The 144,179-nt window shown below is 38.8% G+C and overlaps 1 protein-coding gene across 2 annotated transcripts; it reads left to right on the top strand.

Annotated features, from left to right (window-relative positions):
* Positions 1 to 38,486: 38,486 nt before the first annotated feature.
* Positions 38,487 to 139,789, top strand: GOLIM4 (golgi integral membrane protein 4). 2 transcript variants are annotated; one of them, XM_074190859.1, is made up of 16 exons: positions 38,487 to 38,701; positions 101,039 to 101,113; positions 103,001 to 103,050; positions 104,898 to 104,951; positions 106,193 to 106,343; positions 113,149 to 113,231; positions 115,870 to 115,953; positions 119,258 to 119,419; positions 122,469 to 122,792; positions 126,560 to 126,801; positions 127,819 to 127,901; positions 129,584 to 129,687; positions 130,333 to 130,500; positions 130,806 to 130,874; positions 134,962 to 135,042; positions 136,427 to 139,789. In XM_074190859.1, exons 1-16 carry the CDS (start codon positions 38,515 to 38,517, stop codon positions 136,565 to 136,567), a joined length of 2,058 nt encoding a protein of 685 aa, XP_074046960.1. In that variant the 5' UTR covers positions 38,487 to 38,514; the 3' UTR covers positions 136,568 to 139,789. The 2 variants fall into 2 exon arrangements, with proteins under 2 accessions (XP_074046960.1, XP_074046961.1); XM_074190860.1 differs by lacking the exon at positions 115,870 to 115,953.
* Positions 139,790 to 144,179: the final 4,390 nt, after the last annotated feature.

Here is a 144,179-nt window from a genome sequence, read left to right as displayed (position 1 = left end):
ATTTCCACAGACCAGTCTTTTAAATACTTGAAGACAGATCGTTTGCCAAACAACCTCTGTTGGTGATTGAAAGAGTAAGTCCTGGGGCAGCTAGGTGGCATAGTGGACAGAGCACTGGTGCTGGAGGCAGGAGTGCCTGGGTTCAAATCCGGTCTCAGACACTTAATAATGACCTAGACGTGTGGCCTTGGGCAAGCCACTTAACCCCATTGCCTTGCAAAAAAAAAAAAAAGTCAGTCCTTCCCATTCTAGTTGATTTAATCACAGAAAGTAAAGATCTGAAAACAGAACTGATGAAGTGTTGATGTATTAAGTAAGATATAAAGATGTGTCTATTCTCTACTAACTTTTTAATGGAATATGAAGGATTTTCCCTGATGGAGTAAAGGGAACATTTTGCCATTGGTCATGCCCCAATAGAAGCTAATAAGTCAACAGCATTGCTCTGAGTGATTGTGGAGGGACCTAAGAAGGTGCTTTGTCAGGGGTGCCTAGGTGGTGCAGTGGATAGAACACTAGCCCTGGAGTCAGGAGTACCTGGGTTCAAATCCGGTCTCAGACACTTAATAATGACCTAGTTGTGTGGCCTTGGGCAAGCCACTTAATCCCATTGCCTAGCAAAAAAACAAAACTTTAAAAAAAAAAAGGTGCTTTGTTAGTTGTGTCCACTGAAACTCCACCAGAAGGCAGAGACAGGTGAAAAGACATTTCTCTCTTTTTCCATTCTATTGGTCTTGTCTTGCAGCAGAGCTACTTCCTTAGGAGGAGAAACTACATGCATCAGGCACCATAGATACAAGTATAAATTAATTTTAATAGTTGGGATTTGATGCTAGGGAGAATAGATCAAGGAATTTGCCCAGGAGAGATGTAACTCTCAGGGGAAGCCACATTTGGATACTACAGAAACAGAAACAAAACAAAACAAGACATTGGGGCAATGTTGGAAACTTGACTTAAATTCATGTTCTCTAGGAATATATCTCACTACCAGCATATGCTAAATTTGTGCCTGTTTTTCCCACCGGGAGTGTATGCATTTGTGGAATACTGCTCAATGGAGAAGGGGTATTTTATTACTATTATTATTATAATACCATCTTTGCTTTAAGCTAATTGTGTCTATTTAACATTAAAGATAAACACACTGATGGGGGCTCATAGATTATGGTTTTGATAGTACAAACTCAAAGAATACTTTTGAATCCTGAGAATGGTTACCTTCTGGAGCATCCAAAGCATGAGTCAGAGTGCCAGTTAAAAGGAAGTAGCACAACAGGGATGCTATACTCATATGGTACAATCTTAACAGTTTTCACCACCCAATTTCTTTCCTTAAGACTGTATAGTTTATTAAGCTCTTTCCTAAAGTAAAGGGCTTACTATAGACTAGAGCAGTCCAGATCTGATCTGAACAGTTTCCTTTAACCCTAAGATGACCTTTCATATATCCATGGATGTATGTGTGTATAATATAATATAATATAATATAATATAATATAATATAATATAATATAATATAATATAATATAATATAATATAATATAACATAATATAATATAATATAACATAACATAATATAATATAACATAACATAATAGAACATAATATAATATAATATAATAGAACATAATATAATAGAACATAATATAATAGAACATAATAGAACATAATATAATATAATATAATATAATATGATTTAATATAATTTAATATAATATAATGTAATATAATGTAATGTAATATAATATAATATAATGTAATATAATGTAATGCAATATAATATAATATAATATAATATAATATAATATAATATAATATAATATAATATAATATAATATAATATAATATAATATAATATAATCCTATATATATTTATATGTACAAAACAATAATAATATTAGCTTTTATATAGTGGTAACTATTTTCCAGGTACTGTATTTTACAAATCTCTCATTTGATCCTTACAACTCTTCCAGATATATCCCCATATTACAGATAAGGAAACTGAGGCAAACAGGTTACTTGCCTAGTCACATGACTAGTAAGCCTCTGAGGCTGGACTTGAAGTCAGATCTTCCTGACTCCATGTACTGTAATACCTAGCTATTTATATCTTTATCTCCCATTAGAATTTGAGTTTCTTGAGGAGAGTGTGGGTAGTTTGTGTCTTTCTTTGTATCTCTACAAATATAATATCTTTGTATCTCTACAAATATAAAAATATAGAGCATCCTTAATAAATGCATGCCAACTAACAGTACAGAATAAAGCTGGTCTCTCAGCTCCCTTTTTCTGGACACTGCCTTTCCAAAGGCAAACTTGGATTTTGCCTTCTTCCCAGACTTTCTTTTAGTGAGGGGAGGTGTGCAGCTCCCCTAAAACCCTCAGATATTTATTCTGCTATCCCCAGAAAATGGTGATGTTTCTAGAGGGGTTCTGAAAAGTCACCCATTTCTAAAATCACCTCAACTTACTCAGATTAAGGATGAGAAAATGGACCTTTTGACAAACTATAAGCCTTCACCAGTTACAAAGCCTTTCCCTCACAATGTTTCTGTGACTTAGGTAGGAAAAATAATATCCCCACTAAGAATCCCTGAGATCCAAAGAGGTGAAGAAACTGTTTTCTGTATGATACAGAATATCTCTATATCCATGTCTGCCCCAAAGTTCTGTGAGAGTCTCCATTCCTAAGGCATTTCTCTTGATATTGCTTTGCTTGACTTCCTTTGTCTTTACTCAAGTGGATTTTAGGATGTGGTTTTGCCCAAAGCCAGTCTTGTAGCACTAAAGCCCTGTCACAATATCTTCCTGTCTAGGTGTTTATTGAAACACAACACAATTCTAGATGTTGTCATCTCATTCCTCAGGGGAGGATACAGTGAACTGGAGGAGATACTTCTCGGGTAAAGGAAGCTCTTTTGACTAGAAATATAACAGAAGATTGGGAGAAAAGCCGATACTCACATCCCACTTTACAGGCATGTAGCCACATGAATGGCAATAAACAGCATTATAGGTGTGTAATGAAAAACACCCTTGAAATAGAAAAAATTAAAGGATATTGCTATAGAGGGAGAAGATATGCAAAAGAATGCAAGCTTAAACCAAAAAACACATCGGCCCCAGCCTTCAGATGGAAGCCAAAGACCCTCAGTCTAAGAGGAAATGAACACAGAGACACACAGTTGGAAGAATAGTAGAAATCCTGTGGAGGGGCAATGGTCTAATCAGCTGGTTTGCCTTTCTTTGGAAGGCAGGAAGCCTAGTCTAAGTTCAATCTCTCAGCAGTGGCATGCTGATGCCAGTTAGCTCATCTTTCATCTGGCCTCTGGTCTAAGCTTCATTGCTAAAGTAAGTAAATGTTTTTGGGAAGCTGCAGGATGTGGTCCCTGGAAGCTCATGAACAGAAGAGTAGTCTGGGCAGATCACCACCCCCCGGCAGTCAGGGATTCCATTACAAATTAGTCTCCATATGCTCATGGGTTTTCCTTGGGTATTATAACATGGAGATTCATCCCAGGAAAGTGTCTCTAGTTCATGAGTTTCTGAAAGGAGAAAATAAAAGGAGTGGGATGTTTTCTACCATAATTATGGGTAGAGGGAAGAAACTGGGCGGGGGGGGCTTGTTTAAGGTATTCAGTTTGCTTTAAACAGTAGATGGCATGGATTTTAATTCATATAAGGCTAATTTATCTCGCATAAGAGAGTTATGGGAGACACCCTGTATCTTCAATTCCAAGAAATTATGCCAGGAAGCTATATCATCTGTCTTGGAATTATCCTACAAACTAATTTTCAGCAAATATAGTCCTATTAAAGCCAAATAAGGTGAGCTTTTTTTATGTCATAGATTACATTTTTTTAAAAAAATATATTGAATACACAGTTGGTTCCCCCAGTGTATGGAACTCTGAGGCAAGAACTGAAGAGTTAACTCTTTGAAATGACCAAGAAGTTCTAGGTGATTCCTTTTGCCCCATCCCCCCACCCCATGATAATGGGAAGTTAATGTCAAAGTTATATCATTTTGAAAGGAGAGATAGTTTCTGCTCACTTGCTCGTGCTCTCTCTCTCTCTCTCTCTCTCTGACTCTGAATGTCTTTTTATCCCTCTCTGTTTCTCTCTCTCTTTCTCTCTCTGTCTCTTTCTCTCTCTCTCTCTCTCTCTCTCTGTCTCTCTCTCTGTCTGTCTGTCTGTCTGTCTGTCTCTCTCTCTCTCTCTCTCTCTCTTTGACTCTGTCTCTGACAACAACCCCTAAGTATGGGTTATATACTCACCTACTGGAGCCCACATAACAAACAAATTGATTTGGGAATGGAATGGGAAGCACTTGGAAGTCATCAATACCTTATCACCTAGAGAATTTCAAGGAAAGATGGGAATGTTATTTATTTTATATATATATATATATATATATATATATATATATATATATATATATATATATATATATATATTTAAGGTGACATTCTAGAAAATGGGCACAATTTAAAGACCATAAATTCTTCATCTGTAAAATGAGAGCTTTATACTAAATAGTCTCTATGGTTCTTATTTTTTGAGCCTTAGATCGCAGATGATTTTTGATGTCCTTCTATCTCGAGATTCTGGGAAACAGAGACCCAGAGAGGAAATTACTAGCCCATTTTCTTCTCCTTTTCTTTTTTATTCCCAAGTGGAGTAATCATTCCCAGGGTAAAAGTAGGTATTGTGAAATATGGGTAAAGTTTGAAAAGACAACTGTCTATCTTTTTTGCAATCTTTTTTTAAATTGTTTTTTTGAATCTTACAATTTTCCCCCAATCTCACTTCCCTCCCCCCACCCCCCACAGAAGGCAGACCAATAGTGTTTATATTGTTCCCATGCTATACATTCATCAAAACTGAGTGTGTTAAGACAGAAATCATATCCTTAAGGAAAAAATGAAATACAAGAGATAGCAAAATTACATAATAAGATACCTTTTCTAAATAAAAAAAAAAGTAAAGGTGATAGTCTTTTGTTTTTGTTTAAACTCCACAATTCTTTCTCTGGATACAGATGGCATTCTCCATCACAGAGAGCCCAAAATTGTCCCTGATTGTTGCACTGATGGAATGAGCAAGTCCATTAAGATTGGTTATCAATCCCATATTGTCTTTAGGCTGTACAATGTTCTTCTGGTTCTGTTCATCTCACTCAGCATCAATTCATGCAAATCCTTCCAGGCTTCCCTGAAATCCCATCCCTCCTGGTTTCTAGTAAAACAATAGTGTTCCATAACATACATATACCACAATTTGTTCAGCCATTCCCCAATTGATGAACATTCACTCAATTTCCAATTCTTTGCCACCACAAACAGGTTTGCTACAATAATTTTGTATAAGTTATGTTTTTACCCTTTTTCATGATCTCTTCAGAGTATAGACCCAGTAGCTGGATCAAAGGGTATGCACATTTTATTGCCCTTTGTGCGTAATTCCAAGTTGCTCTCCAGAAAGGCTAGATGTTGTCTCCACCAATAACATACTAGTGTCACAGATTTCTCATATCCCTCCCAACATTGATCATTGTCTTTTCTGATCATATTGGCCAGTCTGAGAGGTATGAGTGAGGTGGTACCTCAAAGATGCTTTAATTTGCTTTTCTCTAATCAGTATGATTTAGAGAAATTTTTCAAATGATGATAGATAGCTTTGATTTCCTCATCTGTAAATTGCCTCCACATATCCTTTGACCATTTGTCAATTGAGAAATGGCTTTTTTTTTATAAATTTAACTCAGTTTTCTATATATTTTAGAGATGAGTCCTTTGTAAGAAATATTAGTTGTAAAAATTGTTTCCCAATTTACTACATTTCTTTTGATCTTGGTTATAGTGTTTTGGTCTATGCAAAAGCTTTTTAATTTAATGTAATCAAAATTATCTAGCTTGTTTTTAATGATGTTCTCCATCTCTTCCTTGATCATGAAGTGTTTCCCTTTCCATAGATCTGACAGGTAAACTTTTCTTTAATCTCCTAGGTTGCTTATGATATTGTCTTTTATGTCTAAATCCTGAATCCATTTTGATCTTATCTTGGTACAGAGTATGAGATGTTGGTCTAATCCAAGTTTCTGCCATACTAACTTCCAATTTTCCCAGCAGTTTTTATCAAGGAGAGAGTTTTTATCCCAGAAGCTGAACTCTTTGAGTTTATCAAATAGCAGATTATTACAAACATTTTCTGCTATCTCTTTTGCTGCTAAATCTTTTGCTGCTATCTGTTCCACTGATCCATCACTCTGTTTCTTAGCCAATACCAGACAGTTTTGATGAATGATACTTTAACATAATTTTAGATCTGGTAGGGCTAAACCATTTCTTTTGCAATTTTTTTCATTAAATTCCTGGAAATTCTTAACTTTTTATTTCTCCATTTGAATTTACTTATAATTTTTTCTAACTCATTAAAGCAATTTTTTTGAATTTTGATTGGTAGGTCACTAAATAAGCAGTTTATTTTAGGTAGAATTGCCATTTTTATTACATTAGCTCAGCCTAACCATGAGTAGTTGATATTTGCTCAATTATTTAAATCTGATTTCATTTGTGTGAGAAATGTTTTGTAGTTGTTTTCATAGAATTTCTGAGTCTGCCTTGGGAGGTAGACTCCCAAATATTTTATATTGTCTGAAGTTACTTTGAATGGAATTTCTCTTTCTAACTCTTGCTACTGTATCTTCCTAGTAATATATAGAAATGCTAATGATTTATGAGGGTTTATTTTATATCCTGAGACTTTGCTAAAGTTGCTAATTGTTTCTAGTAGGTTTTTTTAGATGATTTTTTAGGATTCTCTAGGTATACCATCATATTATCTATAAAGAGTGAGAGTTTTTTCTTCCTTCCCAATTCTAATTCTTTCGATTTCTTTTTCTTCCCTTATTACCAAAGCTAAGATCTCTAGCACAATATTGAATTGCAATAGTGATAACGAGCATCCTTGTTTCACCTCTGATCTTATTGGGAGTGCCTCTAGCATATCTCCATTCATATAATGCTTATTGATAGTTTCAGATGGATACTGCTTATTATTCTAAGGAACAATCCATTTATTCCTATCTCTCTAGTGTTTTTAGATGCCGTATTTTTGTCAAAGGCTTTTTCACCATCTATTGATATAATTATATGACTTCTGATAGGTTTGTTATTCATATAGTCAATTAAACTAACAGTTTTCCTAATATTGAACCAATCCTGCATTCTTGGGATAAATCCTGCTTGGTCATAGTGTATTATCCTAGTGATAACTTCCTGTAAATACTTTGCTAAGATTTTATTTAAGATCTTGTATCTATATTCATTAGGGAGATAGGTCTATATTTTTTTTTTCTTTTTTGCCTCTTTTTTTGAGTATCAGTGCCATTTTGGTGTCATAGAAAGTTAGGCAGAATTCTGTCTTCACATATTTTGCCAAAGAGTTTATATAGAATTGGAACTAATTGTTCCTTAAATGTTTGATAGAATTCATTTGTGAATCCATCCGGCCCTGGAAATTTTTTTTTAGGGAGTTCAATAATGGCTTGTTGAATTTCTTTTCCTGAGATAGGCTTATTTAAGTATTTAATTTCCTCTTCATTTAACCTGGGCAACTTATATTTTCATAAATATTCATCTATTTCACTTAGATTATCAAATTTATTGGCATACAATTGGGCAAAATAATTCTGAATTGTTACTTTAATTTTTCTCCTCTTTGGTGGTGAGTTCACCTTTTTCATTTATGATACTAGCAATTTGGTTTTCTACTTTCTTTGTTTAATCAAATTAACCAGAGGTTTATTAATATTATTGTTTTTCTCATAAAACCAACTCTTGGTTTTATTTATTAGTTCAATAGTTTTCTTGCTTTCAATTTTATTAATTCCTCCTTTAATTTTTAGAATTTCTAATTTGGTATTTAATTGGGGATTTTAATTTGTTCTTTCTCTAATTTTTTTAGTTGCATATTTAGTTCATTAATTTATTCTTCCTCTAATTTATTCATGTAAACATTTAAAGATATAATATAATATAATATAATATAATATAATATAATATAATATAATATAATATAATATAATATAATGTAATGTAATATAATGTAATATAATATAATATAATATATCCCCTGACACCTTCCTTGGCTATATCCTAAGTTTTGGTATGTTGTCTTGTTATTGTCATTATCTAGGATGAAATCACTAATTCTATAATTTGTTGTTTGATCCCCTCATTCTTTAAAATGAGGTTATTTAGTTTCCAATTAATTTTGGATCTCTCTCTCCCCAGCCCATTATTTATTTCATTATGATCTGAGAAGGATGTATTCTGTCTCTCTGCATTTGATTATTAGGTTTTTATGCCCTAGTACATGGTCAATTTTTGTGAAAGTGTCATGTACTGCAGAAAAAAAAGTATATTCCTTTCTATCCCCATTCAACTTTCTCCAAAGGTCTATCATGTCTAGATTTTCTAACATTCTATTTACGTCCTTAACTTCTTTCTTGTTTATTTTATGGTTAAATTTATCTAAATCTGAGAGTGGGAGGTTGAAGTCTCCCACCAATTGAGTTTTGCTGTCTATGTCTTCCTGTAACTCCTTCAATTTATCCTCTAAGAATCTGGATGCTATACCACTTAGTGAATGCATATTTAGTATTGAAATAACTTCATTGTGTAATGGCACTTTTTAGGAGGATATAGTTTCTTTCCTTTTCTCTTTTGATGAGACCTATTTTTGCAGCTGCTTTGTCTTTGATAAGGACTGCTACCCCTACTTTTTTCACTTCAGCTGAAACATAATATATTTTGTTCCAACCTTTTTGCCTTTACTCTGTATGTATCTCTCTGCTTTAAGTGAGTTTCTTGTAAGCAGTATATTGTAGGATTCTGGTTTTTAATCCAGTTTGCTATTCACTTTTGTTTTATGGAAGAGTTCATCCCATTCACATTCAAAGTTATAATTACTAACTCTTTATTGCCCTCCATGCTATCTTCCCTCTGTTTATATTTTTCCCCTTTTTTCACTTTATCCACATTTCCCAGTATTTGTTTCTCAATACCACCACCACCTTCAGTGTGTTTGCCCCTTGTATCCAATCCCCCATCCCCTTTCCTTCCCCTTTCCCTTTGCCCCTTATTCCTTTTATTAGTCCCTCTTTTCCTTCCCCCTTCTCCTTTCCCCTTTTAATACTTGAAACGTAAGATAAGTTACATGTGTGTGTTCATTAACTTTAGCCTAATCTGATGAGATGAACATTCAGGCATTTTGACCTCCTCCCTTATTCCTCTCTATTGCAATAGGTCCTTTGTACTCTTCATGTAATGTGACTCACCCCATTCAGTCTCCTCCATCCTCCTCTCTCCTTACTGTCCCCATTTTTAAGGAAATATTGTTTTTAAATCATTCTATCAGAGTCATGGATAAGTCATGAGTGCCCATCACTTCTAGCAAAGCATATTTTCACTAATAGAGTTATAATTCTCAAGAGTTATGAGAATCTTTCTCCCAAGGGGATATAGCCCATTTCATCTTATTGGATAGCAGGATTTTTTTTTCTTTACCATTTTTTTGCCTTTTCATGTGTCTCTTGAGTCTCCTGTTTGTTTGAAGTCCAGATTTTCTATTTAGTTTTGGTCTTTTTCATCAGGAAAAGTTGCAAGTCTCCCATTTCATTAAATATCCATCTTTTCCCCTGGAAGAAAAGGTTCAGTTTTGCTGGATAATGGATTCTTGGTTGCATTCCAAGTTCCCTTTCTTTTTGGAATAGCATGCCAGGCCCTTTGATCCCTTAATGTTGATGCAGCCAGGTCCTGCATAATCCTTACTTTGGATCATTGGCATCTCAATTGTTTCTTTCTGGCTGCTTGCAGGATTTTCTCTTTTATCTGATAGTTCTGGAATTTGGCCACAATAATTCTTGGCATTTTCATTTTGGGATCCCTTTTAGAGGGGAGCGATTTATTCTTCCAATAACTCTTTTGCCCTCTGGTTCCATGATATCAGGGCAATTTTCATCATTAAATCCTGTGATATTAAGTCCAGGCTTTTTTTTTCTCTTCAATATTTTCAGGGAGACCAATAATTCTTAAGTTGTCTCTTCTTGATTGATTTTTGAGGTCAGTGGTTTTACAGATGAGGTATTTCACATTTTCTTCTATTTTTTCAATTTTTTGGTTTTGTTTAACAGATTCTTGCTGTCTCATGAAGTCAATAGTTCCCACAGATTTCATTCATTTTTTGAGAAGAATTTTCATCATTTACTTTTTGTAACTCTTTTTCCAATTGATCAATTCTATTTTTGAAGGAGTTTTCCATTTACCTAAGTGTAGTTTTGAGAGAATTATTTTCTTTTTTGCATTTGTCCAATTGTATTTGCCAAGGATTTGTTTTCTTGTTGAAAGGTCTTAATTTTCCCTCCCAAATTTTCCAATTGGTTTTTAAACTCCTTCCTGATTTCTTCTAGGAAGGCTTTCTGGGCTGGAGACCAAGTCATATTCTCCTTGGAAATTCTAGATCTCACTGGGTTAGAGTCTTTGTCTTCAAGGTCGTTTTCAATGAACCCCCCTTTTCACTGACCTTTCTTCCTTTTCCTAGAATCTTGTGTTGGGAGAGGGACTGATTTGCAGACCTTTGCTTTTTGAATATCTTAGAGGCTTTGCTCACTGGGTTTAGAATTTCATGTGGTTCAGTCAGTAGGGGACACTAGGGGCTTTGCTCACTTGGTTTAGTAACTCCATGTGAGCTGACCAGTAGGGGGTGCTGGTTGCTTTCTCTGGAGTGTCTGTGACCTTAATTTGAGACCCTCTCCTTTGGCCTGGAGGGTGGGGCTGATGGATAGTATATCCTTGAACAATAGTCTGGTTCCTGGGGCTAGAATGTTCATCTCCCTATTCAGCTGAGGGAGTGAAGGAGCTCTACTACCCAGCCTGAACCTGGGGGTGGGGGGGTGGGGGTGGGGCTGTTACTGTGTTTGTTCTGGAAGAGGGTTCCACTAAGAGTATGGAGCTCAGGGCCTGAACTGAGTGAATCAAAGTCCTCCGCACTCTGCCACTCTCTGTGCTGGAGCTCCCACAGCCAAAGCCTCCACAGCTTAGGCTGGTCCTCGGGCTTCACCCCTTCCCCACTGGCTCTCTGCTCTCGGCTCACCTACACTCCCCGGAGACAGAGCTTGTTGGGAGATGTTCTTCTCCTAGTTTCTGTTTCTGGGTTTTGTCCATCACATTTCTGTTAAGAGGTTTGTTTCATATTATATAAGAGGGCAAACCAGGAGACCATCACACAGTGCCTGTCCTTTCCACCATCTTGGTGGGAAGTCTCTCTGCAATTCTTAAAATGAAGGCTATAAAATCCCAATTGATCCCCTTTCCTGGAATGTTGTAATTCTGAAAACAACAGTGTGAGCCTAGGGAAACTCTGCCCAGGAAGGTGGGCCTCATCAGACAAAGAGTGGCTGCAAAGTCCCCAGAAATGGTCCTGGGGAGCTCACCCAGCAAGAACCACACATCATAAAAGAACAAGGGAGAATGTGTTTTATTCACGTCAGGAATCCTGCCAAAGGAAAGAGAGGTGACTCATCCATTCTAAAACCCAATGAGGCAAAAAGGGCCTGTAGGAACTGGATTTGAAATGTAATTCTACCTAAGGGGAGCCACAAAATGAGTGTGGTAGCCTTTCTCTCTACCCTAGAATATCATCCTGATATTCTTCACATAACAAAATGCCTTTACTGCTACCCTATCCCAAGTGGTACCTCATCCTTCTAAGGATTCTAACACTTTTTTTAAAAAATAAAATTGTAATTTATTTTATTCTGAACTTAAAAACTAAAACAAGAATTTCCAAAGTTGAGAAAAATAAGGAAAAAAAGATTATACATGAAGCTGCAAACTAATGTGAAACTTGTTTTTCCTTTTTAAATATATAATAAAGTCATCACATACTTTATTTTTTTCTTCATTGTCCCTGGCCCAAGATGACTACATTAGACACAAATATATATGGGTGTGTGTGTGTATGTGTGTGTGTGTGTGTGTGTGTATACATATATATGTATATATATATATATATATATATATATATATATATTCAAAACAACTTCATAAATACTTCATCAGTTCTCTCTTTGGATGCAGATAGCATCTTCTTTAATATGATCTTTGTACTTAATTTAGGCATTTGTAATAGTCAAAATAACTTAGTCATTCAAGTTCTTCTTAAAATAATATTGCCTTTAATGTATATAATAACTAGTCTCTTAGTTCTGCTCATTTCACCCTTCATTGTTTCATGCAAGTTTGTTCTTGTTTTTCTAAACTCATCAGGTTTATCATTTTATAGTATAGTAATATCTCATCACAATCATACATTTTAACTTCTTTAGCCATTTCCCAATTGATAGATAACTCCTCTTGGCTTATCCAGTCCAATCTAAAAAGTGCAAAAAAGGTGGTTAGAATTTTGAAGTCTTCCTTGGGTACAGATATACATCTTTATTTTGGATTTGTTCAATCCTGTGATTTCATTAGAAAAAGGAATATCCAGCTAATGAAAGACAAGAAACTTGTCCTTCTTCCAACTAAGTCTCACCAGTATGTTTCAAAGAAGGGATTCAGAGGTAGTGACAATATTTGACAATATTTCTTTCAGTCATAATTAGGCAACATGATCAGTTGGATAAAGTTTTGAAAGGACTATTGGAATAGGATTAGACTATGGAGCTATAGATATAGGAAATACTATAAGTGGGATTTAGAAGAACTTTTACAAAGTGTGCTACCGTGGACAAAAGTGATAATGGATTTGGAATTATTAGATTGTAAACTCCTTGAGGACAGGGACTATTTTTTGGTCTATCTTTGTATCTTCAGTGCTTTGCATCTGGCAGACATTTCATTAATGTTTAATAACTGATGGAAATCATGAATGTCATTGTCCAAATATTGAATTTGATATTTCCTAGTTATATGACAGGGGCACAATCTTTTAACCATGTGACATTTCAGTTATGTATAAAGTAGAGATAATAATATCACTTTATTAACTATCTCACAAGTTTGAAGTATAAAAAATGATACATGATTGGCAGCCATCATAATGGAGGAGAAGGCATATATACCATTTGCAAGTATGAAGAAGAAGCAAATAAAGCTGCTTCAGATGGGACAGCTAGGTGACTCAGGGGATATCTTTCTGAGTTGAAATCCAACTTCAGACATTTACTGGCTGTGTGACCCTGGGCAAACCATTTGATTCCATTTGCTTCAGTTTCTTCAGTTATAAAATGAAGTGGAGAAGGAAATGTCAAACCATTCCAGTAACTTTGCCAAGACACTTAGTAATTACCTAGCTGTGTGGCCTTGGGCAAGCCACTTAACCCCCATTTGCCTTGGAAAAAACCTAAAAAATAAAGAAAAAAAGATCAGCATGTTTATTTATCAAGGTATAGTCATTTGACCATTTCTCTTAGAAAAAGGGCTCAGAGTTTATATACTCTTGGAGGAGATGTGTTCCTCAGATTGGCAATCAAGTCTGATTGGTCAGCAAATAATGAGAAAGTAAATATTACAAAGAGAGGGTGGGATGTATTACAATGAGGGTCCTGGGATATATGACTTGGATCACCCAAATCTTAGTCAGAGACTTATCAATTTCCCTGTTACCTATCTGACAAAAGGGAGTATTCACATTTTCGCAAAATGATCTGGGCAAACGCAAAAATCAGAAACACATTCATTAACCCAAACTTAGAATTTCTTTACCTTCTGATTAGATCTTGGCCAGGATAAATCTCTACCTAAGATTTCCCACACTGATTGATTTTTGAATGGGGAAATTGTAAAGGGGAAGAGCCTTGGTCTCATTATAATAGTTATTAATGCCAGAGAGAAATAATTATTTCTCACACTCTGATACTTAACAGTATGACCTTGGGTAAATAGCTTCATTCCTTCATTAGCAAAATGAATGAGTAATCTCTGAGATTCCTTCTACTTCAATATTTAGGATGTAAAGTGGCAGATCTTGCATACTATGTTCACTTTTTAAAACTTCTTTTATGTTGCTTCTTCCTCAAAGTTTTTTTTTTTCCTCTTTAGTTCTAATTCCTCTTTCACAGCATGGCTAATATAGAAATAGATTAAACATGATTTTATATAAATATAGATTGATATAGATATAGATACACACACGCACACACACACACAAAACCTGTATCAGACGGTGATTGATAGAAAAAAAGTGAAACTTGAAAAGGATGAATGTTGAAAACTCTCTTTGTGTATAATCAGAAAATAAAATAAAATAAAACCTAATCAAAAAAAAGTGGCAGATCAGACCACAGGACCTCTGAAGATTAATCAATCATTAAACATTTATTAAGTGTCTACTATATTTCAAACACTGAGCTTCAATGTTCACTTGCATAGAATTCTCCCATCATCCATTTCTCTGATGACACCCTTTAAACCACAGGAAAATGAGTCCAAAAATAAAAACAAAAACAAAAACCCTTTCACATGGATGGCCGCATAACCCAGGAAGAAATAACAAGTGACTTTATTCATTGCCCCAGTCTCAGAATACAAGTACAGTACATGTGTTTTCCCACATAGCCTTGGCCTGAGGGGTATCTTGTCTTCCAGTTTCTTCCTCCTGAGACTAAGATTTTGAAGTGAACAAAGCTTCTGGCATTTCTCTCCCCTCCCCAGAGTCATTATTAATCTGTTGGGCTGGGCCCGAAAGGAGAAAGCAGCTCCACCCTACAAGGAGCAGGTCTCCATTGTTCATTCTTGTTTCATCTTGCCAGTCATGGTGGCAAGGATCCAGGTCAGGAGAAAACTCAGTTTATTATATCAAGTCCTGAAGCAAAGCATCACATTAATAGCACAGAGAAGAGGAACTGGGAACCAGAAAGGATATAGGAAGGAGGGCAAACTCTTTAGGCTTCCTTGTCAACAATGAAGCTCCTGTTCCTCAATGGTCCCTCCAAGCCAAAGGTGTCTTTCCAACTGGTCTCTAGTCTCTCAAAGTGTTAACATTCTCTAATAGCCTTGGTTCATTTTTGGTAAATAGGCCCAGACTGTTGACTCTGCTTCTTTTTCCCCAGAGAAGGGCGGGACCAGAAGAGTAGCTCTGGATGGTATTCACTGAGTTGAGCCTCAGCTGGTTCCCTTCCCTTGAGATAGTGAATTTAAAAACAGCCTCAGCCTGCTAAGCTCATAACATAAATTAGAGCCTTCCAGGAAAGAAATAGGCAGCCTGGAGAGTTGGGAGTGGAAGGCAGGGTCTCCTCTCAGCAGAGCTGGATGATAGGAACCTCAAACTGGAGGGGCTTTAGAAGTCATCTACTCCATTTTACAACTGAGGAAACTGAGCACAAGGGAGCTTATTAATAAACCAACATTTATTAAGCTCTTACTGTATGGCAACTAAGTGCAGGGGATAGAAAGAAAAAGCCAAAATAATTGCTTCCCTCTAATGAATATATGTATATGTAGGGAGCTAGGTAGGCACAGTGGATAGACCACTGGCCTTGGAGTCAGGTCGGGAATTTGAATCCAGTCTGAGACACTTGCCACTTACTAGCTGTGTGACCTTGCTCAAGTCACTTAACCCTGATTGCCTCACATCCAGGGTCATCTCCAGTTGTCATCATTCATATCTAACCACTGGACCCAGATGGTTCTGGAGGAGAAAGTGAGGCTGGTGACAGCACAGCCCCCACTCACTCAGATCTAATTCATGTGCTTGCCATAACATCACCTTTCTGATGCCATGGTCCTCTTTGAAAAAAGGACAAATATTTACAGGGAATAGAAAATAGTCTTAGAAGGGAAGGCAGAGAAGGAAGGTTTTCACAGAGGGAGAGCATGTTAAAATACACAATCTGAATCCAGAGTCTCAGAAGAAGGCAGAGTCAGAATTTGAATTCTTAGTAATTAATCAATCAGAGGATGATAAAATGAATCTGCCATGGTTAAGTTGGATGACCTCCAATTCCCTTCACTATAAATATCATAATGATATTAGATATAGAAATCCCTTCCCCCTTTTATCTGCATCATAGAAGAATGATACCATGTGACTAAATTTTCCAGATAATTTCTTTTCCAAATCATATCTTAAATATCCCCCAATTTTTGTTAACATTTCAATAACTTTCTAAAAGGTATTAGTCAATGATAATTTATTAATCCCTTGCTAAGTGTTCTAAGAGACATATAATACATACGATTCCCATACTTCATATAGTTCAAATCAGTTTTCTTGCCATTCTTCACATACTTCATCTTTCCTAAGGCTGTCTGTCCCTGATAACTAGAATATTCTTCCTTTCCAGCTCCACTTCTAAGAATCCTTGGTTTCTTGCAGGGGTCAGTACAAATACCATCTCTGATATAAGGCCTATCTAGTGCTTTCTTTTCCTCATTACATTACCTTCTGTTGAAGGTGACCCAGTGGGCAATTCTTGATTCATGTCTTGCCACTAGACTTCCAAGACTAGAGAAGATAATGAGATTGAAGATATCTTGCCACTCTATCTCACTTAAACCTAGTTCAAGATATCCCCCCTTTTGATATCATTAATCTCTTTTTTTTTTAGGTTTTTGCAAGGCAAAGAGGGTTAAATGACTTGCCCAAGGCCACACAGCCAGGTCATTATTAAGTGTCTGAGACCGGATTTGAACCCAGGTACTCCTGACTCCAGGGCCGGTGCTTTATCCACTGTGCCACCTAGCCACCCAGATATCATTAATCTCTAAGAACAAAGGACAAACCACAACAAAAAAGCCCCTGTTCTCAAGAAGCTTATGTTCTGAAGAATAAGAGATCTATAGATATGATTGTATACAATAGAAGGCCATGATGATGATGTTTGTCCTTCATTTTTGAAGAAGACCATGACATCAGGGGGGTGATGCCATGACAAACCCATGAATTGAATTTAAGTAAAGGGGTGCTATGCTAAGTCACAAGCCTCACTTTCTCCTCTAGAGCCATCTTTTTCCTAGTGGCCAGATATGAATCAAGATGAATGGAGATTACCCTGGATGGGAGGGTTAGGTTAGTCAGGGTTAGGTGACTAACCTAGAATCACCTAGGTCACACAGTAAGTATCAAGTATCTGAGGCTGGATTCAAACTCCCTTCCTCCTAACTCCAAGACCAGTGTTTTGACCACTGTGTCACCTAGCCACTACAACAGAAGGCAATGCAATTAGGCAGAGGAAGTACTAGAAAGGTTTTATGCTGAAAGTGGCATTTGGAATGACCCCTAAAGGAAGACTATTTTAGATATTAGGGACAGACAGCCTTAGGAAAGATGAGATATGTAAAGAATAGTAAGAAAACCAGTTTGACCAAGCTATTTCAAGTGTGGGAATCACATTTGAAGATCTTGTCCTTAGTTTAACCTCTTTTTTGGATAACTATCAAATAAAACCAGATGTCTTAACATTATGTTCCAGGTGTATGATAGCCTAATACAATCTTTTGCTATAGCCCCATATTTTCTTTTTCTTTCTTTCTTTTTTTAATTTTTTTCATCCATTTGTATGTGTATATTTCCAAGTAACAAAGTTTCCCTCCACCCTCCCTTCCTACCCCCCTCCCCTCAGTTGGGAACAGTCAGGTTAGCATTTTACATACATATTTTGTTAAACATATTTACAAATTAGTATTTTTGGGTATGAGGAATCAGGATTAAGGGAAAGAGATACATAAGAGATAATTTTTATGAAGTGTTCATCAGATTCAGTAGGGCTGTTTTTTCTTTCCAAGTATTTTCTTTTGTTTTTCTTCCTCTGGTTGGGGACAATATAGACCATAATCTGTCAAATACAGTTCTTCTAGCTCTCTGGACTGCTGAGAGGGGTTGCTTCCATCAAGGTTGTTCATCTCATAAAGTTTATGTGTAAATTGCTCTCGTGGTTCTACTCCCTTCACTCAGCATCAGATCCAGTAAGTCATTCCATGCTTCTCTAGAGTCTGACCCTTTGTTATTTCTTATAGAACAATAATATTCCATAATATTCATGTACTATAAATTGTTTAGCCATTCCCCAATTGATAGGCATTCCCCTCCCCATATTTTCTTCTGAGGCAACATGATGTAAGGGGGCCTAGCATATACACTGAGCCCCTGACCATATTGGGAAGTCAACTGTGAGAGAATCATGTAAGAAGTAAAATCAAAGTCTCTTAGAAAGCCTTTGGTATATTTGTAGATGTTTTATAACTGGTTCCAGTCTACTAATGGAAAGTCAGAAGAAGTTTTTTCCAATTGATTATGTAACTGGATCTAGCCCTCAAAAGGTCTCAGAGAGGTATTCTCTGACATGTCTTTCCCTTTTTCTGCTCTTTGGCTTTTGCTGTGCTTTTGTTGCTATCTTTGTTTTGGATATGTGGCTCTTGGTTTGACACATTTACTGGCAGTCTCCCATGAAAAAAATAAATCTATGAAAGAAAAGACCCAGGCCTTCTACCCAGAGGCCAACATATGGTCTCATGAAAATGAATTTTAGTACTTTCTCTTGTCATTTTTTCTTTTATTTTAACAGGAGATTGATTTAGTAGTTACTAATTTGGAGGCTCCATTGAGATAGTTTCAAAAGGTTAGGAGAACAAACCCTCAGGAGTCTGGGAGATAGAGTCAATAGTTTTTTTATCCAGTCCAACATCAATATTCCAAGGAACAAGGGGAAATGTTTGGATTTCTCTTCTTGCCAGATCTTGTAAGTAAATATTTCTTTTTTTAAAAGCTAATTGATATTAAGTCATTAAATGAAATTGGGATGCTAGTCACTAGAACTTAACAGGTGAACACAGCTGATAGGGAGTTAGCCAATAGCATTAGAGGAATTCTCCACAAACAGTTATGGTACCCCTAGAGCTCTGAGTGGAAGCTGTAACAGGTCTTGCCTTGGGAAAATAAGGACAGAATATCCTTATTACAATAGCATAGAAGAAAGAGTATAGGGTTTGAAGTGGTAGAAAATGGGATTAGAATGAGATGAGAATTCAGCCATTTACTACTTGTGTTACACTGGGTGAATTACTTAGCCTTTCTACCTGTGTTTCTTCTGTAAAATGGGGACAGGGATAGGGGCTTAAGGTTTTATGATATCTAAATTTCCTTCTAGTTCTAAATCTTTGACTCTATGCTGTTTCCTATACTTATAAAGCCTCTTCCTCCCCTTTGACCATTAATTCCATATCTGTAACTCAACTTAAATGCTGCTTCCTGATCCTTCCAACCCTCTAGTTTATAATAAACTCTTGTTACTTAAACTATTAAACCACTTGCACATAAAATAACTTTCCTCCTACCTCCCTAACGTACTTATTATGCATTGATAATTTTTCTTCCACCTTTATTTTTCCTTCCAATTTTTCCCCCACTCTCTCTCTCATTTGTTTTTTTCTTAAATTCTTCTTTTGAGTTCTTCTAGGAAATCTTTTTGGGCCTAAAGCCAATTCACATTTTTCTTTGAGGTGTTAGATATAGCAGTTTGACTTTGTTGTCTCTTCTGAGTTTCTCTTTTGATCTTCCCTGTTACCATAGTAACTTTCTACCAGAAGGTTCTTTTTGCTGTTGTCTGCTCATTTTCCACCCTATTTAACTGACTTTAAATTTTTATTAAAGTTGGGCTCTGTTCCCAGGATGGAAGAGACACTGTCCCAAACTTCAAGCTTTTTTTGTGAAACTCTTTCAGAGCTAATTCTAAGAATCTGCAAGTTTTGAATTCTTCCAAGGTGGAATGATTTAAGAGGGGTGTGGTCACTGCTTTCTTGGCCTATGCTCTGGTTTCTGAGTGGCCAGAAGCACTTTTTTCCCCTACCCTGGAACTCTGACCAGACTCCCAGCTCCCTGCAGTCACAAGCACTGGTGTACTGTTGCTCTCCTCACTCTGGGACTGTGATCTAGGACTGCAACTTGGATCCACATATGGGTAATGCAACAGTCTTACCCCTAGGACTAGCAAAGGGACCCCTAATCTCCTTCTGATCCTCTGTCCAACCCTCTTATTATCTGTGAGCTAAGAGCTCCGTAAGCCACCACTGTCTTCCCTGATTGGGTCCCCCTCAAGGCCTGCTCTAGGTTTGCTGTGGCAAGACTTGTGCTGGCACAACCTCCACTAGACTGTGCTCCATTCTCACCCTAGTACAAGAGGTCTTTTCTGCCACTTTTCTAAGTTGTCTTGGGAGGGAAAAAAATGTTTTCTCTGTCCTATGTGGGTTCTGCCACTCTAGAATTCATATTAAGGTATCATTTGGAAAGGAATTTAGGAGAGCTCAAGTGAGTACCTGTCTTTTACTCTGCCATCTTGGAAGATTCTTCAATTTTAGTGCTTTATTATGGTATCAAGGTGATTTGGGGTTCTCAAAGGCTATGCTTATAGAGTTTAAGATCCAACTAATCCTGAAGAATTTCAAATATAGCTCTAAAGAGAGATGCCCTATCCCTTGTCCAAAGAGCATCATAGTTAAATCACCAGGTTGGCCAACTAATGATGAATTTTTGGACACAGATTCCCAAATCTCAATGAGATGAGACAGTCAAGGAAACAAATGTGATCAACTCACAAGTGTATGAGGACAGATTTGATCTCAGGTTTTCCTGACTTCAGACCCAGAACCCTAGCCAACCCTAGTGAAGAGATGACTTGAAGCAGAAGAATATGTTCATTTTTTAAAGATGTCATATGGAAGATTAGACTCATTCTATTTGGTTTCATGGAGTAGAAAGGGGAGCAAGGGATGCAAGTTAAAAAGATATTTTTTCAATCAACAATATAAAATAAACTAAAAATATTGTTAACAATCAGAGCTATCCCAGAATGTAATGGATGTTTTTGTGGGGTAGTAGATTCCTCTTCATTGACAATCCTTAAAAAACCCTAACCCTAACCCTAAAGGCTGTATTATCACTGATTAGAGGGATCATAAAGCATAGGTATCAAACATGTTGTCCATTGGTTGATACAACCCCCAATACTCTCAAGATGGGCTGGAACCAGATTAAAATGAATTGAAAAATAGTTTCAAAAATAAATAAAATTACAATAAAGCATTGATAATCTGACATTTTAAAACTAAGTCAATATGCAGCCCTCAAGGATCCTTGTAGAGGGTTTTGTGGGCCCCATGTCTATTTAAGCTTGACACAACTGTTGTAGATATTGAGAGGGGACTCAAGCCCAGGAATGGGCTAGTCTGAAAGGGCTTTGAGATCCCTTCTAACTGAGGGAATACACAATTACAGAATTACAGATATGTGTTGAAAAGCTCTCTAAAGTCTTTCATTTTATGTTTGAGTAAACAAACTCTGAGTCCCAGGGAGGTAAAGTAACTCCTGTAATGTATCATTAGAAAAATTATGATCAGTTCCCATGATTACAATTCTTAGACAGACAAAATCACAAATCTTTGGTATATCGAAATAAATTCATTCTCTAATTTCATTGTTTTGGGAAAAGAAGAAAATCAACACTTAGAATCTAAATACAACTGTGCTTTTTAGCCTTTTAGTTTCCAACAATCGGAAACTAACTAATTCAGGTGATAGTGAGGTCTTGGATTGAATGGTGCAGACACCCAATTCCATTGTTTCACTTAGTTGGGAAGGACAAGTAATAAATGGAAGCAGTATTATATGATCAGAAAAATTTCTTAAGTCAGAGGATGTGAGTTCAAAAATTTACCTTAGATGCTTAATATGTGACATTGCATAAGTAATTTCATCTCTAAGGGTTTCAGTTTACCTCATCTATTAAAGAGGAGATTGGACCAAATGGTGGCTAAGCTCTCTTTGAGCTCTAGATTTATAATCCTATAAAGATGAAGGAATGTATTTGATACCATATAGATAACTGGTCCAATGAATAAACATAAGAATGCACATAAATAATCAACTGGTCCAATATTTTACTTCTAAAAGTGACATTAAGAGACTTATGAATGATTATCTTCCTTTATGGGTGCCTCAAATGTTAAACATTTCCTTTAATGCCTCATCATGATTCTGTCATCTATGCATTTATCTAAACCTGTCTTGAACATGTCCAGAGATGTAACCTGTATATCATGTCTTGAAATAACAAATTCTTCAAGTTTTTAAGAGCCTGCTATGGGAAGCAATGAGAGATAATTTGAAAATGTATTATATAGCTTGTTGGAGGGTCACCCTGACCTGGATTCAAGACCTGCCTCTGATATACATTAATCATTTGACTGAGCAAGTCAGTTTATCCCTAAATGTTCCAAGCAACTCTCTTCTAAGCCTTTATTACAGAAGAGTTGCTGACCTCCATTGGCATTGGAAATTTCCACTCTAGGAGTTCCCAGTACCCATAAAATCATTGATTTGGATACCTCCTCCATCCTCCTCCAAAATAAAGTAGCTCCTTTTATGGGTTTTAGGTTTCTCTCTCTCAAACTTCCAAAAAGCAATACCTAGTTCTGGTATCCTAGGCTTAAGTGAGCAAACTTGTACTGATCCTATCCATGACATTCTTTATACAAGAAACTCACTGGAGGCCTAATTTTCCTGCCCTTGCCTTAATTAGGAGAAAGCTTACTCCTTGGGTTTTTTCCTGTTTCTCAGCTTAGCAGCATCCTAGTGCATGCTCTGGCTTGCCCATTCCCAGCAAAGACCAGAAAAGAGGGCAGAGTGCAAATAGCTCCCTGACAAGTTGTAAAACACAGTCTGGAACTCCAACTGGTTAGATTTATCTCTTTCTCTTGGCTTATGGGCTCTAGCTACTGAGCATTAATGGAAAGGGCATTGGAATTGGAGTCAGAGGAATTGGGTTTGAATTTCAACACTTCCATCTATCTACTGAAGATGGCATAGTTGGAAGGGACCCCAGAGGGCAACATCTGGAATAATTCATGTCTGGGGGGGGAATCCCCTCAAAGATGTACCCAATAAGTTGTCAAATCAAATCAAAAGTCTTTTAAAATACCTGCTTTGTGATAGATATTATGCTGTGTCAATTATCAAGAATTTGTCTGGTGACTTCTAGTTTGAAGAAAAAACATACTAGCTTCTGGAGCATCCTGTTCCTCTTATTACTTGTGTGTCCTTGGCAAGTTATTTCCTGTCTTGGGACCTTAGTTTCCTCAACTGGAATATGAAGGATTTGGCCTACATAGTCTCTTACTTTCCTTTCAACTCTATGTTATATAATTTTACTATAATATTCACTCTCAGAAAAACCTGGAAAGATGTGAACTGATGCAAAGGGAAATGAGCAGAACCAGGAGAACATGGCAAATAGCAACAACAATACTGTGAGATGACCAACAATGATAGATAGCTCTTCTCATTAATAAAATATTCCAATAATACAATTCCAAAGGACTTGTAATGAAAAATTGAATCCATCTCCAGAGAAACAACTGATGGAATATGAATACAGATCAAAGTATACTTTTTAGAATTTTATTTTTCTTGTTTGCTTTACTCTCTGTTTTCTTTCACAACATGCTTAATGTGGATGTATTTTTGTATGACCGTATATGTATAATCTATATCAAATTGTTTGCTTTCTCAATAAGGGAGTAGTGGGAGTGAGGGGGAAAATGTTAATAATTAAAATTCAAAAAAAGATTTAAAATTGTATTTACATGTAATTGGGAAAATTCTTTAAAAAATAAAAAAATAGTGTTAACTGATTTAGGGTTGAGGATTTGGACTTGATTCAATATGGAGTTAGCTATTCAAGCTTTCACTGAATTATTTTATATTGGTTCACCAAAAGTTGGTTCACATACAATTCCTTTGATGACTCATTGTCGGCTATGCATAGCTATGGGTTGTCAGAGGCTGTGCCAGTGCTACATGAGCCCTGGCAAGCATTACCAGAAATGGAAAAGCTTCAAGGGTGTCCCTGAACAAATAGAGGTGCTTACCTTCAGGTTACTTTAGGAGATAGATTAATTCCTCTTCACCTTGATGCCTTCCCAGGTTTCCATAGGAGGACCCACACCCATGCTAGAAGCTTGCAAGTCAATGGCTACCAAAACTATGATGTGGAAGCCAAAACATACTAATATAGTCTTAAACTACATTAAGAGACTTTCAGAAATACTTGATAGACCCCTTATATATACTCTGCTCTGGACATGTCACATCTCAATCATTGGATTGAGTTCTAGATGCCCCAGCTTAGTGAAAACTGGAAATCATAAAGGGGAGGGTCTTAAGTTTAGAGTATTGATAGTAGCCAGCATGTATATAGTATCTGAATATGTATAAAGTACTCTACAAATCCTATTTCTATTGTGATCTTTACTTTCCAACCAGGAAACTGAAACTGAGAGAGGTGAAATGACTTGCTCAGGGTTATACAATTATGTTCATGAGTCAGGATGTTAATACAGGTCTTCCTGACTTCAAATCCAGAGCTCTCTACACCATATCACCTAATAGCCTTGTCAGTTTAATAAGAATTTGCTGAATACACATTTGTTCATGGAGAAAAGAAGATAGGTATTGATGATCATTGTCTTTAAGTATATGACTGGCTGTCATGGGCAAGAGAGAGATTAGGAAAATTGAAGTTTGGCTCCATAGGGCAGAACCAGGAGCAAAGGGTAGAAATGGCAAAGATGTAAAGAGAGACTTGGTGTCAAGGCAAAAAAAAATATGCTTATCATGGCACAAATCCAAAAGTGAAATGGGTGACCTAGAGAAGTAGGTTCCTCTTCAATGATCCTTAAGAAGAGGCCGATCAATTATTTATCAGTTTTCTTACAGTAAGTTTCCTTTCCAGTATAGACTGGACTAGAATGATCTTTAAGCTCCTGGTTATTCTTTAACCCCATGGATCATACATAGCACACCAGTCCTTTCTATCCTCCAATAACTATAGAAGCTTGCCCAAATTCATGTTTGTTTTTTCTGTGACACTATCCATTTTGTCCTCTGCCATCCCCTTTTTCTTGCAACTCTGAAGTTCTGTATTTCTCAAATGATAAGTTTGAGGCAGGAATTAGACTTTACACTGGCATTTGAAAAAAGGTATCAAAATTAGGTAGGTGGAAAAGTTGGGAGAGGGAATTCCAGATAGGAAGCAGAAGTTTGGACAAAGGTTCGGAGTCAGCAAAGTATAAGATGTGCTCAGGAAAACAATAAGGTCACTTTGGTTGAAATTGTGGAGAGAAATAATGAGTGACTTAAAAGTTGAGATGAGATTATAGGATTCCTTGAGAAACAGACTGAGAGTTTGGGCTTCATTCTTTAGGCAATGGAGAGTTATTGAAAATTTTGACTGGGAAAGGGGAGTGGGAAATGCTGAAAACATTATTTTAGGAAAACTAATTTAGCTATGGTGACTAAGATGGAACAGAGGGAAGAGTTTGGAGTTAAGGAAACTGTTAGGAGAAAAATGTAATGCTTTTAAGCATGAGGTATCATTGAATAGGTTGCCAACAATGGGAATAGAAAGGAATGGAATTACAGTAGTCATTTGTTAAGCACTTCCTATGTGATAAGCACTCTGCTAAATGTTGTGAACAAAAACCGAAAAGTGAGACAGTAGGAAAACTTGGCATAGGCCAGGTGGGGCCTACAATGAAGGGTTTTGCTTTCAAAAGCTTAAATTCTAATTTAAAGGAAAAACACACTAAGACCATTCAGCTGAAGCGTGAATGGTTGGGCCCCATGGTTCTTAGGGTACACTTCTGGGAAGGAGAAATCATGGTGGGATCTGAATGAGCAAGGTTTGGGTTGAGGTTAATGGAAGGGGTGCTACAAGTCTGGTAGGCTCATTAATTGACTCTGGGCAGGTAAGGTTCAGGCAGGATCTGGGCTGAAATCATGGCTCTGCCACTTCCTAGCTATGCAACCTTGAATAAATCAGGTGACCTCCCGATATATGAAAGCTTGAAGAGGTTTCTTCATATATATATGAGAAGATCAGATTAGATGATCTCTAAATCCCTTGCCACTCTGTTTCTATGATCCTATGATCCCTAAGGATCATTCAAAGGGAAATCTAAGGGAGGCACAGCTATAAAATAGAAGTCACCACCCTATATATTTCCTAAACTACTTCTATTTATGTAAGATCTTTATGTATGATATCCATAAAGACAAAATTATAAGGTTGAACTGGCCCTGGGCAAATGGAATGTTGTCCTGGAGTATCATGCTCAAGTGGGGTTCACTTCCTCCCTGTTGGCCTGCATCATGAGGGAGTACAACCATTTCATGGATCATCCATCCCCAGAATTCCATCATTTTATTATTTCTTGCCATGTGCCCTTCCCTCCAACATCAGCACATGGTATCCAGGGTTTGACAACCCCTTTCCCAGGATGCATGCACCCTTGTCTGTCTGACCTCTGGAAGTTGCATCTCTCCTCTCCTCATTTCACATATCAACTATTTTTATCTAGTTACAAGTCTATCAAGAATGAATGGACAGTAATATTTTCCCAACAAAAACACTTTATTTTTTCTAAATGTTCCAGTCAGAGAGACTTTCAATAACATCACAAATTGGAAGAGGAATAAAAGTGTCCCACCAGAAACATTCAGGGTAGAATAAGAGGCCATCTGTGGCTCTTTAAAAATGTTGTGTTTACTCTAGTCTGAAGGTATTTTTCTCTTCAACCCATTTGCTAAAATTTGCCAGCTGGGAAAGAAAGAATTTGCCAGACCTGAATTAATTTGTCTTTTTCCAACCCAGCTAGCCTGTCCACTTTTACACTAACTCTTTAGTCAGGTAATGCCTGCAGAAATCCCATCTGGGGATGGGCCACAACAATATTCATTTGTCCAGACTCTACAGACACATCAAAGAGACAGACTGAGGCAACTGTCCAAGGAAAAATGTTATCTTGCCTGAATTACCCAAGTAATTGAGTTAACATTCTGCTCTGTAGCAGCTGCTGTAGGAAACTTCCAGGACATTATAATAATTAAAGTGAACAATGCCTTCCACGTGAACAGGCTTTTAGAGTGGACAAGACCCTTACATGTATAGTCTGTTGTCTGATATGTACATCAACCCAGGGAGATGGCATGTTCTCACTCAGAGTCTAATATCACTCCTTTTGCTTTCTATCCATCTTTATTTAATTAAATGCACTAGAACAATCTTTTGTTGATTAGACTAAGGAATGAAAATTTGGTTTAAATACATTAAGATAAAAAATTTATATCAGTTATTATTTAGATCAATTACAAAACTAAGTTTCCAATCAATGTCAATCAATAAATATTAATTAAAGGGCTTATCATGCGTTTGTACTAGTGGGACAAAGACAAGCAAAGAAGCCAAAGAAAGAGAAAGCAGTCTCACAAGGCTCACAGTCTAATGAGGAAGATAGCATGTAAACAATAGCAATATACCAATGATACAAATATTGGATATATTGAGGATAATCAACAGAGGGAAGACATTAGCATTAAAAGGTGATCAGGAGAGACTTTCATTAGAAGGTGGCAATTTGGGAATGGAGAAAGGAATAAAAGAAGGGCAGGATGGAAAGAAGGAAGAAAACATGTAAAAAGGAAGGGAAGGAGGGAGGGAAGGAGAGAGTGAAGAAGATAGAAGAGAAGAAAGAAGGGAAGGAAAAAGAGATGGAAGGGAAGAGGGAGAGAGAGGAGATTGGAAATTTTAATAAGTACAAATATTATGTCATCTGCTCCTCACAATAACTCTGGGAAGTGGGTGCTGTTATTTATATATGAGGAAACTGAGATAGGCAGAGGTGAAGTGAACTGCCCTGGTCCACATAGCTAATAAGAGTCTAAGGACAGACTTGATTTGAACTCAGGTTTTTTTGACTTCAGACCCAATGCTCTATCCACTGAACCACCTAGCAGCCTCCTAAGCATACAGCTAGTAATTAACAGAGATCCCACTTGAACTCAGGTCTTTCTGATTCCAGACTAAGGTCTCTAACCACTATGATACCTAGTTGTTCCAAGCTGTCACAGCTTTTCCCACTTCAACATTGTACTTCAAATAGAACTAGAAAACAGATTTCAACTTGGAATGGAATATAAACTTAATTTTGATGATGTTTTTTTAAACCATCTTAATTCATTTTTGTTTAAGGACAGAAAACAATGCTAATTGAAAAAGTTTTTAATTCTATACAAATTCAGTCTCATTAAATTTTGCCTGCTTCAAACTAGCAAAGTGGGCTCAACTCTAGTCTTCCAGACAAGGAGAGTTAAGTTCGTGTCCTGCCTCTAAGGCTTACTAGCTGTGTGACCTTGGGCAAATTATCAAGCCTCTTGGGGTCTCAGAGAACTCCTTGGGACTTTTCTATTAAGCTGTAGATGGTTGCTGTCAAAATCTGCCATAATAGTGGGAGTTCCAACAAGAAGCCCTCCACACTGAAAAAAAAAATCACAGATCCTTCAATCATTTCTTTATGCAAAGCCAGTCTTACATTTAGGATGAATACAATGACCAATAGGCCTCCCTCCCCGCCAATATTACCACCATGTGGCTAAACCACTAATGAAACTTATGAGATTGAACAGTCATTTCTTTGCATCAACATAGTACCAAGTCTAAGTAGACATTCTTTAGAAGAGGGAGCAAATTATCTATCATTTTTAACACTTGAGAATCAATTGCTTCTTTCCTCTGATTAAACAACTGAGAAAAGGAAAAAAGCTAATATGAGAATTGGACTGAGGATAGAGTTGAGAGTAGAATCTATTTTGATCATAGCAGACTGCTTTGAGAAATGAAATGGTAGACAGGCAGATAGCTAGGATGTGAAAAAGCAGTTGGAAAGGGGAAAGAGGAGATAGGAGATAACCAAAATGTTTGCCTGGATTCTTAGTTTTGTCTAGGGATGACTTTAATGCTCCTGGGTTCTGAAAGGTTTTAAAGTTTTAATGACAATTTTGTGGAAGACCATTTCATTGATTTTTTTAACCTCAAATTTTACCCATTTTATTTCTAAACATAAAAGTAGGTACCCTCAAGGGTCAGCCAGAATATGATCCTAGAAGCTCCTTATAAGGAGGTCCACTGTAAAGTAGAACAGATTTTCCCACAAGGATAATGAAATTATTAGGAGAAGAAGGGTTATGTTACTGACCAAGGACCAGAAATTGAATAAATTAAAACCATGACCGGCAATGTGTTGTAAGCATAATGAAACCACTCTCTGTTTCTAAATCATTTTAAATAGTACAACTATGCTCCAAGTATGAAACCATGTGGATAAATAAACTCTGTTCAGATGACTAGGAAATGTACATAAAGTACTCACAATTTCATCTTATATCTCATAAATTTTAATTAAAACTGATATAACTACAGTAAACATTTTGCATTTGATAAAGAAAGGTTTTGCTTGCCTTATGGGGCTTATGGGGGGCTGCTTTAGATGATCCAAACTGAGGAGGTTTACACTATTTATTTATTTATTTGTTTATTTTTATTTATTTATTTATTTATTTATTTATTTATTTATTTATAACATTTGCTTCCTTTTCCCCAGATCCCAGGGATCCTCTTTTAATTAAAAAAAAAAACAGAGTGAGGGAAATTAGGTGCTACAGTGGATAGAGTACTATTCCTGGATCTGAGTTCAAATATGGCCTCAGGCACTTAATTGTTACTTAGCTGTGTGACCTTGAGCAAGTCACTCAACCCCATTTCCTCAACAAATACTTAAATATCTAATAAATACAATCTTATATTAAGATCATAGAATTATAGCTTTATAGCTATAATGGACCTTAGAAACTACTGTTTCCAACCATTCATGTTATGGATAAGGAAACTGAGGCACCAATGGATTAAGAAAGATGGAATTTTTATCTTAAAGTGGATTGATTCGAATTTTGGCCTCTATTCACTATCTCATTTGATGATAGGGCACACAAAAAAAGATAAAGCATTGTGGGGCAGCTAGGGGGTGCAGTGGATAGAGCACCCACCCTGGAGTCAGTAGGACCTGAATTCAAATTTGACCTCAGATACTTGGTATTTACTAGCTGTGTGACCTTGGGCAAGTCACTTAACCCCATTGTCTTGCAACACTCCCCTCCAAAAGCAAACATTGCCACTAAACTCATGGAGTTTTTGAACTTCTAAAGATGAGATATATCCACAAAAGAATAAATACAAAAGAAAGACACATTGTTGTATTTGGTTCTGAGATAGGAAACACTGAGTGTTCTAACTAAAGCTGTTAAATTATGAAACTACACTTTAAAAATTAGGGAGGCACCCTTTGTAATATATGGCTGAGAGTTTATTAATAGTTTACATATAAGCAGATAGCCACAGATTACATATACGTGTGTGTGTGTGTGTGTGTGTGTGTGTGTGTTGCTTTAAGATTTGGAGGAAAAAAACACATGATTTCATGTTACGATTATAACAGCCCGTCCCCCCCCAGTGCTCAGTAGTATGGATCTGAAATGAAATAAAAACATTAAACTTCCTAAATCTAGGCCAGCATTCTATCCCTCTTCTTCCAGGAGGAAGATGATGAAATTAATATTCGTTTTTGAAGGCTACGTAAGCTTGTTGTTGTTTTTTGACATAGAGTCCCCAAAGCAATAGGAAAAATTATAAACCAAAAGAAAACAATGGACAAATCTTTACAAGCAAAATCCAAATGGAAGGCAGATTCCCTATAGTTCAGTGGTTCTTAACCTTCTGTCTTGAATCCTTTGGCAGTCTGATGAAGCCCAGGGATCCTCTTTTAATTAAAAAAAAAAGAGTGAGGGAAATTAGGTGCTACAGTGGATAGAGTACTGGTCCTGGATCTGAGTTCAAACATGGCCTCAGGCACTTAATTGTTACTTAGCTGTGTGATCTTGAGCAAGTCATGTAACCCCATTTCCTTTCAACCCCCCCCCCAAAAGAAGAAAAATTGGAGGAAATTTTAGAGGTAAGTGAAAATGAAATATTTTTCTTCAGATTAGTTTACAGACACCCCCTCCAACACACACACACACACACACACACACACACACACACACACACACACACACACACACATTCTCTCTCTCTCTCTCTCTCTCTTGTAAATATCTCTACTTTATCTTGTTTAAATCTTGAGAAATAATTGCTTATAGGTTGTCTACCCCTTAGATCATGAGTTCCTTGAAATCAGGGACCACTTTTAACATTTCTTTGTATCCTCAGCCTTTAGCATACTACTGGTGTTCAGAGCAATGATAGTGATGTTTGTCCTTCATTCTCAAAGAAGTCCATGACATCAGGGAGATGAGGCCATTATAAGCATGCAAATTGGATTTGAGTGAGGGGGGCTGTGCTAAGACACAGGTCTCACTTTCTTCTTCCCAGCCATACGGTTTCAGTGAAGAGTTATGAATCAGGATGACTGAAGATGGCTCTCAATGTGAGGCAATCAGGGTAAAGTGACTTGCCTAAGGTCACATAGTTAGTAAAAGTCAAGTGTCAGGTGGGATTTGAACTCAGATCTTCCTGACTCCAGGGTTGGTACTCTATGCACTAGACCACCTAGCAGGGTGGGGCACATACTGAGCCTTTGAAATCTATCCATGAACAGCTTCCCATTTATGAACCCCTGAGATATAGAAATGGTAAGATCCTCTATATGCTTCTGTGTGAGGCTAACATGGTAATAATTGCATCATCCTACAGCACTGAATAATTTCCAAAATAAAAACTATAATTACTTTAAAATGGTTGGATCAAACTATCTATGCAGGATAAAAAAAATGAAACTTAAGACATAAAAGGAAATGAAAACTATCTGCTATCCAGACTATGATTTGTGATTGGATGGGCAACTCAGAGAAAAAAATCAGCATATAGAATAACATAAATATGTATATATATATATATATATATATATATATATGTACAGATATAGCTGCATATGTACACATATATTATATACGCACACATACATGCATGTATATATGTAGAGATGTACACATATAGAGTATATATGTAGTATATATGGATATTTATATCTTATGCATCCAAGAGTGTCCTTTATGTAGCATGTAAATAGGTTCCATTCATCTATATGATTTATATAGCTTTTATCACATTTTATATATTTAATTTTTTCTAATTTTAATAGATTTACCTGTAAACATGTCTTATCACCCATATAACTATTGTCGTGAAGGTAAGGAATCACATTTTATTTATCTTAGTTTTCTTATCAGAAGACATTGTATATAATAAATGCTTAATATTTATTGAAAGAATAAAGAAATGCAAATATTCCAATATTTGTCATTGATAAAGGTATGAGAAATAATCATAGTATCAAAAGTAGAATTATTCTTATTAGGAATAGCAATAAGCTCAGAAGAAATCATAAAATACAGCTCAGATCCACACCCAAAAGAAAAAGTAGGTAAACACTACCTTTCTACCTTTAATAAAGTCTTGGCTCCCCTCCTTTCATCTCCAAAAGGTTTTTCTAAAAAATTCCAGAATCTAATAGCATGCTTCACCTTTGAGTTTTAATATTCTAAGATTGCCATAGGCAACTTTAAATATTTCTTGCATTTGAAATAATGGGATTCCTCAGGGAATAATTTTTGTTCTCTTTCAAATTTTATGACTAAAATATTGAATGACATTTTAGCACCTGTGCCAATTCTATTCTGCCTAGTCAGACAGTGGGCTCTAGGCAAGCATCCTTTCTGAGCCTACAATTGGAGGCTAAGAACCAGAGGTTTACTGTGAGTAATTATATGTTTATAAAGTATCAGGATTTTCCAATGGGTTCTGTTGCTTATTACTAAAACCAAATAGATACTGTAATGCTATTAGAGACAACTTTCCTTTGTTTGCTATTTTGTTTTTGAGATAAAATAAATTTATTATTTCCTTTCAGGTATGGCTACATATGCTAGTATCAGATTTCATCTCCCATAGGATTTTGGGGTGGCTTGTGGTTAGGGTGGGATTATTTGTGACTATTTTCATTTATTGATAAAAAATGATTCTTCATTAGGGAGAATTGAACAAGAAGATATCATCTGGAAAATTTCAAACAGAACCTAAATAGCAGAGAATCTCATCAAAGAGTTAGATTATAATCATTATTCATTCAATTAATAGGTATCTATTATGGAACTACTATGTGTCAGATACCTGCTAGTTATAGATGATACAAAGATAAAATTGAAACAATTCTTGGCCTCAAAGGGCTTACATTCTATCAAGAGATATAAACTACATCTAGATGTATATATCTTTATTTATAGCTATAAATATATAGATCTCTTCAGAGATCTCTGTATCTCGGACAAGTCACAATCTGGATTGCCTCACATCCAGTCACCTCCAGTTGTCTTGATTCATATCTGGTCACTGGACTAAAATGACTCTGGAGGAGAAAGTGAAGCTGGTGATTTAGCACAACCCTCCTCCCTCAAATAGAGTTCCTGTGCTTGTCAAGCATCACCTCCCTGATTTCATGACCTTCTTTGAGAATGAAGGACAACACATTATTATTCATCAATATTTAAACAGACACACAGGCAAATAGTGATAGATAGACAAGCATATTAAGAGAAATGATAATTAATAACCAATTATGGGAGTAGTCCTATTTTCCCAGTCCTGTTTCATTGTTCTACAGTCCAGCCTTTGAAGGACATCATTGAGCTCTGCCAAAAGTTTACCCTCCCTAGATCATCTAACCTTAGGAGAATCTCTGCTCATTCTTGAAAGTTTGAGCAGAGGGAGATTCTTTGTCTAGAGTATGCAGAACTGGGGAGGGAGAGCATTCTGGATACAGTGATAGTCTCTTTTTCCAAGAGTGACTTGATATTCTGTCAATCACTACCTCTCATTGTAAATATTAATTCTCTCGTTAATTGTAAACCAATCAATTCATTGCTGCCCTTGGGAACACTCACTCTTCCAAGGACATATAACCAGTGAGTTCATCACCTTGAGGGGTCTTTGTCATTTGAGAGAGTCACTTACTTCTTTTATTAATAAAATGCTAGCATTAGTTATCAAATAATTAATTATCTAGAAATTACTTGTCTCAAACTTTTTAATGCCATGATACACACACACACACACACACACAAAACACACACACACAAAACAAATATAAGAGAATTTGGGAACGTATTGGCATCTGGGGGAATCAGAAAAAGTTTATAGAAAATAGTTACAATTCTTTATTTTTAAATAGAAGAATAATTTAGGACAAGATTTTTCTACCATCAAATTATTTTAAAATGTCAGATAAATTCTTGTTGCTGTAACTATTTTACTAAGTTAATGAAAAATGCTATTCTAGTCCTACATGCCATAGACAGTATAAGAGAAAGTACAGATGACTGGGGCCCAGGCCCTGGTTTCATTACAAATTGATGTGTAGGTTTGTCCAAGTCCCTTAACCCCATACCTGGTTCCTCACATGTTCTGTGGAAGATACGACTATTCTGTCCAACACCCTTGTTTGGCAAGTTTCAAGTCATTCTTGATCCTTCTCTCTCTCTCTTCCTCTCATTCCTTTCCCACATCCAATCAGTTGACAAGACTTGTGACTTCTCTTTATATCTCTGGCATTGGCTCTTTCCCCCCTTCTATTAAGTCTTTGACTTCATTTAGAACTGTATCACCTCTCACATGATGCTGCTGATGATATTTGTCCTTCATTCTCAAAGAAGACCAGGACATCAGGGAGGTGATATCATGACAAGTATGTGAATTGGATTTGAATGAGGGGATGCTGTGCTAAGTCACAAGCTTCACTTTTTCCTTTCTGAACCATCTTTGTCCAGTGGTCAGATATGAATCAGGACAACTAGAGATGGCCCTAGATGTAAAATGATCAGGATTAAGTGACTTGACCAAGGTCACACAGCTAGTAATCTAGTAAATCTGAGACCAGATTTGAACTCAGATCCTCAAGATTTCAGGGCCAGTACTCTAACCACTTTACCACCCAGCTATCCTATTGCAATAGTATCTTGATTGATTGTTCTCCTTCCAGTCTCTTCCCTTCAGAATTCCCTGCTCCACACATGTACCAGAAGAAACTTCTTGAAGATCAAAGGTGCCTCAGTAGTTGTCTATTGTTTTTAGAATAATCTGTAAAAAATATCCATTGGTACTTTAAAATCCTGCCCAGCTCCTGCTTACATTTCCAAATTATCTTAAATTCCTCACTTCAGCCATTCTACTTTTCAAGCAAAAAGATCATGCTGGACTATGTCTACCACATTCCATCTCTTCTACGAGATCACCACCATCCCTCTTCAAACCACCTTTTGCTGTCCCTAATTTCATTCAAAGCTTAACTCAGATGCAGCCCAAATCTGAATATAATTACTAGGACATAGGGCTTAAGAAATTCTAGTTAATTGATTAGCCCTGCTAATTATTACTGCTTTTCCTCTTGAGATAACTTTATCTTATTTTACATTTACTTGTTTGCATATAGTCTCCTGCACAGGAGAACGTAAGCTCTTTGAAGGCAGGGACTGATTCATTATTTTTTCCCATTTTGTATATAGTCTTCCCAATACCTTCTTTTACAGAAGATAGAAACATTTACTTCACTTTGCATCTTCTGCCCTGCCTGGACTCAACTTCATCTCTCCCATCACTTCTAATGTCATCTCCAATGCTATTAATGCTATTTCATTGATTGTCATCATCTGATCCCTTTCAACCTTTTCTTCTTCCTGATTGGAGGGTTAAAGGGTAGAATTCCAAACTGTCCAATTCTTTCCTTTACAAAGTCTAGAAATGGGCTCTCAGATCACTCCACTTAGCATCTGCTTCTCTGCCTGCTTTCAAATACAAGAACAAACTGCCCTGGCACCTGGTACCTTTAGAGTTTAGTCCCTGCCCTCCTCCTACTTCCATTAGTGTGTTGTTTCCCCTTTTAGATTGTAAGCTCCCTGAGGGCAAGATCTGTCTTTCTTTTTATTAATTGATCCCCCAGTGCTTAGCATAGTATCTACCTTGTAGACACTAAATAAAAATTTGATAACTATGTGGCACAGCAGATAGATCATTAACCTTGGAATCAAGAAGACACATCTTCTGGAGTTCAAATCTAGCCTCAGACACTTACTACCTATGTGACCCTCAGGAAGTCACATTATCCAGTTTGCCTCATCTATAAAAGTTGGAGCTGGAAAACAAAATGGCAAATCACTTCTGTACCTGCCATTTCCAATGGTTTCACAAAAAAGTCAGATGCAACTCAACAATGACAACAAATTGCCTTTACGTTCTAAAGAATTTCCTAGTGCTCACTACAATTAAGGATAAATAGTAAAAATCCTGCCAGAATGTGATTAAGATGATGGGGCATATAATGAATGTCACTAATAATAAGGAAGCATCTGGGAAATAGCTTACTTTTCTTAGAATTTAGGTCAAGGGTAGAAACATAATTATCATTTTATAGGTATGCATAACCTGAATTCATCCCCTCCCCAAATATGCATCTCAAAATATGCCTGCACTGCAGATTTGATTTTCTTTTTGTAGTGGTGAATGTTTCCCAGTTTTGCTAATAAGTTTCAATTATTTTATCTAAAATAGACACTCCTTGCTTTTACAATGTAATTGGGAAATGCTGTTTTCTTTAACTCGCTTTCTTGCCACCGATAAATTAAATATATATGAGGAAAGGAATGCAAACTCATTTCAGTCTATGAAGTTTGTTTATAAAATTGTTCTATTCTATCCCTGGGTAACAAGAGCTCATTTTCCCCTCCTCCCCTCCTTTTTACCACTAACAGGATGATTTCCAAGGGCCTCTGAACTCTGTTAACTGTTGAGACTGCAATCCAGAGACGGGTTGTCGGGTTCATGTCTGGAGAGGCAAGACAAGTCTGAGGGTTCGAATGTGAACTATTGGTTGGTTCTTGTCTTTTTTCTTTTTATCAAAGATGAACATGAAATCGGTATGTCTGAGACAAATTACAGTGTGTCCGGTTCATCAGACCGATAGGAGCTGGGAATGAGGAGCACCTACAGGCTCCCTTCCGATATCGCTCTCTTGCCTGCCTCACCTCACGGTATTTCAAGTGGTTGAAACCAAGAGCAGCAACAGGAAATATCATACACACCAGCTAGACGAGGGCAAATGAGTATTTATGATAAGAGAGTCTAGGAACACGCCGCCGGTGACACACAGAGAAATAACCGCAGGCTCCAGCCAGTGGGTGAGGGATTGCAATCTGAGATGAGGCGCACTTCCCTCCTCTCTCATTTTTCCTCTATTTGGGGCGAAAACATGCAAATTCTGCCTGTTTCTGTGGGAAATAACGGGAATCTACAGAAATGACAGATGGTTTGTCGGGTTTACTTTTTACGATGTTTGGGGAGACGCTTCGTCCCGCGACCTCCCTTCTCACTGCCGTCCCATTTGACCCGGGCAGATCTGGGGGGGCCCGCACGTGGTCGCGGGTCTCACACAGGCCCCCCCACGTGTACCACAGAGCGGTCCCCCCGGAGCAGGCAGCTGCCGCAGCCCGGCCGGCCCGGAGCCCCGCTGGCCGGAGCCCCGCTGGCCCGGCTCCGGGCTCCGCTCTGCCCTGAGGCGGCTGTCCGGTGCGTGGACAAGGGTGGGGAGCCGGGCCGGCTCGGACGCCGCAAACTCGGCCTGCTTCCTGGGCTCCGGACTTTCCGTCCCGTTCGGGGCTCCGCCGGCCGGCCCGGCCTCTCTGGCGGCCGCAGCCCCCTAGCCTGGGGTCGGGCCCCCCGGGGGGCTGCCCGGGCCCGGCTCGGCGGGGGTGGCCCTCCGGGGCCGCGGCTCCCCGCCAGAGGGGCGCACACCTCCGCAGGCCCGCGGCCCCCCACGTGCGCGCCCCCCGCCCGGGCGCAGGCTCCACGTGGGCACCCGCCCCGCCACCCCCCCAGCCGGCCCGGGGGCGGGCCTCCCGAGCGCTCCGGCCGGACGGGCAAAGCGGGCGCCCAATGGCGCGGGGCCCTGCCCCCCCGGGGGGAGGGGCCGCCCGGCCCGGCCCAATGAGCGGCGGGCCGCGCGCGGGACTTCCTCCCGGAATCCCCAGGGCCGGGGCCGCGGGGCCGGGGGGGCCGACACGTCAGTGCGGGGGGAGGCCGGGCGGCCCGGGCCGGCCCAGAGGCAGCGGCCGAAGCGGCGGCGGCGGCGGCGGCCCTCCCGGCCCAGCGGCCCCGAGCCCGGCCCCGCGTCCGGCCCCGCGTCCGGCCCGGCCCCGCGCAGCGTCCGGCCCGAGCCCGGCCCCGCGTCCGGCCCCGAGCCCGGCCCCGCGTCCGGCCCCGCGCCATGCGCCCCGGCTGAGCGGCCCCGCGCCCCTTTGTCCGGCTCCCGCCCTCCTCCGGGCGCCCCGAGGGCCGGCCCCGGCCCGGGCCCGCCAGCCCCCCGCGGGACGCGCTCCCGCCAAGTTTGCCGCCGCCCGGCGCGGGGCCCCGGGGCGCCCCCCGGCCCGATGCCGCCGCCGCCGCCGCCGCCGCCCGCCGCCCCCCGCCGCCGCTGAGGCGCCCGGGGCGCAGGGGAGCCCCGCGCCCGCCCGGCCGGGACCATGGGCAACGGGATGTGCTCGCGGAGGCAGAAGCGCGTGGCGCAGACGCTGCTGCTGCTGGGCGCCGGCCTGGCCCTGCTCTACGGGGCCCTGCTGCACCGCGAGCTGCAGAGCCAGCTGCGCCGGGCCCAGGCCGTGGCGCTCAAGTACCAGCAGCACCAGGAGGCCCTGTCGGCGCAGCTCCAAGGTACCGGGCCGGCCGGCCCGCCCTGGCCGCCCTGGCCGCCGCTCCGCCCGGGCTTCGCGCGCTCCCTCCGCCGCCCGCCTCTGCCTCCTCCCGCACCCTCTCTCCTCCTCTCTCTCTCTCTCTCTCTCTCTCTCTCTCTCATACTTTTCTCTCAGTCTCTCCCTCCCTTTCTGTCTGTTTCACTGTCTCTCTCTCTTTCCGCCTCTTTCTCTCCTCCCTCACCCACTTCCTCTACTTCTCTCTCTCTCTCTCTCCTATACTTTTCTCTCAGGCTCTCCCTCCCTTTCTGTCTGTCTCTGTCTCTCTCTCTCTCTTTCTCTTTCTCTTTCCCTCCTCCGTCTGCCTCTTTCTCTCCTCTCTCACCCACTCCTTCTACTCCTCTCTCTCTCTCTCTCTCTCTCTCTCTCCCCCCCCATACTTTTCTCAGTCTCTCCCTCCCTTTCTGTCTGTCTCTGTCTCTCTCTCTCTCTTTCTCTTTCCCTCCTCCGTCTGCCTCTTTCTCTCCTCTCTCACCCACTCCTTCTACTCCTCTCTCTCTCTCTCTCTCTCTCTCTCTCCCCCCCCATACTTTTCTCAGTCTCTCCCTCCCTTTCTGTCTGTCTCTGTCTCTCTCTCTCTCTGTCTCTCCCCCTCTCTCCCCCTCTCCTATACTTTTCTCAGTCTCTCCCTCCCTTTCTGTCTGTTTCACACTGCCTGTCTCTCTCTCCCTCTTTCTGTCTGTCTCTGTCTCTCTCTCTCTGTCTCTCCCCCTCTCCTATACTTTTCTCAGTCTCTCCCTCCCTTTCTGTCTGTTTCACTGTCTGTCTGTCTGTCTGTCTCTCTCTCTCCTATACTTTTCTCTCAGTCTCTCCCTCCCTTTCTGTCTGTCTCGCTGTCTCCACGCTCACACACAGGGACACACAATCCCCGACCAAAACTTGGATTTCTGCCTGGGATTTAGACAGCCGTGTTAGCGTGACTTGAGACAGAGAGCCGGGACTGTGGATGCTGAGTCCCTCCCGGCCCCCTTTACCATCGGGCCACCCGACCCGGCTACTCAGTTCCTCGAGTCTCCTGGGAGAAGGTTAGAGGCCGAGGGTTAGAATGGCATTCCGGATCTGCTGCTGGAAAAGCTCCTTCCTTAAGGATCAAGTTAGTCCGAGCCCCTTCTTTTCCAGCGATGTAAGTAGGCAGGAAGCGGATCTGGTTTTTTGTTTCTGGATTATCAGGAGAGAAATCTAAAGCTGGAAGGGATTTGAGAGATTATCTGACCCAGAGTCCTCATTTTTGAAACAGGGAAACTGAGGTCTGGAAACATGAAGTCATGTGACCTGTATACATAGGAAAGTGACCCAGCCAGTATTCGAACCCCCAGGTTGCTTACCTTAAAATTCCTAAAGGTTTCCATCCCACCACCTTTTGCTCTCCTAACTGAATTCCAAACCTTAGCAATTCACCAAACATTTGTTGTCCTGGCATCTTGGAGTAATGGATTGGACTCACATAGTTTCTTAGGTTTCTTTCAATTCCTAATGTGTGATCCTCTGAAATGCCCACTCTCCTTAATGTGCTGGGTATGCAGAGACCAAAGACAAAACAGACTATGCCTGCCCTCTCAGAGCTTACTTTTGAGATAACTAAATACATTACATATACAAATTAAAAAAAAACCCAAAGTAATCAGAGGGAGAAGTAACTTTAGGTGAAATCAAGTATGGTCCCTGTTGTAGGATGACCTTGAGCCTTGAAAGGAGACGTTAGGATGTAGTGGGAAAGGAAGAGGTTAGATGCCCTTCCCATTTCTTTTCTTTTCTTTCTTTCTTTCTTTCTTTCTTTCTTTCTTTCTTCCTTCCTTCCTTCCTTCCTTCCTTCCTTCCTTCCTTCCTTCCCTCCTTTCTTCCTTCCTTCCTTTCACAAGGCAGTGGGTTAAGTGACTTGCCTAAGGTCACACAGCCAGCTAATTATTAAGTGGTCTCAGGTCAGATTTGAACTCAGGTCCTCCTGACTCTAGGGTCTATATGCTCTATCCACTGCACAACCAGGCTGCCTCCATGCTTTTTTCAAGTTGTGTCTTTTTGCTTGGATCCATTGGATCTGTGTGGTTGAGGAATCCAGAGGAGAACAAAGGGGTCATTGCCACAGGACCTGCTAATACTGATGTAGCTAGGAATTGAACATTTCAAAATGCAGCCCTGATCCCTTGCTCTAAGCAAATGGCAAATCCACTGTGAGTTGCACCTCCTGGTTTGGCTTTCCCTTCAGCTTGTCAGGGCAGATGGATTGGAGAGGTTTGGAATGTTTGCAGTGCATATTCCATATGACGCTTAATGACTTGTTTGCCTTCACTGGTTACCTTTGGTGTGTCCCATATGGCTTCTTTTCAAAAATGGGTCTTCTGGACCCAGAGTTTAATTGATCACTTTCCCAGCCACACCACAGACTCACTCCTGCTTCTCTCCATCAATATATCTAATGGAAGTGTCAAAATCATATAAATAATGCATGGGCTCTAAATAAACACTATGTATGGTAAATGGTCCTAGTGGGAAAGAGTCATTTAACCTTTGGAGACTTTGAAGTCTTTTAAACCATGGTTACTTTATAGCTGTTTCCTACCTGGTGTCACTTTTAAACAAATGTGTGGGAGATTTGTAAGGAACCTTTTGACAGACCCTTTCCTGCAAGATAACGTTCAAATTGCCTTCATAAACTCTGCCTGGATCTCCCACTGTATGGAGATGTTTACATGTTGTCTGCTCCATTTCAGTGTCTCTTCCCCGAGAGGCGAGGCTGGAATTATTTTTCTTTTCTTTTCATCCCATCCCTTTGGACAGAGCTTTGTAACGAGTTTACCGTCTGACTGTATCCGCCGGCCAGTATACATTGAGTAGAGTAGAATATCAGCTCCCTGGGGCGGGAGAGTTTTGTTTAATGTCCTCATCTCCCCTGCCTGGGATTTCACGCCAAAGAGTTTCTTAATAAATTCTGGCTTGAATCTTGTTGAGGATTGTTAGAGAGACACATTAAAGCAATGCCTTCAGGTCACTTTAGCTCTTCTGGATGCCTTTTCTAATTAAAAAAAATATTAAGACAGAAGAGAAAATTAAACTCACCCATTTGCCTACATGTTTTGCTTTGGCCAAATTAGAAGAAAGCAAGGTATTTTTAGCAAATAGAAACCTCATAGCTATAGGCTCCATCCATCTGTGAGCTGGCCTAGGGCTCAGGAGAGATCTGCTTTTTGCATTCTGGCTTTTAACTTTTCTTTTTTCTTTTTTAACTGGGTGAATTGACCCATGAGTTATTACTGTTGGTATGAGGGGTGGGGATTTATTAGTCACCGGTTTCTTTCCGGCTTGCTTCCTTGGATCAGGTTGCACCAAACTTATCTTAGAAGTCCAACTGGTGCTTTAGAAATAGGTTTTCATAAAAGTGGAGAGAAGAGGAAGGAAAGGGGAGGGCTGTAGGTGCTCTCGGATTCCTTGGCTAGACTCCTGGAGAGAACAGAGTCTGAGTCCTCTTTCAGCCGGCCCCCCTCTCCCTCCAGCCCCACTGAAACATTCTGAACCCAGGCGAGGACACTCATAAGCCCTCTTCTGTGGATTTCTTCCTCAACCCTCTGGATCTGATTTGGCTTGGAAAGCAAAACCAGCCAACCAAGAGGGACCCCAGTTCCTCCCTCTGCCCAGCTAGCTAAATCTCCTTAACAGCTGCTGCCAGAATTTGATGACTGAGCTCTTAATTAATGAATTGGTTCTTTCTTCCTGTTTGTCCTATTGGATATTTGAAAATAGATTGGGGTTTTTTTCTCATCCTTGCTTCATTTGGGAGCTGAGGCAGGGGAGCGTAGCAGGAGGCAGACTAGCCATAGGATACCTTTGTAGGACAGAAGGTGGGAATATGAAAAGGGGGAAATACAGCTTGTAAAAGTTTTGAGGGAGGTAGACTTAAAGAGCAGTCTTTCATCAAATCTGTTATTTCCTCCTGAATTGGGATGTTGTAATAGTGACAAGAGGGCAACAGAAGTAGCATTGCAAAATTAGGCCAAAGCTTTTGGGCGGCCCCTGTGTAGCTAGCTCACTGGTAGCTTGAACTCTGGAACAGTGCTTCTTGTTGTATTTTTAATTCATTCATTTATTTTGCTTTGTGAACTACCTGGGTTTTCGGTAGATTGGGACTTTATTTTTAACTGTCTCTGGAAAAATGCCGTTTTTACTAAGAGGGGCCAATAGGGATCCACCAGGGAAGGCCCTTGGTTCATCAAAACATATGCTCTTAGGGTTATATGTAGTTTTAGATTTAATCTTTCTTTTGTGGATTGACGAGATGAAGTTAAAGAAGATAATTGTAAAACCTTTCCTTTTAAAAAATACAGGAAAACTCAGTCTGTAGTGCTGGGGTCTGGTTTTTGTTTTTTATTTTATTTTCAGTCGGTGGGAATATAGTCAATCCCTTACATTCAGCCCACACTTTTGCAACATGATTCAACTGGAAACCTCCTGTTATAGTGGGAGGGACACCTGGATTTTGAAGCACATGACCTGGGTTAGAAATTTGGCTCTTCTTCCTACTACTGTATAATTTTGGACAGGCCATTTTATGTCTGAATGTCAGTTTCCTCATCTGTAAAGGAGGTGATTGTACTAGGTAATCCCTATACTCCCAGCTGCAAGGCTGTGATTTTGTGTCTGAGTCTTAGGGACATTAAGGACCCCATCAGTATTTTACTGTGAAGTGGTAAAAGTCAGAGGTTTGTTACATGGGAAGCAAAGTATCATTGGGAGATTGGGTAAGAGACTTGGGGGAAAGGATGGATTCCCTCTCACTAGTCTAGAGAAGCCTGTAATGTGATAAGTTCTATTGTACCCTTTTGAAGCAGCACTTAATATATTATATATATATATATATTATATTATTATTTTTTTTTTTTTTACATCATAGCTATTAGTTGTAGAAACAGAAGGCATAATTAGACAGAGCTTGTCTTGGATGTAGGAGGACCTGGATTCAGTTCCTGCCTTTGACTCACACTAGCTGTGAAACCCAGAAGGAGTTATTTAAATTTAGCCATCAAAGACTATGTTACAGAGAAGGTGCTAGCCTGCACGGGTCAAGGACATCCCTTGTCTTGGAATTAACGGTGTCATTGAACTAACTCACAAGTGTTCTTGTCCTCATCCTTAGTTATTTGGTTTGAAATATTCTTTCTTCAATCCCCAGCTCCTCTCCATTCCTAGCTAGCTTGTAAGCCCTTTGAAAGCAGGGCTTTCATTAAGTTTTGTATTTCTCTGTGCACTGTAATAAGAAACATTTCAGGTTGTATAGATATAGTAAAATATTCCCCTTCATTGCTCATCTCTTTCTTCTCTTCTACTTTAGTTTTGCTTACAGGCAGTAGAATTTGGAGTCCTCAAGTGTTTCTGTTATCAGTTCCCCAATTATTCAGTTTTCTAAGAAAGCAGTTTTCTGTTTTTGTTTTGTTTTTTACTCATCTTGGATTGCCAGAATGCAATACTGTATATCAGCCATATGAAAAGGAGATGGTAGAACCACAAAAACTAAAAGCATCTCTCTGTGAGAGCATGTCCTACAAATTAGGAGGCCTTTGTGGTAGTCTAAGCTTGAGATTCAGGATAAAGGGGAGTTTATTGAAAATGGGGGGCTAGGACATTGTCTGGAGGATCCAAAAGAACAGGGGGGCTGAAGAGATTGGGGACTGGATGGGATATCCAGTTGTACCAGGGGAGATGTGGTAGGGGAAGGGTTCTGCTTTAGTGGCTTCTGGTAAGCATTTCACCTCTCTTATTCTCCGTCCACCTTTCAGCTGTAACACTGAGAACAGTATTCAAATCAATTACTACCTTTCCTGGCAAAATCCTCTCAGACAATTGTCTTGTTAGTCCAATCACTCTTCCGACTTTCCTCTCCAATACACCCTTCCCTAGCTCCCACTTCCCTATCAAAACATAAGCTGCTCCTCTCAGCAGTTCAGAGAGCTAGGACAACCATATTAGACCAGCCATGGACAATGTTATCCCCATCCAGAGGAAGAAAAACTAAACAACACACACATATACACACACACACACACACACACACACCCCCTTCAGAATCTGATGAACACTTTATAAAATTATCTCTTATGTATCTCTTTCCCTTAATCCTAATTTCTCATGCCAAAAATGACTAATCTGTAAACATGTTTATTGAAAATATTTATGTACAATATTAGCTTGATTGTTCACCATTGAGGGGAGGGGGGTGGGAAGGGAGGGTGGAACTTAAAAATATACATATGCATATGGATGAATGTAAAAAAAATAAAATGGATGATTTTGGGGGGGAAAAAGTAATTTGCTTGAGGGCAGGGCTTATCTGGTTTGCTAGTGTTTGCCTAGTTTAGGACAGATCTTAGCATATAGGAAGGAAAGGTTAAAGCATCAGGACTGTCTTCTTGGAGCCCCATCCTAAAATGACAGTCATGAGAAAGAACAGGGCTCCAGACTCTTGATCTTAAGAGTCTTTGAGGTCAGAGTTTATCCCAGTCACAAGCATCACTGGGAGGCTAAAGGTTAAGACCTGTGATGAACTCAAGTTCCCTTCAAAACAGGCCTTCTGCTGACCCAGGTACCTAGAGATGGAAGTTCACTGTAAATGTGAAGCACTCTTTGGAACTAGACCATTGTTTCTCTGGTTTTCAGAGGCTAGGCTTGTGATTCTGAAATCCTGGCAGTGGTGGTCCTCAGTAACTCTAAAAGCTTCTACCTCCTTTCTTTTTCCTTTTCCATCCCATTCTATGTACTCTAGGGTTGGACAAGTAACATAGAGTAAATAGAAAGTAACCTTAAAAGGGAAGGATCTATTAGTCTTTGTTTTTTAATTTTCAGGATTTATTGGTCTTAAAGTGTAAGGGTATCATAAAGGATCCTCCAAACCTACCACTTAGCATGCTAATGACCTAACCTGTAATGGCTATCTCCTATAGAATTCTAATGAGGTTCTTTTCCCAAGTCCAGGTCATTCATCTTGTTAGTCAAAGTCCTTCATGATCTGGTACCATCCTCTTTCTAACATTTTTTTCTCTTCATATTCTGATCTAAAAGAAATCTAGTTTAATACTAACTTCATTGTAACTACCCCCCCCCCCCCATTTGTTTCCTTGTCCTTGGTCAAGGTATAGCTCCTACTTGTTTTACCCAAAGACTGAGCTCTTTAAGGATAGGGATCATAATACAATCAGTCTAGATCAGTACTGGCTCTTTAAGAGTATTCACTAAATATTCATTGTGTTGAATCTATTCCTTGATATTTATCTCTTGGCTCTGTTTTCTTTTCCCTGTATTTGTACTCCTTTCACCATTGACCATTGCAGCTTATCTATCACTTCCCCTGGTGCCCTTCTTGTTTAAGTTTCTCTGAAGAGTCTCCACCCAGTACACCCGCCTTCTACCTCTTGGCCATTTACTATTTCATTTATACCAGTGAACTCTGTTGTGTCTTTTGCCCCTCTAATGGAGGATCGGCACACTTTCTTTCAAAATCCTTCCTCTCCTTTGGATCCTAGTTATAGAGCTACAAGGGATCTTAGAGGCTTCTGGTGTAATCTCTGATTTTATTTTTTAAATAATTTTATTTATTTTTCCAACTGAATGTAAATATAGTTTTCAACTATCCATTTTTGTAAGGTTGTGAATTCCATAATTTTTCTTTCTTCTTTCCTTCACTCATCTAGACAGAGAATAATCTAATATAGATTATACATGTACATGTATGTAAAGTATATTTCCATATAAATCATATTGTAAAAGAAGAGTCAGAAAAAAGAAGAAAAACATAAGAGGAAAATAAATTAAAACATAAAGCAAATTGAAAAAAACTGAAAATAGTATACTTTGGTTTTCATACAGACTCCATAGTTCCTTCTCTGGATGTAGACGGTATTCTCTATCATAAATCCTTTAGAATTGACTCTGATTATTGTACCGAGAAGAGCAAGTCCAACATATTTTATCTACACACAGTGTTGCTGTTAATATGTACAATGTTCTTTTGGTTCTACCACTTCACTCAGCATCAGCTCATGCAAATCTTTCTAGGCTTTTCTGAAATCCGACTGCTCAAGATTTCTTACAGAACAATAGTACTCCATCACATTCATATACCATAATTTGCTCAGCCATTCCCCAGTTTCCAGTTCTTTACTACTAGAAAAAGAGATGCTGTAAATAGTTTTGTACCTGTGGACATTTTACACTTTCTTATGATCTCTTTGGGATAGGGACCTAGTAGTGCTATTAATGAATCAAATGATATGTACAGTTTTATTACCCTTTTGGCATAATTCCAAATTGTTCTCCAGAAACATTGAATTATTATACAATTCTACCAACAATACATCAGTGCCCCAATTTTTCTACATCCATCCCCTCCAGGATTGATCATTTTCCTTTTTAGTTCCATTGACCAATCTGATGTGTGACGTGGTACCTTAGAGTTGTTTTAATTTGCATTTCTCTGATCAATAATGATTTAGAGCATTTTTTGATATGGCTATAGATAGCTTTAATTTCTTCATCTGAGAGCTACCTGTTCATATCCTTTCACCATTTATCAATTGGGTAGCAATCTCTTAATTTTCAGATGAGGAAATGATGTACAGAGATTACATAGGGATTTGAACCAGAAAATCTGACACTAGACAGTGATTTTTTTCTTTCTTTCATTCATTCTTTTTCTGTTTGTAACTGGATAATTTCCTTTTCCTATCTGATTGTATACAAGTCATTGTGGGTAATAGTCTTGTAGTAGAGTGATTATATATTAGGGTCCCCAAAGCACTAAATCATTTCATATTTTTTCCTGCTATTTAGAGATCCTGTGATAGTTATGAAAAATAATAGCTCATTTTTAATAGCCCTTTAAAATTTTCAAAATGTTTCACCACCCATTTGATCCTTACCTCAATCCTCTGAGGTAAAGGTACTATGATTATTCCTGGTTTACAAATGAAATTGAAACCCAGAGGGTAAAGTGATTTTGTCTAGTGTGAAGCAGCCAGTGTGTGTCCAAGGAAGAATTAAAAGCCACATCTTAACTGACCACTAATCCAATGCGTTATCCACTCTACCAGATTCTTAAGAACTCAATATTAAGAGGCCAGACACGTCAGTTGAAGAAATTTATCTATTTATATATCTATATCTATCTATTCAATAGATAGAAAGCTAGCTACACATATATTTATATATATAATACACACAAAGTTATATATGATTTGACCTTGAAATATATTACAAATAAAATTATACTTTAAAATATATAATATATAAAACTGTATTGTATGTATTTACACAAAATTTTACTTTGACATAAAAATTTTCATCCACTGTCTTTATCTTCTTTGTCTTAAGGATAAAAACAAATTCATTTGGTCATTTGACTCAGCTTCATCCCCTAAGTATTAACTTAGGTTCACATAAGTTTGGTGGCTTTTTTCCTTTTCTAGTCTATATTTTTGCAGTCTTCATCAGAAAGTAGAGATATGTTTTCTTCTGATTCCTTTTTTTGAAGACAGTGAGGTTAAGTGACTTGTCCAAAGTCACACAGCTAGGTAATTATTAAGTGTCTGAGGTTAGATTTGAACTCAGGTCCTCCTGACTCTTTGGCCGGTGCTCTATTCACTCTTCCACCTGGCTGCCCCTTCTGATTTCTTCAAAATTGGTACCTGAACCATTCTATTTGGAGCATTTTTGAAGCATCTCACACACATAGACACGGATAGACACAGACACAGACAGACAGAGACACAGACACACACAGACAACACACACACACACACACACACACACACACACACACACACACACACACACACACTTGAATTTTAGTGGACCTGAGACTAAGTCTTCTGCTTCTCCTGCTCCCTGCTCCTCTTGGCAGATGGATCACTCCCTTCCCCAGCTTGTCTCCTTTCTGCTGCCTCATTAGTCTCAGCACTATCTCCAATAAAATTCCACACCCTCCATAAAAACAACTCCACTAGGCTCTTCTCCTTGGGGGCAGAGACGTAGGAGGTGGTGGTGCTAAGATTCTCTTGCTCTGGCTCATAATATGGAACATGGTCTCAATATTACTCAGAACTGAATAGACAGGTCCATTCTATGAGCACTAATAGTTAATCACTGCTTTAAACTGAGTAGATTAAATTATCCACCCTTAAAAAGGAGAATGGTGAATTGACCCTTACATTTTTCTTTTGAAGATCAAGGGGGGGGAGTTTTAGCCATGTAGTGGTAATTTTTTTTTCACATGGGTTGAGATGAAATTATTTTTTGTAAATTTTTTGACATCACTCTCACTTTTCCAGTGATTCCTTTGATAATATATAACAAACATAGCAATAAATTCATGTATGCACATATATTCTTACATACATTCACACATACATACATACTTACATACATCCACACCACTAGCCTCCCACCTCTCTTTGGAGAAATGGGAGACATGTTTCATCACCATGAGTCTGGTGAAGTCAAGATTGGTCACTGAATGACAGATCAATGTACTGATGATATCTTTATATCTAGTTTTCTTATCATTTTTATTCTACTGGTCTTGCTCATTTGTCTTTGTCACTTTCCAAACCAGTTTCTCTTAATTCTTTATGAGTTTCTTCCCAAGTAAACTACTTTTAAAGTGATGTGGGAAGAAACTCAAGAAGGAGCTTATGTCCACCAGGATGGCCTAATGGGTATCAGGGATTTATGACAGGTCATGTCCTGCTTTAGGGATAGGAATATGAAAATAGCTGATATCTGAATCATTTTTTAAAGTTTGCAAAGTGCTCTACAGACATTATCTCATGGTATTCTCACATAACCCTGAGAGGTAGGTGTCATTATTATTTCCATTTTAACAGGAAGAAGTTAAGACTGAAGGGTCTTTCAGCCAGTAAATGTCTGAGGTTGTATTTGAACTGGGATCTTCCCAAAAATGATCTCCACCTAACTACTTAGTTGCCTAAACTACAGAATTTCTGCTGCAGGTGCTTAAATTCAGAAGTCTTTTTTTTTTTTTTTAGGTTTTTGCAAGGCAAATGGGGTTAAGTGGCTTGCCTAAGGTCACACAGCTAGGTAATTATTAAGTGTCTGAGACCGGATTTGAGCCCAGGTACTCCTGACTCCAGCCGCCCCCAGGTGCTTAAATTCTAATAGCTATTTATGAAACTATGAATAAAATGATCCTCTTTTTAGTTATTTCTGAAATGATATTTTCTCAACAAAAGGATGAAACTAAGAGACTTAATATTTAAAATAACAACAGAAAACAAAGCCAAAAAACCCAAATCTCTGAGTTGGTGAGGCATTGTACCAACCTGTATTTCTGCAGACTGCAAATGGGACACGCTGCTTATCTTTTCCACATCACTTATTGCTGGTATATTGTAACTGGTTATCTCAGTAATAGAAGTCCCTGATATCTAAGCTTTTGCATTTTCTTCGAGCTCCTGCCAAGTCTCCAGAGAGCAGGGAGGGCCTGTTTTATGTGTTCTCTTCAATAATGAGCACATCAGTCCTTGGGAAATATTAGTCAATGATGTTACGATAATGACTTGGAATTCATGACCCTTTACTTTAGCCTACGGTCTTCTGGGATCTCCTGCCACTGTTTAGCCTTAGCTTCCATAATGCTTTCTCTGTAGCATTGGTTCTTAAACAGGGGTCTGAGAACGTGGAGATTTCTTTTTAAATATTTGCCAATTGTACTTCAATATAGTAGATTCCCTTTGTAATCCTATGTGGTTTAGTTTATGTATTTACAAACTCTTCTAAGAATGTGTCCATAGGTTTCATTAATCTGGCAAAAGTAGCCAAGACACTTAATTGATGAAGTATGCCTGCTTTTTAGGAGCTTTGACCTCCAATCAGGGAAGGCTTTGGTTACAACAATGCATCATAGTATAATGAATAAAATCTGAGTTTGGGATCAGAAAGACCTAGGTATCAGTTCTCACCTCAGATACTTATTGGCTGTATGACTCTGAACTAGTCATTTAATCCCTCTTTGCCTCAGTGGTCCTGTACAAGTCATCTCTCAGTGTCTAGGTAACCCCTAACTATAATTTGTGAGATATGGGGGAGAGGGGAACTGGTCTCAAGGTCTCAGCATCCTTTCCTACTCTAAATCTAGGACCATTTAATTGACTGCTTTGGCTTTTTGGCCCATGTGATTCTGAATTCTCAAAGTCTCTGCTCATGAATGGAAACATCTTTAGGGTCTACAGACTATGAAAAGTTTTCCACAGGTTTCTCCCAGACATGAGTGTATGCCACCTGAGATTACAGCCTCATCTAACTTTGAAAAGTTTATCACTAGAAGCACGGCTTCAAGGGGATGACATATTTCAGCTGCAGTCTTTCTTGGCCATCCATCCTCTAAGGTGCTGTGGGGTTTTGATCCATGCATTGGAGGTGTAACAGCTCATGTGAATAGCAGAGCCTTAAAGGAGGCAGAGGCAATATTTGTCTTTTTGAGTCTAGTCTTGTGATCCCTTTGGTGTGAGGAAAACTGTTGAGGTAGGTAGGTGTCTTCCCAGATGCAGATTCACAACTTGTGTATAATTTATAGTTAGGGGTTACCTAAACACTGAGAGATGACTTGTACAGGACCACAAATCTAGTCTGGATGACAGAGAGGACTTGAATCCAGATCTGTCCACCTTCATACCTTCTCTCTCCTGTGTGATGGAGTGAAAAAATACATGATAATTTCTCAACAATTATGATATTTTGTTGCAGCTGCTGTTCTAAGCTAGGCTTGTGATTTCATTCAGGTAAGGAAATCTCTCTCTTCCAATGGAGATTGGCACCTAGTTGGCATTGAAGTATTTCAGATTGTTGCCTGAGGGCACGAGAAGTTTACAGGGATTATCCAAGAGCAGACATGCAAGGCCAGGCTGGAATCCAAGTCTTCTTAACTCTGCCTCTCAGTGGAAAGTCAGCTATCTGAGATGGAGTTTTTATTAAAGAGGATAGACATTATAATAATCGGTGGTCATTTGTTTTCAGTTGTGTCTGACTCTTCATGACCTCATTTGGTGTTTTCTTGGCAGAGGTTTGCCTTTTCCTTCTCTAGTTCATTTTACAGATGAGGAAACTGAGGCAAGTGGGGTACAATGTCAAGGGTTGCATAGCTGATAAAAGTATCTAAGGTCAGATTTGAACTCAGGATGATGTCTTCCTGATTTCAAGCCCAAAGCTCTATGTACTGTCACCGAACTGCAATCACTAACAAGTTTGTATATAATCTAAATTTAAATATAAAATGTTCTTTAAATACTTCATGTTGGAATGATTAGTTTAGTTGGGAATGTCCATGTCAGGGCAGCTATGGTCTTCTGAGAGAAGCATTGGGCATGTGTCCAACCCACCTCTAGGGCAGGAAATAGAGTCACTGCTTTTGGCTCCTTCTTTTTGGAATAACATTGCCAACATGGCAAAATTAATGAAAAAGATTGATAAAGAGTATACCACTTAGCCAAAATTAATGTCTAATTATAGTTTGGGACAAATCAGAAACTTTTACTTAACCTTTATACATGAGGATGTGGGTATTCAATTTGACAAAAATTTGATCACTATCAATGTGGTTTTTGGTTTAAATCGAAACACTTCTTCCCACCCCGGTGCTAAAAACCAACTTAAAACAGTTAAGTTCTAAGTCTAGTGGAGGCTGTAGTTTTAATTTTAATAACTGAATAGCAATTGATCATGGATGGCAAAATTCCTCACTGCTATTCTCCTTAGTCTGATCCAGATGAGTCTGATCCAGTCATTTAATCATTAGGAGCTTTGTGAAGCAGTGATATATGGAAAGAAAAGAGAGAGTTCTGAATCTAGACCCCTCTGATGGTAAACATGGCAACTGGGGCCCCTTTGGTATTTCTGGCTACCCTATTTGAATAGGGCAAATAAGGAGTCTGTGCAAGTCTATCTGACTTTGACAGGGCTTCCTCAGTTATTAAAAGGTTGAAAGCTATTGGGTAAGGGACAGGGGTGGTAACCTAATGATTGATGACTTGCATCTACCTCCATATGGAAAGTTTTATCATTCAGTCAGTGTATAAAAGCAGAATAGAATTTTTGAAATATGAGCATCCTCTGCCCCCTGGAGAATATTGAAAGATATAGATAGATGGAGAGGGAGGGAGGGAGGGAGGGAGGGAGAGAGAGAGAGAGAGAGAGAGAGAGAGAGAGAGAGAGAGAGAGAGAGAGAGAGAGAAACTAAAATGTGGAGCATGAAAAGAGTTTAGATTTATAGAGTTGAAAGGAACCTTAAGGACTATCTAGTTTAGCATTCTACCTTTTTTATTTTTAAAGAGATGAAGAAACATGAGACCCAGAGAACTAAAGGGATTTGCTCAGCCTCACGTAGCTAGTCATTGTTCAAAGTGAGATTTTTAAACTCAGCTCTTCTTGGTTTCAAATCTAAAAATCCCTCCACTAGGTCTTGTTGCTTCAAATTCAGGGGTCATTCTGAATGTCATTAGAGCACCACTGATGGAAATATTTTGACCATCCTTTACAAAATTGATGTTTCTGACAAGCTGGGGACCCCTGATATGATTTCCCATTGCTATTCATTCTGATTTCTGACCTACCTTTCAGCGAGGAGAATTTTGCCTTATCATTTAGTAAACACTCCAGAGGCAAAGTGTGTTCTGACTTTGTTTGGGCAGGTGATTCATGGAGTTGGAAAATGAATGTTGGGACACGAGTTATTTGAGGTCATGGACTGCATTGTTTTTCCTCTTTATATCCTCAGTGGTCAGTGCAGTGTCCTGTATTTGAGTGGCATAGTGGGTTGATGATGGTGTTTGTCCTTCATTCTCAAAGAAGACCATGACAAAAGGGAATTGATGCAATGAATTAGATTTGAGTGAGGTTGGGGGCCTGGGCTAAGTTACCAGCCTCACTTTCTCCTCCAGAGCCATCTGGGTCCAATGACCAGATATGGATCAGGACGATTGGAGATGATATTGGATGTGAGGTAGGCAGGGTGAAGCAACTTGCCCAAGATCACACAGCTAGTATGTGTCAGAGCAGATTTGAACTCGAGTCCTCCTGACTTCAGGACCAGTGGACTTGGAGTGAGGAAGACCCGAGTTTGAATCCTCTTTCAGATCCTTACTTAGATTCCTGACTCTGGGCAGCCTTTCTATATCTGTAAAATGGGGATTAATAATAGTATCTATAACCCCAAGTTGCAAATATCCATTGAGATAAACTGTGAAAAGTGCTTTGCATAATTTGTATGTGCTAATTGTCATCATTGTAATCATCATCATCATTATTATTGAATAATAAAACAGCTAAAACTGACCTTTCAGGTTATTATCCCCTAGCATGGTTTAGTTAAATGGAGAGTCAGCACCATCACCCTTTTCATTTTATAGCCTGTATTTTCTTGGCCTTAACATAAAGAGAGGGATCTGGGCTTAGATTCACTGGTCTCTCTCGGAGACTTGCTAGTAAGGAAAAATTTACTCCTAATCTCAGGGAATTCATTGATGTAGATTGTCCAAATGTTGCGATGACCCAGTGGCTAGCTTTCCAGTATGGAGCCACTCCAAGTTTAGCTGGGCTTACCCAAGGATTAGAGAAGGCTGCCTAGGTTGCCTTAAAGCTTTTCCATCTTGGAACTGGGAAACCATGGACTAAATGACTAAAATCAACTGACCAATCTGTGTACTCCACTGGCCCCATGGAGGATTCTCTTGGAGGAAAAAATAACCAAACTTTTAAAGTTATTGTACCTTATCAATTGCTTAGGTGTAAAAGATGCTATTGCTACTTCTATAGATGATCCCTACTCATTAAAGCTGCCTAGGAAGACATCTGCAGAATAACAATTTTTAACCGTTTGACTTATTTTCTTTTCCCAAAGTAATGAAATCTGAAAGCCTGCTCTACTTTATTGAAGTCTTCTATATTTTGGAGTTCCCCTTAATTCAGACTTTCCTTCCTCCTCACTTAGTTTTAATGAGTGAAGTTTTCTGAGAAGTTGGTCAGATTCTATTAACTGAATAAATTCCCCTGTGGAAGAAGTTACTTAATCTGGAGTCCATGGTTAGATTTCAGAGGAATCTGTGAACTTTTAAAAAATACATATTTTGAAAACTATTTCCTTGGCATTCCTATGTATTTTATTTTATGCATTTCAAAACCATTGTTTAGGCAAGGGGTCCATAGACTGCCTCAGACTTCCAGATGGGCCCATGACACACACACAAAAAGGTTACGGATTAAGAACTCGTGCCCCATGGGTTAGCTGGGATGATTCAGATTCTGAAGCTTTCTTACTCTCAGTGCAATGAGGGATGACTTCATAAGCTCCAGGAGGATTCTGTGTCAACAAAAGTCCTTTAGGGCTACCAAAGATATTAATTTATTAATGCAATGAATAATTATACTATTAATTACAATTATTAATACTCTTTTTAATAGAAACTTTTTCTTTAGAGACCTGACATTTGCATTCCTTTGAAATTATATTGTTGGATTTGGTTTCAAAACTTTCCTTTTTTCAAAAATTGTATGACCAAGACAGTTGGGGAGGAGTTAGGGGAGTCCCTAAGATATGGGGTTGAGCTTCTCTGAGATGAGAATGGCAGGAGGCATACAGTGATGGTCAGGGTTGTCTGGTGAACAGACCTCAGGGTAGAATATCTCTTGTGGGAGGAGAGATTTGATGCACAGTGGAACTTCCTCCTGATTCCTGGCTGACTTGCCAACCATAATGCCATGCTCATTTTCTTTCTGAAATGGACCATGGCAAAATAAAGTGTATTTCTCTGTTTCCCCAGAGAAGAATTGATAAAATAAAGACTAGTTCAAGACTACTGAAAGGCAGGCAAGTTCATTTGAAGTGATTTTCCTAATACTATATGAATTTAAATATGTATTCCTTGAGGGCAGAGATGGTTAACTTCTTTTGGAATATTCTCTGTACTGAACTTAGAAGATTACCAGGTGCTTTCTCATGAATTACTTCCCTTTTTTCCCCTGAAACCAAGAACTTTTTTGTTTTATTTTTCCAAATCAGTAAGAAATACACACACACACACACACACACACACACACACACACACACACACTCACACTCACATTTCCTAAATGTGAAGAATTTTAGAACTGAAAGGGACTTTAAAGATCATCCAGTCTAACCCACTTCTTTTCCAAATGGGAAATACTGAGATTAAGATGGGTGAAGTAACATTTCCCAAGTTTCAAGTCAAGTTGACGGCAGAGTTGGGACAGAATCCCATAGTTCTCATTGTTTCCAAGATGCTTTCTACTGTCTCCTCTTCTGCTTGGGGAGGGAAGCTCCATTGGATTCAATTATTTTCTCCATAGGATGGGAGTTATGATACAGTGCAATGATTTCATCTTACATCAGCTTTGGGATTTGGAGTCAGAGTCATTGATTTGGCTTTTGCTGCTTATTTCCCTTATGACCTTTCCAAGACACCTTCCCTTCTTAAAGGAAGGAGATGGAATCAATCCTGTAAATATCCCTCCCTTTATCATAGGGTAAATGACTGTGTCCATCACAAAATTTAGATCAGTGTCTTCAAGGAAGACCCTTGATTTTAATTGAAGTGAACGTTTCAAGCTGAATGCCATCCCATAGAATCTTTATGATTCACATTTTTAAAATTACATCTGTGTGGGTGGAGTTTTCTATTAAAGGGCTCCAGGAACCTTGGGATACTGCTTTGAGCCTTGGAAACGAGATTTATATAATGAATGTTTTTGTGTCACAGCTTTTTTGTATAAAATTATAAAGGTTTTGACATTTCTTTAAAAAGGCCTTAATGCATCTCTTTAAACTCCTAAAAGAGGAGATGAAATAGTATAAATTAAGGCCTGACATTAATTATAAGGTCTGGTAAAGGAGGTGGGAAGGGAGAAAAATGGGAAAATAAAATGCCAGTACTTATTAACAGTCACATGCAGGCTTGGATTCCTTCCCTTTGTTTGCATAATTAGATTTTTTTCATGAAAAGTAAAGTGACTTTATCTTCCCAGGAAGGTAAGTAAAGGTAAAGATAACTACTCACTGGCATGAGATACCTTCTCAAATGTGATGCTAGGAAGGCTAATTGAAAATTTATTTTACCATGAAGGTAAATAAAAGCAATGGTAACCACTCACTGGCAAGAAGTACATTCTCAAATATGATCATGGAAAGGCTAATTGAAAATTCTTAGGAACCAGAAGGTTCTTGGGTTTTTGTAAGAACTTGAGTTTTGAAGTCCATTTTTAGAATGAACAGCTTTTTTGTTTCTGTGGTTCCAGCCTTCCCATCACAGCCTGTTTGTCTTAAATCTGGCTCTCTCTTTAGGGAGGTAGGAAGGAAAGTATAATACTGGCTTTATTCATTTTAATTTAAAATATTATCATTAACTATATTATATCATAATCTTTTAATTTATAATTATAATTAATTAAAATGATATTTAATATTAACACACATTGTTGATTATGTTATATCATAATTTATAATTATTTGAATTAAATAATAGTATTAACATATTAAATTAAAATTTTTATTTTTATTTTTATTTTTTTATTTGCAAGGCAAATGGGGTTAAGTGGCTTGCCCAAGGCCACACAGCTAGGTAATTATTAAGTGTCTGAGACCGGATTTGAACTCAGGTACTCCTGACTCCAGGGCCTGTGCTTTATCCATTGTGCCACCTAGCCACCCCTAAATTAAAATTAATCAAACTAAAATATGTAAAATATATTAACACATTTAGATTCTAGATGCAATCCTTGACAAGTTTTTGTTGGGCAATGAGGCTAGAAGAGTTAAAAGGTTGAACACCCCAGTTGGGCTATTTTCATTAACCTACTGATGGGTCTGCCTGCCTCATGTCTTTCCCTATTCCAGTCCATCCTCCATTCAGTCTCCAAAGTGATTTTTCTAAACTGTAGATCTGTTATGGTACTCCTAACCCTCTTTATAAGCAGGGCTCCTTATTGGCTCCAGGATTAAATGACAAAATATTTGACATTCAAAGCTCTCTTTTGCTAAGTTGTCCTTACCTTTCCAGGCTTTCTTCTCCTCCTCCTCCTCCCCCTCCCCTCCTCCTCCTCCTCTTCCTCTTCTTCTTCTTCTTCTCTCTCTCTCTCTCTCTCTCTCAGTGACACTGGCTTCCTGCCTGTTCCATGAATAAGACCCTACCTTTCTCACTCTAAGCATTTTCTCTGACTGTCCCCCATGTCAGGAATGCTCTTCCTCTTCATCTCTCTCTCTTGATTTCCCTAGCTTATCTTAGGTCTCAACTAAAAAAACTGTCTTCTATTGGGAATATTTCCCAAACCCTCGTGATTTTAGTGCCTTTCCCCTTTTTTAAAATTTCCAATTTCCAATTTAAATTTCCAATGAACTTCCAATTATTTATCTCCTATAAAGATTTGTTGACTACCCCCCATTAGATTGGGAGCTCCTTGAGGGCAGGGACTGTCTTTTGGCTCATTTGCTATCCCCCAGTACTCAGCATGGTCCCTGAGATCTAACAGTCACTTAAAAATGTTTTACTATTCTATTTAAGTTGCTCATCCTTGTGGCAAACTCATACTGCTCATCTAGTGGCCGGTCATCTAGTGACAAGCTCCCTCTTCTCATTTATAGCTTCCAGACTGGTCCTTGGAGGATTGATACCCATATCATGCTATCTGTATTTAATATCAAATTGTAAAGTTTAATGGGAATCCTGTTAGTGACTGCTAATTATGGTAGTATTTTAAGATTTACAGAGGAGACACCTAGGTGGTATAGAGGATAGATCACTGGCCCTGGAGCCAGGAGGACCTGGGATCAAATTTGGCCTCAGAAACTTGATACATAGCTGTGTGATCTTGTGCAAGTCTCTTAACCCCACTGCCCCACAGAAATCAAAAAGAAAAACAATTGCAGAACACTTGCCCACAGTGGGCTTCCCAGAGCACCCTGTGAGTTAGGTCCTTTGGATATTATTGTGTCTCTATTTTAAAGATGAGAAAACTGAGTTACTGGATTTGCTTCTCAGTGATCATACAGCCTGTAAAATATCAGAGGTAGGGTTTGACCTAGGTTTTCTGACTCCCCATCCAGAGCCCTTTTGACTAGGTTACACAGTAAGAATATATTCATAGATTCTACTTGCTTTGAGACATCCACATCACCTCTATGACAAGGGCTGGGATAGGACTACCTTGGTGGGCTTGGGGTCTAGTATCCTCATAAATTGGAATGAATAAACATTGCTTCCTTTTGGGTTCTGGCAAAATAAAGAAAACCATTTCCTTAAATTAAAAATCTACAGTCACAACAAGTGGTGTTTAGATGGGTTTCTTTATGCATTTAATAAATGGTGAACTGGGGGCAGATTGTGGGTTTTGAGACCTTCATTTCCACATTATGAACTGGTCAGGAATAGTTTTCAATATGCAAGTATTTGGGTTCTTGTAGAAATATTCTTGGTGAGGGGAAAGGTAGGGTCAGGTGAGGAAATTGGTGAATAGGCCCACTGTACCCATGCTAAGTCATTCAGGGCCCTCATCCAAAGGAAGCTCAGGCCACCTCCTTCTGAGGGGGGAGGGGGAGAGGGAGAGAGTCAGAGACAAATCGAGAGAGACAGAGAAAGGGTCTCATGTTTCAAACATCACTTTTAAAGCTGAGCTGATTGTTATCGTTTGGAGCCTTTTTGCCTCTGTCTTTAATTCATGAGTTATAAAAAAGCAAACAAATTTCAATAAAGCTAAACACTTAGAAAAATATTTGCACATATTTGAACCTGGAAACAATACAGCTGTTTGCTAATTGCCAAGATAGGCGCTGGGTTGAGCTTTCTCCTTACTGCCCTAAGCAGTACCATTAGGTAGGTGTCAGTTTGTTTTAATTTTCATCTTAATCATCAACAAAGAAGAGGACGTCCATTTCATATGAAGTAGTACACTTCCATTATACATAATTTGATTAAAGAAGTGTGTATCGGATTTAATGTGGTCAAAAAATTGCTGTCTGTGTCACCTCAGTTCTTTTTTTTCATCTCCCTGTCTCTTTTTGTCTTTCTGTCTCTGTCTCTGTCCTCTCTCTGTCTTTCAGTCATCTCTCTCTCTCTCTCTCTCTCTCTCTCTCTCTCTCTCCCCTCCCTCCCCCTCCCCCCCCTCCCCCTCCCTCTCCCTCTCCATCTCTCCTTCTCCTGGGAAAGATATTTTCTGCCAGAGACTCTCCTATCATGCAATCATTCCCTCAATTTTCAGGTCCTGAGGTCCTTCTCAGTAGAGGCTTGACCATATCTACTTTCTCTTTTGTTTGGGTACTATGTCTGTTTTAGGGATTGAAATGCCATCTTAAGCCAAATGAACAGAGAGTAAGAGCCAGAACATTCAGGAATGATTGGTTCTGTATTGTCCAAGTTCTCCAACTTAGAAGGCTTCTCATTGGGCACCAAGACTTTTTTTAAAATTTTTCCATATTGGAATTTCAATCCTTCTAAAATGTGTGACATCCCCTTGTCTCTTATATGTACAAAATGAAATTTAATTCTCATTTTCCCCTTTTTTTCCCACTTAGTTTGAGTCATTATCAATTTGAAAACCTGTGTTTTTTACACATTTCAGAACCAGAGAACATACTCAGAGATAAAAATGAACCAATCCTTGCTCTCAAGGAGCTTCCGTTTTATTTTGAACTTTCAAATATTAGATTGAAGTAGGTTACCTTGGCCCCAGTCGATTATTCTGCTGACTTTTTTATGGCTTTTCCTTTCTTCTTCATACTGTCCTCTCCCTTTCTTGGTTCTGGGAGTAGGCCTGCTCAGAATGGCTCCTTCATATTAGCTCCTTCTATTGTAGAAAGAGCATGGTGTGTTACATAAAGACTGGCCTTCTCTGGGAAAGATATTAGAATATATTTTATATTGGTTTGTAAAACCATAATAGATTACCCATAAGGACTGAACATACGATTTTTCCAATAGAGAAAACTCCCAAAGAAAGAAAACTCTCTACCAAAGCTGGGTAGAGCAAAGAGGGTCCTAAAGAGAGATAAGTGAGATTTCCCCAGAGTCACAGAGCTGATGGATCTGCAATAGAATCTGAATGGAGGCCACCAGAGACTCTCCTATCATACAATCATTCCCTTGATTTTCAGGTCCTGAGGTCCTTCTCAGTAGAGGCTTGACCATATCTACTTTCTAATATAAACAAAGCAAAAATCAACAGGCTCTGAGGGAAGGCCTCTGTGATTTCTCCATTAATAAGGTAGTTTGTCTTGGCAACTTCCTTCTTAGTTGTGTTTGCAGGTTGCCCAGCCCTTAAGAGGGGAGTTGTCTCTAAATTGCCTTTTTCTTTCCTTTTTTACCTCTGGTCCATATTTCCATTTTGGAATGGAATGAAATAAGCATTTATGAAATGCCTACTGTGTTCCAGATGCTTCACTGAGACTTTTATAAATAACTCATTTCCTCCCCATCCAACTCTGCAAGGTAGGGGCTCATATTATCATCAGTGACTTGCTCAGGGTTACAAAGCTGAGAAGTGTGTATGGTTAGATTGGAACTCGGGTCTTCCTGATTCTAGGCTCAACATGGTCTTTCTTGTTTGACAACATTGTAAGCTATCTGTCCCAGCGTCCCTCAAGTGAAGGGGGAGACTGAAGGCAGCATATGTTGGGCAGGTGGAACCACCATCTGTGGGTGACAGTTGGTCAACATTTGTTGTGGGTGATAATAAAGAAGGTGGGGCCCCTTCTCTGCAATCATTTCTTTTCTCAGTGGTTTCTGTGAAAAGGTGGATTAGAAACCAGTCTGGTGGTTTTAGTGAAACCAGTATTTCCCTGGTTTGGGAGTGTCAAGGTCCTGGGCTGCCACCACCCATGTCTAAGGGGAAGGGTGGTGGTCCAGGGAACATTGGTGATGGTGGTGGTAGTTCTGTTTGCTTGGCACTGCTGCCTTCAATCTCCCCCATTCAAGGGGCCCTATCACTTCAGTCAGACTGGCTCACCAGCCTGGCCTGTGGGCAGGATCATTTGGGAGATTATCTGAGACGGAATTCTTCTCTGAAGTGTGTTCCCAGAAAATTTGGCTCGAAACTAGAAGCCAGAGCTTATCAGAGTCCTAAGTCCAAGATTGGCCCTAGAAAAGTAATTATTGTGATAAAATACTTTCAGGTTTATTGCAAAGCTTAGTACATAGGGAGTCCCTTTGAGGAAGGTGGGTCTTTATCTTTCTGGGGTCCCGGATGCCTCTGAGCAATCTCCTGTAGCTATGGAGCCCTTCTCAGAATGCTAGTTTTAAATATATAAAATGAAATATGGAACATCCAAAGGAAATAATTTCTATTGAAATGCAGTTATGGAAATAGTTAAAAAATAAAATCAAGAATGTGAAAGAAAGGAAGAGTGGGGAGAGAAGGCAAAGGAGGGGAGAGAGAGAGAGAGACAGACAGACAGACAGACAGACAGACAGACAGTCAAGAACCGAGAACATCATAAGGGGAAACTGCACGGAGCTAACCCAAGTCTAGAAAGGCCCTAGGGTTCCCAGAAGATGTAGATAAAGAAGGAAGTAACCTATGCAAAAGCAACTAGGTGGATCATGAACCACTGGAATCAGTTTGACTGGAAGAGAGAGTGGATGAAGGGGAAATAAAGTAGAATTGATGGCCACAGGATTGGGACAAATTTGAAGTTTTCTTTTAGGTTGAAGGCATCAGGGACCCTAAATGAGGAATGACCTGGTCAGGTCTTAAGCATCCTATGTCACTGAGATAGGGGAATCAAACTGTCTGACTGGTTTCTCTTCTGGTGTGTGAGGTGATGAGGTCCCTCATTAAGGTGGAGGTGTGTGGACAGGTGATGTAGCTTGGGAGGGGAGATCCAGGCCTTGGTGACTGATTGGATTTAATGGGTAAAAGAGAAGGAAGAGACAAGAATGACTCTCATGGTGTTCCTTTGACAGAAACAGATGATAAGTTCTGGCTGAGGGATACTGAATTTGAGATGTGCAGAGAGCTTCAAGTGATGGTGTCTAGGTTGGTGATGATGGAAAAGCTCAGGGTAGACCTATGGAGCTTGGGAAGTTGTTTATTTAGAGATGTTTCTTTTTTTAAATTTATTTAAGGCAATGGGGTTAAGTGACTTGCCCAAGGTCACACAGCTAAGTAATTATTAAGTGTTTGAGGCTGAATTTGAACTCAGGTCCTCCTGACTCTAGGGCCGGTGCTCTATCCCCTGTGCCACCTAGCTGCCCTAGAGATGATTCTTGAAGTTCTGGTGTTTGAGATCAGAGAGAAAAGATGAGGAAAGAGGTCCCAGGTCAGGGTTTGGGGGTGTAAAGCTGTGCCCAGATGCGGCTTCTCATGATGAACAGTCCTGTATAGATGATTGAACCAAACAATATTCAATAGAAGCTATTTCTTAATTAAATAAACAAGTTAGAGCCCACAAGGACATTTCTGTGGAAAAAAACCCACAGTTTTTACCCTCCTGTACATTCTATATTCTGCTTGTCTGCCCAACCCTGTGATTCCTTTAGTACAAAATGAGTTCCATTGACAGTCTTGGCTGCTTGTTAAATATAAACTTGTTTACCTTCTGGCAAGTTAAAACTTTTCTCAGACTGTTTGTAAATAATGTTGGTGAGAAACGTGGCTCAATTTTCTGTGTCATATAATGGCTTTCAAAGGTGGATGGTGAATTGACTGCAGTGAATTTGGAGTCAAAAAAGATCTGAGTTTAAATTCAGTATCAAACTGTATGGCCCGGGGCAAATCAGCCTCTGTCTGCCTCAGCTTCATCATCTATAAAATGGGGACAATATAGAGTTTATCTCCCAGGGTTGCTGTGATGATCCGATGAGATAATATGTGTGTGGTGTTTGAAAAACATATCATGGTAAATGTGATTATCAATAATAATGTCAAACAATAAATAATAATAATAATAATAATCTGTGACTGTTATTATGAGGAAATTGAGGCATAGAGTGGTTCAACATTCCCCTCATTTCAGGATTGGTTCTTTCATTGCTCATTTTTCTTGCTTTTCACTGGTGCTAAACCTAGTGCCTCTAATTCCACAATCCTTCCTATTTCCATTGTAATCTGTGACTTTTTATCACTGAGTGGTTTCTTTACCATTGCTTGTAAACTTGCTTTAGACTGTAATATGTGGTTTTTCATCAGTGATTGGTTTCTTTATTGTAGCTTGTAAACATGCTCTGGACATCCCCCTTCCCTCTCCCACTCTCCTCTGATGCTTCTACAAGAAATCATCTTCTCCTATCCCTCCTATCCCTCCACCACATTCCTAGAGAAAACCATCTTTACTTGTTGCCTTGACTTCTAAAGCTCCACCTGACTTTTTAATCCTGTGTAATTTTGTCTTCCAACCTCACAGCTCAACTAAAACTCCTTTTTATCAAGGTGACAAAACCTCTTCATGTTTAATGCTTCATTTCCTTCCTGATGGTGCTTTTGATTCTGAGGGATTCACCACCATGTCTTAGCTGCCTCCCCTTTGAACTCTCCTCATTGTTTGTGGCCTTCTCACCCCTAAGGGATCCCTTCTCATTACCAGCCCCCTTCTCCTGATGGTGGGCTTTCATTTGGAGGCTCACACCAGCCATGCTTCATTCCTCTCCCAGAAGTGCTTATTCTTCTAGACTTTGCTATTTTATCTCTCTCTCTCTCTCTCTCTCTCTCTCTCTCTCTCTCTCTCTCTCTCTCCCTCTTTTCCCCCTCCCTCTCTCCCCACCTCTGTCTCTCTCCGCCTGTCAGTCTCTATCTTTCTCTCTCTTTTGTTCTCATTCTCTCTCTCTCCCTCCTCCCCTCTGTCTCTCTCCCACACAGTTTTTTAAATTATATAAATATTTTTTGTTGTTTCCTATTACATACAATGGTAAACATTCATTTTTATCTTCTCTATCTACATGTCCCTTCTCAATGTCCTTTACTCAGTTATGACCCTTTGGGGTTCCCCATTATCTTTTAACCCTGAGCATCCCCAAAGTTTCCTTCCATTCCTTCTTTTCTCCCTGTATCTTCTCTCAGGGATCATATCAGCTCCCATGATTTCAGTAATCCTCATATATCTTGATATATATCTGAAATCTGAAAGCCAGCTCACCAACTGCGCTGGAGATATCTCCATCCAGTTTCTCTATAGATATGGCCTTCCATATTCCAAAGGAGATTGTAGAACTCATCCAAAGGACCACTATTTGTTCTTTTCTCTTTATATTACTGGAAAACAGGACTAAGGAAGTAGGTAAGGTAATGTTCAATGACTGCTTTGGGGAATGAGCAAAGAATTAGCGAGAGTATTTGGATGGTGCCAAATTTAGTAAACATTTCCATCTCAAATCCCAAAGCCAATTGGCCCAAACCTTGTCTTTTTATGTGGTAATTCCTAGAAGATATTGATTGACTGAGTCTTTACACTTTCCATGCCAATGGTTGCTCAAAGGATTTGCCTAATGAGAAAGGGGGCAGTAAGGGTGGGTAGGGGAGGCTCCCATACAAAGAGAACATTTTCATTTGTATTCAGAGAAACATGATGAATCCCTAGATCATTTAATCATGGATATTGAAGTTTGGAAATAATGTTTTTCATGTTTGTGATTTAATTCAGATATGTCTCAGAGGTATCTAAGAGTATATGAAGAAAATCCCTGACACAGAAGCAGGAAGACCTGGATTCAAATTTTACCTTAGCCAAACTAGCTCTGTGGGTCTGGGCAGGTCATCAAACTACTTTGTGGCTAAGCTTTCTGAGTAAAATGGGGATGATAACAACATCCACCTTGTTGGGAGGATCGAATGACATCACGTACTCAAAGGCTTGTAAATGCTAAATAGAATTATTAGTCTTGTTGCTATTTTATCTGTAAAGTTAATTAAAAAAAAAAGCAAAACAGCCTCAGTCTGGGGAGGAACAGGGAAGCTGTGGTGATTCTTTCATTTCTGTTGTCACCAAGAATGCAGTTATCTTTTCACAGCAAGGCAAGGAAAAGGGATTTTTCTGAAACATTTCCCTAGAAGAGAAACTGGTTAAATATTTGGAACTCAGAGGATGATCTTCTTCAATGCAGAGTAACAATAAATGCCCGATCAGAGGGCAGCCAAAAAAGAAAAAGAAGGAACATTAGATCATAGTTTGTAGACAGAAGGCCTTTGAGTTCAAGTCCTGTGTTTAAGGCTAAAGAAACTGAGATCTGGGTGAGAAGTGACTTTCAAACAGTGAATGAGGGTCCGAGGCAGGATTCAAGCATGAGGCCTTCTCGCGGTAATTGTACTTTAAAAAATAGAAATAAACAAAAACCTAACCTTTGTCCAAACTTAGATAACAGCTATATAAGAGTGTTATTGTTCATGCTACAAAAGGAGTCTTTATTTTGTAAAAACAAAGATAACTGAAGGATGTGTGTGTGGATGTGTGTGAGATCAGCTGAGTGTGTGTTGTGTGTGTGTTGTGTGTGTGTGTGTGTGTGTGTGTGTGTGTGTTAGTGTTACATTTTTCCAGATAGCAATTGGATTTACTAAGTTTTTCTGTAATTTTGGCCTTGCAGGATAGTTGGATTTTCTGGGGACCAGTCAGAGTGCTACTTTGAGGAGAGTTGGGACTGTACTGTGGATCCTGTTTTGCTTTGTTTTGTTTCCCCCACATCCGTCCTTTTATTATGCATTTATAATTTATAAGGCTTTTGTGTTTTTGTTGTAGTTACAAGCATTGTGGGTGAATGCCTTAGCTTGGCTGAGAGCCAACCAAAATGTTTACTGGGAGTTAAAAAGAAGACTTTTCCAGTGTTAGGGTGGGGAAAGGCTCTTCTGGGTCACTCTGTCCAGACTTCTCATTTTTTTTGGGGGGGGGGAACCAATGATTTCATCCTTTGTGAAATTTTCTTCTACCTGTGAGAGGGTGGCCTCTCCAGAAGTTGATAGTTTTTGCAACTTGCCCAGGGCCTGTAGATGCTAAGTAACTTAGCCAGGGTGACAGCTGGTTAATGGTAGAAGTAACACTTGAACCCAGGTCTTACTGGCTCCTAAGCTTGCCTCATCTCCATTATGTCATAGTTTATCCCTTCCATTTTACAGATAAGAAAAGTGAGGTATCAAAGAAAATTGACTTACTCCTATGGAAAGGAAACAACCATCCATTATTGGGTAGTAAAATCCTTCATTCTCAAAGAAGATCACAATTTCTTCAGGGAGATGATGCAATGACAAGGATGTGAATTGGATTTTAGTGGGGGGGGGTAGACTGTGCTAACTCCCCAGACTCACTTTCTCCTCCAGAACCATCTAAGTCCAATGGCCAGATATGAAATGGGATGACTGAAGATGGTCCTGGATGCCAGGCAGTCAGGGTTAAGTGACTTGCCCAAGGTCACACAGCTAGAGGTAGTAGAATCAGACCCTTGGGGTAGTGCTTTCATTTCTGTTTTTTTTTTTTTAATTTTGAAAATCTATAAAAATAGAGAGGATCAAAATATAAGATGTGCAAAATAAATTTGTGTAACACAGAGAAAGAATTTTGAAGTTCCCACCTGGCTCTTGTAACAGCTGTGTGACCTTGAAGGAACCATTTAACCACCTTGGACCTCAGTTCAACTTCTGTAAAACTAGATTGGATTAGAGAAATTAAAATTTCTTTGAATTCTGTTCTAATTCTTAGGAGAACAACCCTAGAATGGTTTGTCATGAAGCTGTGCAAGAGCCAACAAACAGTTAATGGGAGATGAGCAAGCTCCAACATGATTCTACCCTATGTAAATGCAGAAACGCATTCATTTATTATTTAGGAGGAAAACTTTAAAAGAGATGTTGCAAATCAGACTGGAGTTGGATAAACAATCGTGAAGTTTCATTGTAGATCATTTCACTAAAACCTTTATTGGTGTCAGAGAACCTGATATCTAGGCGAGCTCATCTACCAAACTGCCCTTGTGAGCTCTGGGAAGAGATATACGCCTCAGTTTCCTCATCTAGAAAATGAAAGGTTGGATTTGATGATCTATTGAAAAAAAGCCCTTTAAGCTCTGAGATTATGTGATACAGTTCAAAGGAGAGCTGCAAAATTGAGTCTAAAAGATGGTTTGGGACTTGCTTAGCTTCTCCCTTTATGCTTTCATTATTGCAAGTCTTACAGGAGGCAGTTAATGCAAGCTGTGAAATTCCATCAAGAGCTCCTTATAAACATTCTCTTGGCAAGGCAGACTGTAAGAGACCTCCTGAACCAGGATAATGTCCAGTGGTCCAAGATCAGCCTTGATCACATGATCCCTCGTGACCACCCCCTTCAATGATGATTTGGAAGGAAAACAATCCTGACAATGTTCATCAAAGGTACTGAAGGAAATAGCCATGAGGCTCCATCATAGGTCATTGCATGAAATCCTTGTTGCCAAAAGAGGATGCCTGTGATCCACTAAAATACTCTAAAATGGCATTTTAGGAAAACTTAATAGTGATTTACTATGATCCAGGTACCTATCGCATTTTCTCTTGGAAGGCTGCCTGGCTTAGGATATTAAAAGGAGCTCTGTAGTCAGAGTGAAAAGGACCAGACTCAAATCCTGTCCCTGAGATTTACCAGCTCTGGGACTTGGGCAACTCCCATTACTTCCCTCACTTTTAAGCTCTTCATCTGAAAACCAGGAAGAATAATATTTGCACCCTCTGCAGCACTGAGCACTCGTGGGGCCTCTCATAGGCGAGGAGAACTAAGTGGGAATGATGTGTGTCAGTGGAAATTCTCCCTGCCCAGATAGGTGGTCTATGAACTGGTTGCAGATTGCAAGCCTCCTTAGTGGACACACTAATCAGTCTCCTGATACTCAGTGGCTGTGAATTCAACCAGTCCTCTCTTTGACTCCCTCTGTGGCCAAACCTGAAGGTTTTCTAGTTTGGGGTTGATTCTCAGAGCTCATGGCCTTGGAGCATCAGGGATTACCCACCCACCTGTGGTCTTGAGACAAATGAGGAGAAGTTTGGGATTGGGTTACTAACACTTATTATTAATATTCATGCTCTGCAGAGGCAGTCCTAGGCTTCTGATGGTGGGAAATCACCCTCGCTAGCCTGAACCAGACCCCTTCTTTACTCTTGGCTTCATGCTTGGGGCCCCTGTTTCCATTTCCTCCTTGTCCATGTTTATCTCTTTAAACAGTAACAGCTCATCACCAGTTTTTTTTGTTTGTTTTGTTGTTTTTTTAAAGAAGCCTGCCAACCATTGCCTTGTGACTCCATTTATCATCCTTTGACTTCCCCAACTAAATCTCAGGAGACTTTGGAACAATGACATGAGTCCTAAATTTGGGAGTGACAAGAATTGAGTTTGAATTAAGTTCCAAGCTATTTCCCTCTCTCTCTTACCCTCACTAAAGAAGGTAACTATTTGATGCAGATAGATAGATAGATAGATAGATAGATAGATAGATAGATGCATACATGCACACATACCCATAGATATAGATATAGCTATCTGTAAAACCAAAATATGCATACTTCTATTTATCAGTGCTTTCTCTGGAAGCATCTTTCTTCATGGGTCTTTTGTAGTTGATTTTGACTATACTACTCAGAATAATTTGTTATTCACAGTTGTTCTTAGAACAATATTGTTACTGCATACAGCATTTTCTTGGTTCTTCTCCTTTCATTACTTCAGGCAAATCTTTCCATGTTTTTCTAAAATTAGTCCATCATTTCTTACAGCACAGTAGTATTCCATCACAATCATATACTATGACTTTTTTATCCATTCCTCAATTGATGGACATTCTTTCAACTTCCAGTTTTTTGCCACCACAGAGAGAGGTGCTATAAATATTTAAGAATATAATCTTTCTTTTCATTTTTCTTGTATTACCTTGGGAAACAGATTTATAGTGGTATTTCTGGGTCAAAGAGTATAGTCAGTTCAGGCTCCTTTGGGCATGATGGACCTGAGTTTAAAATTCGGGGCTGGATTAGATGACCTCTGGGGGCCTTTCTCACTATTGCTCTGGGACTCCTTTGCTAACATGCTCTTATAATGCATTATCTTTCCAAATGAGAATGGGAGCCTCTTAGCCCACAGTTGCTAATATGTAGCATGCACTAAATACATTTTAGGTGACTGATTGAATTGCCTTTGGTATTTGTATTCTTAATACATAGCAGATGTATTATATCATCGTAGCAGATTATCATATCATCATTGCTTAATAAATGTTTATTTCTTCATTCTTTCTCATTCTCTCCAGTGAAGTTCAGATAGAAATGGTCTTAGGACAAATTGCTATTCTTTTATTCTTGTCTACTTAATGATCTATGTGTCTTGTGTAGGTGGTTTCACCGACTTTGTCTAGCTGAATAAAAGTATGGAGAGGTCGGCTCATCTTCTGTCATTTCCCTGAAAAAAAAGTCTCTGGAATGATTCCAGGGCAGACTAAATGAAAGAAATGAAATGTGTCTGTCCTTTCCACATGACTTTGGGTCTTCTATTTTGGGGAGTATTAGGTATTCTGCATCCTTCTTCTGGTAGATTGAGTATTTGGTATGGTGAAGGCTAGCATTAGAAAATGATGTTTCTGAGTGTTATTATTCTAGTGATCAGTTTAGTAAATATTATGTATCTACTGTTTTAGGATAGAGATTGAAAGACAAAAATAAAAGAGACTCTTCAAGAAGCTCATGTTTTACCAGGGAAGGGATGCAGATGTACTGTATCTAAGTAATGGCCAGCAAATTTGGGGCAGGGGAGAGCACTCACCTCTGGATAGCTTTGAGCAGGAGATGGTACCTGAAGTAAGTTATTTTTCTTTTAAAGAAGACTAGGGATCTTATGTGATGGAGGTGAGTGGGTGGAGTCAAGTGGAATTTGCTCTAGACTTGTGGTTTCTGGGAAGTGGGGAAGCAGTCACCCCGAGCAAAAACAAACTTGGGCTAACTGAAGTGATGTGGACAAGACTCCAGGGTGTTTGCTTATAACTGCTCTCAATGAAACTGCCCTGACTTCAGTGGGTTCTCTTAGACAACCCAAGTGGATTCTGCAGATCCCCAATAGGTAAGAGGATATACACTTCTCAAAAGAAGAATTAAAAAGAATTGACAGCCAACATGTGTGCACTGGATTTATAAGATCTCTAAGATTACTAAGAGAAAATGCGAACACAAACCTGAGATTTCATCTTACCCCCAGCAGCCTGGCAAAGATGACAAAGTGGTAATAGTACATGGTGGAAGGGCTATGGCGAGATGGGACACACCAGAGTCTTGTCTGAACTGTGAATCAGTTGTTGCTGTTTGTCCTTTGTTGTTGAAGAAGATTCCGATTTCAGAATACCACCATAAGCGCATGAATTGGATTTGAGTGAGGGTTAAAATTACCAGCCTCCCTCTAAACTATCCTGACTCCAGATGACTGGAGATGGCCCTGGATTTAAGGTAATCAGTGTTAAGTGATTTGCCCAGGGTCACACAACTAGTGAGTATTACATGTCTGATGCCAGATTGTGAATCAGTAGAACAATGTAGATTGAAATATCCATTCCCTCTGAGCCCAGAACTTCATCACTGGGCTTATGCACCAAGAGCCATGTATAAGAAGAAAGACCCCCTGAATTATCAAAATATCTATAGCAGAACTTTAGTGATAGTAAAAAATTGGAAACAAAGTCAGTGCTCTTCTACTATGGTATGACTGAACAAAGTATGGGTTCATACATGTAATGGAATATTGATTGCTTTGCTGTAAGAAATGGTGAATATAATGAAAATGGAAAAGCATGCAAAGATCTACAAGAACTGATGCAGAAAGAATAAGTGGAGCCAAGAAGACAATAGACCTGATGACCAAAACAGTGCAAACTGAAAGGATACCTCTGCACACAAAAAAAGCAGAGATGAACGTTAGAAAATAATAAAGAACAAACATGGTTGAAGAGAAGAAACAGGAGAAGACACTGCTGCACTTTCCTTTGCAGAGGTGCAAGGAATGAAAGAGTTGTATGTTGCTCATAGTTTCAGGCTTTTTGGGGGGTTGATAATTATGCTGATTTTTTCCCTCTTTTTGTCATTAAAAGATAATACCATATGAGATGGCTCTCTGGAAAGTAGAAAGTTTAAGGGAAATCAAATAAATTATTTTTTAAAAAAATTGTGAAAAGCAAAAAAACAAATCAGGTCAAGCTTCACTTACTATATGAGATTTAACTTGTTCCCTGCCAGGGACCCTTGCTGTCTTACTATCCCCTCTCCATTACTTTGTATCTAATTTGATTTTGTTTTCATTTGATATTGGTGCCCCCCCCCCTTTCATTTGGCATTGTTTCTCCAATGGGATTAATCTCCTTGAGGACAGGGACTGGTTTGTTCTTGTGACCCCAGGCCTGAGCCACAGTGCCAGACTTAATAAATGCTTATTGAACAAAGAAAAACCAGGGGATTTTTATCTGATAGAACTGCTGGCTAATTGACTCAATTTTTTTCATTCACCTCTTTGGAAAACCTTATGAATGGGGTTGTACTTGAAAACCTCTTGGGAATTCATAGAATCCACCATTTGGGAATTCTGAGATGTGTCCCCTTAGTGCCAAAATAGCAGGTCAAATAGTAGGTTGGTCCACTGGGAATCATTAACCCATCCTGGGGAGCTTAGTACTTCTGTTCCCTGAAGGGTAGTTCCAGATATAAATGAGGTATGTAATGGGCCCTCAGTGGTCTTTAATAACTTCCTTCATTTATTCCTCATTGTATGAATAGAAATCTGCTGATCAGAAAAGACCAGCCTTTGGATTCCTGGTCCTGCTCTTGGAGGTGGTTGGGTTTCACCAACCTTGTGCTGAGACCTACAGGCTCCATAAAATATGGGATTTACATAAGAAGACTCCTTTAGTTTGAAAACCTGCTGGACCAAAGAAGGAAAAGGAATGGCCTGTTGGGGAAATTAAAAAAAAAAAAAAAAAAGCAAAAACAAAACCGAAGCAAAAAGTCAAGGGAGCTATGACTCTTCTGTTCTAAAAACTCAATCCCCAGTCTAGTAAGTAGATTCCACTGGGAGGGAGGAGCACCAGCTTCTATCCTACCTCTATCAATGACTGGTGGACCAGAGGATCTTGCATTTGAAAGTGGAAGGTATCTGTTACTTATTAACTGAGGGATAGGAAGGTAGTTACCTCTACCTCCCTGAGCCTCAGTCTCCTCATCTGTAGAAAAGGGAAGTCAAACCAGTTAGCCTTTACAATCTATGCCAGATCTAAGACTTTAGTCTGATGGTCCTAAGTTAAAGGGGAAATAGTAAACTTTCTTTTCAGTCTGAAGGAAAAAAAATGTTCCTTGTGTTTACTTTCTAACTTTAGTAAAGTAGGGGAAACATAATTATTAAGAGTAATAATAATTAATAATAACTAATGAACATTTATATTTCAATTTCTATGCTAAGCATTTGATCTTCACAACAACCCCAGGAGATAGGTGCTGTTATTAACTCCATATTACAAGTGAGGAGATTGAGGCCAACAAATTTACATTATCCTCTCAGATCTCTTAGGGCTTCTCCAAATAGTTTTCTGGCATGTTATATTTAGTTCCAACGGGAACATTTTAGGAAAGACAAAAAGCCAAAGAACATGGAGGAGGAACCCTAAGTTCATCAAGTTCATTTGATAGGATGATGATTGGTTGAAGGGAGGGATGTAGAGCAGAAGGGGAGGTTTGGGATATATAAGATGTAAGAGCATTTTTCCAAGAAGGGGAAAGCAAGCTTGGGGAAAGGCATTTTACTTGGCCCCAGAAGGTAAAAGGAATTTCTCTGGCTAACAATTGGACCTGACCCCAAGTGGAATGGACCAGACTGCCTGAGAACATGGTGGGCTCTTTTCTCAATGGAGACCTTCAGGCAAAGGATGGCTGGCCAAGTGTCTGAGATCTCACAGAAGTCTCCAGTGGAAGAATGGTCACTAAGATATCCCTTCCTTTTCATTCTGAATGTCAATGTTCATTTTATAACTGAGGAGAGTTAAGATAAAGTTGAATGTGTTCTGGGGACATCAGTAGTTATGGGCAACAAGATGCAATAGGACTGACTCAGATTCTGAACTTGGAGTCAGAAGGATCTGAGTTAAATTCATATCTCTGTGATCATGTCTAAACCACATTCTCAGCTCACAGGGTTGTAAGAATTGATTGAGATAATGGATGTGCAGTGTTTAAACCTTAAAATGCTGATTGTAAGTTAATAACGCACCTGTCTCCCAGGGCCGTTGGGAGGAACAAACAGGATAATAATTGTAAATTGTTTAGCAAAGCCCTTGGCTCTTAGTATTATATAAATATTGATATTAACATTTCATAATTAAATATTAATATTAAATATGGTAATTGTTATGATGATGCACTCTCTCCATGTGTCCATATCTAAGATGTCTATTGTTGATGCATGTTTCATACAACTTAGAGAGATGGGAGCTAGAGAGTCCCATCAAAACTTACAATAAATTGTAAAATATTTAACAAAATAAATAAAAATGCAATAAAATAGTAGTAATGTTAATTTATAGACTCCTAAGACAGTGGGCAGCCAGCTTACTGCTGTGTCTACTTGAATTTAAACTCACTGACCTGAAGCACCAAGAAATTAAATGCCCCACCCAGGATGACACATCTATTTAATATGAGGCAGAGTTTGAATCCAATGTGTTCTTGACTTCAATCTAATATCTGTTTACTATTTTATGCTGCTTTTCCACCCATGATATGATCTGTAAGATTATAGTATCTGGTATTTCGATGTCCCATCTATTTTTGTGTCCTAAACCAGGTATTTGATAATTAAAAAAAAAAACCCGAAGTCTCAAGTTCATATTATATAGTATTACAATTATATTTGTTATTTTATAATTTATTTATCTACAATATATTGAAATAAGTTATAATTGATAATAAAAACAATAATTATATAATAGTATAAGAAATGATTGAACTGAAGAAACTCCCTGTCCATATGAAGGTCACTGCCTTCTGTATAACTTAATTTTAGAGAATGGCCTAGATCATTGAGAGGTTAAGTAATTTTTCCTAGGGTCACTGAGTCAGGGCTATCAGAGACTAGCCTTGACCCCTACATCTTCCTGGCTTCAGTAAGTCAATCAACAAACATTTTAATAAGTATTTAATGTCAGACTCTGTGCTAAGCCCTCGAGCTATACCCAAAAAGGGTTGTACTGCAGTTTCTAAGCTGCCTCAATAATAAATAATCCAAAATAGAAATGAAAATAAGACTGAGAAAACATCACTGCCCTCAAAGATGGAGGAGCTCTCTTTGGATGGAATCCCTGTCAGAAGTGGACTTTCTTGGACTCAACTTGGAAGTAGAGGAACCCCAGCTTTACTTCCTGCCATGAGTCTGTTCTTTTCGTTAGTCTAAAAATTGAAAAGAGAAAGAAACTTTTTTTTTTAATTTGTTGGTCCCAGCTGATTGAAAGCTTACCCACCATCTCAATTTTACTGCTCAAAGCTAAGCTGAACTATTAGATGACCCTTTTGTACGATTATCAAGCAAAACTTCATTTCTTCTAAAGAACTAAGGAAATAACTGTGCTGACAATATATGGAGTAAGCATTATGCATTACTCCTACACTGGTCTTGCTCTTATGGACTCAAATTTGGAATTTCTCAAAGTAGCTTCAAGGAAATGCAGATGACAAGGGCAGTCTGGCACTAGGTTACCGTGTGCTCCTTGCTCTGGCAAAAAGAAACCTCCCGTCTTTTTATGTGAAGCAATATGGCAAGAGGCCTCCTTGGGTTTGGGTAAGGAAAGCAACAAAGTATTTTGGGAACATTCCTCTCCCCACAGTTGCTATTGGAATAGTAAAGAGAAGCACAGACCTATTTTCAGAATGTCTGTTCAGAAAACAATATGGCCCTGAAAAAGGAAGCCATTTCGGAACCCAGGCTTTGCAGAGGGATCTTGTGGGTTGCTCTGTTTTCTTACTTGTAGTTAGGAGAGAGCAATTTTATCACAATAAAGAAAGCTAGCATTAAACAAAAATTGTTCCATGCATATTCTGTGTGTATAACTTTCAACCTCTCCCCATCTACCTTTTTTTTTTTCTCTCCAAATATCTCTATATCTCTATTTCTTTCTGAATCTCAATCTCTCTCCCTCTTGGACTCTTTTCTCTATAAATCTTGGTCTCTCCAAAAAAAAAATCCTTGCCTCTTAATCTCTCTCTCTCTCTCTCTCTCTCTCTCTCTCTCTCACACACACACACACACACACACACACACACACACATTGTCTCTTTCTCTAAAGGAAGGAGGGGGCTACTTAAGGTCCAGTCCCCTTCTGATCTGCACCAAACTTTAGCTTCCTCAGTTTCTAATAATTTGCCCCTTATTAGGTAGCCTGGTTCCCCCAACACCACCATATTTATGATCAAGTTAGTGTGGACTCTGCTATGGTCATTTCCCCAGTCCAATCTAGAAAGAATAACACATCAGACAAGGGGGCAGCCAGCTGCCCCCTGAGGATCCCCAGCTTTCAGTTCAGGGCTGGTCCTGGAACACTTTCTTTCATTTGGTCTCCCCTTGCTAGAAATAGGGAACCTTCTTTGAAAATATAAAGATAGCAAGGTAAAGTTATATTCTTGTCCCTTAAATTTTGAAGGCATTGTTTGTCTTACAAGACTGAGACTTTGACATAAACCCTGGCCTTAATTTTATCTCTCCAATCACTGAGCTGAATACTTTGACACCTTGGGTGTGGGGATGATTTACTGAACTCTGCCAACATCAGTGTTGGCATTTACTTTTAGACCCAAGATGGTATTTTTGGAGCCTTAGAGAGAAAGCTGTTGATGAGAGAAGTTTTTGATTCAAAGATAGCGTTAGTGAACATTTTTAACATTAATTAGCTTCAGAAGTGGGGTTTCAAATTATATTTGTATAGTGGAGTAAAATTGTTAATTCACAAATCCAAGTCATTAGTAACAAGGATTAATTTTTCCTTCCTGTTTTAGGCAGGTTAAGAAAATACTCACAAAATTGCCTTCATTAAAAGTAGTAACTAAAAATCAACTCATTTCAGTGGATGTTTTTTAAAGAGTAGGTTAATTTCTCAGGAATAGGTATATTTTATTATTCCCACTCACATGTAAAAAAAATTTTAACATTTATTTTTATGTTATTCATATTTTTTGGTTTTTCCAACTATATATAAAGTTTTCAACATTTATTTTTATAAGATTTTGAGATCCCCATTTTCTCCCCTCTTCCCTTCTCACCCCTCCCCACAATAGAGAATAGTCTGATATAGCCTACATACGTACAGCTATGTTAAACATATGTCCATATGAATCATGTTGTAAAAGAAGAATCAGAACAAAAGGGAAAAAAACATGAGAAGGGAAAAAAATAAAGCAAATTTTAGTAAGTGGAAACAGTATGTTTTAGTTCGATTCGCATTCTGCAGTCCTCTATCTGGATGTGGATGGCATTTTCCATCGCCAGTCCTTTAGAATTGTCTTTGGTTATTGAGAAGAGCTAGGTTCATTATAGCCAATCATTACACAATGGTGCTGTTAATTTGTACAATATTTCTCTGGTTCTGCTCACTTCACTCAACATTACCTCATCAACTTTTGTTTTTTAAAATTTTTGTCTTCCAAATTCTCTCCTTCCCCATTTCCTGACACAGAAAGCAATTTGATATGGCTTGGACATGTACAATCATACAAGCATACTTCCACATTACTCATGTGACAAAAATATTTTTGTAAAAAAGTTCAATTTTCCTTTTACAAATAATGTTCAGCAGTTTTTCTGAAAGGATTGTTGACCATGTTTTTAGAGTTGATTAATTTCATTGTAACTTTTTTTTGTGGTATATATGAGTTAAGATTAAAAACTTCCTTCCTCTCCCATTGATGAAATTCATCATTCAAACTGGAATGGTCCTTAGAAACGAACAGGCTATTCCTCATCTTAGACATGAGGAAACTGAGGCCCAGCGAGGTTACCCAAGATCACGCATGTAGCAGAACACAGGCCTGGGTTTGGAGGCCAGATTCTCACCACCAGATCTTAATCTTTTCCCCCATGCCTCATTAATTTTTGCAAAGGAAATTTGAGAAATGGGATGAATTTCCATTTTTTTCATACATATCATGACTTTTTTACTATGCTGAAATATATTTCAAGAAGGTGATAAAAACTGAGCTAAATAGGCCAAAACAGTCCAAACATCTGGAGATATCTGGAGTAGGAGTGAATGGGGAACTCCCTACACTGAACCAGAGAGCCACCATCCACATCCTAGCCTAAGACACAAAGTCAACTTGTTCAGCTAATCAGTGTTAGAGACACAGTTTGAATCCATGACTTCTTGACTACAACCAAGTCCCACTTGTATCAACTAAGCTTCACTGCATGAAAGCCTCTAGTCAGTCAGTCATTCAGCATTTATTAAGTGCCTGTCTGCCAGACACTGCTAAGTCTTGGAAACCAAAAGCAGAATATAGTCTCCGTCCTCAAGGCACTCATACAAATGGAGGAGATGACTGGGAACCAGCTAAATCCAAACAAAGCTTATACAGGATAAATAGGAAATCATTATCAGAGAATTTGAGGAAGGTTTCCTGAAGAAGGTGAAATTTTAGTTGGATCTTAGAAGGAAGCTACAAAGTGAAGATGAAGCAAGAGAGCCTTCCAGGCATGGTGGACAACCAAAGAAATCACCCAGAACCAAGAGATCAAGCATCTTATTCTGGGAATGGCAAGGAGACCAGGGTCACTTGGAGGAGGATGTAAAGCAGGGGTAGAGAACCTTTTTTCTGTAAAAGGGCCATTTGGATTTATATTAATATAATTCGAGGGCCATATAGAATTATCAGCTTTAAAATTAGCCAGCTCTATTTGTTGAAACATATTTAATTAGCCCCTAAATAACTCCTAGATTTATTGAATTTCAAGTCCTGCCAGGGATTGCCTTGGCGCAGTGCCAGACCAAATGATTTTGAGGGGCTTATACAGCCAGATGTTCCACCATCCCTTATGTGAGATGAACAAAAAACTAGAGATAGTCAAGGAAGGCAGGACCTGGAGGTGATAGGGAACCAGTAGAGTTTGAATTTGCCAGAGAGGTGTCATGGTCAGACTTGGGCTTTCGGAACATTATTTTGACAGCTGAGTTGAGGATGGACTTGAGGCAGGAAGAGAAACCAGCAGGCTGTTAAAATAGTTGACGTCTTAAGAGGAAAGCCTAGACCAGGAGGGTGGCACTGTCAGTGGGGAAAAGGGACATATTCAAGAGGCGTTTTAAAGGTCTTGGCCAGAAATTGAATAAGAGAACAGGAAGCATTGTGGATGACACCCAGAGTTGTGGACCCAGAAGTATCAGACGCTTGGTCTGATGTGCTCTACAGTGCTCCTGAGTGCAGCCTACACCAAATAAAATATAACTGGGAGTTATTTAACAAAATAAACAAAAATTCATTAAAATAATTTTAATATGTAGATTTCTTTCACTATTACCTCACAGGGATCCTTATGTTTAGTATGGTAGCCTTGTTTCCATTTGACTTTGACAACATCCACATACAAAGCAATAAGGGAAGCTTGGAAGAAAAGGGCTTTGTCAGAAAGCTATTAAGTTCTAATTTGGTCACAATGAGTTTAAGATATCCATTGGACATCTATTTTGAAACATCTGAAAGGCAGTTGGAGATTTGAAACTAGAGGTCAATTGAGAGGTTAGGACTAGATAAGCAGATTTGAAAATCATCAGTGTGGAGATGATAATTAAATTGCTGGGAAGTGATGAGATCACTAAGTGAAGTAGCATAAAGGGAGAAGAGAATGTTTTGTATTTCTGTTTTTCTATAACAAAAAAGGTAACATGTTTCTGAAATGAAAAAATTGAAATATGCTTAGTTCACTTAATTTGAACCTTTCTCTTACCATACTCCCACTTATACAAATAATAATGATTTCTTTGCCTTTTGACACTTTACAGCTGCTTTATACACTTTGGATTATTTTAAGTATTCTGAATAGAGTTACAAAATTACTATTGGTTTTCCCTTTCCCCTTCATACTCATGACATCCTTATGTTTTCTGTATCTGTCCCCATACTTGTATTTGAATTTTAAATTTTTCCTCTGTTTAACAAGGCTTTATTTTCTTTCTTTCTCACCCATCAAATGAAAAGTAAAACCAAACCATCGTAACAAATGTGCCCAGTTAAGCAAAGTAAAAACCCCATTGAATGAACATAACCCAAAATATGGACTCATTCTGTTTCATAAAACCATCATCCACCTCTGAGTAACAGATTTTATCATCAATCTTATAAAATTGTGGCTGGTCATTGGCTTGATCAGAATTCTGACGTCTTTTCAAGCTGTGTATCATTTCAGTGGTATTATTAGGTAAATTGTTCTCTTGTTTCTCAATAGTTCATACAACCTTTGCAGTTTCACGGGAATCATTCATTAGATCATTTCTTATGATATTCCCATACCATAATTGATCAACTGTTCTCAACTTGTTCTTTGATTTTTGTAAAAATAGCTGCTGTGGGTATTTTGGTACCCTTGGGTCCTTTTCCTCTTTCTTTTCTCTTTTTTGGGGAATAGATAACCTTGTGATGGAGATCAGCCAGCAGTTATATTTTCAGGGTGATCATTGACACTCCAGAAAAATAGCTCTGCATTGATGTATTGTTCTGTTTGATTGTGTTTGAGAAAATCATAGAGAAAATTTTATAATGCAGATTAAATTTAAAAGCGTGTCCTGCTTAAACCCATCCTTAAGTATACATCTAGTAGTAGTTGATGTGAGAATCCTGCCTGCCTATACACCCTATCTCTCTGCCTCTGGCCCCTCTCCTTCTCTAGTTCATCCTATACACACCTCTTTCAAACTTCTCTTCACATTGTTTCCTGAATTAAAAAACAACACACTCTTTGGTTAGGGGGTTTACAGACCTCTAATATCTGGTTTCCATCAATGTTTCCACAATGTTCTTCCTCTAAGGAGGTCATAAAGTAAGACCTGCTTCCTCAGTTTTGTTATTTGGAAGGCTTTTGCCTTGCCTTTTTATCTCAATCCTACCTTCTTGTTGAAGGTCCCATCTGAAATAATCTATAGGAATTCAGAATAACTAAAGAGAAAGATTATTCTGAATTATTCTAGAATTTGTTAAACAAGTCAAGTTTTCTATCCTAATCACAGTCACATGAACTGACAAAGTGCTGCCAAATCTGTTATACACCTTTGTATGTAAATGAATACTGTAAAGGGGAGGTTCAGAGTGCATGGAAATAATTGTTTTAGCTTTTCATGCCTTCTAGCCTTATGGTAGTTCTATGTATATCCATATACTCTACATAATCCACGTTCAGCAAATTAAAAGTAAATTAATAGCTCTCTGAATTTGTTCTGTGACTGATGAAACTCCTTTTTCTTCTTCTTTCTCCTCTCTCCACTCACATGCTGCTTCTGTCAAAACTAATTTTCCATTGGTTTACAGACATGTTTCAAGTAAAAAAAAAATCTGTTAATCCAGAGTTTCTAGGTCTTCCCCTATCTGTCAGTCAATCAATCATCTGCTGTGAACTGAGTTCTCTAGGGGCTGTCAATATGAAAGAAGGAAGTTCGTCCAGGCTTCATTTTCCTCAAGATACCTGTCTATCCATTCTCCATTCCTTCTTCCTCCAAATAGCCACCTTTACTTGGGCAGCCCCATGAAGGAAACTGGACACAATGCCACAAAGAAATGAGGGTTTTGGAAGGCATTATATTTTTTGTTTGCCATTTGTGGTTATTATTTTTGTTTTCATTTTTTTGCAGCTGACAGATATCCATAATAAGGGCAAGAATATTAAGTTTTGTTCTAGTTCTGTGTTGGCCCTCACTCTCCTTGCTGTCTCCTCTTTCATTTCTGAAATGACTTTTCCTTGCCAAGCTCGCATGGCTAATGAAGCATCATAGAATAGTAGATCAGGAAGGAAACTTGGGGAGCCCCAGTCATTTTATAGATGAGGAAACAGGTGTCGTAGTGGTTAGTGACTAGTCCAAGTTAGTGACAGAACCGCAGAAATCAGGTCTGACCTTTTATTCAAAAACTAGCCCTCTTTCCACTGAGCAGTGTGAGATTTTTTGTTTTTTTTAATATTTTATTTTCAATTCATGGAACAAAACAGATGTTCCATAACACACTACAATAAAAAAAATTGTGCCTGAAATTGCAAATCTGCCCCAGACAACTTGCTATTTCCTCCAAATATACTACAAAATTATCATTTATTTTTCCCCTTTCCTTTCTCCCCTTGACTTTTTGATATCTGCTGTGATCTCATTCCTTCTAGAATCCTCTACCAACTTTCTCTTTTTATGCCAGGCACCCCTCCTCTAAGTACCAGTTAGATATTCACCAGTGTAGAGTAAGTAGTCCTTTAGTTTGAAGAACAAACAAGGATTAGTGTCTCTAAGCTCAGGGAGAAACAGCTTAAGCACATTCATTACCAAGTTCTGTTTACATTGTCTATGAAACCTAATTATTTGCTGAACTAAGAGTTCTTGGTTAGATTTTTCAGAATGAGTAAGTGATAATATGTTTGGATTGCCCCTTCTAAGAGCCTTGGGGGACCCTGGATAATTTGAGTCTTCTACTAATGCTTCATAAACAAGGCTCAGGTCAGTAGCTAACAAGTAATTATCATTCACTGGCTAACATAACTGAAATGAAATGAAATGAAATGAATGTTGTTTAGTTGAGAATTGTTCACTAGTTTCAGGCCGGTCTGACTGTGACCAGATTTGAGGTTTTCTTGGCAAAGATATTTGAGTGGTTTGTCATTTCCTTCTTGAGCTCATTTTACAAATGAGGAGACCGAGGCAAACAGGGTTAAGTGACTTACCCAGGGTTATGCTGCTGATTAATTGTCTGAAGCTGTGTTTGAACTCAGAAAGATGAATCTTTCTGAGTCCAGGCATGATGTCACCTCGCTACCCATTAGTTAACCTTTGAGTGGCTCTGCTTTCTTCCTTAAAGAAGATAAGGTGAAGAAATTGGGTATATATATATTTGGGCCCAAATGGAGATTTAGGGAGAGATCAGGGTAGCAATCCTTCCTTTCAAAGGACTGCTACACAAGAAATATGATTAAACTTTAATTTCTTGGCCCCAGAGGTGGTCAGAGTTAGGAGCAATGAGGACAGTTATGCAGGTATTTAGGTTTGAGGGCAATAGAAATAACCCAGTGTGAAATGTGTTGCCTTGAAAGATGAGTTCCGAGAGGTCTTCAAGTAGAAATCTATCAAATTTGGGCTGGGCTTGAGGTGGTGGAGATTCTTAGTTGGGTACCATTTGGACAAGATGGCCATTTAGGTTCATTCCAACTTTGAAATTATGTGACTGTATTAAACTTGGACATTTTATTTTGAACAATGATACCTTTCAAGTCCATTTGAGTGAACTTGTGAGCCAAATTTTCCATTATTTCTTATTCCAAACACTTCTCTTATTCATTTGTTAATACTTAAATGTCTTAAAGCATTTATAACAATTTTTGGAATACTGATGTCAGGTCATTCTACATTTTTATGTAAATATTTATATGAAAGATAATGAAAACCAAGATTGACAACCTTTATTAATTTTTTCCTTTGTTCCTTACACCACCCTCTCTTGGACTGATACTTTTTATTCCCTAGATCATAGATTTCAACATAAATTTTGCAGGGAATGGGATGGGAAATAGTGGGCTTCTGATTAGGCCACTGAGTCTCTGAGGAATCTTGTGTAGCAATGATCTAAGACAGTTCCAAAGTACTCATCATGAAAAATGCTATCCACCTCCAGACTGGGAAGTCAGAATGCAGATTAAAGCATACTATTTTTTGCTTTCTTTTTTTTCCATGGCCTTTTTTATGGTTTGTTTTCTTTCACAATATGACGAATATGGAAATGCTTTGCATGATTGCTCATGTATAAGCTATATCGGAGAGGGAGAAAGAATTTGGAACTCAAAATGTAAAAAAAAATTAAAATTAGTTTTATGTGTAATTGAGGAAAAAATAAAATATTATTTTTAAAAAAGAATCTTGTATAGAACAGAACCCAAGCCGGATGCTCTGGGCAGATGTGAAGAATGAATTGATTTTTCATGATTTTTGTGGCAAGTGGTTGGTGTTCTTTGTTGCTCAAACAGTGTGGGTAAAGTCAGTTACTAGCAGCTTTGTTAGCCATCATGCTGCCCACAGATGAATGAGGCTTCTTTAAAAACTGGGATTTAGTTCAGAAAGCCATTTTGAGAGTGACCAGCTCTGCCTCTTCTAACTCATTTTAGGAAGATTTATGATTTCCAGAGTATCTTATCTTTGGGGTTGATCTCTTTTCCACACTTGTGGTGAGAAAGAGGTCCAGGTATTTTTAAAGAGTAGCCTCAGTTTCTCATAATTAGGGTGAGCTGGATAGAATAGATTCCCCACCCAAAAAATAACTGGTGAGTACTATTCCTCCCTGGTGTACCATTTTCTCTTTTCCTTCTACATTTCTTTTCACTGTAGACTGACTCTCTCTCTCTCTCTCTCTCTCTCTCTCTGTCTGTCTGTCTGTCTGTCTCTGTCTCTGTCTTTGTTTCCTGTTTCTCTCTCTGTCTCTCTATCTCTCTCTGTCTCTGTATGTCTGTCTGTCTCTCTGTTTCTTTGTCTTTGTCTCTCCTCTCTCTGTTTCTGTATATCTGTCTCTCTGTCTCTTTTATGTCACAAAAAGTTTTTCAAGGAGTGTTACTGAAATATTTTCAAAATGAAATAATTTAAAGAAAATACCCATTTCTCAAACATTTGCATTTATTTTTTCCCAGTTCCAAAGTTCATTGCTACTCCTCTTGCAGATCTCACTATGTCTCAAGTATGATGGATCTAAAGATTCGAACAAGATTCTGGTCTAACTGTAAAACTTGCCATTTGTCTGATTTCCAGGCAAGTTGTTCTCACATCTCTCAGTGTCTCTTTTACTGGCATTCTAATTGGAACCTTGAGACTGGGACCAACCATAATCTCTTCTCTCAAATGACTCAATTCATCAGACTCACCATCTCTTCCTTCATGACTTTCAGTGCCCTCGGAGCCTCCTGGCCATGCTCCTACTGCCCTGACCCCCAGTATCTATGACAGCAAGGACAATGACTGCCTGACTCTGCCCCCCCCTTGCCTCCCACCCCCTCACCCCCTCTAGCCAGTTCAGGACTTGCCCTCCTCAGGACCACAGCTCTGCCCATGAGCCCACCTTGGAGCCTAGCAACCTCTTTTAAATAATTGGCTCCATTTGAGTGGACACAGGATTAAAAAAATTACAAAAAGTGTCAAGGCTTGCCTACCCTTGTTAAGGGCTTTAGGAAGGGGGCAGGTAGCCAGTAATGACAGCCTGCCCCAGCTGTGTGCCTGCCTACACAGGTTTCCCCTCCTTGGTCCGTACCTCTACAACATCGGATTTATTCTTTCTCCAGACTCTGTTTACCCATTAAACTCCTCTTACTTTTTGGGGTGGGGAGCTCGCTGGGGGACTTTCACCCAAACACTCACTTGTTCTTGGCTTTCCTGTGTGGGAAGAAGGAGGAAATGGATGCGTGAGAAGTGCTCTGTACAAAGTCACCTCAAAAATACATTGTTTGAGTTGGAATCCATTGCGATCTTCACAGCCCTGCAAGGAGATATACAGTGTCAGTTGGTAAAGTCCTTTTACAGAGGAGGAAGATAGTCCACAGAGGTTGAATGACTTCTCCAAGATCACACAGCTACCAAGAGGCTAAACTGAGCTCAGACCAAAAGAGGGGTCTAGCGCTGATGGATGATGACCACGTTTATCCTCCATTCTCAAAGAAGCCCATGACATGAGGGAGGTGATGCCATGATGAGCACATGAATTGAATTTGAATGAGGGGTGCTCTTTGTCCTCCTGAGTCATCTGGGTCCAGTGGCCAGATATGAATCAGGACAACTGCAATTAGCCCTGGATGTGAGGCAGTTGGGTCAAGTGACTTACCCAAGGTCACACAGCTAGTGAGTATCAAGTGTCCGAGACTAGATTTGAACTCCCACCCTCAGGACTCTAAGGCCAGTGTTCTATCCGCTGTACCACTTAGCTGCCCAGGGTTTGAAGCGCTAGACTTAGAGAGAGTTAGGAAGACCTGAGTTCAAATCTTGTCTCAGACACTTCCTCAGACTGACCCTGGACAAGTCACTTAACCTTACTTAACCTCAGTTTCCTCCTCCAAAAACAGATAATAATAGTACCTACTTAACAAAGGTATAATGGAGTTCAAATTAAAAAAATATATCTGATAGTCTATGAAAATCTTAAATCATTGCTGCTGCTGCTGCTCCTCCTCCTCTTCCTCCTCACTACTACTACTACTACTACTACTACCACCTACTACTACTACTACTACTACTACCACCACCACTATTACTCCTACTACTATTTCTGCACTATTTACTTAGAACCCTAGATACTGCACATACAAGAGTTGGGACTAAGAGCAAGCATTTATTAATGATTTATTCCTAAGGAACTATGAAGGGTGTTAAGACAAAAAAAAAAATGCTTGTTTTCAAGGAGCTTCCATCCTCTTGGGAAGAATTGTGATATACAGTCTGCATGATGATTTTTTTTTTTTTTTTTTTTTTTTAGTTTTTACAAGGCAATGGGGTTAAGATAGGAGGACTCTGATATCTAGGGGCTTAGGAAAATCTTCCCACAGGTGGCTGAGTTTGAGATGCAAAAGGCAGGGGTGGGATCTGAGGAAGCCTGACTTCGATTCAATTTCTTATACAGATCTAGGTAAACTGCAGATAGAATTGATGACCCTAAGTGTCAATACTTGTGGTTAAAAACTGAGCCTCTTCTGATAGTTACAGTGTCAGTGCTTCAGGTCTATTAAAAAGAGGAAACAACTGAAGTTATTGCATCCAAAGAGTTTGGCACCCTGTTCCTTTGAATACTGGAAGCAAAGAGTTGGATCCAAGTATTTTTTCAAAAAGTGTCATTTAGGTAGGGAATCCTTGGAACACAGGAAGTCCTCTGTGGTGTGCTAAGCAGACTTTCTTAATTATGGGACATTTTGCAACCTTTTCTTTTTTAAATACTTATCTGGGCTTATTATTTAGCAACAGAGTTAAGTGGGAAAAAAAATTGTGTTCAAAATGAGGAGACCTAGTGAATAATGCATTGTCTTCCCCCGGGCAAAATGCTTACTTCCCCACCCCACTTCCCCACCAATACTGCTTATTAGCAGTGAGGTATTTTAGAATTTAGATCTTAAAATGTTGGTGAAATGTTTTCTCATGAAGCACAGGTTATGTGCAACAGTAGAGCCTTGGAAATGGCATCAGAAGAGAGCTGGCCCTTGGTCACTTACTTACTATGTTACCCTGAACATAAACTTTCTGGAATATATTTGGGGTTTTTTTCTAATTAATAAAATGTCTGGACTAATAATCTTACAAATGTCAGAATTAACACGTGGGCTCTGCCACTTATTGGTTGGGAGTCCTCATGTCTAGACCTCTCTTTGCACCTAGAGTAATCATCAATTAAGAATGAAAAGGACCCTTAGAAATTATTGCATCCAGGATATTCAACTTTTATTGTCAGGTACCCATTGGGCAGTCTGGGAAAATCTCTGCTTTTAAATATATAAAAGAAAATGCATAGGTTTATAGAGGAAACCAATTACATTGGAATACAGTAAAAAAAAAAAGAATGTTCCAAAACTATGGATTGAGAACTCTGAAATGAATCTAATTAATGCCTAAGTTTTTACAAAGTTTATAATAGCAGATCTAGGATTTGAAGCCAGGTCTCCAAATCCAGAACTCTAAGACTCACTCCTAGGTGGGCAAAAAAACATATAAATAAGCCAAAATGATAAACCTTGCCTTCAAGTAGCTTACTTTTTACTAGAGGCTATAACAGCTAGAGATGAAAAATGAGCCATAGTTGCCACCACTTGAAAAGAGTAGTCAAGAGCGGAGAGAATAATAGAGAGGAAGGTGGCACAGGAGGTGGTACCTGGGAAGAACCCTGAAAGATGATAAGGACTTTAAGAGGAATCAGGTGAAATGAGGTGAGCCTCCCACACTTAAGGGATAGACTCAGAGATTTTTGTTACTGTTGTTTTTCAATTGTGTCCAACTCTTCATGACCTCATTTTGGGTTGCTGTTTCCTTTTTCAGCACATTTTACAGATGAGGAAACTGAGGCAAACAGGATAAAGTGATTTGCTCAGGGTGACATAGTTAATAAGTACCCAAGACCAGATTTGAACTCTGGAACATAAGTCTTCATTACTCAACTAGAAGTCTTATTTTCAGAGACTGGAGACTGGAAAGTTCCAATGGAGTACATTCTCACTTTGATGTTCAGCCCTTGGCTCAAACTCAGGCCATACCAAGTTAAGCTTTCCCCTCCACTGGGTAACTATGACATTTCTGTTGTTGATCATCTCCTCATCCTACTTTCAGACTGGGAATTATCTTCATTCCCTTCATTTTCCATCAAATTCTTTCATTTTTTTCCCTCTTTAAAACATCTGCTTTTTCCCAGTCTGTAGTCCTTGTCATTCATTCCAAAGAGATGGTGGCCGAGACCCTGCTTCTTGGATCTTTTGACTCCAGTCCATTCTATACATATCCTCCAAATTAACTTGTTTAAAACTCTACTTTTGTCATGTAGCTATGGTTTTATCTTTCGATCATTTAAGTTCAGAGACCTCTATATTGCTCAAGATTTCAGTTTGGACCCATCCTCCCTCCCCATCGTTGTTCATCTTTTTAACTCTCTAGCCCAAACCTCTCCTCCATATTGGTCAGTTTTCTTGATATTTTCCAAGAACCTTATAGTCACTATTATTCCTACCTTCTGGTCTACCTTGCTTTCTTCCCTTTAACCATTCCTAGAAAGGTTTTGAACCCTCAACTCTTAATAACCATTGGGGATTTTTTACCATAGTGTAGACTTGATCATGGAATTCTACCAGTGCCAGGAGTCCAAGTTCAGCTTTCTTACAATGGCAAGGAACAAGTGAGGAAAGGGTGCCCAGCAGTATTTTGTCCCCTGGCAGGTTCTGAATGAGCTGACACTTTCCACTTTAAGCCCAGAAGAATAGGCCACCCTCTGCTCCCAGCCAGAACAGTCTAGGTATTGGAAATAACAAATGGTCACATGGTATACCTGGAGGGGGTTGTTTGCATAAATGGAAAAGGGGGAAAAAAGAATACCTGGCAGGCACTCTGTTCACTCTTAGCATAGAGTAAACATTTAATTGTTTTAAAGCTAAGTGAAAAAAAAAGATCATTTTTTGGCTTTATTTTGTTTTTCAGTTTTAAATTGAATTCAGATTTTAAACTATAAGCAGTAGTTCATTGGAAGATATGCCCCAAAAGAAAACTCAGTCCAAGGAAAGAATGTCATAGACATTAGACATATTCAGTATTGCCAAGTCTCACTCAGTCAATGTCATGAGGTAAAGATTGGGTATGTATTTGTCAGAATCAAAGCTAGAAAATGCTGTCAGCCCCAATTCAGAACTCCATGAAATTTTCTGATTAATCTTCTGAGAAAGCTGAATGCATCTGCAAATGCATAAATAGATACTGGTGTAAATGATTAGAGAAATCACTGTTGTGCTTCAGAGAAATGCAGATCCGATACAAGAGAAACAACCAAGAGAATGTTGTTTCCTTTCTCGGTGAGTCTTCTAGAAGTATTCAAATTGGGTAGCACCTGGGTAGGGAGCAGGGAGGTGGTGTGTGTTTGTGTGATCAACACTAGTCTGAGGGAGCCCCAAGCCATCAGAAAAGATGAACTGAAATAGCCTCCTTCTTGTAACTGGAGCCACATCCTCCTGGGGTTCAAAGCCAAGGGTGAACAGGTTGACAAAGGGTGGGCAAGCAGGTGGGAAAATTGGCAGAAGGGTCCCTGAGTTTAATGGGCATGTCCCTTACCCTGTAGGAGCAAAGAGGCTAGAATTAAGAGGCTATCTAATGAAGCTTATAGTCTGATTAAGTTAACCTCTGCCTCCCCATCACATACACATATCTATTGATATATGAAACATTGATGTCAGCAGAGAAAGGCAGTCTGTTGTGTAATAGAATAGAAAGAACATGAGTTATAGATCTGGGTGATTTAGGTTCAAATTCTGGTTCTCTTATGACCTAGTGACCTTGGGCAAACGACTTCTAGTCTCTCATCCTCAGGTGCCTCATATATAAAATGAGCGCTTCGGACTTGAAAGCCACTAAAGTCTTGGTCAACTCTAAATAAATCGATGATCCTAAAAGGGTTGTGTAATCAATATTATAAGAGTTTAGGGAGAGGAAGAGATCACTACGGACACAGAAAACTTGGACTTGAAAGCACTGAAAGCTCTAAAATTATGCTCCTAAAAGGCTTGTACAATCACCATTATAAGAATTTAGAGAAAGGAAAAGATGGCTACAGATACAGAAATCTTTTTAGAGAAGGCGGCTTGGCTAGGGTTTACATAGACTCTATCAATGAGAATTTAAGCACCTACTAAGTATCAAACACTTTGATAATACTGGGGATACAAAAGAAAAATGAAATAGCCTCTGTCCACAGGGAGTTTCCATTTTGTTGAGGAGGGAGGAATAAATGATTTGGATATGTTTTTAGGTTTGCAAAATATTTTTACATATTGTGTTTCAGACACATAAAAACCACTGAGGCAGGAACTGCCATTATCTCCCATCCCATTTTTTTTTTTTTACTTGAGGAAACAGGTTGAGAGAAGTTAGGACTTGCTTAAGGATGAGCAACTATAGTAAGGATGTGAGTCAGGAAAGGTAATTTGTCCACTGTACTATGTTTGTATTGAAGAGAGAAAGGTGGAATGGGAAATACCTTACAATAAGTGACAAATAGGACTAAAGGCTCAACTGGACCAGTTTGGTCTAGATTGTAAGTCAGCAGTGAAGGATAAGTTAGAAACTGGAGAACCCAGAAAAACCAGCTGAGTTTGACCTTTCTGCTAGACAATAAGAGCTAGTGACCATTTTGGAGTGATGAGAAACCTGATGGAATCAATTTTTCAAGATGAACAATTTGATGGGGTCCAGAGGAGAACAGAGAAGTTGTTGAGTATGTACCCTATTGCTCAAAAGAACCGGAAGTCAAAGATGGCATTGAGAGTAAAGATCTGCCATTAATAGAAAAGAGGAAGTCAGGAAAGGGAACCATGTGGTGGTGAGATTTTGTACTTGAGTATAAAGTAGAATTTCTGCATCATCATTTAGACAGAGGAGATTCTTGGGTGTCACCTTAGAATGATATTCATATAGAGATTCTATTGAAAATGAACCAGTCATTAGAAATGTGTATTTTGTCCCAGGTGCTAGGGACACAGGGAGAGAGAGAGAGAGAAACAATCCCTACCCAAATGGAGTCTATATTCTAACAAAGAATAGCAAATGCATAAATAGCAATATATATATATATATATATATATATATATATATATATATATATATGATAATAATTGTGGTTCAGTTATTTCAGTTGTCTGATTCTTCATGATGCCATTTGAACTTTTCTTGACAGAAACACTGGAGTGATTTTCAATTTCCTTCTCCAACTCATTTGACAGATGATGAAACTCAGGCAAATAGGGTTAAGTGACTTCTCCAGGGTCACACAGCTAGGAAATGACTGAGGTCAGATTTGAACCTAAGAAAAATCTTCTTGATTCCAAGGCCAGTACTCTATCTACTGCACCACTAGGTGATCCATATAATAATAGCTAGCATTTATAACAATACAATAATGTTGTTATATAATAATTATACATTTGTTATATTTTATATAATAGCATATAACAGTTTAACAATAACTTGTTAAGTTTTTTGTAAAGCTCTTTGCATGTGTTTTACAAAATTGTTTGAAGGAAGGGGGCATCAACAGTCAAAGAAAGGCTTTGTGCTTGAAAGGTTTCCTAAAGGAGAAAAGGGATTCCTCTTAGGGAAGGGGAGGGAGGGAATGCATGTGAGATACCTGGATGGAGAGGCATCAATGTGGAAGAAAGAGCTGTGAGAGAGGAACCCACAGGGGTGAGATCAATTTGGCTCCTCAACAGAAGTTGAGGAGAAGCAATATTGAAGGAGGCTACAAAGATAGATGGTGATGAGGTTGCAAAGATAGATCGCGATCAGGTTGCATATGGCTTTTAAAGTTAAACTGGTATTTATAGAAGGTGTCCCAAAAATCTTAGGGCAATCTGCAGCTAAGCATAAGTAGCTTCAAACTTCACGAAGACTTTTGGAACACCTTATATTTTATCCTAGAAGTCATAGGGAGCTAGTAGAGTTGGTTGAATAGGGGAGTCAGTCACATAATCATATCTGCAGTTTAGAACAATCACTTTGGCAGCTGGGGGTAGAATGAACCAGAGTGGGGAGAGACTTGAGGAGAGATTAATTAGGAGACAGAAATTAAGGCAATAAAGTTTTGAGCTCCTGAACTAAGTATTAGCCATGGAAAGAAGAGGTTAGCTCAGGGCAGCTAGGCATTACACTGACCCTGGAGTCAGGAGGACCTAAGTTCAAATTTGGCCTCAGACATTTAATAATTTACTAGCTGTGTGACCTTGGGAAAGTCACTTAACCCCATTGCCTTGCAAAATTTTAACAAAAAAGAGGTTAGTTGGAGAGATATTATGAATCTGAGATGAGCCCTCTTTGGGAGGTGAGAAAAAAGAGGAAACTGAGGGCTTAGAACTGAGTCTTGGGCAAAACCTTCGTTATAGGTGTGGTAAAAAGTAGAGCCATGAATAACTGAAAGTTGACTAGGCCAAATTAGCTGCTTCTTATTTAGTTTGTTTGGTTTTGTATCTGAGGAGATCTTGTATCCTCCAGAACACTGTGCCTTTGAGGTAGGAAGATGGAAGAAAGGAGGGAAGGTAATTGCAAAGTACTGTCTGTGGTTTCTTCTTTTCACAATAGCAGTCATTTTAGGTGTTTAATAAGAGAATGCCTGCCTCCATTCCTTCTCCAACCTTTTTCAAAACAGGACAACAAAAACAGCATATGCTTTAGCAGCATGATAAACCCACACACAAACACAAACTGGATGGTTACTACTAAGTTCTTTAAAAAAGGAGGGGGAGTGGCAGTTGAGAAAAACAAATGAATGTTTAGATTCCTTTGTTGAGACAAAACTCTTCCTTTCTTACTTGCCTCAGTATTTTTTTTTGCAAGTTCCTCCACTGAATATCCCCTTAACTCAGTGTCAAAATTATAGGAAATATACTATTATATCTATATATCTATATCTATAAATTCTATGCTTATTGGTGGAGCTATGAACTGATCCAATATTTCTGGAGAGCAATTTGGAATTATGGCCAAAGGGCAGTAAAACTGTCCATACCCTTTGATCCAGCAATACCACTACTGGGTCTATACCCTGAAGAGATCATGAAAAAGGGTAAAAAACATCACTTGCACAAAAATATTCATAGCAGCCCTGTTTGTGGTGGCAAAGAATTGGAAAATCAAGGAGTTGTCCATCCATTGGGGAGTGGTTGAACAAACTGTGGTATATGTTTGTGATGGAATGCTATTGTTCTATTAGAAATCAGGAGGGATGGGATTTCAGCAAAACCTGGAAAGACTTTCATTCGTTGAGGCTGAGAGAGATGAGCAGTACCACAAGAACATTGTTCACCATAACAGCAACATGGGGGTGATGATCAACCTTAATGAATTTGCCCATTCCATCAGTGCAATGATCAGGGACAATTTTACATGATCAATGATAGAGAATGCCTTCTGTATCCAGAGAAGGATCTTTGGAGTTTAAATGAAGACCAAAAATATTATTTTTAATTTTAAAAAGTTGTCTTATGTAGTACATATTTTTGCTATCTCCAATGTTTTCTTCATTATGGAATGTTTTTTTCTTTTAGCACATTCAGTGTTGATCTATGTCTATCTTGGAAACAAATGTAGACTATATCACATTGCCTTCTGTTGGGGGTAAGGAGGGGAGAAGTAAAATTCAAAGCTTTGCAAAAAATGATTTATAGAAATGATTATTTTATATAATTGGAAAACAAATAAAATGTTTATATAATTTAAAAAGCCAGAGCATAACAATACTTAGTAATATTAGCAATGAAGAAGTATTACTGGGCAAGACATCCCATCATAGTGATGTAAAAACCTTTTGCAAATGGGAGGATATCTTCACATTCTAACAACCTAAGGGTTGTTGAACAGAGTTATCTCTGTGGTTTCATTTATCTAGGATTCTTATCTGATCTAAACACGCATGAGGTTCCTTGTGGGAAGAGAGCCTTGCTTTTTTGATGGACTTTTGCTTTTACTAAATCAAATGCTTTTTTATGACCATTCTAAACTAACAAAATGATCCAGTACCTATCAGTCAATAGACCACCATAAGAAGGATTTTTTTTTCTTTAGATTTTTCAAGGCAATGGGCTTAAGTAGCTTGCCCAAGGCCACACAGCTAGGTAGTATTAAGTGTCTGAGGTCACATTTGAACTCAGGTACTCCTGACTCCAAGGCCGGTGCTCTATCCACTGTGCTACCTAGCCACCCCCATAAGAAGAATTTTTAAATACCTCCATGCTCCTTGCTATCATTTTTTATCAAGGGAAGGAGTATAGTCATAGTTGAGGGACTCAGTTGGGAGAAACCCATGGAGGTTTCTCTGAATGTAGTAGATCATCTTTTTGTGTGCAGACCATAAAAACAACCAAGTTGGAATTGGTCATGATGGGTATTTTCCATACTCCTTGAGGGTGGGGATTTTTGCCTTTTTTTGTCTTTCTGATATTATGCTCTTGTTTTTTGATTGATTGCTAGCCTTTCGGGTATCAATATCATCTTGGTCTCTTTAGCATTTAACAAATGATAATAAATGCTTGTGACCTGCCTTTTCAACAGAAATGCTCTCCTGGTGAATCTGTATGGTTGGATATTTTTGGAACACCATAGCTCCCAGGAAGTCAGAGATGGGGGCAACTCAAAGAATGATGGGTTCAGGTGCTTGGCATCATATTTCCCATCACAGCCTTTGCTTAAGAAGTATATGATACCAAGAAAATCTGTGATCAGAAAGGATATTTGATGTGCAATCAGACTCAGACAGTACTAGGTGAGCAAACTGAGTGATCCATTGGCAACCAAAAAGGTAATGTGTCCTACAGGAAAGCCTACAGATCTCTGGACAGTTCTCTTTAGAAGAATTAAAGAAAGACTATGGCCATGGGCTGCACAGGCATGGAAGGGCTGATATGCTTAGAGCTAGAAGATCACTAATCCACTAAAGTGTTACTGATAATAAATTTGGTTAATATTTTTGACACATGCAGATGAAATGCATGTATTTTCAAAGCTCTTTGTTTTTTCAAATAACATTGAAATTTGTTTTTTGCAGAGTCTCAAATTCTACTACAAATATTTTTTTTAAAATGATGTTGTAGACAAAATTATGCCATCCAGAGGAAACAGACTCCCTTGGGAGAATTGATCTTTGACTATGCTATAGATGAAAGAACTATTGCCTTCTTCTAACAATTTTTGAAAATCCTATAAGAAAACTTCTGTGTATAATGTTTAGAGAGCTATAGACTAAATGTAGTCTTTGAACTCTTCCTCCCCAGGCAGAATTGATGGGCTGGGCTGCTTTTTGTTTTCAAAACTGATCTATGTTTTGCTGATTGAGTAAGTATAGTGCATTTAATTGATCTCTTGAGATTTTATGATGTGAGTCAGAGATAAAATGAAAAAAAAATATTGCTTTAAGAAGCTAGTACATGGAAAAAAAAGACCAAGTACTTAGAAAAGCAGAGGCCTGCTTCCACTCCTGCATGCATGGAAAATATTCGGCTACGTTTCAGTAAGCAGGAGTGGATATGAGCATCCCAGCTTTCATCTTTGTTTCTGATTTCCAAGGATGTGAGCAGAGCATGCACCGGAGCGTGGTTCTGCGTTCCAAATCTCTAGGGCCAACAATCGAACCCTTATCATGAGTGCCCTCATTTCCTGGGAAGCTTTTTTTGATGATTGGAGAAAAGTCATTAGGGACTGCTTTTTGGTACCTGTTCTTAGGGCATCACTTCATCCTGGCAGATGCCTTTGACTTTCAAATATAAATAGAAGTAGAAATATATGACAGGGACTGACTCTCCATCTTCTTTTCAGCAACACATTAAAACCTCTGGAGAAAAATCACTAGCTAAAAAGTCCAGTTACATTAGAATTAAGAACAATTTTTAAAATTCATTTTTAAACTTTTTTTTAATGGCCACGGAGTCATTTTCTAGGACAACAGATGGAACCATGGATGCAAAAGAGCTGAGTTTTTGGTCTGTTGTATTGCTCCTTGTTCAATTTGTGTGAAAAAATAGCTTTATCCTCTCTCTGGAAAATGAGGACAATCATTTACTTTTGTGATTCTTTTAAACAGATTTCCATTTTCAGAGTTTTGAAAAAGAAACCGTGACCTAACCGAAAGTGGGCTGCTGAGCTTTACTCTCAGTAGACTTAGCAAAGGGCTCAGTTAATCTGGGTGGTTGCACTGTAATCATTGGATTTGGGAGGGATCAGGAGAGGTTGGCTGGATCATTGCCTTGGCATCAGGTGGGATTGCATTTAACCCACTGCAGACAGATGGAAATCTATGGGGTTTTTGCAAGGCTTCTGGAGAAAGAACTTCCAAAACCTACTTGCTAGGAGGAAACTTCCTTCTGTTTTCTTAGAGACTTCAAGTCCCATCAAGTCTCAACTCAGGGGTCACGTTCTACATGAGACCTTTCCTGACACCCCCAGTTGTGAGGCTCCCCCCATAAATCTCTGTTTCTAAGGAAATTATATTCTAAAATGAGAGCAGGAAGGGGTTCTAGAGGACAGTTAATTTAAGCCCCCCATTTTAACTATGTTTAGATTCAGGAAAGGAAATACATAGTAGGTTCTATAGAAATATTAGTTATGATTATCAATGAGGACAGAGTTCTCCTGTTTTCTATTTCTTGCCTTTTGCTGTTGATGTCACTGAGGTTTTGGCTTGGATAGTGGCTCCCATTTGCTCGGGCACTTTGGAATTTCAATGTTGTCTGACAGTCTTATTAGTTTCTATAAGAATTTCCTTACTCAGATGATTTCTGTAAACTGCCCAACCCAGGAGTGGCTCTTGTGGTCTGGGTCAGGGATAGGTAACAGTGACCTGTATGTGTCTGTGTGTGTGTGTCTGTGTCTGTGTGTGTGTGTGTGTGTCTGTGTCTGAATCCTTCTGTGTCTGAATCCTACTTCCCCTCATAAACAACATAGCCCTGCTGTTGACTATGTAAAGTGTAGAACGGGGCACTGCTACTTGTAAAGTTGATGATAATACATTAGATAGTGTCTGGTAATGGATAGAGCATAAGACCAGAGTACAAATTCTACCTTGGACCCTTACTAATGTATAACTGCAGTTGAATTGCTTTGCTTCTCCACCCCTCAGTTTTTTTCATCTGCAAAATGGGTACAATAATAGCTCACTTCATATGGATTTGAAGTGAGATCCTGTATATTGGAGTTTTTTCTAAGTGCTAAAGATGCTATGGATGTCCATTCCTATCACTATCCAGTGAGTATCTGTCAGTAAAGCACACAAGTCATGTGTTCAAAAGTCTTTCCTAGCTTCCATGGGTTCTTTGCACCAATCACCTGAATAATTTTGTTCTTTTGCAGTAAGTCAAAATTCAAAACTCAGACTTGGGATTCTAAAAGGCAGTGGAGAAATTGGAGAAATCATAAAGAAGCAATAACTATAAAATGACATTCCTGGTTTCTGTGTCCTTCTCCCCCCCCCCCCCCTCGATTTTCTTGTATCTGTCACTTTAGAGCCTTGTCTGAAAACTAGAAAAGAATCCAAGGTTGTCAGTACATTTTGAGGTAGACAGAGGGTTTGGGGGTGGAGAGAGGAAGAAGGAAAAGGAAGCAGTGTGCAAATATTATCAGATATTATCACTTTACAGATATTATCTCATTTGATCCTCACAATAGCCCTAGGAAGTAAGCACTATGATTTTTCCATTTTTACAGTTGTGGAAACTAAGATAGAGGTCAAATGACTTATGCAGGGCCATACAACTATTAGGTGGTTGAGACCAGATTTGCTATCAGCCCTCTATCCACTGTGTTACCTGGTGGGAGTGGGGAGAAGTGGGGAAGGGAGGGGGATTGACCCATTTGGATAGAACTTGGATAGGACAAATCTTTACTGTTTAGTGTCTTTGCATGCATCAGATTGGAGGAAACCAAAAAGCCTTGCCTCAGGTAGATTGCTGATAGTTTTTTCTTCTCTGAGCTTTTAACTTCCACTCCTTCTCTAAAGATTAGATCACTCTGATAGGATTTGTCCTAGCTGAAAGGAGGTGCCTTATCTAATTCCTTATTTTCCTCAGAGGGGGAAGGGAAAGGGAACATGCACTCATTAAGCCAGGGACGCTTCACAAATATTATCTCATTTCCTCCTTAAAATAACTGGGTGAGGAAGCTGCTATTATTACTAACCCTGGTTTACAGGTGTGGGAAAATATGACTTCCCCAAGGTCAAACAGCTGGGTTAGATGTGAACTCAGGTTTTTCTGATTTCAAGTCCACTGCTCTATCTGCCACATCATCTTGCTTCTCAAGGTGCCAAGATTGACATTGGTTGTTCTTTTACAGAATTTTACCTAGCACTTTCCAAGTCTGTAGTTTCTAGACCAGTTCATCTTTATTTTTTTTCCCTTCTTTTTCTCTCTCCTGCTCATTTTTCTTTTCTTCACCCCCCCCCCCTCCCTCCTCCCCTTCCCTCATCTCCTCTCCCTTTTTTATCCTTTCCTTTTCTTCATGCATGGGTAATCCTTCATTGTTGAGATAGTCACACACCTTGATAAGGCTCCTCCCAGAATACAGTTGCTTTCACCCAACAACTTCCCAGTGGTTTCTTCCAGGTGAAGGCAAATATATTCCTCTCATAGAGATGGCTTAGATTATTTAAAATGTGACTGCCATCACTCAAGGCAGTTGTCATCATGGAAATCTCACCTAGGTTCCTTCCTTCAACAGGTCATAGCAACAGGGAAATTAGGCATCTAGCAATATGCCAGGGATGTCATTTGATCCTCATTTAGTCTCATTAAACATGCATCATTTCAAAGTGGGTGTACACTATTGGCATAACATTATTCTTTTAGTTTTAGTTTTTTTTTGTTTTTGCAAGGCAATGGAGTTCAGTGACTTGCCCAAGGTCACACAGCTAGGTACTTATTAAGTGTCTAAGTCTGAATTTGAACTCAGCTTCTCCTGACTCCAGGTCTAGTGCTCTATCCACTGTGTCACCTAGCTGCTATTTTGAAAACATAGCATTATGACCCAAGTTGTACTTATCTTGGGGTCTGGGAATTCATGCATATATGTTGAAAAATAAAACTCCTGTGTGTCTTATGACCTAAATAATCAGAAGATCTGTAAAAGTGATCATGATCCTACTGGTTCTCCTGTGCTTAACCCTAGTATCAAAATATCGATTGAATTACCAGCAATTGTCACAGGTTTCTTTTAGCTTATTTAGCCGTTTCTCTTTACTATATTCAGTCTTGTATCCCTTAGCAATAATTGCTTTATTTAAATAATTACAGTTTGTTTGCTTTATAAAACATTCATTTTTTGTGAAATTTACATTCAATAAACATTTTAGTATTTAGCGTATATTCCATTTAAATAATTTTATTCCATTAACATGCATTCAATAAACAAATTGAAAATGGTTTATTTGTACCTATTTTTATACTTTGGTATTCGGTGCATTAAATATATCTTTTGAGCCTTTTTTTTGATGGTAAATTTATTGTCACTCTCTATAACCTAAAAACCCCCAAAACTTGTAGCAAATATATATAGTTGATCAAGATAGGTCAACACTGTGGCCACATCTGAAGAGACATATCTCATTCTGCATCTCTGGTCTGGCACCTCTCTGCTAAGAGGTGGGAGGGATGCTTTGAAGTTGGAGTTACTGTGTACTTTGATCAGAGTTCTGGTCTTTCAAAGTGGTTTTCCCTCAAAATGTTGCAGTTGCTATGTACATTTCTCTCCTGGTTCTTCTCGTTCCTGTTTACTATTTACAACAGTTCGTTTTAGTCTTTCCAGGTTTTAGCATTACTGATCATTTCTCTTTTGTAAAAAAATTTTTTTCAAATAAATTTATTTTTGAATTTAAAATTTTTTTCCCCCAATCTCATGTCCCTCCCCCCACAGAAGGCAGTATTTTAGTTTTTACATCGTTTCCATGGTATACATTGATCTAAATTGAATGTGTTGAGAGAGAAATCCTGATCATTTCTTACAGTATAACCATATTTCATTATATTTATGTATCAGTTTCTCAGCTATTCTCCAGTTGTTGGTCACCTAGTTTTTATGCATTTTATTGTTATAATGACTAACACCCCTCTATATATTATATGTATGAGGGCCCTTTCCCTCCATCCTTGACCTTTTTCGAGATTTATGACTACCAAGATTAAATCTTTTCCGGATCAAAGGGTTTAAATAATCTAGTGATACTTTTGGAATACTTTCAAACTGTTTTCCAGAATTGTTCAAATAAATCACAATTATAGCCACAAACTGCAGTACACTAGTGTACCTGTCTGTCCACAGCTCCTCTAATAATTGCTATTTTTCCCTTTTGTCTTTGTGTTCATTTTTCTAACAAATCATCTGTTCTTCAGTTCTGCATTATGTCCCAATGACTTGTTCATTGAATTCATAGTCCTATAGCTCTCGTTCTTTAATTAAGTTAAATGAAAATTTATTAAGCAGAATATACACTTTACATTTATAGACTATCACTCCATCCCATTCTGCCTTGGGAGTCCATTTGTCTGGCTACCAGTTTCTCCTATCTTAATTGTTGCTGTCCTGGAAAGGGGTGGGTCTAAGGAGGTGAGCTTGTTTAGCCACACCATTTTGCAGATGGGGAAACAAACCCTGTGAATTGGCCAAGGTCAAATGGGTAAGAAGTTAGAAAAAGTTCAGATTTGAACCAAGGCCTTTGGTTCAAGATGCACAGCAGGTAGAAAACTTACTGGGTAACAATTTTTTTCCCACTTGAACTGGTTATCTATGGTAGGAATACCTTTCTTAGCTCCCTTTCCCAGACCATCCCTGTTTTTGGAAATTATACTGAATATGTTTGACATAGGAATAATCTTTTCTTTCTTTCTTTGCAGTTGTGTATGAACACAGATCAAGACTAGAAAAATCTTTGCAGAAGGAGAGACTTGAACACAAGAAAGCAAAAGAAGGTTAAAAAACCCATTTTCATTCTGTTCTGTTGACTTTAGAGGGATGTATCTGAAATTGTTCCAAGGTCCATGTCAGAAAGTAGACCTACTATGTTCATTATTACACCAAGATTTGAAGGAATCAAGACTGGAATCTACAACTTATGAGATTCTAGTCCAATACTTAGACCCTCCAGCTTAGAGAGTTGATGTTACAGCCAGACATATTGTTGACTGGGCCCTTGGATTATCTGGGCCATTGCTAGATCTATACTCAAACTTTTTCCCCTTTGGTGGATTTGGCCATGTACTATGTTAATTTTTCTTGATCTCAATGCAGTATTGGACCTTTGGCTATAAAGGTCATTCATGGTCACTAAGAAAAATTGGGAGGTAACATTATGTACAGAGAACTTTGGTTTTAGAGTTAGAGAAACATGGATTCAAAAGCTGTTCAGTCACTCTTAATCATGTTTGTCTTTCATTTTTGAAGAAGATCATGACATCCGGGAAGTGATGCCATGACAAGTACATGAACTGGATTTGAGTGAGGGGTGGGGGTGGGGGTGAGGGCCGCTATGCTAAGTCACCAGTCTCACTTTCTCCTCCAAAGCTACCTGGGTCCAATGGCCAGATAAGAATGAGGACAACTGGAGATGGTCCTGGATGCCAGGAAGTGAGGATTAAGTGACTTGTCCAAGGTCACACAACTAGTAAAGAGTCAAGGGTCTGAGGCAGAATTCAAACTCCTGTCCTCCTGACTCCAAGGCCAGTGCTCTATCTACTACACTACCTAGCTGCCCTTCAGTCATTCTTAGGAACTGTGTTACCCTGGGCCAGTCATTCAACCTCTTTGGGCCTTAATTTTCTTATCTATAAAAAAGAGAGGGTAGACTTTGATGACATCCAAGCTCCCTTCCATTTCTAAATCAATGACTTTCTCTAAATGTGTTTTTAGAATATTCTTATGTTTCTTTATCTTTTCTTGACAGGAAATATCTATAATAGACCAGATTTTGACATCTTTGATTGACATGTGCACTTTGATGAATTTGATCATTATTGTTTAAATGCACATAATAATTCTGGTATGTGAGGCAATGAGGGTTGGCATAATTGCCTTCTTTTAATGAAAACTTTTTTAGAAAGCACAACTCCTTTGGGACTTTGTAATTTCACTCTCTTTTTCACATTTTCTTATGGTCATCCTAAAATGCAATGACACAAAAGTCCTTCTTGTCCTTTGGGAACCAGGAAGATGACAGATATCATGAGCTGAAATATCTTATTAGAGCCTTGAGGTTGTCTTCTGAATAATAAGAAAAGCAACAAAAGTCTTATTTCTATAGTGCTTTAAAGTTTGCAAGATGTTTAAAAATATCACTTTATCCTCACCACTAAAGGAGATAGATAGTATTATTAGCTTCATTTTAAGAATGAAGTTTAACGTGGCTATATTTTAGGGTGAAGCAGTCTATTTGCTTTCTTGTTTAAAAATTCTGAATGATTTTATGGAGCCATCTAGTGGACAAAAGAGCTTAAAAACTGTTAAGGACTATTTGGACATCCCAATTTGCGCTAGTTTGGATCTTCCAATCTTGAATGATTTTATGGTGCCATCTAGTGGCTGGAGATAGAATGAAAGCTGATCCTTGAGAAAATTTCCTTTTCCTAATGTTGGTGTTTTAGGGCATTTTCCTCAGATTTTAAAGTCATTAAAAAAAAGAAAAAAAATAGTTCCCTTCAATTTAATAACAAAGTTAGTTGGACAAAACTTCCTTAGGAAGTTTTTTAAAAATTTGGGACATTTTTATAGGGCTTAATTGGGTGAGCATTTTCCTACTTTGGCTTTGTAAAACATCTTAGAATTCACTGACTATCTGTCTCTCTTCTTTTTTTATTTCCTAGATTTTCTGGTTTATAAATTAGAAGCACAAGAAACATTAAATAAAGGAAGGGTAAGTTTTCAAATGTGTCTATGTATGGTTCAATTAACAAGAATGTTTAGGACTAAACAATTTTTAGTTCAATCATACAAAGATTTATCCAATGCTTATTGTATGAAAAAACATTGGGATAACAAAATAACAAATATAACAATAACAAAAATAAAATGAATGATCCATGCCTTCAAGAAGCTTATATTCAACATTTCCTTGGAGAAAAGAAAAACTTTCTCTGAATCTAAGAAAATAAAATTCAAGAAATGTACTCTAACAGTAATAAAAAATATTATTTACTACTTGTGTTGGAAGGCAATGGGTAGCCAGTTGTTTGGGAGAATTATAGCCACAGGAAAATCACCTCTAAGACTACCATGTGCTCTATTGTTCCTACTGGCTAACATTCTAATGAAACTATATTTTCTGGGCTAGGGTTAGAGATGGATAATTCTGTAAAGGAAGGGTTCATGACTTTCTAGGGTATAGGATTGTGGTGTGGGGGCTCATCACTTTGGGAGGCTAAGATACTTTTCTGTAGTCACAGATTAGAACTTGGGTCTTTGTGATTCCCAAGTTTTACCTTCCGTGTGCTATGCTACATTGACCTATATAGAAAAAAGAACAGCAACAAACCAACCTCAGGGCAATAATTGTAGGAGGAAAATGAAATGTGTAATTTAGCTGATTTATTCAGATATAAAAGGTTAGGCTAGAGTCAGGTAGATTCAAAGAGGGGGAAGAAAGCGTGAAAAAAGGAATAAACTCTGACAGCTGATAAAGTGCTTTGGGGTCCATTTTTAGGCTGACTATCTACAATGCTGAGTCTGACATATGGACAATCATTCTATGTTGGAGCTCGACCTCCCTGTGCTTTGTGTTTCCCCGAATTCCACAAAATGTGGGTTTTCTCAGACATTATCAAAGATGGTCCAGTCCTAAAACATGTCAGGTTATAGCCCTATAGGAAAACCTCTCTGTATTAATTGCAAGAGGGAAGAAGCTAAGTGTGTGAGTTTTTTTTAGTTATGTGTCTGTGAAATTTTTATCCTCAGACTCTGAATATATGAATGTGGAAGCCAGATGCTAGTTGGCTCAGTCACCCCATCATGTGAAAGTTTTGGCAATTAAAGGAATAATGAGCTCATGGGCAGCTCTCCCTTCCCAACCCTGGTCTCTCTCACAGAATGGAATAATTTCAAGTGTCACCACCCTCTTCTAACATCTTGAGAAACTTTTGTTTGTCATCTTCATATCCCCCCCACACACACCCACAATACCTTGCAAACAACAGATGATCAATGACTGTTCTTTGGATCAATTGGTTGTTGAACTGAGTTTGATTCCTTTTCTGCACTTTATCATTTGTGCCTCCTTGGGGAAGACTCTTTGCTTCTGGACCTCACATTGCTCATTGGTGAAATAAAGGGGTTGGGTTAGATGACTTTTGAAAGACCTGCTCTGTATATAACAATGTTCATTGATTTAGAGCTCAAAGGGACTTCAGCAATCCACTCCTCCAACCCCTTCATTTTACAAATGAGTCTCAGAAAGGTTAAAACCCCTGCCAAGGTCACTCACTTAGATAGCAAGCAGTGGAGGTTATATTTGAAAACAAGTATTCTGAGGACTTCAAATTGAACACTGACTTTGACGCCAGCTCTGGTTTTTTATCACTTAAGTATGACAGCCCTACCTGACCCTTTCAGCCTTCTTGCTAACATGAAATAAAGATACACTCTGTTCTAGACCTAAATTCAATTTTAGAAGCAAAATCATTCTCTTAACCACTTGAGACTGGGTTTCACACGAGGCAGATCTGGTGTCGTCTTTGTGTTGATTTTTTTTCTTCTTCAATTTTACAGCAAGATTCCAACAGCAGATACAGTGCATTGAACGTACAACATCAGATGTTGAAAGTGAGTATTGGGTAAAATATGACCCTTAAAAATGGCCCTTCTTGGGTAGTGAAGCAATGAATTATCTGCTGCTTAAGATGATTCGTGATACTGGTCCTTGGAGTGATTAAAGGAAGGTTAGAGAAGATCAATGGGCATGAATCTATGGTAGATAAACTAGCGACATGGTGGGATATGATACACACTCATCAGGCCCCTCTCCATCATTGCTTGGCTAAACTCTGCATGTTTAGCTTATTTTGTCTTTCTTCATAATTCAGGCATTGAGTCCCCTCATCCTTCTTATTGCCATCCTTGGCATCATTTCAGGATTTTTGTTTTTCATTTATTTCTCCCCAAAATAAGCTTTCATTGTGCCTCTTCTGGACACAAGTTTCATTAGTTCAGGAAAGTTCATAGATCTGTTAAAAGGAACTTCAGAGTTAACAGACATTTAAGATACCACCAGAGTTCTGCAGTTGGTACCCAGAGATTCCCTTTCTTTAGTTCTTATTAAAATTCATTCATTTACGTCAGAAGAAGTGACCTTTTCCCCACCAAAAGACATTCTTAGTGACCCAAAACCCATGAATTGTAGCTGTTAGATTTGTCTTCTCTTCACCTGAATGACAAAGTACAAAAACTCTTTATTGAAACTGAAACCTTGTCTGCTTCCTGAGGGTATATCAAGTGGATTAAGTCAAAGTGTTCTTTCATGGAGGATTGCTGAATGTAAAGGGATTAATATCAGTTGAGAGCATGGGTCAGTAAATAACAGGACTGGCACCAGAGACTTTCATAGACATGTTGGACATATTGTTGTCAGTGAGCATGAACCCCCAGGGAATCATCCTTGATATTTATGATTCAGGGTGCCACGTAATACAGAAGACTGGGAAAGGTAGTGGAGGTGATGTGGGACATGGAAGGAACCTGAGGGTACAAAGGCTTAATTATATATTATTGACAGTGATTTTTCCCTTTTTCCAGCCACCCCCTTTGAAATTCAAAGATTTAGCAAAATGTATGGTTTTACATGTCAGTCATACATTGGCTTTAATTCCAACCCATTGTCTGGTTCAGAAACATGTAAAGGAAAGGATAGTCAGAAAGAGAAAGGTGCTGCCAAGGTTTTGCTTCAGGGTGATTTTTGGTTGCACCCTCTTGCTAGAAGCAGGAGGAATAGAGGACATGCCCTCAAAGCCCTCTTCCCCATTTTTCACATGCCGCATTGTTTAATGGTTCCATTTTGGGCTTTGCAGAGTCAGCATGAGGAGTTGAAGAAGCAACATAGCGATCTAGAGGAAGAACATCGAAAACAAGGCGATGACTTCAGTCGCACCTTTAGCGACCACAAACAGAGATACCTCCAGCTTCAGCAAGAGAAGGAGCAGGAGCTGTCCAAACTAAAGGGTATTTGAAAGTGGAGGGGAAAATGCCTTCATGCTTGGCTCTTTTATAACAGTAATAATAATGACACCTAGGTGGGACAGCACATAGAGGGAGTCAGGATAGAGGTTCAAATCCAGCCCCAGACACCACTGTGTGACCTTGGGCGAGTCACTTCACCCTGATTGCCTGGCATCTAGGGTCTTCTCTAGTCCTCCAGATTCATAACTGGCCACTGGACCCAAATGGCTCTGGAGGAGAAAGTGAGGCTGGTGACTTAGCACAGCACCCCCCTCACTCAAGTCCAATTCATGTGCTTGTCATGGTATCACCTCCCTGATGTCATGCTGTCCTTTGAGGACAAAGGACAAACATCATCAATAATGGATAGCTTTTTACATAAAGCATTTTACATATTTTTGTCATTTGCACTTCAAAGTAACTCTATGAAGTAGGTTCTGTTATTGCATACCCAAGCCAGGTTTTTTGCTGAGGGTCTTCAAAAGAATTAGGACTAGAATTCAGGTCTTACTGACTCCAGGCCTGGCATTCTCTTCTCATCAACTAGCTGCCTTAGTGACAACTTCATAGAACAGAAGGAAAGGATCAAGATAAGAAATTTCTCTTAGACTATTTACTGATTCTATAAATAATTTAGCTAAATTCACTAGGAAAAGATGAAATTTTCCTGATATTTCTTTTTTTACTATGATAACATAGCCTCCTTGCCTTCCACCAAAAAAAAAAAAGAGAAACCACAAGAAAAATAAAGTAAAAAAAAAAGTATGCTTCAAACTGAATTTAGACACTATCAGTTCTCTCTTTGGGGATGGAGAGTATTTTTTATCCTAAGTCTTTTGGTATTGTCTTGGGTTAGGGTTAGGGTTAGGGTTAAGGGTTAAGGGTTAGGGTTAGGGTTAGGGTTAGGGTTAGGGTTAGGGTTAGCATTCATTGCTAAGAAAAGGAGCATCATTCACAGCTGATCATCCTGCAACAATTCTGTTACTTTATACAAAGTATGTTTCCCATTGTATCTACTCACATAAGTTTTTTACTGAGAGCATCCTATTCATCATTTCTTATAACAGAATAGAATAATTCTATCATAATTACTTAGCACAGTTTGTTCAGCTATTCCTCAACTGGTGAGCATCTCCTCAATCTCCATGCCTTTGCTACCAGAAAAGAGCTGCTATAAATAGCCTTATACATTTCATTCCTTTACCTTCCCATATTTCCTCTCTTCTGGAATATAGACTTGGTAGTGGCATTGCTATGGCAAAGGGTAGGCATGGTTTTATAGCTTTTTGTTTTTGTTTTGCTTTTTACAGGGCAATGAGGTTAACTGACTTGCCCAAGGACACATAGCTAAGTAATTATTAAGTGTCTGTGGCTGAATTTGAATTCAGGTCCTCCTGAATCCAGCCTTTTGAATGTAGTTACAAATTCCTCTACAGAACTGTTGAATCATTTCACAACTCCTCCAACAGTACCTTAATGTCTCATTTTCCTCACATCCCTTCCAACTTTTGTCATTTTCTTCTGTCTTAGCCAATCTAATAGGTATAAGGTAGCACCTCAGAATTGTTCTGCAATTATTTCTCCAATCAATAGTAAGTTAGGAAATTTTTTTAAAAATATGGTCCAGTGCTATCAAGATAGATAGCATTGATAACCTCATTTGAAAGCTGTTCATGTCTTTTGATCATTATCAATTGGGGAATGGTTCTTACTTTTTATAAATTTGGCCTAGTTCTTTGTATTTAAGAAATGAGGTGTTTATCAGAGAAACTTTGTTTCAATGCTTTTTCCCCACAGTTACTATTGCTTACTATATTTCCCTCCATCCAATTCCCCCACTCCATTTATTCTGTTCTTTCTCTCCTTTCATCCTCAAAAGTGTTTTGCATCTGATTGTCCCATCCCACAGTCTTCCTTCCTTTCTATCATCTTCTCCCTTTCTTGCATCCTCTTCCCCTCCTACTTTCCTCTAGGGTAAGATAAATTTCTATACTCAATTGAGTGTGTGTGTTATTCCCTCTCTGAGCCAATTTCAGTGAGTAAAGCTTACTTGCTTTCCCTCAACTCTTCCCCTTCTACTCCACTACAAAAGCTTTTTCTTACCTCTTTTATGTGAAATAAGTTACCATATTTTACCTCCCCCTTCCCTTTCTCATAGTACGTTCCTCTCTCACCCTTTCCTCCATTTTAAAAATATACCTTCAAATTCAACTCCCACTTGTACTTTGTATGTGCTACTTCTAACTGCCCTAAAAATGAGAAAATTCATATAAATTATCAGTAACATTTTCCCATGCAGGAATATAAGCAGTTCAAAATCATTAGTAAGGCTCACTTGCTTCCCCTCAACTCTTCCCCTTCTACTCCACTACAAAAGCTTTTTCTTACCTCTATTATGTGAAATAACTTACCATATTCTACCTCCCCCTTCCCTTTTTCATAGTACATTCCTCTCTCAACCTTTCCTCCATTTTAAAAATATACCTTCAAATTCAACTCCCACTTGTACTTTGTATGTGCTACTTCTAACTGCCCTAAAAAAATGAGAAAATTCATATAAATTATCAGTAACATCTTCCCATGCAGGAATATAAGCAGTTCAAAATCATTAGTTTTCTTATAATTTGCCTTTCCTGTTTCCCTTTTTATGCTTTACTTGAGTCTCAGGTTTGGAAATCAAATCTTCTGATCTTTTCATTGGGAAAGTTTTAAAGTCTCCTATTTTGTTTGAATGTCCATCTCTTCCCCTGAAAGAGTATGTTCAGTTTTTTTGGGTGGTTGATTCTTGGTTGTAATCCAAAGTCTTGTGCCTACCTGAATACCATATTCCAAGCCCTTTTCTTTCTAGCAGCTTGCAATATTTTCTCCTTGACCTCAAAGCTCTGAAATTTGGCTATAAAATTCCTGGCAGTTTTCAGTGGTGATTGGTGGATTCTTTTAATTTCTGTTTTACCCTCTGCTCCTAGAATATCAGAGTAAATATCTTTGGTAATATCTTGAAAGTTGAGGTCTTTAGCTTTTTTTTTTTGATTACAGCTTTCAGGTAGTCCAATAATTTTTAAATTATCTCTTCTAGATCCATATTCCAGGTCAGTTTTTTTTTATCCAATGAGATATTTTACATTTTCTTCCAATTTTTTAATTCTTTTGGTTTTGTTTTATTCTTTTTTCATTTTTCACAAGTTGTCAGCTTCCTTTTGCTCCATTCTATATTTAAAGTAATTATTTCCTTCAGTGAGCTTTGGTATTTCCTTTTCCATTTGGCCAGTTCTGTTTTTTAAAGTATTCTTCTCCCCATTGGCTTTTTGGACCTCTTTTTCTATTTATTCCAGTCTGATTATTAAGATGTTATTTCTTTAGGTTTTTTGGTGTCTCCTTTGCTAAGCTCCTGACTCGGTTTTTTTTTTAATTTTGCTGCATCACTCTCATTTCTTTTTCCGAATTTTCCCCTAACTCCCTTATTTGATTTTTAGCTTTCCCATACCTGAGCCCAATTCATATTTTCTTGGAGGCTTTGGAGGTAAAAGCTTTGACTTTGTTATCTTCTTCTGAATATGTATTTTGATCTTCCTATCCCCATAGTAACTATCCATAGTAAGATTTTTTTTTCCTTCAGTTTACTCATTTTCCCAGTCTATGACTTGATTTTAACTATTAAAGTAGGGCTCTGCTTCCAGATGGCAAGTGAAGTATCCCAAGATTTTTGAGGATCTTTATAGTTTTACAGAGATACTTCTAGGGACAGGCTAGTTTTCAATCCTTCCAAGGTCTTATGAGAGGTTATGACCTGTGCTCTGGTCTATGGGTGACCACAAGAACTCCTTTCTGCTCTGCAGCTCTGAGGAGGGTCAGCAATGACTTTATTGTGTTTCTCTTCCTCTTCCTGGGACTGGGGTCCCAGATTAGGACAAAGACCTGAGTATGGACAAAGCAACAGAATCCTGTCTCAGGGATAGCAAAGGGACCCCTGTAATCTCCTTCTTATACCCTTACTGTCTGTAGACTGAACTCCCCAGAGGCAGCTGGTGCTACTGACTCAGAGTTTCCCAAGGCCAGTTCTTGTCTGCAGGGGTTGGGTCTGCCCCACTAAGGCTTGTGCTGGACTGTGCTCCAATGTCACATGATACAGCAAAGTTTTCCTGCTGACCTTCCAGTTTGTCTCATGCAATCCCTGGATTGAGAGGTCTGGAAACCACCACCCCTGCCACTGACCCAGTCACCCTCCTGTCTCTTTCTGAATGCTGGAGCTGATTTGCTCCAGTGTAGCCTGTCTCGTCCTGCACCTCTCTCACTCTGGGGCAACAGATCCTTCCTGCTGATCTTCCAAGTTTTCTTGGGCTGGAAAATGTTTCACTCAATCTTTTTGTGGGTTTTGAAACTGAACTAGAGTCATTATTTAAAGGTATTTGGAGTGGTTTGGGTGAAGGCTCAAGTGAGTCCCTGCATTTACTCTGCCACCTTGCCTCCACCTCTCCTCATATCTCTTAACTGAAGTTCTGACACACTACAATAAAGTTTCGTTGTACCTTAAAATTCACCTTTGTGCCTTAGAACTCTGTGGCCAAGAACAAATGGAGGGGTTGAGCTAAGAGAAGAGGAGACTTTAGAAGGGAAAGTTTACCCCCATCTCTACCTCCACCCCAATTCTACTCCTCTAAGTCTTACTTTTAAACAATGCAAGTGAAGAGGAAGTCTGACATCTGGCCATGAAGTGTCAACTAGGATTTAAATCCCCCTATCCTAACTTGATACCTGTCTGATTTGAGGGGGATGCCCCTTATCCTCAGGCTCCTCAGGAGGTTGACTTTGTGACCTCTGACGATCCTTTCAACTCATGATCATTGATGTCTCTGAACCATTCAGCACCTGATAAGAACAGAGTGTTAGTATTCTTTAGGTTTCCCGGTTGGTTAGGTCATTCAATGGAACATGAGGCTTTTAATTTGGATAGGGAGCAAAAGTGGTGACTCAACTTAGCCACCTCTTTTTTGATACCCCCCCCCCCCCCAACACAATAAGAAAGAACATTGTTCTATTCCATATTTTCTTAGAGAACTTTATATGTTTCTTTTGGTGTTATCCTTATCTATTTCTTGGTTTCTCCTCTTCCTTCTCTTCTTCCTCCTATTTGATTGATCCTAGGGTTAAATCAATAAAGGGAGCTCCCATTGAAGATCTTCTAACCACATAGATATACCCCTTTTCTTGAACTTAGCATCTTCTGGGCAGCCTGGTATAGTGGAGAGGGTAGGGCATTGGAAGCTAGCCTCCCTGGCTTCCCATACTGGCTCACTCTCTGACTGGAAGACCTCAGGTTAAGTCAGTTAACCATTTGGTCTCAGTTTCCTCAGTCAACTGAGGGAACTGAACTTGATGATTTTGGGGGGACTCTTTTGGTACATCTATGAAGTTTAGGACACTGAGAGAGAAGGGCTATGCTCATGGTCCCATAGACAAATCCAATTTAAGAAATGGGGAATTTAGCCTTGAGTGTCCCTATCATAAGGTTACCTCTATTTAATTCTATCCAGATCTCTCCTTTCAGCTGTCTTTGAGGGCACTGACTCTGCCTTTTAATTTTTTTAAAGTGTATTATATCAAGGGCAGATGATAACTGAGGTATTTTCTGTGAATTATCTTCTGGGCTGCCTGTTAGATTAGATTGTTGGTGGCCAGGTTTATATTCCACCTCTCATCTTGGCTAGGTCTTGAATTCCTAAATTCTATCTTGGTCAAATGCATGACCAAAGAAGGGATGCAAAAAGATTTTTACATCAGAAGGGAAAAGGGAATACATAGGTTGGTAGGAAGCATTCCCTGGGGGAAACTATAAGGGGGAAAAAAAACTGACTTTGGTTGCCCTGACAGTAATGGAAAAGGTTGCTTTTTCTCCATAAAGATAGAGAATTTGATTTAACTAGGGGCAAAGGCAACTTAGGTGTATGGCAAAGAGAAGAGCTAACCTGGATTCAGGTCCTGCCTCTACCACATCCCTGGTCAAGGCACCTGATCCATCATTTCTCCAAGCAACTCTCTTCCAATATAAGTTGAGGAATTGGTTCCCATCTGCATGGATAGACAGAATGTCTTCATTGGTTGTCCCCTTTACCTGTGAAATTGCAGGTTGAATTTCTTTAAAAAGTCAGAATTTAAATGAATTGATATGTTGAATCAGATTATTTAAAAAAAATGAAAAGGGAAGAAGACATGAAAATTACTTTAAGAATTTGCTGCTCAGAATTGAAATATTTCAGATTTCAAAGGGAAATAGAAAGCCATCTTTTCAACTCAGACATGAACAAAAATATCTTGGCATAGCTTTCTTTTGATTTCTCCTGAATGTTTCTTAGCTGCCCCTAATGTGAAACCTCTTTTTTGAGGCCAATGAGAACACATATAGAGAGATGGCAGCTCTGTCTCTGAAAAAAAAAAATGACTACATCTATTTCTTTCACTATAGAGATCACGTATTTTAGACCTGTAGCTCGCCTCCATACAGGTATTCCTGTTAATGAAAATTCATCTCCTCAAGCTGAAATGCTTGTTTACAAGGTATCTCATTTGTGAGGGTTTGTTCTATAAAATCAAATTGGTTTGGGCAACCAGGTGAATCAATGCCAGTATTGTTTTGTTTTGTTTCGTTTTTATAGAGAGTAGCACTCTTATGTCCCTGTGGATGAATTGGAGTGTAATAGTTCTGTAGGGAAACCAAATCTTAAAACAAATTGTCAAAATTTGGTGCCATGTGAGGATATTAGAATCATTTCATGACGTTACTCACTGTGGTGTTTTTTTTCCCCCAAAATAGAAACAGTTTACAATTTACGAGAAGAGAATCGACAGCTAAGAAAGGCCCATCAAGACATGCACACGCAGCTTCAAGATGTAAAGGTAAGTTCAGTCCTCAAGTATCTTGGCTGTTTTTCTGTTTAGCATTTTCAAGAACACCCCCTTGAGGCACCTGGTCCCTCTCCAGTCTTTGTTTAGTAAACTGAAGATCCTCCAGAAGAAGGCAGTTCATGAGGCCATGCCACAGGATGATGGGGTGATGAAACCAGGGATGTCTTGACTGTCTGGGAGGATGTGACGGCTTGAAGGATGGGCATGGGGGAAAAGGGTGACAACACCATACAGTTAGAGTTAAAGGGACCTCAGGAGCCCCCCATCCCAGTCCTCAGATGAAGATGAGGAAGAGGAAGCCTAGGAGAGTGTCCTTATGTTGATAATGAGATTCAGAAGCAGGATTTAACTCCTGGTCCTTGGACCGAGGGCTGGGGCTATTGTCCATTGTTTTATTTGTTCCACTTGAACCTCATAAGCCAAACTTAAGTGCAATAGATAGAAGCGGCAAAGAAGCAATTTTAAGTTTAATGGAAAGACAGACTTCTTCCCACCAATTAGTGTCCTCATAGGTTCAGAGTTGGAGGGGACCTTAGTGGCTATCAAAGCTGGACCTTTCATTTTCTAAATACAGACAACTGGGATCAGAGGGGGTTAAAGGATTTACCCAGAGTCACAATGGTAGCAAGTGTTCAGGACCTGGTCTTTCTGACTACCTTCCCTGACTGCAAGTCCTCTACCCTGTGGAACAGCCAAGTGGAATGAGTGGACTTGGGTAGTCATGGGCTACCCCTCTTTGAAGGTCTTTGAGCAGAGACTGGAGGCCACTTGTCCAGGATGTTATAGTGGCATCTCTTTTTCAGCTGTGACTTTGGCTTAGTGGGGATGGAGGGAGCAGAGGTTCCTTTCAGCTTTGAATTCTGGTATATACCAAGGCTAGGGGCTGAGCTTTGTAATTGGGTAAGGTCAATGCAATCAAGGCCCCAATGGTTCTTTGACCTCTGCTGTAGGGCTTCATCAATGATTTCTTAAAAGCCCCAGGGACCTTCTTATGCTGAATGGTCACTTGCAATTAGAAGAGGAATGTGGTGAGAAGGAAATTTAACATCAGGATGAGTGTGAACATTCTTGCAATGACATGGTCCCTGTTGAACTCAAATCAACCTTATTCTGGGACAAAGAAAAGATAGAATTGTTCAAGCCTGATGCCCAAACACAGCTCATAGGCAGACACAGACTGGATCTCTTTGAAGGGAATTTAGTACTATTTTCTAGTCCTTTGTTTGTAAGTATTATTGAGAACTCTGTTGAGCACTATAAAAGGTAAGTTCATTCAAGGCTACAAAAATAGCAGAAAATTGCAGCTCTTTAGGAGCTCAGTCTAAGGGAGGAGACAACATGTAAAACACCTATGAACAGACAAGCTCTATACACAAGAAACTGGTGATTACCAGCATAGAGAAGGACTAACATGAAGGGAGCATGGCAATGGCTTCTTGTAGGTGGTGGGAAAGACAAGCTCGTACTTGGGTCCTGAGGAGACGACAACGTTCCTTGTCCTCAATACATGATATTGAAGAGGGAAAGAAAATGTTTTGCTTTGCACAAGCTTTCCCTGCTTCATATAAAAAGTATGTTTGTGGAAAATTCAGCATCAGCAAAATTCATCAGAATTGAATCTTAGCGAATATGGGTTAGGGAAGTGTCACCGGTCAGTTTTGGAAGAAGTCTAGGCCTTTGTGTTGTTCTGCTTCAAACAGAAAGCACAGGTACCTTTAGAATTTCACCTCAAAAATGTCCTTGTACTTGGAAACATCTTTAAGGATTGCCTTTAGTTCCAATATGGTTCTTTATTTTTAGGATTCCTTTGTTTTAGTAACCTAGGCCCAAGTCAGATTTGTTCATGAAGTCACATGAAAGATTCAACATAGGAAAGAACCTTAGAGACCATCTACTTCAAGGGTCTTGGGCTCTGGGGTCATGGAGCCCATCAGATGAAGCCCATTACCTCTTCTCAGACTCATGCTTTTAAAAAAAAATTTAAGGCAATGGGGTTAAGTGGCTTGCCCAAGGTCTCACAGCTAGGTAATTAAGTGTCTGAGGCTGTATTTGACCTCAGGTACTCCTGACTCCAGGGCGGGTGCTCTATCCACTGTACCACCTAGCTGCCCCCCAGACTCAAGCTTTTTAAAAAGTATTATTCATCATTGAAGGAAATGTTGAATTTTACTTAGTGGTTAGTGAAAAAAAAGGTTGTGATTTTGTTTTTCATTCCAATTCATTGACTTCTCATAAATCCATCCAAAGATCCCTGATCTCTTTCCTAGATCAGGTAGTCCCAGAGGCAAAGGAACTACTGAGGTCACAAAGCTAATGCATGATAAAACTGGGATTTGAACCCAAGGCTTTGCATTCCACAATTAGCCACTATTCCCAGATGGTTGATTTTATATTGTGTTGTCTCACTGATTGTGTTCAGAACTAGGTCTTAAAAAGAAGAGTATAGGCCAATATAGACTGAACTAGAGTTCGGTTTTTCCACTTGGGGATTTTTGGGGAAGGTGGGGAGATGGGGGGACTGGAAGGTCAGTTTGAAGAGTTGAGCAAAAAATTCAGTCATGTGACAAGCTGGAGAAACATGTACTTTGAGATTTAAAGATCAATATGTTAAAATTCTTTCTTTATGTAGCAGCAACATAAGAATTTACTCACCGAGCACGAACATCTAGTAGTGACTTTGGAAGACCACAAGAGCGCGCTAGCTGCTGCGCAGGTTAGGAGTGTGGCAGTCTCTGTCCATGGTGCTTTTCAAAGACAACTTCTGTTTCTGAATTCTTGTATGCATGATGCCTCTTGCTATGACTCTCCAGTGAGTTGCAGCTTGGGCCATCCCCACACTGTACTGATCCTGGAGAATGATGCATGCTTTTAGGGTTCCTAGCTCTCTTCTCTTCACTGCTCCCACTTCCCAGCAAAATGAATGAAGCTCACCCCTGAGGCATTACCTTTGTCCTTGGGGTGCTGTGGCTAAGACAGAATTTGTAATGAGGAGGAGCAGGCCAAGCTCTTGTTTTGCCCTAAGTGTTCCAAGACATGGAACTTTCAATAATTCATCTTTTGAGATCTATTTCCTTCTAGAGATGAGAAATTGTCTCATTTTTGAGGGGGTGTTGTTTTTTTCCTCCTACTGTGGGAATGACTTCGAATCCTTATATACTCCTACTGCCATGTTATTAGATTCCAGGCTCATATTTTGTTCTGACAGATTAAATCTATTAACTTTGAACGCAAGAGCTAAGAGCCGCAGAGACCCCTTGGCTAGGAGAGACAGGCTTGAATGGGTGTCCTGCAAGATTTGAATAAGCTACTGCAGTGAGGTGTGGGCTGTCACTCCATGATAGTTAAGAATTAGAACTGAACCTGATGGTCATCTTTGGAGTTCTCATTTAACTCAGCCAGCCCTATAAAGAAACAGAATGGGGAGGAGGGGACTGGGCTGGTTCAGCTGAGGTCCTCTAGAAAGAAGGAACTAACAAATGGATGGCCTTTTAATATGGAAATCATGATTACAATGGGGAGCCTTTTTGCTTTTCTTATATTTTTTTTTCCAGAAGATAGATTAGGTAAGTTTTTTTTTCCCAGAAGACAGATAGGACAAGGAGAAACAGTGGTGCTGGAAGGAACCCCTCAGCAGATGTTGCTGTATGAAAGGTGTCTCCCCCACCCCTCATTCTGATTCTGGAAGTTATCTGTGTGTGCTGATTTTTTAAAATTTAAATTAGGTTGACTTGATGAAAGATTATCTCCTTTAAACCTTTGTATAGGTAAATTCTGCCTAGGAGAATGGGGAATGGGAGGGAGAGGAACCTATATCATCTAGGACAGTGTTGGGGCCAGATGCCAGTTTTTTATTCTCTCTTACCAGAAGGTTCTCATTAAAATTTTGCCCCCCCCATCCTGTCACTTTAGCTCTTTCACATCCTTACCTCAAACATTTCTTCTTTCAATTCAATTAAACACATAATAAATACCTTCTGTGCTCCAGGTACTGTACTAAGTGCTGAGTATTCAAAGACAAAAATGAATTAAGCCCTCTCCTCAAAGACTATTGGGATCATAGAAATTCAACACATAGTAATAGTGGGGGGAGGGGGAAGCAGATAGGCTGGGGAGGGATGGATAGAACTAATAAGTGAGGGAATCAAAGTCCTTGTGGAACTTGATCTGAGCCTTGAATGGTTTTTGAGAAGCAGAGGTGAGGAAGCAGATTGTTTCAGTCATGGGAGTCACCCTGAGCAAAATCAAATTGTCAGGAGATGAGAATGTTATTTATGAGAAGTAACAAATATCCCATGGATTGGGGAGCAAGAAATAATGTGAAATCAGCTTAATCAACATGTGACAGGAGATACAACATGGTATGTGCATTTGAGATATATGCAGAGTAGATAGAAGGTGATATGGAAGGGGAAGGTATGAGTGACTTAGTATCCTTAGAATCCTTTTGTGAGGGTCTTTAAATGCCAAGAGGGGAGTTTGTAGTTTATTCTAAATGAAATAAGAACTCCAGAAATCTCATGAAAAGGATCAGATCTTGGTCAGACCTGTGCTTCCAGAAGATTGCTGAGAGACTAAAAGAAGGGAGACCTTGACAAAGCTGATTACTTTAGTCCAGGGATGAGACAGTGGGAACCAGAAATGGGAGAAAGGGCAGTAGGTGTTATGGAGACAAAGTTGACAGAATTTGACAACTGATTGGATATGAAGGGTGAAGCTTACAAAACCGAATGATTAGAAATTTGGCGAATTGCCTCACAAAAGTTTGAAAGTCAGGATATAGTGTGTTTCAGGAGGAAAAGGTGATGAATTCTCTTTTGAACATGATAAATTTGAAATGCTGACACAGCATTTGTTCAGTTGATAATGGGGGCCAGAGCTCAGGGGAGAAATCAGATCTGATTATGTCTAGAATAATAAAATAACTGAAGTCATGGCAGGTAAGCCTTGGTTGGATACACTCATGCTTAAGGGGTGGAATATTAAAGAAAGTGAGAAGAGGCAGATGAACAGATAGGAGAACCAGGAGAAAGCAGTGTCATAAACCTAATCGAGGATTTCTAAGAGAATATCGCCTGAGGAAAGCCTTAGAGTGAGACTTAATTTAGAAACCAGAATGCAAGGGGTTTGAACAGTGAGTGGCATATTAGGAAGATGAAAGCAATGAGTATAGACAGCCATATCTAGGAGTTTGACTATGAAAGGGAAAAGAGGAGGGTAACTTGAGAGAATAGCAAGATCAAGAAAAGGGGAGATTCTTGGCATGTTTGTAGACATTAGGGTAGGAGTCATTGGTTAAAGAGGGATTCAAGTTTATAAAAAGAGAATATCATCTAATGGAAGTGCTCCCAGAATAGGTAAGAAGGGCACATGTATCATTGAGTGTCACTAGGAACAGTAAAAGAATTAGTGAGTTCACTGAGGGAAAAGCAGAGAAAGCAGGCAGGAACTAGGGTTTCAAGATGCTGGAGTCAAAATTCATTGTCTTCTTTTGCCTGTGTTCCCAACTGTGTCTCATGACTTCTCTGCCTCCTTTCAGCACAAGTTGACTTGATGTCACAAAATGTATTCACATTTTAAAATACTTGATTGCTTTCGATTGAGGAAAAGACCATAATGGATAATGGAAATGGATCAGCATTTGGCTAAGCATATTTTCAGTAGATTTTTATGTGGTAGTGTAAGAATTATATATCTGGCTCCTTTATAAAAGTGGTGTTTATTAGAAAGTAGAGAAAATAATAAGGATCCTGACTTTTTTTGTATGTAGCTTGGGAAATTAACATCTGTCTTCAATAATTTTTTCATGTTTTCCTTAGAGCTCTAATTTCTAATTTGCATGTACTCTATAATGGCGAAGCATGTCAAAATACGACTGTCTAATGCATGGAAATTATCTGCATATTTTACCAAACCAGCGTCTAGTTATTCTATGTATGTGATGCCAGGAACTCAGATTCATAGTATGCTGCCTCTGAATGACATATTTTTCCTCCTCTCATTCTACAATTTGCATCCAGACCCAAGTTGCTGAATATAAACAACTGAAAGATACACTGAATATGATTCCAAGCTTCCGTAAATCTGATAGGGTGGAAGAACACAATGTCATCCAGGTGGCACCTTCCCGCCAAGGTGATTTCACTACCCAAGAGAAGAAAATAACTAAGGAACCAAAGAAGGTAATCACAGTGAACCTTTCAAAAATTCTATTTTTTTCAATTAACAGGCATTTATTTTCTCTCTCTTACATCCTTCACTTTCTCCCATTCTCCACTGAAAAAGAAGAAAAATCAAACCCTTGTAACAAATAATCATAATTAAGCCATGCAAGTTCCCATATTAATCATGTCCAAATATGTGTGTGTCATTCTGCATCTTGAGTCTGTGAGCCTTATGGCAGGAGGTAAGTAGCATCCTTCATCACTCTATAATCTGCTTGGTCATTGCATCAGTCATAATTCTTAACTTCTCTTTTCTAATGTTGTTGGGTTTTGGATTTTTTTTTTTATAAATTGTTCTCCTTAACAGTGAATGCTTAATGGGTGAGCTTTTGCTCCATCTTTGACCTGCCAAGTAACCATCCAAGTGAGTTGATCAATCTTGCCAAGTTTGCCATCATCTCTAATCTATCAAGCATATATTGTATACCCAAGAATGTTCAAAGCCTTGGACTGCAAAGACAAGATAAAAAGAATACTTTCTCAGAACCTTTAGTCTCAGATCCATTGACTTGATCTCCATTCCTATCAATTTATATGACTGTGAACTCTTACTATGATTTAAAGTTCTCTAAAGTGTAATTCAATGGTACACAAGAGTAATTCAGGCAGTCTTTGAGCTGATCTTCAATGTCTGTACTTGTATTTCTTGGGATCCATTTATTGATGGTAGCCTTTACTATTATCTTTCCTATTGATTTTAACAATCTTGTTTGAATTGGTATACATTAACCCATCAAGAATATTAATTAAGGACTCATCTTAATAAAATGAAGATGGCCTTCCTAGAATGATGGAGTGGACAGAGTACTAGACCTGGAATCAGGAAAAATCCAAGCTTGAGTCCTATCTTGGATATTTATTAGTTTTGTGGGCTATTAAATAGGGCTCATCATTGTCTCTGTGTCCAATTTGCTTCCTGTAAAATGAAAGAATTAGCTTTCATGGCCTCTGAGTTACCTTTCACAGCTATGATTTGTGATCCTATGATATTACATACAGTCACTGTGCTAGTTTCAAGGGGAAAAAAAGGCAAAAATGAATTCCTCATTGCCTTCAAGGAGCCCCCTTTCTAATAGAGTGAGTGAACTGTGTTATAGCAGGTCCCCAAAAGGCAAGACTGGCCCCTGAGCTCATGGGGAATCGATTTCCCTGGAGATGTGTCTTTCACTGCACAAACAGTTAACACTGAGTTATCTTCCAGCATCATAGTCCTCTTCATCCCAGTTATTCCTATCTGAACCTCTCTTGACTTTGTCATCCCCTTCCCCCTTCTTATTTAAGGCAACCCAGTTTACTAAATAGAGACAAAGCAGGGGTGAGGAGACAGGGACCGATGTGCCATTTACTTGGGTTCAGTCACTTAACTGCTCAATCTTTCAATGTCTCCCTCTGTAAAGGGGAGATAGTATTATCTGTTCAGACCCACTTCATGGGGATTTTGTGAAGATAAATGAGATATTTGTGAAAGCACTGGGAGCTAAAGAAGGAAAAGATGCCATAAATCCAGGGTATTCGGACCAGATGTGAGGAGGGAGTAAAATAACCTGTATCTTCCAAAAGTTGGTCTTCCTCCTTTCTTCCTAAGAAACTATCAAAATGCCTTCTTCACATGTTTGTCTGGTGTCACAAATGTGATTAAATTTTGTTTATTTAAAACTTGATAGATTCAAGAGAAAATTGGCTTTCAATTGGAGAAGTTGAAATTCCCTTTAATAGCCAGAGAGCAAAGCACATGATCAAACTTCCTCCACATGGGAAAAGATGTGCAAAGTCTTTTTGCACATGGGGATATGCATGGAGAAAGTGATGAGAAGTTTTTTGGATCTTTTTTTTTCTTTTTCCTCTTTTTTCTCCCCTTTTGATGAAGGATCTCAGTTTCACCCCTATCTTCTTCAAATAAAGCCATTCCTGAAGGACCGGAACCATGGGGACTACATTTCCACTTCAAATTCCACATTTCCTAAACCTTTTCAGATTAAAAGTATGCATTATTCTGGAAAACCTCTGGCTAATTGGCTATGGCTAACAAATCCTACAGACAAAAGAACATTGTACTTTGAAATCACTGACACTGAATTGATATTGTTTTCATGTGTTTTTTTATCAGACACTATTTTTAAGCAGCTGGGGTGATCTGATTTCATACTTGAAATCAGTGCTAATAATGTTATATTCTTTAAGTCAGAGAAGAATCAGTTTATTTCCCATTTAATTTGTATTATTTTCTTTAACATTGATTAGTTGAGAATCTTTTAAAAATGGTTTGAATAAAAAAGACAAAACAAGACTTTTCAATTTTCAGAGTTGGCTGTTGTGCTTGACTCAAAGGGAAGAGAGTAAAGAAATACTCACTTTGCAAAATAAAATAAAAGTAGCCATATCATGGGGTATTTGGGTTTTAACTCTATTATCAGTTACATGTATATTTTCTAAAGGTGGCATTTTGTCTACAAAGCATCACCATTTTTCAGATGAGGATTTTTTTTTGTTTTTTTATAGGTTTTTTTTGCAAGGCAAATGGGGTTAAGTGGCTTGCCCAAGGCCACATAGCTGGGTCATTATTAAATGTCTGAGACTGGATTTGAACCCAGGTACTCCTGACTTCAAGGCCAGTGCTTTATCCACTACGCCACCTAGCCGCCCCAGATGAGGATTTTTAACTAGGATTATAGGTTCACAGATTTGGAGCTGGAAGAGACCTTCAAGGTCATTAAATATAAGGTCTTCATTTTACAGGTTAAAAACAAACAAATCAGAGACCCAAGGATGTGAAGGGAGACACATGGTTAATAAGTAGCGGTAGACAAAGCTGGACATGGGTACGTGGTGGTCTAGAACCTGTGATCTGACTTCCTTGAAGTTACCCACCAGGACCATGGGGTAGAAGTCTTGGCCCTCTCCAGGTGCATGTGCCCCCATTTGATTGGATAACTTTAAAGACGGTGGTGTTCACCATAATATGTCTCTGTGACATCAGTTTGGCTTTCTCACATCCTCTTTGATCTAGGTTCCTCACAGCAATGAGGAGCAGGCTATTGGAGAGAGGACAGAGGAGAACAAAGCCTTGCACACCACCCCGAAAGAGGTGCAGTTCCACCCCGGAGATGCTCCCGATCAGCAAGATGAGGAGGAACCCAGAAGAGGAGAGGACCAGGAGCATCAGGTGGAAGAGGAGAGCAAGAGGGAGCTCGAAGAGGAAGCAATGGAGCAGGTGGGGCGGGCGGAGCACCTGGTGGAAGAACAGGACCAGGCTGCGGAGGAGCAGGAGCGGGCATGGAAGGAGCAGAGAGAAGAGGAAAGCAATTTGCTGACAGAGCACGCTCATGCCGAGGTAGGGGTCTCTCTGGATCATTTGCTCTGCCTCATTCTGGTTGGGTGACCCTAGGCAAGTCATTTCCTTCTCTGGGTCACTCTTGGAGTAACGGAGAGCTGTTCTACAGCATCTGCCTGCAGAGAATGGGGAGATGGAATAAGCAGTCTTGAAAGCATTGATAGAATGTGGAAGCTTAGTTTTATTTTTAAAGACGCAGAAATAATCTCCTTGGCTAGTAAATATTTTTCAGCAGTTATTGTATGCCCTATTGTCTGCTTGAGGTGGTTCATAGAAGTCACATTTGGAGCTGAAGGTGACCTGAAAGATCATCAATGCTGACTCTTGTTTTCCAGATGAGGAAACTGAGTCACGGAAGTTAAATGACTTGCCCAGGACCACACAACTAATAAGCATCCCAAGGCAAACTCACAGGCCAGCACCGTGTCCTTTGTGCCTCCTATATTATTATTATTGTTAGTAGTAGTAGTAGTAGTAGTAGTAGTAGTAGTGGTGGTGGTGGTAGTAGTATTTGCAAGGCAATGGGGTTAAGTGATTTGCCCAAAGTCACACAGCTAGGTAATTATTAAGTGGCTGAGTCTAGGTTTGAATTCGGGTCCTCCTGACCCCAAGGCCAGTGCTCTCTCCACTGTGCCACCTAGCTGCCTTCTTTTGTGCCTCCTAGCTACATTGGGGTGTTTGTAACAAATATAAACTAAATAATATTCAGCATGTGGGGAGGAAGGTGGTGTGTTGATACCTGGGAGATGTTTTTTATTCCTCAAAAAATACATGTCTTACCTTCCCAGGGTTTAGAAGTGGTGGTAGTTCATTCATTCAGTAGTGACTGACTCTTTGTGATCCCATGGAAGGCCCTTTGAGCCTCTTCTGTCTCCCAAAGTCTGTCCAAACTGATGTTGGTGGCTCTCATGACCCCCTCAATCTACCTTATCATCTGCCATCCCTGTCTCCTTTTGCCTTCAATCTTTCCCAACATCAGGATCTTTTCCAATAATTAAAAATAAGAAAGTCAAGTCCCAAAGTCACAGGAGGAGATTTGGAAGTTCATCATCTGGTTGTGGATCCATCAATGAACAAGACTATAGAAGCACCTTCTCCAAGCCAGGAATAAGTGGGCTCAGGGATCCATTCCAGGGGCAGACCCTGCCGTCGACTGGCCCAGGTCACCTACATGTACCTAAATAGGAAGACATTGGTAGAGGAAAGGCATTGGCAGCTGGGGGAGCCCAAAAGCCTCAGTGAAGAGGGCAGTGCAGGTGAACTGAGAAGTAAACCAGAAGAAGAATGGGAGGAGAGTATCTCAGGCAGGAAAACAGTTAGATAAAGGCAAGAATTAGTCCATTTTGCATTAAATTTGTAAATCTACCCCTTTTATCCCTTCCAGGGAACATGACAAGGGCTATTTTCATTTTATGGATGAGAAAATTAAATTTCTCCATGTCTTAGTGATATACTCAAGCAATTAAAGAGTACCTAGATCTCATTCTTAGCAGTCTAATTCTTCTATAGATTGTGCCAGTATTCACAAACTATCAATGCCCTACATTTTGTTAGGAAGACAACCTGCACATATCCATTCAATCCTGTGATATAGCTTGGTTTCCACCACTATCATCACCACCACCACCACCACCACCACCACCACCACCACCACCACGTGACCATTTAAAATGTGATTGAATTTTTCTTTTCCTCAAGAATTTTTCTCTCAGTTTATTATTATGATTTTGATTATTTTATCATAGCCACAGCTTTCTGTGAGCTGGTGCTGCTGTTTTGCTTGGTCACCACCAGGTGGGGAGCCCTGGACATGTAGCTTAATACAGCCAACATAGATTTTTGTCCAAGATTCAAGGGTGGTAGCTTATTGATATCCCCAACCTGGTTCATTATTTCTTTATTAAAAATTATAACTATAACCTTAAATAATGACTTCAGTTTTTAAAGATGCGATTTTATATTTTTAAAATTAACTTCACTATTTAAAATTTTTTTAAATTTTATTTATTTTATTTTTTATTTAATTTTATTTTTTCCAATTACATGCAAAGGTAATTTTCTACATTCATCCATTTGCAAGCTTTTGAATTCCACATTTTTCTACCACCCTCTCTTCCCTCCCTTCTCCCCATGGTAGCAAACAATCTTATGTAGATTTTACAATCTCACTAACTATTAATAATTATCAATCCCATCATAGACTTACCTATAACAATAGTGTCTGAACCATTTTGGGGCATGTTTGTCATTCAGATACATCAAATTAGTTCTCAATCCACAGATAACCAAGCTAAATATCACCAAACTATAGCCCAGGAGAGAAGGGTTCTAGTCCTTTGTAATGTTAAATGGAGAATTTAAAATCTCTATATCCCTTTTCTCTATCACATGGAAATGTCTAAAGCTTGGCTTGTCTACTTACAAGAAGACTGAGGGGGTGATTTTCGTTAAAAAAAATATTCAGTCTCACATAAATATAATTTGAACTATGAGGAGCCATTGTTTGAGAAATTAAATACTGACAAAAAAGTTGTTATGAATGATCTCAAACTTTTTAGTGAATTTCTGTTCTGTTCATTAAAATAGATTCTATATATCTTTGAAAAATATATTTGTGACATACTTGCATTTACTAAATTAATATTTGCTTAGTTAGCATTTGATAAGCTCTTGGTAATAACTTTATATCCCTCTGGGGTTCATGACCCACCATTTGGACCTAAGCTTTGAAGGATCTTTATTGTAACTGTCTTCCTTCAAATACTACTTCAGGAGTAATTTCTGTTTTTTAACTTTGCTGCCATTTTAGATCTTCCTTCTTGTCTCCTCTACTCTTTACTGAGGGAGGTGTGAACCAATATTAATGCAGTATGTTGTGATAATCTTTTTGTGTGTTGTTTTCTCAATATAGAAGGTAATCTTCTCTCCATCCCTATTTAAAAAAAAATTGCCTTTCCCCCCCTCTCTTTCCTCCTTCCAAGACATAACTGCCAGTTGACTTTCTTTTTTAGAGCTAGTTATGCCCTAATTTTTATGGCCAATAATAGAGTTAATTAGCCTCCTCTAATATATAGTCATCTTGAGACCCAACCATAACTTCAGCTCACAAACTCCTTTTATTTCTTTCTTTTTTGATGAGATGTTAAACTCTGCATTTACTTTTGAAATAAATCTACTCCTATGAAAAATTATCATGTGGAAAAATGTGAGCCTGATTCTGAAAAATAAGACTCAGTTGATAGATGAAAATATATTTTCCCAAGAAGAATTGTGGAGACAGAAAAACATTTCTCCGTCATGATCTTAGTTTAACAAGTAAAATCCCTCAATTTCCTTACTTATAAGATGGAAACCGATAGTGCCACTCTTACCTTCCCTGCCCTCATCAGAAGACCTCTAAGAATTGAATTGAATGTAGGAATGTCTTACCAAGTATCATTTATGATTTCTGAAAAAAACATAAACAAAATTGTCCATTGGTGGAACAACATTCCCAGGGTCAGTTAGGAATTCTGTTTATATTGAAGCATTATGCAATATGACCACATAAGAAGTCATCTGAAATCCCTCTAAGTTTCAAATACCAACTCAACATGTCACCCTCTAGGCTATCTAATTGCCTTCTTGGCCTTTTACCTAAATACTAGAGTTTATGAATCATGAATTAAGGTTGTTATTTTGAAATCTGCGATAGATATGAAAACAGAAAATACAAAGAATAATAACATTAATGTCAGAGGCTTTCATCATCTTGTGTTTTTTGGTAGGCACGTTCTTCAGAAAAGGCTGTGACGAAGGCCAGATCGGCATATGAGGAACAGTTAGAGCAGCAACGGCTAGCTGCCAGGAGGGCCGAAGAAGCCCACCAGCTAAGAGAGAGGCAAGAATCTTTGCGTAAACAAAGGCTGCAAGAGCAGTTGTTAAGGCAGCAGCGACTTCAGGAAAGAGAATTGGCCGCGCGCCGACAGGCTGAGCTGGAGGACGAGCAGCGCCGTACAAAGCGCCTACGGTTGGTGTTCTTGTCCAGGTAGAAGGGGGAGATAAGTGGACAGTCGTGTATCTCCTACCTATGAAGGCAGGAGACTAATGATTCTTGCATGTAGTAGAGATACAAGCAATGAATTTAAAAATGAAATGACAGCTTCTGAATCTTTTTTTAGCTATACATTGTTTTTCATTTATTTTTTTAAAAGAGCAGTTAGTATGACATAGCAGATAAGGAGAAGGACTTCAAATCCCATCTCTGACAGTTAACTGTGTAACCTGGGGCAACTCATTTCATCTCTTTAAGCCTCATGGTAACACCTGGATTGGCTCCTAGGGCCTAGGTAGGTTATAATCCACATTTATGGAGGGAGCTCTCACATGGGGTGCCTCACATGTTGATGAAATCACATGCTTTTGCATATTTTTAAATGAGAGAGCTGAACAAAACTGCCTCTATATTAATTGACCATTTTTAGATAATTGTCCCTTTTTTATTTTTTATTTGCATTGTTCTTATTTCCCAATATCTCACCATCCCCACCCCCCGTAGAACCCTCCTTTGTTTCAAAGTACAGTTAAGTAAAATAAATGAATACATTGACCATAGCTGATGGAATCTGCCTCAATATATGTTTTGCAATTTATCCCCAACCCTGAGAAAGAGCAGATCTGTTTCCTCACTCCTCTGGTGTCAAGATTGGCCATTGTGAAGATCTCAGATCAAATTGGAATCCTATTTTGAGAGATTGTACTTTAGAACTTTTAAAATTTTCTGGCAGCCCAAATGATAGCCATGTTAGCTGTTCCTCCTAATTTGCTACATTTCGTTGTGAAATATAGCTTCTTTTAGCTCTGTGGGAGGGGGAAATGTGTTGATCAGACCCCACTACATGTATTTTGTCTGGTTTCATTTCTTTGCTTTTTATACATGTTGACAAACCTCGTTTAAAGCTTGTCTGCTTTGAAAAATGGCCTGTTTCAAATTTGTCTGAGTTTTCTATTGAAGTGACTGAAAAATGTTTTCTTGTCTCCCTCCCAGGCAGCAAACACGTTATGATGCTATAGATAACGATATCGTCCAAGGAGCAGAGGAACAAGGCATCCAAGAGGAAGAAGGGGGCGGTGAGGACTCATAGATGGCCAGGCTCTTATGTCATCATCCTGCCAAAAGGCTAGAGGGTGTAGGACTATACCATGGGGAAACACTAAGTATTAAGTCCTAATTAATGTGTGTATGTGAATATATTAACATGTGTTTATATCTGTTTAAGTATGTATATATGCATTTCTCCAATAGACATTAACTACCAAAGTCATTCAGAAAGATCTATTTCCTCTCCTTTCACCATTATTTGATCAATCTCTATATCAATTATTTTGGCAAGTTTTATTAAAAGAAATTTGTATTTTTAGAGAATCTACATATGTTTCCTCTTATCTAGCTCCTGTTCTGTTTTGCTTTTCCAGGCTTGGTGGTATGGTAAATGAAGGACAAAAGGCAGGAGGTAAAAGGAAATAGATGGTCAGACAGAGAGAGATAAAGACAGAGACAAAGACTTTCTATGATTGGCTATCTGAAAAAATATGACCAAATCGTTAGTAACACTTATTTATAGTCTTTAGCTAGATGGTTTTCTAAAATGTGCCTTCCTGACCCCTTAGTCTCTGGACCACGCTAATACAGCTGTGTAGACTAATCTCTTGGACCATGAAAGGAAATTGACATATGCTGCCTCACTGATATATTTGAGTATTTGAGAATTTTTTATTTACAGTCCTCCTCTGATAATATAAGTCTCTTTGATCTTGAATCATTGGGAATAAGGGAAGAGTTAATTACCATCTTCTCATCAATCCATCATTTTATATACTTTGAAGACTAATATTGTAATCCCATAGTTCACTGTTCCTCAAGCTAGCAAATCCCCAGATGTCTTAATCTTCTTAGATCTTTTCTTTATATTCACTAATCCTGAGATCTAGGAGAAATCTACTTCAATCTCTTTTTATTCCATAAGTTTGCCAGCATCTTTATCATCACATCATAGAACATGTTTCGGTTTATAAGCTGGTCCCTAAACTCTTAATCTTTGACTTTTGTGAGATATTTTTAGTTTTCTTGATTCCTTGCTATTTCTTTTGATAGGATGAAGAATATACTGTTAATTTTGGAAATTTCATTAATTTCCACTGTAAATTTAAATTTTGTTGATTTCCAGTTTTTATTGACCTATGGAGGAGAAGAATTTGGACAGAAAATTAAATCTTTCTCATTTAACTGGATTCATAGAAAGAAGATAGATGCAATCCCTCTTTCTACCCTCTTTCTCCCTCCTTATGTCCACTTTTTCTTCCTTCTTTTTTTCCCTTTTCTTCTTTCTCTGTGCCATTCTTTTGGTTCTGTTTCTCAATAGCTGTCTGTTTCTATCCCTCTCTGTGTCTCTATTTCTCTGTCTCTGTGTCTGACTCTGTCCCTATCTGTCTTTCTGTGTCTGTCTGTCTGTCTGTCTGTCTGTCTGTCTGTCTGTCTCTCTCTCTCTCTCTCTCTCTCTCTCTCCCTCCCTCCCTCCCCTCCTTCCCCTCCTTCCCTTTTTCCTCTATTTCCCATACCACCAAGCCTGGAAAAATATTCATAACAGAAGCTAGACAGGAGGAAACTATTGCTATTTATGATCCCATAGATTTGATGGAGAGCTCTGAACAGGGCTATAACAGGAAGGCTATTTCTGCCACTCTTGAGGACTCACAAGGGGAAATTAGGTTGACTGTATTATGGAAATCTAATAATTTGTTTAATTTTCCAGCCTATGAACGAGACAACCAGCACCAAGATGAAACTGAAGATGATACACATAAAGAGAATGAGCCCCAAGGACAAGAACGGCAAGCAGATAATCCTGAACCTGAGGTGAGTGTCCTCTTTGTGCATTTCTGTCCAGCCGATAGCCCTGAATGAGGTGCTAGGGAGACAAGTGTGAAATCAGCTGGCCCATAGTCCACAGGGTTACAAGATTTGGACACAACTGTCCAAGCAGCTTTATAAAACAAATGAAATTATTCAGATGTCATTTCTGCCTCATCTTGATTCATCTCCCTTTGGGAAGTAAAGTTAGGAACTTAAGTTCTCCAGGCAGTTGGTGAGCTACCTACATATTTAAGTTAAATTCATACCATTTAGGGTAGTATTCTACCCATAATTTATGTATGTGAACACTCCATGAGAATGAGTGCTTACTTCATTCTCCTGCCTGGCACCCACATATGAATAAAGCCAGCTACACACCCGAATTTCTTTCTGTGGAAGGCTAATTGGTTCATCCACCTTGTCATTAGGATTGTAGCCTCTGACACTTACTAGCTGTGTGACCTTGGGCAAGTCACTTAACCCTGATTGCCTCACATCAATATAGGATAGTATCAACAATAGGGTAGTGTACATAAGTTCTCCAATTAGAGACCAGCTTCACTTAAAAATACAATTTCTCAATTGTAATTCCTTTTGACTTGAAGATTTTTTAAATGGTTTTTTATCTTTGCTTTTTTTGAATGACAGAAAGCAGCTGGTGAGGATGTCAATCCTGCAGATGACCCAAACAATCAAGGAGAGGATGAGTTTGAAGAAGCAGAGCAAGTAAGGGAAGAGAACTTGCCCGAGGAGAATGAGGCGCCCAAGCAGAGCAAGCAGAAGCAAGGCAATGCTGAAATGGAGGAACATTTGGTGGTGAGGAGGTCCCAGAGGCTGGGTCCGTTGCTGTGGATGATTGGTCTGGGTCAAAGGGGAGGAGTAAGCCACAAAGATGACAGGCCCTTGCTTTAATCGGCAATGGTCCCTTAGCTGCCCAGGGACCACGATAGAGACTGGCATTCTCTGCTTCTTTTTGTGAATTATTGTTCATCATTTCACGGTCACTGAGCCATTGAAAGTGCTCTCTCCTAGGGATGGAGGGCTCAGCTTGAGATAGTACAGTACTAAAGGACGCATCTGAAATGGACAGTTGCACTAACCGCCCCATTTTGTTTCAACAGATGGCAGGAAATCCAGATCAGCAGGAAGATAATGTGGATGAGCAGTACCAGGAAGAGGGCGAAGAGGAGGTAAGAATGCTCAGAGCCAGTTTGGGATCAAAGGATTGAGTTTATGAGGATGACAGGGTCCAGATGAGTCCGAAACTGTGGATATATTTGTAGAGATTTCAGTTAGATCCTAAGGGAAGGGCAAGAAAACCAAAACCAACTGTGGATATATTTGTAGAGATTTCAGTTAGATCCTAAGGGAAGGGCAAGAAAACTATAACCAACCCAGGTAGGGGGCAGACATAGCAGCATCAGCTCTCATTTCTATGGCAAGGTGCCATGGACAGAGAGCTGACCAGGAAGACCCAGTCTCAGGTTCTGCCTCTGTGTGGTGACACACAATCTTTGAGACCCTGAAACAATAGTTTAGCCTATCTGTGCTCTTTTGAATTGAAGAGAACAAATGAATGGATGGATATAGGGGAAAAAAGGATGGAACAATGATTGTTAGAAGCCTGATAAGATAGAAAAATGAAAAGTCCCTACTCTCAAGGAGCTCACACTTTTAATTGGAAGAGAGAACACATAAAATGAAAGAACAGATGATGTGGATTTGCAGTGGAAAGGGGATTCCCATGGAATCCAAGATCCAGCCCCTTTCCCTTCCATTTGGATAAAATATCTGTTTGTCTCAATATATTTGTGTAATTTGATCAACTACTGACTGATAGAGACCACATAGTTCACAAGTGAAGACACTTTATCCTTCAGGTTCCATTAGAGAGAATAGTGTACAATAACAAGACAGCTTGATTATAATGTTACCTTTAAATGAGAACAGTTTACCTCTTATTAAAAATGGAGAATTGCTGACAAGTAATAATAATAATGATAATAATGTTTGTCCTTCATTTTCGAAGAAGACCACAACATTAGGGAAGTGATGCCATGATAGCACATGAATTTACCCAAGGTCACACAGTTAGTGTGTGTCAGAGGCTACAGTCCTAATGACAGTGTGGATGAACCAATTGTTCTTCCACAGAAAGAAATTTGAGTGTGTAGCTGGCTTTGTTCATATGAGGGTTCCAGGCAAGAGAATGAACCAGGCACTCTTTCACATACATCAAGCTTCTTTGATTATATTACTTCCCTGGGTGTGGTTGCTCTTTATCAGAGCTTCTGAAAAGAGAAAGTAACCTCAGGGCCCATAGCCATTCATGGGAACTCTCCAGTCATATATACACTCCTCTGAGTCTACACATCTTCCCTGATCCAGTTTTTATTTGATTTCTCTGTTAGTCATCAGCAAGTTCATCAAGTCAATTGAATTTACATTTATTAATCACCTAATATGAGCATGATTTTGTATTAGGGGATATGAAAAAAAAAGGGGGAAAATATGGTCCCGATAGCCCACGATGAGCTCAGTCTGCAGTCAAGTCTTGGAGTTATGTAATTAATAGAGAACTTCAAACTATCAAACCTTTAGTTTAAAATTATATGTATACATATCTATATCTATATATTTATACACACACACACACACACACACACATATCTATGTACATACATGTAAGTCTAAATAGATGCCCAGAGAGAGAGACAATCTGGCCACAAATCCTGGGTTGTTCACTTCTTGCCTGGGGAACAGCCAGTGAAAATGCACAGAAGCTCAAGATGACAGACTGTATTTGAAGACCCCAAGCAGCCCAGTGTCACTGACTTGCACAGTGGGTCGGGATGGGAGGAGAGTATGATGTAAGAAGACTGAAAACACAAAATGGGGAACAGATTATAAAGAACTTTAAAAATTTGAATTGGAGGCCATAGGGAGCCACTAAATAAGGAGGTGACATGGTAAGACCTGGGTTTCCTTTGGGAACCTTAGGTTGACTGCTGAATGAAAGGTGGACTTGAGTTGGAGAGACTTGAGGTAAAAGGATCACCCAGCAAGCTCTTGCACTAGTCCCACTGTGCGGGATGTGGATGGGGGCTGTATAATAACAGAGAAGGTCACAATAGGATATTGACCCACTAGTGTGAATGGGGGACAGTCAAGGTGTTACTCCAGGTCTTCCTGACGCCAGGGTCAGCCCCCCATTCATCCCTTTATCTTTTCTTCTCTCATACACCCTCCCAGTGCTACCATTCCTAATCTTCCTCCCAACCTCTCAATTTCCCCATTAATTTGCCACTTTGGAATTTTATTAAGAAATTTTCAATCGTTCCATTTCTTGTCCTTTAAAAGTCTTTGAGAAGAGTTTCATCAGTGTCTTTCATCCAAAGGGCAACTTCCAAATAGTCAGATTTTCCAAGACTAGGCATAGGCTAACTCATACTGAATTTTTTTAAAGCAACTATCAACTTTGTTCTTCTCCATTCCCCTCTTCCTGTGCTTTCTCAGTGTGGCACAGAAGGCATCCTGGTGTCTTGAAGACCAGGCCAAGGAGGAACGAGCTCCGATAGGTCTTTCCAAATTGAAATGACTTCCAAGGCCCACTAGAATCTTGTCTAGTGTTTGTCTAGAGAGAGATTGACCCATCACCAGACGGGTGATTCCAAATGAAGAATTCCGAGCACCACAGCAACTCATGAATCCCTTATTTCCTTACCCCCTAAACTAAGAAAATCATAGATAGCATAATCTGGTGAATAGAGTGGGGCATTTGGAATCAAGATTTGGGTTGAAATTATTCAAACAAGGTCCAGCTATTCTGGACTTCAGTTTCCCCATATGTAAAATGAATAAGTCAAACTCAGCTCACTTCTTGATCTTTTTTTAAATTTTCTTTTAGATCAGGGATTCTCAACCTTGAGGGTCTGTGAACTTGTGGGGTATTTTAAAACTATTTTGTAAAGTATTGATTGATTTCCTTTGAATCCTATGTATTTTACTCATTTAAAAACATTCTTCTCAGGAGTCCCTAGGTTTCACCAACTGTAAAAGTGGGGCCATGACACAAAAGTAGTTAAGGCCTCTGCTCTCAGTCCCTGAAAGGATTTGTTAAGTGAATGTTTGATTTGAAAAGGCTGCCTTCAGCCACCTAGACACTAATTGGACTAGAATCTAATGACTGCTTCTTTCAATGATTTACAAAAGGAATTTGTTACATAAGCAGTAGCTATTTCATTTATCACTTACTCTTTATTAAATCATTTATTACAATGGAACCCAATTCTACACCTGACTCTCTGTGCTAACTTAATCAACCTGAGATTTTTAATCCACATTCACCTTCCCAACAGATTTTGTTTCTAATTTCTATTATTTTAGATAATTTTTTGAACCTAGCAATACCTCCAGTTTAGTTACCTGCTCAGATAGTTTCCAGTTGATTCATGTGAATGGACTAGAATTATAAAGCAGTCACTCCCCTAAAAGTCTCACCAAAAGGAGGAAATCCTCTTCTTTTCCTTCATTTGGGAGTTGAAGGATGGCAAAGAACTATCTCACTCTATTTGCCTTGTAGTTTGCCATAAAGCCACCGTTGGATTTTCATAAGATTCCTTTGTGGGGGACTCATTTCCAACTCTTCATGACCCCATTTGTTTGGGGTGGGGTGTTGGGCAATGATCCTGGAGTAGATTGCCATTTTTTTCTCCAATTTGTTTACAGGTGAGGAATTGAGGCAAACCAGTTTAAGTGACACAGCTAGCAAGTGTCTGGAGTAGCATTTGAACTGTGAAGAGGAGCCTTACTGAGTCAAAGTCTATTGTTCTATCCAAGTATCCCCCAATTACCCCCAACTACATCCTTAGATGTCTTGGTTGACTGGGTTTCAGACCTGCTTCAAGAACATCTCTTGCAGTAGTCCAGTCAGAGGCAGTGTGGTCCAGTGGACAGTTGGCTGTGCTTCTCGTACAGCTCTGTGGTCTGGGACTGGTAGCATTTGACCCCTCTCAGTGTCCGCCTCTGGGGGGCTTGGGCTAGATGCCTCTAATGTTCCCTCCAAACCTTAGAGCTAGGATCCATGATGCCATCCGCTCACATTGTCCCTCTTCACTTCTCATCTGAATGATCACAATGAGCATCTTGATATCACTCTTGGAAAGACTTAGAGGTTTTGTTTGTTTTCACATTTAGTGTGATGAGGAGGAGCGTCGTATTTTTCCGTTTGATTTAAAATGAAAGCAATATTACTGAATTTGTTTGTTTTTCTTGTAGGGTCAAGAAGATTTGACTGAAGAGAAGAAACGAGAATTGGAGCGTAATGCCGAGGAGCCCTATGGAGAAAATGACGACAACGTATGTGCCACTTGTTTCCTTTTTAAACTCTCAGGATCCAGCCTTGCTCAGCAGGCTGGAGTTTAGCTGTTCGATGGTCTTGTGTAATAAATGGATAGGGTACCTCTGTTACCTTGCCATGTTTAATAGACTCATCATAGTCTTGGGAAAGGAAGAAAAGCAGCAAGAGAAATAGAAAAATAGCAGGGGATAGATGAGGACCTTATCGTCCCTTTGAATCATTCCTCTCACATATTGCCTTTTCCTTTTGCCTTTGAGAAGTAATGTTTAAAGTTCAATGATTTACCAAAACTGTTTTGAACATAAGTACAACCATTTAATTTATTTATCAATTTTTTAGTCTTTTTTTATGGGGTGATGGGATTAGATGACCTTCCCAAGGTCACACAGCTAGTAAGTATCAAATGTCTGAGTCAAATTTGAACTCAAGTCCTCCAGACTCCAGGGCTAGTGATCTATCCACTGTGCCACCTAGCTGACCCTAACCATTTAATTTAAATGAATTTCAAAGCAAAAAGTAACCTATCAGTTTTTCCATACCTTCTTTGAAGCCCCATTAGGATTTTTTTTCATTCTTCCTTCTTGGCTTATATGATTCTAGTATCCACTCTTTTTCTCTTTGTCTTGTTTTTTGCTACTTTCCACAATTTACTGCTTGCTGACCAAATGACCCCTGGACAAGTCAACCTCTTAGTCATCCAGGCAAGTTTCTAGGACTATAGAGAAGGTGCTGACCTGCACTGATGGAGTGCTTGCTCACTTGGGACTTCCCCTAACAAGGATATTGGTATCTTTGTATAAAGGATACCCATTGGTCTTTATACAGTACTTTGTAATCCTCATACATGTTGGTCTTCTAATATGTCATTCATTAGCACATTAGATCCATAAATCCCAACTTGTCCCATTTTCCAACTATTACTGCACATGCAGGTTGTTTCCAATTTTATTGCAGTTACAAATAGTTCTTCCAGGAGAATCTTTAAACATAATCAACTTTTTGATTTGTTTATTTATCTAACTTTTTTACTCATAGTAACACGTTCAGGCTAGAGTCTTTCTGGTCAAATGATATGATTTTCTTGTAACTTTTACCAAATTCTACCAGATTGCTCCCCCACAAAAAAAAAATATCCATAAGCTTGAAGTTTTACCAGAGATAGAAAAAAATGTATGTTTCTGTGCAGACCCGTTGAATTTGGTTGCTTCTAATTATTTTTGCCAGCTTTACAGTAGACCCTCTGATCTGAAACTTAGGGTGAACATATTTTTCTAGTGATTCGTAACACTGTGTTTCCTTTTAAAAAGCGTATCAAGGAACAGTTTTTATTGTTCACCCCAATCAGTCTATGCCCCCTCCATTTTTGTTGTTTTAAACTTTCAGGTGGAGGATAAAAACAATGACACCCAAGAACAGTCAGAGAGAGAAGTAAACCCCCGAAAAGGCCATGAAGAAAATTATGAGGAGGAAGAGGAAGAAGAAGGTGGGGCTGCGGAGAAAGCTCAGGGACGAGCAGAAATGTGAGTTTGCCAACTCTGGGAAGACTTCAGGAGAGGATTCCTCTTCAAGCTGCTCACAAATAATATGCCTACTGAACTCTCTGGATATTTAATGACAATTCTGAGCTGCAACTTTTTTTTTACTTTTGTAGTAGATGCTCTCGTTCCTTTATATGAATATAATATTTTGATATTCTAGGTTATTGCTTCTTTTGTATCCAAGCTAAAGATGAAGAAAGAGAAACACATTCAAGACAAACCTTAGACTGACTCACAGGTCTTCCTTGCTTTCTTGTTTGGGGTGGTCAGTAGGGGTGACGCCATTGTCAAATATGATCATTGTATGTGTTTACACAAGTTATTTTCCCAACATCTCACTTCTGATGCATATTCCATTCCAACAAGAAATATATATGAGAAAAGCAAGTGGGGCTCTGTGGTACACAGACTACAGATGGTAAGGTCAGTAATTTTCATGTTCCAGTTTCCTATGTTCAAATAGGTAAGAATTTTAAGAATCTGAGTTATAAAGAAAGTATTGACCTGCCTTGGTGGAGAATATTTGCTTCCCTGGGAATCCCTACACCAATGATATCTGTAATTCTGTATTATTTCACATTGCTCTTTTCAGAATATTTTATTTAGTCCTAGTCTGATTCCAATACTGGATACCCATGCAGGGTGATATATATGCACTTGACCAAACCTCTAATTTCCATATATGCCCAATGTCTTTTTTGGACAATCAGACTCATATTAGTTTGTGTCTGCGTGCACACACGCGCGCGTGTGTGTGTGTGTGTGTGAGAGAGCGAGAGAGAAAGTGAGAGTATAATTTCCCATAATTTCCCATTGCTTCTTCTAGAGAGTGTGCGCAGCACTATAATCACCTGGGGAGCAATTGGGCCAAATAGTAGCAGTATCCCAGTGGCACTTAAATTCTAGATGACTGTAGACCACTTATCTAAGGGATTTTAATGGTCAGATGAGGCAAGGTAGACCAGCACCTTAGAGTTTTGTCATTTTGTTTTTTAGAAAGAGGCTTGGTTCATTTCTTTTCAGTAGCTTTCTTTTCTTCATCAGTATTCTTGTTGAGTATTTTGACTTCATTCTTTCTGGAATTAGCTGGTAGCATCAGAATCAGCAAGGTTGTTTTCAGTCCATCTTGGCCACTTTTCAGATCGCTTTGCTATCACTTACTTCCTTAAGCACCAACTGTCAAAATGTAGTCCATCAAATTGAAGATGACATTTCCCTAAACATACCATTTAATGTAATCATTTTGCATGGAACTCTATATATATAGCAAGGCATTATTCATTCAGATATAATATACTCATGGCTTTTGTTGGCAACAGTTAGGTCTGCTTTCCTTCCCCTTCTGACCCCCATACATAAGGCATGATGGTTATTCTGAATTAATGAAGCCCTTTAAAAAGACAAAATTTCCCAGGATGTTCTGTTTTTGGAAACTTGAGTCTTTGGTACATTCAACACATAAACCCTGCCATAAAATGAATCATCCCTTTAGGATGCATGGACCAGTGCATCCTGGATTTGGCTGTGGGCTAAGACTGCAGTGACTATGGAGATCACTTCTTCCAAGGGACCTGGAAAGAAGACACTTTCTAAGAGGGAAAAATTGCCAAAGGGAGGGGATGCTTGAGAGTTAGGATTTTCCTCCCGGATGATTGTCAACTTTTAGTGACATGTAAATGTTAGAGCAGATTTAGTTAAGGAAAAAGGAAAAAAAAAACATTTAACCATCTAATTAAGCACTTCCTCCAATTCATTTTCCATTAAATTTTCTTAAAATGTATTTCTGTTCCCTAGAGGACTACATTTGTTTCAAAGCTGGATATGAAAGCCACCAGCAGTAAGGGTTAAATGCATAAGAAAACTTTTTTTAAAAACACATATACTTTTGTAATTTGTATTAATTCTTTCAAAGTAATGAAAAGTTCTGTTCTTACAATTTTGATATAATGTAATTTACCCTTTAAAAAAACAACTTTATGTTCATTTCTAGTTTTGACAATTCCTGGCTGAGTGTTTTTTGTAATTATGCATAGAAAGGTATCATTCAAATGTATTTTGGGGTTTTCTAGGAATCAATTACAACTTTTACCTTATGTATAAAAACTCTGTAATGTAAAATGTATAATATTGTACATAATCTTCAGAATACAATTATTTTGGTAAATTAGTTTGTATTTTAATGTCCAAGTGGCAATATTTAATTATTTGAGGCATAATAGAATTTGGTTACAGATAATAAAATCAAAAGACAGATGGTGCATCTTTCTGAAGTGTGATATGTCTAGGTTTAATTTTCATAGCCATGTAACTCTGTCACAACCACAGCAAGACCCAGACTTGATTTGCCATCTGGCAGCCAATTGGTAACAGAACCAGACAGCTGGAGTCTATGGTCACATTCCTGTGGCCATCAGAAACTGAAGTACCACTTTTCTTTGGACCACAACTTATTGGTTCAACTCTACATGGAAGTGAGAGAGATTTTTGTAAAGTTCTGTTTTTGTGGCATAGACAGAATATTGCAGTATTCTGAATTTTATCCCAAGTAGCAAAGTAGAAAGAAGAAAAATTATTTCCTTTAAGACCCAAGTAGCAGGGAGACCCCTTATTTTCAATGCTATCCCAAGTTGTTGGTCTCCCCTGTCTTATCAGAGGATCATGATTTTATTAACTGCTGTATTATATTCCTACCACCATACCAACAATCATAGAATATATGCTCTGAGAGGGCAAATTGGAGCCAAAGATCACTGGAGTGCCAACTCTAAAAGTAGTTTGAAAAATAAGAATTCCATTCAAATCTATATTCTAGGAATCTGCAAACTACCATGGAGTTAAAATGGAAGAATGAATAAGACCTCTGTGAGATGAAGAAGAAACGATGGGTAACACTCTGTACCATTGGAAGGGGTGCCCCTATCGCTGATATATCCTAATGAGGATCACTGGGCTTGCCATCTATACTGATTTTATGCTATTGAACAGACACTAGGCATTGCAATGTACTAAGGAGCTGTGGATCAGCCATCTCCCTACCACTCTCCTCTTAGGATTTTGGGTTCTTTCCATCTCCCCTGCTGCTGGACTCTCTTCTATCTGTTGTTTTCCCCAATTAGAGTATAAGCTCTGTGAGAGCAGATGTATATCATCAGTGCTGAGCACAATTGGCACAACACAATAAATACTTACACATTTAAGGTCTAAAGCATAAATTGGCAGACTGCATATAGAGAAAGCAGATTCAATTGAAGAAGCAGTTTGGTATAACGAATAGAATTCTGGGCTTGGAATCATTAAAAGAATTAAATGAAATCCAGTCTTTGAAACTTGGTAGTTCTATGACCTTGGCAAGGCCCTTAATCTTGGGTTCTGACTCTAGGGCTTAATCTGCTCAGATTTGGATTTGAATGGGAAATGGGAGTTTCCACAACAGAAATTTACCACTGATTACAGGTCCATTCTGTACAAGTAATCTTCCAAATATCCCATTCCTGTTGGGGGCCTTTTTTGAAGTAACTTGTTCACTCAGGATTTCTGCTGCTTCAAGATGGAGTGAGAGAACTAATTGAATGTTTAGTCTCGGAGTTATTTCTTAAAGATGCCAAGAGAGAACGTCTCCAGTGGGATACCCAATAATTTATACTGATTTTTTAAAATAGAATTTTGAAATCTTTTATCTCCCATTGGCTAGATTTCAGTTTCCTTCTGACCCCTTCCCACAAAGTTATCCCTTATAACCAAGAATTTGAAAAGGAGTAACAAAGATTGATATCTCAAAAAATGAATATATGCTATATTTCAAATCTGTGCACCCTCCCCCACTCTACCTCTACAAAGGAAGGCCCCAGGAAGTTTCATAATTTTTATCAGGGATTTGGAGAATAAATAAATATATATCTCTATTATATTTATAGCTATATATAGAATATAATATAGAATAACTATATGTTAGGTACTGGGCTAAGTATTTTCCCATCAATATTTCATTTTATCTTTATAACAAATGAGATAGGTGCCATTATTATTCTCATTTAACAGATAAGGAACCCAAGTTCAAAACCAGCCTCACATACTTGACGCTATGTGACCTTGGGTAAGTCACTTATTGTATCCAGGGCCATTTCCAGGCATCCTGATTTATATCTGGCCACTGGACTCAGCTGGCTTTGGAGGAGAAAGTGAGTCTGATGATTTAGCCCAGCATCCCCCTTACTCAAATCCAATTCATTTGCTTTTCCTTGTATCACCTCTCTGATATCTTGGTATTCTTCAAGAATGAAGGACAAGGGGACAGCTAGATGGTGCACTAGCGAGAGCACCAGCCCTATAGTCAGGAGGACCTGAGTTCAAGTTTGGCCTCAGACAATTACCTAGCTGTGCGACCTTGAGCAAGTCACAACTCTATTGCCTTGTTAAAAAAAAAGAGGGACAAACATCATCATCATCATCATCATCAGATATTCCAGTTGCTAGATGACAAGTTTATCAAATTGCAAATAACACATAATCTCAACCACTGGAAAGTTGGAATCCAAATAATTTTGAAAGACTAGGATTTGTCTCTTTAATAAGCTAAAGTTCAAAAGGGGATCAGAATAAAAGCATGTGCTTGGGTTAAAAATATAACTTTTTAAACACAAGTTGGGGGAGGCAGAATTAACCATTTGCCTAAAAAAAAAGATCTGTTTTCATGGCCTGCATATATACTATTTTGGCAGTCAAAAATACTGGTACCACCTTGAACTGCCCTAAGAAAGGCTTAGCTTCCAGGAATAAAAAAAAAAGGTGATAGTCCCTCTGTATTTTGTTCTGATCAAATCAAATGGCATATTGTCCAGTCTGGGCACCATCATTTGAGGACATTAATAAGCTGGAAATGGGGCTTGGGAGCAAGCAGGATAAAGAAGAGCCTACCTAAAGTCCATATTATCTGCAAGTTGGTTGAAGGAATTGGGGTAAAGAGAAGCCTGGAGTGAGAATTGGGGAGAGGAATGGAGAGAAATACTGTCAATAGCTATGAACCAACTATTTGAAGGGATGTCTTTGAGGAAGAGTTATTAGATTTCTTCTAAGCACCTAATTAAAACATTCTGTAGGATTCTGGTTCAATGGTTCTATCACCAATGTATTCCAGTTATCAGTCATAAACTAATATAGTAGACAATCATGAACTCATCTATTTATAATTGTCCAAACCTGCAATAATTATGGAGCAGAGCCATATGGTAGAAAAATGGCAGAAGTGAACATGCTTACAGCCATTTTGGAGTACTAAACTTAATAGTAATCTCTTGATCCATATAAATTGATATTGAAAATCACAGTACTATAACATATAGCATACTAGAGATATGACCAGGAAGACTCATTGAGAGCCTGGTCAGGTTTTTGTAAAATGAAGATGATCATAGCACCTACCTCACAGAACATACAGGAAATAATGTATATGAATTTTCTATAATTCTATAATTTTAATATATTGTTTTATTCTTGTTTTTTTAAATGTGATTCAGATCGAAATTGTTTCAAAACAAAATGTTACACTATTTTGTATTTAATATTCTATGAATTATTACTTAGATGGGGAAAATAACTGCTTTTGTTTTTTTAGGTTTATTTAGGTTTACAAAAATGTTAGCATATTCTGTAAGCTTGCTGAAAGTTTCCTCAATGTTATTACAGTAGTAGACAGGAGGAGAGAGCTGACAAACACATAATCCTGTTTTTGTACAATTTTTTAATCTCTATATTTTGAAAGCTTTTAATTTTGCATAGCTTGGAGACTGAATATTTAGTGTACTAGTATATATGTTTTAAAAAAACCATTATCTCTCTTGGGTTTTTAATGGCTCAGTGTTCTGTCCAGGTGATTGTGTGGGGAGCAACTTATTTTATGATAACATTCTAATTACAGTCCTATATAGTGACTCAGCTCTCTAGCTATTTCAAAGAATATGTCTGTAGTGTGTGAATTTGCCATCAGTTTGCTATGAAAGATAATGAGCTTTAGATGCATAATTAATTGTAGCCACCGGGTCATAGCTTGCTAAGTATTTAGCAGGTACAAAAATTTTATAGATTGTGATGATGGGTTTAGTCAGATGCTCCTGTTTAACTTGTATTAGCTACATTGATTAGGTTTCTCAAGATAACTCTTCTTTAATTTCTGGTGGCTGTAACTTAGTCCTGAATTACCATTATCATCTCTCCTTTCCCCTTCAGTTCCACAAACATTTACAACAGTGTATTGTTGGACAAATACCTTCGGTTGTCTCCCATGAAGGAGATGTACATTCATTAATTTCTATTTTCCTTTCCCCCAAATTTTGAGAGACATGGTGATCATAAATGCCCCACACTCTCTACTGCATACTATGCTTTAAGGTCATGTCTGACCATGTCACCCCGCCCCTACCCTATTCAGTAAGTTCCAGTGGATCCCTATTACCTTTAAGACCAAATATAAAGTCCTCCATTTGACTTTCAAAAGACCTTCATAACCTGGCCCCTTCCTCTATTTCCACTCTTCTTATACTTTATCTCCCCCATGTACTCTACAACCCAATGTCGTAGACTTCCATGATGTTGATCACACTCCATCTCTGGGTATTTTCTCTATGTCCATGCCTGGCATTCTTTGCTTTCTCATTCCTCCTTCCTGGCTTCCTTGGTTTACTTAAAACCTGTAAAAATAATTGTCCTGGTCCCCCTTAATGCTAATGTCTTCTCTCAGTAGTCATTTATAATTAATTAGATAGGTATATACACACATATTTTCTCTATATATATGTTATATACATATAGGTACATATAGAAATACCTATAAAGGCATAGACGTCTATGTAGACGTCTATGTAGGCGTATATAGATCTACTGTTATCTATCCTTAGTACTCTCAGATGGTTCAACAGGAGACACTGATAGGATTCTTTTACAGACAGCATCAAGAGACTTGCCAATCTGCTTTTACTTCTGTATCTTATGGGACTTTTCTGAAGAATTTGCAGCTTAAACCTAGCTTTTGTGTTGTCTCCTCCATTAGAATTGGAGCTCTTGGAGCATAGGGACTCTCTCTTTGCCCTTTGTACCTCTGGTGGTGAAACATTGGGTTTTACACATAGGAAATCTTCAATAAGTCATTTATTCATAGTTCACATATTGTCTTTAGGTCATGGCATCTTTGAGGGCAGCACCTTACTTTTTATAATTTTCTTTGTAGTCCAGTGCTTTGAACAGTGCTCAGTATATAGTAGGTGCTTAATAAATGCTAGTGGACTTGACTGTCTGCATATCTGCTGTGTGTTGCCTTCTCATTTATAATTTGCATTTCCTTCCCTTCCTTGTAAGGGACAACTCAAATGCCTTCTCCTATAATGGGTTTTTCATGAACTCACCTTCTCTGTGGCCCCTTCAACCCTCCTCTCCTATCCCCACCTAGTTATTGGCACTATCTTCTCAGAAGATCTTTGTGTTACTACTTCCCAACACCCCAATAGAATGTAAGCTCCCTAGGGCAAGGATTTCTGCATTTTCCTCTTTGTAAGCTCCCTAGGGCAAGGATTTCTGCATTTTCCTCTTTGGACCTCCAATCCTTAGTC

Source organism: Macrotis lagotis, chromosome 6 (genome assembly GCF_037893015.1).
Source record: "Macrotis lagotis isolate mMagLag1 chromosome 6, bilby.v1.9.chrom.fasta, whole genome shotgun sequence".
NCBI lineage: Eukaryota > Metazoa > Chordata > Mammalia > Peramelemorphia > Peramelidae > Macrotis > Macrotis lagotis.
Note: the sequence above shows the minus strand (reverse complement) of the source record. Positions and strands in the feature narration are given on the sequence as shown.

What these genes read in the sequence shown, in the direction of transcription:
- GOLIM4 (XM_074190859.1), top strand. Translation starts at nt 38,515, where the DNA reads ATGGGCAACGGGATGTGCTCGCGGAGGCAGAAGCGCGTGGCGCAGACG. An exon ending in GGAGCTGTCCAAACTAAAGG is followed by an intron (nt 106,344 to 113,148) that starts GTATTTGAAAGT and finishes CCCCCAAAATAG; the next exon opens with AAACAGTTTACAATTTACGA. An exon ending in CAGATAATCCTGAACCTGAG is followed by an intron (nt 129,688 to 130,332) that starts GTGAGTGTCCTC and finishes TTTGAATGACAG; the next exon opens with AAAGCAGCTGGTGAGGATGT.